The sequence below is a fragment of the Mobula hypostoma genome, chromosome 3, assembly GCF_963921235.1.
Source record: "Mobula hypostoma chromosome 3, sMobHyp1.1, whole genome shotgun sequence".
NCBI lineage: Eukaryota > Metazoa > Chordata > Chondrichthyes > Myliobatiformes > Myliobatidae > Mobula > Mobula hypostoma.
The window spans coordinates 150,013,051-150,141,776 of record NC_086099.1 but is presented as its reverse complement, the minus strand read 5'-3'; the positions used below and the strand labels follow the sequence as shown (position 1 = coordinate 150,141,776).

Sequence of the window (128,726 nt, the reverse complement as noted above, 5' to 3'; positions counted from 1 at the left end):
GAAATAGGAGCAGGAGTAGGCCAACCGGCCCATCGAGCCTGCCCCACCATTCAATAAGATCATGGCGGAGCTGTCCGTAAGCTCAGTTCCATTTACCTGCCTTTTCCCCATAACCCTTAATTCCCCTACTATGTAAAAATCTATCTAACTGTTATCTTAAATATATTTAGTGAAGAAGCCTCAACTGCTTCCCTGGGCAGAGAATTCCACAGATACACCACTCTCTGGGAAAAACAGTTTCTTCTCATCTCCATCCTAAATCTCCTCCCCTGAATCTTGAAGCAACGTCCCCTAGTTCTAGTCTCACCCACCGATGGAAACAATTTTCCTACTTCCACCTTATCTATCCCTTTCAAAATTTTGTATGTTTCTATAAGATCCCCTCTCATTCTTCTGAATTCCAGAGAGTACAGTCCCAGGCGACTCAATCTCTCCTCATAGGTTAACCCCTTCGTCTCTGGAATCAACCTGGTGAACCTCCTCTGCACTACCTCCAAAGCCAGTATATCCTTCCTCAAGTATGGAGACCAGAATTGCACACAGTACTCCAGATGCGGCCTCACCAGTACCCTGTATAGTTGCAGCATGTCCTCCCTGCTCTTGAATTCAATCCCTCTAGCAACGAAGGCCAACATTCTGTTTGCCTTCTTAATAACTTGTGTACCTGCAAGCCAACATTTTGCGATTCATGAACAAGCACTCCCAAGTCCTTCTGCACAACAGCATGCTGAAATCTTTCACCATTTAAATAATAATCTGCTCTTCTATTATTCCTTCCAAAGTGGAATATCTCGCATTTACCAACATTGTATTCCATCTGCCAGACCTTGGCCCTCTCAATTAACCCATCTATATCCCCCTGCAGCATCTCCACATCCTCTGTACAATTTGCTTTATCACTCAGTTCAGTGTCATCAGCAAATTTTGCTATGCTACACTCAGTTCCCTCTTCCAAATCATCAATGTAAATGGTAAACAGCTGTGGGCCCAGCACCATACCCTGCGGCACCCCACTCACCACTGACTGCCAACCAGAGAAACACTCATTTATACCAACTCTCTGCCTTCTATTGGTTAAACAATCCACTATTAATGCCAATACACTTCCTCCAACTCCATCCATCCGTACCTTATTCATAAGTCTCTTGTGCAGCACCTTATTGAATGCCTTCTGGAAATCCAAGTACATGACATCCACCTGCTCCCCTCTATCCACTGCACTCATTATGTCCTCAAAGAACTCCAGTAAGTTTGTCAAACAGGACTTGCCCTTTCTGAATCCATGCTGCATTTGTCTAATAGAACCACTCCTTTCTAAATGTTTCGCTATTTCTTCCTTAATGACAACTTCAAGCATTTTCCTGACTACAGATGTTAAGCTAACTGGCCTATAGTTGCCAATCTTTTGCCAACATTTTTTTTTAAAAAGTGGCGTGACATTTGCTGTCTTCCAATCCCCCAAGACCTGGCCAAAGTTCAGAGAATTTTGGTAAATGATTACCAATGCATCTACTATAACCTCCGCCAATTTCTTCAGCACCCTGGGAAGCATCCCATCAGGACCAGAGGACTTACCTACCTTCAGGCCCTCTAGTTTGCTCATCACTATCTCTTTAGTGACAGTGATTTTATCGATGTCCTCACCTCCCATTTCATCCATAACATCATTCTTTGGCATATTAGACGCGTCCTCCACCATGAAGACCGACACAAAATGGTCGTTCAATATCTCAGCCATTTCCTTATCACCCAATATCAATTTCCCCTTCTTGTCTTCCAAGGGACCTATGTTGACTTTAGCCACCCTCTTCCGCTTTATATATTTATAAAAACTTTTGCTATCTATTTTTATATTTTATGCTAATTTACTTTCATACTCTATCTTCCCTTTCCCTATTGCAGTATGTTTTATTTTTCATGTTATTTTTGAGGTAGTAGAGGGATTACAGTATCCAAAATATTTAAACAATAAAATTGTAATGTTATCCTCTTTAACAGCGGTCCCTAACCACCGGGCCGCAAAGCACGTGCTACCGGGCCACGAGGAAACAATATGATTTGGCGATATAAGTCAGCGCACCTTTCCTCATTCCCTGTCATGCACTGTTGAGCTTGAACGCACGCGAGGTCATTATGCATGTGAGGTCACGACCCACACGTCATCCATGTCAGCGCGGGAAGGAGATCAACTCTTCAAGCTTGCAAATGATGGCGGGCTGAAAAGTATGTTTGACATAACATCTCTGCCGGCATTCTGGATCAAAGTCAAGGCTAAATATCCTGAGATAGCCACGAAAGCACTGAAAACGTTGCTTCCATTTCCAACATATCTCTGCAATGAATGCAATGAAAACTAAATTGCGGAATAGACTGGACATAAGGGACCCCCTTCAAGTATCGCTGTCTCCCATCACCCCTCGATGTTGTTGCAGGGAAACAAGCCCAGGGCTCCCACTGATTCAGCGATATTGGTGTGTTGCAATGATTTTATATGTTCATATGGGCAAAATATGTGCTCTGTGCTTAATATCCAAACATTACTTAAAATGTTAAGATGCTATTGACTTATAAGTGACTTATATAACCATATAACAATTACAGCACGGAAACAGGCCATCTCTGCCCTTCTAGTCCGTGCCGAACACTACTCTCACCTAGTCCCACCGACCTGCACTCAGCCCATAACCTTCCATTCCTTTCCTGTCAAATACCTATCCAATTTTTCTTTAAATGATAATATCGAACCTGCCTCTACCACTTCTACTGGAAGTTCGTCCCACACTTACTTCAAGCTCCCCTGTCCTCCCCTGATAATTGACTTATCACTATATTCATGCGGGAAAAATATGCGCTGTGTGTTTAATATTAAGTTCATCAGATAAATCCTTTTAGAAACGAAATTGAGTGTATTAGCCACTTATCACCTATATTCCGGTCGTGATTAACAACCACCCCCCGCCCCCGAACAGAATCGCCAAAAACGATTCGTAGAAAAAAATCGGCACGTACACACATGTGCAAGTCACGCAGGCTTCATGGTCATGGTAGCCTTATCGGGGTAAACACAAATTACTTGACTGCTACTCTTGTCCGTTGGCAACCATACCACGCGCCCCCCCCCACCCCCGGTCGGCCGGTCTGCAAGAATATTGTCAATAATAAACCAGTCCGCAGTGCAAAAAAGGTTGGGGACCCCTGCTCTTTAAGATATTTTTATTTGGTCTGTCACTGATCTCCCAGTCTACACCATGGGCCTTGCACTTCATTTGTTGATTGGCACTACAATTTCTCTGTTACTGTAATACTAGATTCTGTGTGCTCTTTTTTCTTCCCTTTTGTACTACCTTGATATACTTCTGTGTGGAATGATCTGTCTCAATTGCATACAAGCAAAAGCTTTTCACTGTACCTCAATACATATGACAATAATACTGCTTTTCATGCTAAATGTGTATTAGAAACAGTGACTAAACCTTGTAAAATTTATTTGATCGATTTGTTCTCATTATACAAGAAAACTGGAAAGGGTACAGAGGAGATTTACCAGGACGCTGCCTGGTTTAGAGAGTATGCATTATGATCCGAGATTAAGGGAGCTAGGGGTTTACACTCTGGAGAGAAGGAGGATGCGAGGAGACATGATAGAGGTATACAAGATATTAAGAGGAATAGATAGAGTGGATAGCCAGTGCCTCTTCCCCGGGGCACCACTGCTCAGTACAACAGGACATGGCTTTAAGGTAAGGGGTGGGAAGTTCAAGGGGGTTATTAGAGGAAGGTTTTTTACTCAGAGAGTGGTTGGTGCGTGGAATGCACTGCCTGAGTCAGTGGTGGAGGCAGATACACTAGTGAAATTTGAGAGACTACTAGACAGGTATATGGAGGAATTTAAGGTGGGGAGTTATATGGAAGGCAGGGTTTAAGGCGCAACATTGTGGACTGAAGGGCCCGTACTGTGCTGTACTATTCTATGTTCTAAATCCATTTAATATTTTGAAAAAAAGATTGGTTTTGCATAAAGCAGTATCTAGATACATACTTGAACAAATACAAAACAAAGGAACAGTTTTAAAGCAGCAATAATCAGGTTCAGTCATAAGTAATAAAAATGTAATACATCTTCATTCCTTTAAGGGTGAATTCACATGAAATCCCTGCTGATCAGTAAATGCTGCACAACTACATCACTGACTGAATTCCACTTAGGACTGCAGAATTTCCTATTAATTAGACCTGATGTGCAGTCTTGATAATCCAATATTTTACAAACTTAAAGCCCAAACAAGTTAGAGGAAAACTGAAGAGGTGAATTATATGCCAGCATGAGTCATCACCTTCAAGTGAGTTCAAAAACATTTAATTTATGTAATCTTCAAGAAATCAACATGTCATTTAATTAATGTCAAATATATCATTGAAATCCCAAGAAAGATGCAGATTTTTTTTTCTACTTCATTGCTTCTATTACACTGCAGGGTCTATCTGTAGAAAAATTCTGTATTGCCAGTACAAAACTTTAGTCATTAATATTAACCACAGAGTATAAATATACTATTCCTTGAGGAAAATATAGTTTGCGCTAGCTTGAAATAGATATAAGGTTATGATGAAGACACACAAATTTTCATTTTTGTGTTGGATTAATCCATTCAAAATAAAAAAAAGAAAAATGGGGTTATATCTGGTCATCACAATGTCTATATGAGGGAGAAGTGAGAATGACTGGAGTGCGAGGGGTCTTTGATGCTGCTGGCTGCTTTCCTGAGGCAGCGAGAATGTAGAAAGAGTCAATGAAAGGGATACTGGCTCTGTGATTGACCAGCCGTGTTCATACACAACACTCTTAAATTTCTTGCGGTTTTGGGCAGAGTTGTTGCTATACCAGGCTGTGATGCAGCCAGATACGTTGCATCTGTGGTGTGTCTATAAAAGTTGGTGAAAGTCAATGGGGACATGCTGAATTTCTTTAGCATTCTGAGGAAGTAGAGGTGCTGGTGTGCTCTGTTGCTTGTAGTATCCACTTGGTTTGGCCAGGACAAGTTACTAAATCAGAATCAGGTTTAATATAAACAGCGTCATGTTGTAAAATATGTTGTTTTGTGGCAATGGTAGATTGTAGCACATAGTAATAAAAATATAAATTACAATAAGTATATATAAAAAATTCAATAAGTACTGGCTCTATTTACACCTAGGGGCTTGAAGCTCTCAACATCACTGATATAGACAGGGATATATTCTGCGCTGCTTCCTGAAATCAATGACCAGCTGATTTGTTTTGCTGATGTTGAGGAAAAAATTGTCTTGATATCATGCCAATAGCTTTCTATTGCCTTCCTGTACTTCATATTGTGATTGTTTGAGATCCGGCCCACCACAGAGGTATTATTTGTGAACCTGTAGATGGAGTTAGAGCAGAATCTGGCCACACAGTTGTGAGTGTTTCAATTAATTGTGAAAATAAATATACAAAGAATGCATAAGAAAATATATTAATTGGTTACTGAATAAGACCACCAGAAGTTAATTCCAGGAACCAAATGACAGTCAAAGGAAAAATGAAAGTATTTTGGAGGCAAATGGCTGCATTGGTGTATTAAGTAAAATAAACCCACTTTGCAAAGGAAAAGATCTATGTCACAGTTCAAGAGATGTTTAATGAAGCAGATGGAGTTCTACAGTTCTGTCACATCTATATGCAAATATATAACAGGCGAAGAAAACTCCATGAACCAAACTTTATTGGAGATATTTGAATCTCTGTGCCTGACAGTAAATCATTTTCAGTCAGTCTTTGACCAATTCTATTTGCTTCATGTGATATAGGAAATGGCTGAGAGCACCAGAGACAGCAAAAGCCATGGAAGCTGAAAATATCCTGGCCGCACTACTGATTCAAAGCTGGCCACACCTCTAATAAAGCTGTTCAACTAAAGCACTAACGTCCTCCCAGCAACCTCCAAAATTGTTCAGATATTGTTCTGATTGTTTTAGTCCTTTAAAGTAGGGAAAAAGTCACCTGTCACCAATTACTATCATTCCATTCTACTCCTAATCACAAACAAACTGAGTGAAAGTGTTGTTGAAAATGCTAGCTAGTGGCACTTAGTCAGCAACAGCTTCTACAGTTTGGATTTTGCCAGAACCATTTGGATCCAGCTCTCTAAACATGGATCCCACAGTGGAATTTCAAAAACAGTATGAGAATGATAACCTATGATGTTAAGGCCAAACTTATATGGTATCAAGGGGCCTTAGTGAACTGGGTGTTGAACTCTGTTGGTTGAATTTATACTGAGCCTAGAGGAAGATTGGTATTGTTGAAGATGATCAATCATTCTCAACCCTAGGACATCATTACAAGTGTCATATGGCCAATTAGCATTATGTGCTTCATAGTTGACCTTCCCTTTCTTTAAAAGACCTGATGTGTGCCCATGATTAAACAATGTTCAATTTTAGTTGAATTTCCTCCGTTAGTAAGGCAATTTGTGGCTGTAAAAGTTTCAGGCTGGGATTGATACATAGCAGGTAAGTGACAAGTGATAGGCAATGAAGAATGACCATGAGAGCATCTAACCATCCACACTCTCCCTCCTCTTCCATTTCAACCCTATTACCATCACAGAATTTCTCCTCCTCCACATCTTGGGGCACTGTCCAGAAACATAATTGGTGCAGCCTCATAAATATTGCATCAGAGGGTACATATCTTGTCGTGAATGTCTCATATCAATACCACAAAGCCTTTGGACCATCTACAAGATATGCCAAGAGTATGATGAAAATCTTTCCACTTTCTTGGAAGAGAGCAGCTTCAACTATAGCATTAAGAACAAAACCAATAATTTGATTGGCACTGTATCTACCACCCGTAACATTCACTTCCTCCATCACTGGTGTCCTGTGTGCCATTTGTAACCGTCACTTGGGAACACACTAAGATTTCTTCAACAGCATCATGTAGACATCTGAGGATTGAGAGAAGAGCTTCAGGTTCATCAGAACACCATCCTTTCCAGTTTACCATCCAAAATATATACAATCATGCTGTAAATGTATTTGTGTTTCTTCTTTTTAGCACAGCTCAAAGTAAAATTCTGTGCTTGGGTTTCATCCTATATTGATAAAGGACGGAATGGCAGAGCTAGTGGAAAATCTTCTAATTCTGCAGTTTTTCTTAAATGTGAGAATGCTGCCAGAGGATTGGAAGATTGTAGAGGATGTACAACTCAAGTTGTCTATTGAAATTCCAGGCATCAGAGAACATTTCGGGAGTGCAGTGTTATGTGTTTCACTGGAACGGGGCTGCATGAGGACATACCTGATCAAAACTTTTCCATGGACGGCTTCCAGACCATTCGGGCTGACCGGAAGTGCACTGAGAGCGGTAAGTGTAAAGGAGTGGGTGCTTACTGTTCTGGTTAACAACAGATGGTGCAATCTGGGTCATATTACGATCGAGGAATGTGTTTGTAGACCGGATATTGAACTTTTTACTGTTGGACTTCAGCCATATTCCACCAAGATACAACACTGGGCGGCACAGGAGGTCGTTCCTGCCTGTGGCCATCGAACTTGCAGCTCCTCCCGTGGAGGGTCAGACACCCTGTGCCAATAGACTGGTCCTGGTCTTATTTTCCATCTGGCATAGTTTGCATTTGTTGTTTGATTGTTTGTAGTTTTTACATTGCTATATTTATGCTCTATTCTTGGTTGGTGCGCTGTAATGAAACCCAATTTCCCTCGGGATCAATAAAGTATATCTATCTATCTATCTAAATTCAAGTAGACAAGAATTTCATTTTTCCGAGAGAATGTGGGAATTGGCCTTCATTAAAAACACAAACAGTGCCTTGAATACAGAACTTGTTAACGTTATGTATTTGTGAAATACCACTTTCCCACTCAAATACATAATGTTACTTCCCATGCAGATGCTGAGAGTAGAATTACCCCGGAAGAGATGATTGCAGTTAGAGGTGGAACTAGTCCTGCAGCTCCTGAGTAAGAACTTTAGAATGGATTTACATGGAATGTTGCAACTCATCTAATAATTTTAATATATACAGTACTCTAAAATGCGTTAAACCTCCTTGGGATAGCTGCTGTGCTTGTAATAAATATTCTTTCTTTTCCCTTGGGCAGTACCTTATATTCGACAATGACTTGCTTACACCACATTTCTGTTGTGACAAAGAGATCCTATGTGGAATCTGAACTCCACCATAGGTGGAGGTGAAAACAGATACCAAAAGTGGGTGAGTCATTTTTGATTGTTGAATGCCATAGAGGATAGTTGACCAAAAGGAAGAGCTTCCAACAGTTTAGAATTCAAAATGGTTACTTCAAAATTAGCATTTAGAATGTTTAATTATATTAACGCAGAATATTCTTTGCTTTAGAACTGGTAGAAACAGCAGCATTGATGAGATAAGGGTGAAGGAATAACAGATGTTAGAAATTGTATTGTGGAATGTGGGAAGAGGAACCTGGTATTGTTGTGATAGCGAGGTCTTCCATTTTGACTTAAGTAGTGAAAATTAAAGATGTCAAGTAGACCAAAAAAGTCACATGGCCATCAGGAATATCCATATATAGTCAAATTCGTATCTGTTAATTGTCGATATCTCCTATCCCTGATTGTATATTAAAATCAGTGTATTCTATCAATTGAAATGCTCAGAGAAGAACTCTCTCTCTCTGCGTTTTTGCATTCATCAAATGAAGGATTAGTATACTGAGTGGTGTTTGATTGAAACCATTGGCTTAAGTAGGACCAGCAGAAGCGGTCACAAATACATGGAACATAGAGGTGGACTGTTTGACTTGTTGCATACTTCCTTTGGCTGTGTTTGGGCTCCTTTCCTAGAGTGCTCACTTAGCTTCTTCTGGATCTTCTTTTGCCTTTTGCAGTGCCAATGACTGAGGAACTTTTACAACTCAGTGAAGATGCTGCAATTTTTGAAGGAGACAATATAAATAACCTTGAAACATTTCCTCTGTCCTTCTAGAAATGTCTGGCTGTGACAGAATTTGGGGTAGAGTATTTGATTGTGAATATAAGGTCAGCAATTTGGAAGACATATGCCACCTACTGGAACTGTTTTTTTTACATATTTAATTTTGAGATTTGAGCATCAAGGAAAGCTCTCTTCCCTGGAGGAACAGTATGACAGAGAGCGCTTCATAAACACACTTCTTACACACACACACACACAAACATTGCCTTGTCATTCTGCTGCATTCAGCTGAGTATATGCACTTCAATGTCTTCCCCAGTATGTTCTCATATGGGTTGGCTTTATGGTGCCTTTCCTGCCATACAAGGTGAAATATTCTATTTCTTTAGTAATGGGGATGTATATGTTGTTTGTATACTGTATTTAAGGTAGATACTTCTGTTTATTTTGCAATATGATTGCAACTACATTGTAGGGTGCATCATATTCTCATTCATGTGTAGTCTTAAGTTAACTTTGTAGGTAATTAAAGATGGTATGCCCTAGTGCATAAAGTAGCAGGGCGGATCGCTCTCAGTGGAAGAGAGAGATCGAGCTGCCAGGAGTTCATACTAGGCAAAACTAATATGGAGCTATTTATTGTGTTTTCTGGTAGATATCTTTTTGTAAATATTGGCAGGTTTGTTTTGCTAATTTTTATAAGTTCGATTTTTGATGCACTTAATAAACACCCTTGCAGTATAATGCCGAGCAACTCCAGTCAATTATTTACTTTGGTCATAACCCACATATCTAACAAATAGACTCCCGGTCTGGCCACAGCCAAAGTGAGGAGGGTACTAGCCAGTGTAAAACCTTGCAAAGCTGCAGTGTCGGACAACATACTGAGTTGTTGCTAAAGGACTGTGCGACCCAACTACCAGAGGTCTTAATGGACATCATTAACATCTGTTTGAAACAGTTCACTGTTCTTCAAGCCATCCACCATCAAGTCCACCCTGATCAATATCACCCAAAGTAGCAATAAAACAGGAGTAACCGGAAACACAAATTACATGAGCTGCAGAGTCCTCTAAAACGAGTTCAATCCACAAATTGCCCTGATCAAACCTCGCACAAGACCCAAGACTCCGGCAGCAGTGAGTGAGAGGGAGGGAGAGATCAAACAAACGCAGGCAGACTGTGCTGAATATCCACTTGCCCTCTGCTCACATCCTCATTGATATCAATCTTGCTCAAAACTTTAATCAGCAAGAAATGGAGTAGAGCATGGGCTCGCATCCAGTCTCCAGGCTCCCAGGCCCCACATACTGCTCCAAACCACACCAAGCTCCCTTGGAGACAGCAAAACACCAGATTGCTCAGTCAGCCCAAAAACATAACATTCAAATGTACTAAGTCACAGGTTCCAATTGCACAGTTTCGTAGTGGAATCATATTTGAAATAAGTAGTTTTGTGAACTGTCTGAAGGACATCACCATTGGTCGAGTTGCTCATTGGCACCATCTTAGTAGATTTCAACCCTGGGAAAAATACTGTCTATCTACTCTATTAGTGCTCTCCCGTCAGATTTCACCTCAGCCTGCACCGCCCCAGAGAAAGCAACACAAGTTTGTCCAAACTCTCGTTACAGTACATGTTCTAATCCAGGTAAACCTCTTCTGCATCCTCTCCAAAGCCTCGACATCTTCCCTAACATACGACCACCAGAACTATATTAGTAAACCAAGCTGGTAGTTTTCATTTTTCATAGTGAACATTAGTAAAGCTAGTTGGTGTTTTGGGTTTTGAAATTCCAATAGGTTAAATTTAATTTCCATAGTTGCAGTGGTGATATTTGAACTAGGTCTCCAAAATATTCGATTTCTGGATTACTAGTTTGGCAATTTAACTGATGCACCAAGCCCATATCTGTAACTATGATGATAATCAGAGCCCAGATACTGGGGATGTTAGATTTGGAGGGAATATTGATAATGTCTCACTTATACTGTCAATGGATTTGGAGGTGTGTGTTTGCAGAGATAAGTTTTTCAGCAATTTTCTAATCTTTTGGACTGCATATTGCAATTAGTCTGTATTTCTAAAGCATACAAAGCAGGAATTACTATTATGTGGTAGACTATGATCTTGGTGCTAGGGGATTTAAAGAATCAGAGTTGTACAACATTGAAACATGCCCTTCAGCCCTTCATACATGTCAACAAGTTACTTAACTGTTAGTCCCATTTTCCTGTGTTTAGCTGAAATCCTTTCTAACCATGTACAGTACCTGTTTCAAGGATTTTTAAGTATTGTAATTATACTCACCAACACAGCTTCCTCAGGTGGGGGGGGGGGTCACACTCCATACAACCACCATCTACTGTATAAAAATGTTACTCCACAATTCTATTCTTTATCTTTCCTTTCTCACTTTCAACCTATGCCCTCTAACTTTAGACTCCTCTACCCTATAAAAAAACTGCGACCTTTCACCTTATCCACACCCCTCATGATCTTAAGTACCTCTGTAAAACCAGCACACAACCTGCTATACACTGTTGAAAACCTTCCCAGCCTGTACAGCCTCTCCTTCTAGCCTCTATTCTTGTGAATATTTTCTGTATCCTTTCCAGCCTAATTGCATCTTTCCTATCGCTGGGCAACCAGAATTGCACAAACACTCAGAGTGTGGACTTGCCCATGACTTGTACAGTTGTAACTGACCTCGTATCCTGTGCTGAGTTGTTGAATGGCGAAGGCAAGTGTGCCAAGCATGCTCTTCACCACTCTGTCTACCTGTGTCACCACCTCTAAAGAGCACAGCACTGATCCTTACGGTACATTCCATTCGTTCCTCCATTGTGCAACGATGAGAACCACTTTAGGCATCTGCGATTTGTAGGGGCTGGACTGGTCTGTGGGTATGCAGATGGCTGGAGGGGCCAATTCCTCACTCCAAAAGTTTTTTTGGCAGTGTGGACAGAAGATGCCAACCACGTTGGGATGGGAATCACTGGCCCAGGCTGCCACGTGAGTTGGAAGAGCTGATGGTGCTTTTCTGTTAGTGCTGCACCACCTTCCTTGCAGGCCTCAGCTGGTATTACATCTGAAAAACAATCTTCCAAATCCATACTCTGCTCATCTTGTCTTCATTTGGTTAGCCCACCCTTGGATCCCATGCAATCTTCTTCTTCTATTTCTAGCTGGTTAGACGCATCTAGACGTATTACAGCCCTCCGCAGGATGTATAATTAATTATAGAACTTCAAGGAACTCAAATTCTCGAATACAACCTAGTCTCACGTATAAACTGAATAATACTCTTCAATCAGATGTTGATTCTCTTGATGGCCAAACAAAGAGTTAATAGAAAACTAAAATAAATTTAAGCTGGATAGCCTCTTGAACAACATGCTTCTTTCAATTTTGTATCGATTACAGCTCAGCAAAACATGCTGGACTGTCACTGGACCAGCACAGTCACATAATGCAGTAGCATGTTTTCTTATTATCTTTAAATAATAGTTTAGCCCACAATGCCCAACCTAAGTTTTGTCAATTTCACCATATCTCTACGACTTAAAAGGTAACAGTCTGAGAGCTTTTTAACTAGTGGGTGACTAGAAAAAGAATGCCTGCCCCTTAATTTATTTTTCCAATCCTCCTGCCACTTCTTCTCCATACCTTTTTTAAACCTACTTCTCAATTCTGCTCTGCCTAGGGGAACCTTAATTTCTACCTGCCTGCTCTGTAAGGAAGACTTTGCAATGCCATCCACAATTTCATTTCCTTCCACCCCAGCATGCCCAGGTATCCATGAAAATCTAACTGCACAACCCATCTTCCCTACCCTAAACGATACTAAGAGAATCTCGATAACTATGTCAGGATAAGCTTTTGATTTATTCCCTTTTATAGACTCCAAGGCAGCAGCAGAATCCGAACAGATGATAACCCTATGTGGTCGAGAGTCTTCTATCCACAATAAGGCCCAGAGGATTGTTAATAATTCCGTTGCAAAGACAGAAACACCATCTGAAACCCGGTGACCAATCTTAACTCCAAGTTGAGACACATACATCCCAAATCCTGCCCTACTGCTCTCTGAGTCCACTGAGCCATCAGTAAAAATTTTCAGATAAGATCCCCATTTATTATTTAAATGTTCATTTGTGATTAACGCTGATGAAATTGCACTGCTTCCTTGAAGCTGAAAAAGGAGGAATACTTTATACTTTATTGTCGCCAAACAATTGATACTGGAATGTACAATCATCACAGTGATATTTGATTCTGCACTTCCCGCTTCCTGGATTACAAATATTAAATATTAAAAATTAGTAAATATTAAAAATTTAAATTATAAATCATAAATAGAAAATAGGAAAATGGAAAGTGAGGTAGTGCAAAAGAACCCAGAGGCAGGTCCGGATATTTGCAGGGTTCGGCCCAGATCCGGGTCAGGATCCGTTCAGCAGTCTTATCACAGTTGGAAAGAAGCTGTTCCCAAATCTGGCCGTATGAGTCTTCAAGCTCCTGAGCCTTCTCCCGGAGGGAAGAGGGACGAAAAGTGTGTTGCCTGGGTGGGTTGTGTCCTTGATTATCCTGGCAGCACTGCTCCGACAGCGTGCGGTGTAAAGTGAGTCCAAGGATGGAAGATTGGTTTGTGTGATGTGCTGTGCCGTGTTCACGATCTTCTGCAGCTTCTTTTGGTCTTAGGCAGGACAACTTCCATACCAGGTTGTGATGCACCCTAGGAGAATGCTTTCTATGGTGCATCTATAAAAATTAGTGAGGGCTTTAGGGGACAGGCCAAATTTCTTTAGTTTTCTCAGGAAGTAAAGGTGCTGGTGGGCCTTCTTGGCAGTGAACTCTGCTTGGTTGGACCAAGTCAGGTCATTTGTGATATTGACCCCAAGGAACTTAAAGCTTTTGACCTGTTCCACTTGCGCACCACTGATGTAAATTGGATCGTGCGGTCCGCTACTCCTTCTGAAGTCAACAACCAATTCTTTTGTCTTGCTGACGTTGAGGGATAGGTTATTGTCTTCGCACCATGCCACCAGGTTCTTAATTTCCTCTCTGTACTCAAACTCATCATTACCCGAGATACAGCCTACAATTGTTGTGTCATCAGCAAACTTATGTATTGAGTTTGATGGAAACTTGGCTACACAATCATGGGCGTACAGTGAGTACAGCAGGGGGCTGAGTACACAGACTTGTGGGGCACCGGTTCTCAGAGTGATTGTAGAGGAGAGCTTGTCCCATATTTTTACAGCCTGGGTCCTGTCTGTGAGGAAGCTGAAGATCCAGCTGCAGATCTGAGTTCCAAGGCCCAGGTTCTGGAGCTTAGGAATCAGTTTATTTGGAATGATGGTATTAAAGGCAGAGCTGTAGTCAATGAAAAGGAGCCTTACATATGCGTCTTCATTGTCCAGGTGTTCTAAGGAGGAACGTAGGACCAGAGAGATGGCATCTGACGTTGACCTGTTGCTCCGGTAGGCGAAAAGAGGTTGACCGGTAGGCTGTGGTTGATGTGTGCCATAACCGATCTCTCGAAGCACTTCATAGCAATTGATGTCAGAGCCACAGGTCGATAGTCATTCAGGCATGCCACCTTGCTCTTCTTCAGCACTGGGATTATCGTTGCCTTCTTAAAACATGAGGGGATCTTAGACTGAAGCAAGGAGCAGTTGAAGATGTCAGCAAACACTCCAGCTAGCTTGCTTGCACAGGCCCTGAGAACCCGTCCTGGAACGCCATCTGGGCCCGTCGCCTTCCTTGGATTTATCTTCAGGAAGGCCCTTCTAATGTCCTCCTCGGTGACGATGAATCTCGATGCCACCAGGTCCGGTTCATCTGGAGGGAGAGGGATGCTCCTCTTCTGTTCGAATCTTGTGTAGAATACGTTAAGTTCGTCAGGAAGAGAAGCGCCATGGCTATTGATATTCCCAGCCTTTTCTTTGCGCCCAGTGATCTCATTTAGACCCTGCCATAGTCTACTGGCATCCCTCTGGTTAGCCTGGGCTTCCAACTTCGCTCGATATTGCCTCTTGGTGCCCTTAATGGCTTTCCGGAGTTCACGCCTGGATTCCGTGTAGCGACTGGTATCCCCGGACCTAAAAGCCGCAGCTCTAGCCTTTAAAAGGGACTTGATCTTATAGTTCATCCAAGGTTTCCGGTTAGGGAATACCCGGATCATCTTGCGAGACACACAGTCCTCCATGCATTTCCAAATAAAGTCCGTGACAGCTGAGGCATACTCATTGAGGTTAGCTGCCGAGTCCTTGAATACTAACCAGTCCACTGATTCAAAGCAGTCACGGAGGACCTCATCCGTTTCCTCTGTCCAACGCGACACTATTTTTGACACTGTGACCTCCCGATTCAGTTTCTGTTTGTAAGCCCGGAGGAGGAGTACGGCCTGATGGTCTGATTTTCTGAAGTGAGGTCGTGGGACGGAACACTAGGCATCCTTGACTGCTGTGTAGCAGTGGTCAAGTATATTTGGGCCTCTAGTGGGGCAGGAGACATGTTGGTATAACTTTAGGTCTACTTCTGGTTCTGGAAAGAGCCAAAAAGGGATGGGTGGCAAGCAGATTTGGTCAACTATGTCTTCCTCAGTCAGTTTTAATTTCACAGCCTAGTTATTAACCAAATCTAAAAATGGGTATCTTTTAATTTTACTTTGGTGCTCCAACTTCCCCTGCAAAAGACACTTTGGTGGACAGCTGTGATTGAATCCATTTAGTTTTACCCAATACTGTAGGCCCAACTGAATTTGTCTTAAATGCAGAGACACTTCTCCCATCTCCACACATCATGCCGGGACTGATGTTGTTCTAAAAGCTCCGCAACAGAGTCTGAGTGCTTTGGACTGCACAGTGTCTAGTTTTCCAAGCACTGCCGTAGCAGTGGAACCATAAGCAATACAACCATAATCTATAACTGATCTAATCATAGCTAAATATATTAAGTACATAGTTTCCCACCCTGTTCCCCAGTCACATCCAGCAATACTTCTCATAACATTTAAAACTTTCTCACACTTTCCAATTAAGTCTTTCATCAAACCAGACACCTAAAAACTTGAATACCTTGACTTTTTCTAGTGAAGAATCATATAGACACAATTCACAATCAGGAATCTTTCTTCTAAAACCAAAAATCATATATTTGGAATTAGAAGCAGAAATCCTAAAACCCCATTTATTAGCGCAAACATGAGGAATTCTGCAGATGCTGTAAATTCAAGCAACACACATCAAAGTTGCTGGTGAACGCAGCAGGCCAGGCAGCATCTATAGGAAGAGGTACAGTTGACGTTTCGGGCCAAGACTAAGGGTCTCGGCCGGAAATGTCGACTGTACCTCTTCCTATAGATGCTGCCTGGCCTGCTGCGTTCACCAGCAACTTCGATGTGTGTTACCCCATTTATTATCCCAGTTTTCAACTGATCTTAAAGCCCTAATATATACTTGATGTTTCTTCCTCTTATCCAGACTGCACCATCATCTGCAAACAATGATTTGCCAAATCCTGTCCTTACCTGATCAAAGATATCATTTATCGTGACATTAAAAAGAACTGGACTAATGACACTTCTCTGAGGGGTACCACTACCTATTTTAACTGACTTGGAGCTTGTTCCGCCTATTCTTACTTGAATTGTCCTTTCCTTAAGGAAATCTTTGATCCAATTAAACATTCTACCTCTAATTCCCGCATCATAGAGTGTAATTAATAACCCATACTTCCATAGTGAGTCACATGCTCTTTCAATATCTAGAAATACACTTACCATTACTTCTCTATTTTGAAATGCTTTCTTAATATCATGATCTAAAAGGGCAACAGATTCCATTGTTGATCTTACAGTTCTAAAACCATTTTGATAGGCAGCAAAATGTCCCTTATTTTCCAAAAAATAAACAAGTCTGTTGGTGATCATTCGTTCCATAATTTTACAAAGCACTGATGTTAAAGCTATAGGCCGATACGAACTAGTACTAGATGCGTCCTTACCTGGCTTTAAAACTAGAACTACCACTGCATGCTTCCATTCTACTGGTAATTTTCCTTCTTTCCACACTGAATTAAACAATGCTAGAATTTCTATTAATACAGGGTCATCTAAATGCTTAAGCAATTCATGACACAGTCCATCCCTACCAGGAGAAGTGTTTGAACCTGATTGGACAGCTTCCTGCGATTCCTGAAGGGAGAAAAACAAATTTATGGGGCTATTATCATCCAAACTCCTGTCCAATTTCCAACTTTCCTTTAACATAATTTCCTTTCTCAAATCATCTAACTCTCCAGAACTGTGTAATGTTTGGAACACTTCTACAAACATATCAGCCTTTTCCTTATTGGTTACAGCTTCAATATCTCCTTCTAGCAAAGCTGGGATAGATGGTTTCCTATATATCCCTGACATTCAGTGAATGATCATCCATAGCTGCTTTATAGGTGTCTCAGGGCTCAGAGTTCCACGAAAGCTTCTCAAACTATCTCTCTTTGCATTTTTAATTACTCTCCTTGCTACTGCTCTTTCCTTTTTATACTCCATAACACTATCTAACACTGGGTACTTTCTTAATTTCCTGTAAGCTCTATTTCTGTTTCTTACTGCTATATCACAATTTTTATTTCACCACGGAACTCGTGCTCGAGCCTTAAGTACATTATGTAGCGGAGTAGTCAACTGAGCAACTTTATGAATTATAGAACAGAGGGATTCATTCCAATTGTCTATGGAGCCCTCACTGTTAATCTCTTCTATTATATCCACAGCTTTCTCCTGGTACTCATCCCAAAGGGCCAAAGAAAAATTATACCTAGCAGACCTCTCCTCAACTTCTACTATCAAATTTCTACCAAATCTACATAATATAGGATAGTGAACACTTCCTAGTGTGTATCTGTCCATAACATCCCATTCCCCAACCCTAGCTAAGTTTGAGGAAGTGATAGATAAGTCTAAGTGACTACAAGTATTCTTTACAATATTAAATCTTGAAGGCCTTCCGTCATTTAGCAGTACCATGTTGTATTTATCTAGAAACTCCTCTACCACCGCTCCATTACTATCTTTACTTTCACTACCCCATATAGGATTATGGGCATTGAAATCTCCAACCCAGATTACTGGGGATCTTACCTTATTCATAATTTCATCCAAATCTGATAACATCATATTACCTGGATTATAAAAGTTAATCAAAGTTATTTGACCACGACAGTGCCAAACCTCCACAGCCACAATTTCAAGATTAGATTTAAAATCAAGTCTTCTAAACTGGAGTCCTGTTTTTATGTAAGTTGCACACGCTCCACCAAATTTACCTGTTCTGTCAGCTCTCAAACTATCATATCCAGGGATCACAAAATCTAAATGAGGCTTTAACCATGTCTCCTGTACATAGATCAAATCAGGCTTGTCTTTAAAAGTTCCAACAAATCTTTTTAATTCTTGATCATTTACAGATAAACTTCTTGAATTCCAATGTAGTATTAAAAACATCCAAATACTAATTATTGGCCTGTTCATTCACATAAAGCTCCTCCGTACTCTCTGATCCCGACAACTGGGAAGTATTCAGTATATTCAGTATGTCATATACTCATGTAATTTTTCCGGTGAAATCTGTTTTATATCAAGGAATCTACAGCAGCTCCAACAACTACTTTTATCATATCTGACCTCTTGGCTGTAGTTTTAGCCCCAACCAGTACATCAACAACAAACGCCAAAAAACTCTTCTGTCATCAACAACATGCCTGAAGGAACCATAGTTGGAGAACTCGGAATGAACTGACTCCCCATCATTCCAAACTTTTCTTTACTTCTCCTTTGCTCTCTATCAACTTTCTTTACTGCTTCAGCATATGATAATTTTTCTTGGATACCAACATCATGAATCTGCTTTGCCTTACTAAAATACTCAAATCCTCTGAACGCCATGGTCCCCTCCACAGTTACTGCATTTAGGCACCGCTGCCTTACTTGCTTTAATATCATGATCCTCTCCACATTTCATACATCTTCTTTTACCTCGACATGAACCAGCAACGTGTCCAAATCTCTGGCAATTATAACAGCGTAAGGGAGGCCTAATGTATTCTCTAACTTGATAAGACATGCACCAAAGATAGACTATAGTTGGAAGAACATCACCTGCAAAAACCAGAAGAACAGGAGAATTCCAATTACCACCTTCTCTCGATTTTAATAGTTTGGCTTCAATCACTCGACCACCTTTAATATTGTCCAAAATTTCATTTTCAGTCATGCCAGACCAAATACCATACACTACCCCCTTAACTCCCTTCCTTTCTTTCAGAGTAATACACTCCACTTTCACAACCAATTTTCTCACCATTTTTGCACTGTAATATTGATCAATATCTTTCCAACAAATTTTCAGCAATCCATTAGACAAAATCTTGGCCTGGAATGCTTTACCTATTTGGTTCTCTAATGCTACTGCCTCTTTCAAAGGATTAAGGGCTCTAAATCCTGCTTCTCCTTCCTTCTGACCTTTAATTTTATACAGAACTATAAACTCCTGCAATTCACCCATTTTCCTCGATTTGTTGTCCCCCATTACTTCAGGTCTTTCACTTGATGCACCCCCTTTTTGGCTACCCTTACTTCTAGAGTATTTCACAGTCTCCCGCCCTCCCCCCTCAATCTCAACCCCCCCTTCCCTTTTGCAGCCATAGGCTACAAACTAACCTTTCCAAACTACTAGGCTCCTCCACGCCCAAATCCCCACCCACTCAATCGACAGCCCCAACTGTCAGTCTGGCCCAAACCCAACTCAGCCAGCAGTTCAACTCTCCCAGCATCCACCAGTCAGCCCCCCCACCACCCCCACCCCTCCCCCCCTCCCCCCCTCCCATGCGATCAAATCTTCCAGACCAATTTATCACGCGAGAAGTCGTCAAAAACCCCGATAACCCCCGTCAGACTTTCATCTCCCTGACGACGATTCAACATTCGGCCGGCTTCCGTCTTTGGCCGCGCCCACTCCTGTCTCCGGGTGACGTTGGCGACCGGGGTTGGTTCCGGAGTTGGTAGTTGGAGTTCGCGGCGGGACATGCGAGTATAGCCGGTCGGTACTGTATCCGACTCCGGTGACGGCGAGCCCGTTGCGCCGCTGCCCACTGCAGTTCTCCCCGGATGGTGGTGGCCTGAACCCCCAGCACTTGGCTCCAGAGCACGGGGTCCGGGGCCGTTGCAGAGGGCGATGGTGCTGGGCCGGCGACGGCGCGCCAAGCCGTTCCTGCTGATCTGCTTTGGGATGGTCGTCGTGGGCTTCGTGATTCTGACCCGGAGCGGGCGGGACGACGAGAAGGAGGGGGGCGCGGAGCGCCAAGCGCCCGCTGCGGCGGCAGGAGGAGGCGGTGACTACACCGACGATGAGTACGAGCGGCTGAGGAGACCCGTTTACGAGAAGCCGCCGCTGGATGTGAACGCTTTGGGAGAACTGGGCAAAGCCGTTCGTCTGGACTTGCAGGGTGAAGAGAAGAAGAAGGAGGAAGAGACGATCAACAAGCATCAGATCAACATATATGTGAGCGACAGGATCTCTCTGCGTCGCCGGCTGCCCGAGAGGTGGAACCCGCTGTGAGTAAGGACCAAGCTTCCCAGCAACTGGAGCCCACGGTTCCTCTCCCCATCTCACCTGTAGCCCACGGTTCCTCTTCCCTTCTCACCTTAAGCCTCACCCTTCACTACAGCGTTTGTCCGATTAAAAATAACTGATAAGGACTCGTATAGCCAAATGGATGCCTTTGATGTAACACTTTTATGATTTTGTGATTTCTCGGTAATCCTTCATATTACATCACGTCACCTTTCCTGATAATCCACGTAGCAGTCTGTTGTCTCTGTATGCAATCTATTTGTAATTGGCTGTTTTCCAAATTAGCAGGTTGTTATTCCACTGGTATTATATGCAGTGGAAATCTTACGTGGCCTTTTAGCTCTTTAATCAAATTATCTCTGCAAGGGTCATCATAATTAGCAGTAGAACTTCTTTTGGTGCATTTGAAATGCATGATTATATTGCAAAAACTGGCCATTGTATATCAGAGAATAATGCATTCTCTTGGCAGGTGAAGATGACAAACTAGGATTAGACCACAATCACTTGGTCCTTCAAAGCTGCTCCCCCAATATTTATTAAGGTTATGGCTAACCTGATTTTAATCTTAATTGCATATTATTGTCTAAACACAGACATTTTTCACGTTGCTTAACAAATATCTATTTGCCCATCGTTTAATAACATGCCAGGTCTGTTTTCATTGTCCTTTGGGGGGGGGGGGAGGGAGTGTTCCAAAGGAACATGGTCCTCCCAAAGACACACAGTACACTAAGGAAACAAAATTGGCTCATCATTTTTTAAAAAATTGGTGACACCTTTGTTTTTAAATGGTGATCCTTTAAGCGGAATTACCCTCTCACTGCCCACCCTATCAAGTCCATTCAAGATCTTAAATTTGGAAGATGTGAGACTCCATACTCTTCTGAACAACAGTGGAAACAAACCTAGCCTGTCCATTCCAGGTGTTGGTCATAGTAAGTCTTTTCCCAACTACATTAACATGTATTTTTAAATAATGACACTGATATTGTATCTGGTATTCCAGTTATGTCATTGATGCCCACTGAACATGAAGTGTGAGATTGCCACTTCAGCATTCACTTCCCTCGCAACAAACAATGATCTGTTTGCTTTCCAAATATCTGCATACTAGTCTTTAGTCAATCATGCACTAATACTCAAGGTCCTCTGCAATCTCTCAACATTTAGATAATGTACTTCCCTGCCAAAATGAGCAATTTAATTTTCCAGCATTATGCTCCATTTGCTAAATGTTTTCTCATTCATGCAATGCATCTACATTGTATTTTTAACAGTCTGATGTAAATTGTTAAAATTAAGGAGTATTGATCTCAACAGTACATCACTTGCTCTCTCTTGTCAATTGGAGAACTAGTGATTTCTCCAAATTCCTTTATAAAATAGGAGGCTTTTGGCCCATTGAATCTATGCTGGTTCAGAGGGCGACCTCATTCACCCACCAATTTTCCCTGTAACCTCTTTTATTCCTATCAATTCCCCCGGATGCCACCACTTAATCACAGATGAGGGACAATTGGCAGTAGCCAATCAATTTAGCATGTTACTGGGAAGTGGGAAAACCAAGAAGAACATGCAAACTTCCTGCAGTCAGCGCTGTTGGTCAGGATTGACTCTGAATTACTGTGGTTGTGAGACAGCATCTCTGCTAGTTGTGTCTACTTTGTGGGTATTTGTAGAATCACAGTCTGGTTTAATATCACTGTTATATGCTGTGATATTTGTTGTTTTGCAGCAGCAGTTCATTGTAATACATAAAAAGACTATAATAAACATATAAAAGTTAAGTAAGTAGTGCAAAAAGAAATTTTTAAAGAAGTGAGGTAGTGTTCATTGATACAGTGTCCATTCAGAAATCTGATGGAGCAGGGGAAGCAACTGGAGGTGTTTGCAGGTTCCTGTACCACCTTGATGGTAGCATTGAAAAAAAAGACATGTTCTTGGTGATGGGGGGGTGGGGGCGGCATCCTTAATGATGGATGCTGTCTTTTTTTTTGAGGCATTACCTTTTGAAGGTGTCTTCGATGCTGGGGAGGTTAGAGCCAATGATAGAGTTGGCTGAGTTTACAATTTGCTGCAGCTTTTTCTGGTCCTGTGCAGTGGCCCCTCCATACCAAACGATGACGCAACCACAGTGGATTGCTCTCCACAGTACACTTATAGAAATTTGCAAGAGTCTTTGGTGTTACACCATCTCCTCAAACTCCTAATGAAATATAGCTCCTGTCATGCCTTTTTTGTGATTGCATCAATATGTTGGCCAAGGATAGAACTTAAGTGATGTTGACACCCAGAAACCTGAAACTGCTGGCCCCTTGATGTGGGCAGGTGTATGTGTCCCCTCGACTTACCCTTCCTGAAGTTCACAATCAATTCCTTACACACTTCATAGATGGAGCAGCTGATCAGCTGCATGCATTGTCAGGAAATTTGGGTTTAATTAGCAATTTTCTAGAAAGTGAAAGATGACCATGTAGCAATATTGGTAAGTAAAATCAAAACAAATGTAGTTATGTTTTATGTATATGAAAAGAAGTAAAAAGGCCTCAAAGGAAGCTTTCTATGCAGAGGGAGAAGAGATTTACGGGATTTTCACTGGGAGAACTAGGGAAAAATAGCTTTGGAGGAACATTGGACCAGAAATGTTTTCTTTGCCACAAAGGAGGTAGAAGAGGGATTTAGTTAAGGTGTTTCAATTGATTGTTTTGCTTGGAGTAGATAGGAAGGATCTGTTTCTCTTTACTAAAGAATTAAAAGACAATGAACATTGAAGTAATTGGTTGAAGGATTACAGTGACAATCAGGATATTTTGTTGTATCCCTAGGGTCGCAAGTGTCTGAAACTTAAGTGGTAAAGATGAAATCATTTGCCACATTTTTGAAGGTGACTGGATGTATATTTGAAGACCTGTGTCCAGCAGGGTTACAGATCATCACCATTATATGCCGTGTCATATGATCCTGGTCTGTGACACTGATTGTCCCTGCCACATTTTTCTGCAGAAGTGGTTTGCCATTGCCTTCTTCTGGGCAGTATCTTTACAAGACGGGTGACTCCAGCCATTGTCAATACTCTGGACATTGGTTGTCTGGCGTCAGTGGTCCCATAATCAGGACTTCTAATATGCACCATCTGCTCATATGACCATCCACCACCTGCTCCCATGGCTTCATGTAACCCAGATCTTGGGGGGCTGACAGGTGCTGCACCTTGACCTGCAGGCTGGCGGAGGGAAAAAGTACCTTACACCTCATTTGGGAGAGACATATCTCCACCAGGTTACAGATGCAAAGTGAAATTGGGATGTGTAGCCCCTACGGCCTTCTCTGTCATAGTAGTTTTCATTCTTTTTATGATTCAATCGATAAGATCGATTGATTATAGCTTTCCAAAAATCTTTAGATACCAAAGATTGGAAACCTGTTAATGTGATGTAAAGGGTGAGTGGGGAAAAAGGGTAAATAGGCTCATAGACATTCTGTTTTTATTAGAAACAATATTATTCAATTACTGAGGTAAAGGCAGAACATTTGGAAACTTATAACCTGATCATATTGAGCTGTTTGGTTTCATGACTTCATGAATGGGAAATCAAGCTTGTCTGACAAACTTATTATAATTGCTTCTTGAGTTATCAGCCAGAGTGGATAGCAGGGTACCTGCGGATGTAGAGTTTGTATTTTTCAGAAGATGTTCGGAAAGGTGCTAGTTTAGAGATTGGAAATTAATAAATTGGCATGGATAAAGAGCCTGATTTTTGGATTGTAAACTTGTAACCAGTGAGATGTTACATGGATCAGTACTCAGATTGCAGCTGTTCGCAATATTTAATAATTTGGAGGAAGGATGCAAAATGTGTGTGGGAGGTGGTGGAAAGTAAACTGAGGAGACACAGTTTACAGAGAGATCAATGAAGTGATTGTGGTGAATGAAATTTGGTAGAGTATAATGTATGTCAATGTGAAGCCTTTTTTTTTAAAACTTTGGAGGGATGAATGAAAAAGCAGATTGTTATTTGAACAGAGAATGTACAGAAAGCTGTGCCACAAAGGCAACTGAGGATTCCTGTTCCTCCAATAAAGGAAGCAGGTATAACAGGAAATGCTAGTAGTTTACTTTCATCTATATACTCTCTGCCCCATCTTCCCTTTCACAAAATTGAATTTCCAAAGTTGCAAAAAAAAAAGAAAAACGACATTCTGTCCATATCTGACGGGTCAGTTGTGGTTTCCCTGGTGCAATTTGACTAAGTACAAATGAGACCTTAGCTAAAATAGGTGGCATTTACTCTTATTTCATTGCTTAATAACAATTCTACAGATCAAGAGCAATGTTAATTTTCATGTCTAGAAGTTGTAAATTGCTGCTGATGTACATGAAAAACATCCAGTAATGTATATAATTCTAAACCAGAAGCTCTGCATTATTTATGACAACTAATTCATCATGTGATTATTTCAGCACACTGAAATGGTTCTTTGTTGTCTTGCCTAACCTGAAATGGCGAAAGTTTGAATCATAATTCAAACTGAGCTGATAGAGAAGTTTCCCAGTGATATTTTGTGTTAAATAAAATACACCTTGAGGAAGTTGGTGGGAGGTGAGGAGAGATAGTTGCTATTAAGAGTTAGAAACTAAACTTCGCACGCATTGTCCAAGTTGAAATGTGACTTGATTCCTGTCATCGATATGAATGTGAAAAATATATTTTAACTTCAAGTTTATCAATCTCAAATTTATACACTCGCCTTGTATGTGAGATTTTATTTTAGTTTTGAAATTGGCAAAACTTGATTGTAAATGTCAGCTGTGAAAATGCGCTCTCACTCAATGTCTGAATTCTTAGATCAGGAATGTTGATGTTGATTAAGAGTCCGGTGCAGCATTCCACATTTTCTAATGCTGCACTTGTGTTTTCTGTATGTGGCCATCTCAGTGGATATTTTTACAGATATATTTTAGTAGGGAAAAGCTAGTCCTGCGACTTGAAATAACTGCTGGTGTGCTGGACCAAGAGAATTGAATGTAGCAATGCTCCAGTGACAGCAGTGTGATATTAGCATGCATTACAAGAGATTTCAAATTTCCAGTATCTTCAGTGTTTGGATTTACAAGAAACATTTGTTGACCTTCTAGTTCTTTAGTTCAGGGTAGTTGAGGTTCGCAAACTGGCAATTTAGGCCTAGTCAATAACATGCATTTCTCGTTAATGAGGAAATTATACCTGAAGGTGCATTGTCTCATGCAGCATCTCATTATTGAGGAGATCTATTCTCACTCTGATTTTATGGTTTCTTAGGTGGCTGAGACTAATATACAAACTGCATACATCACAAATGGGGGAGGTGATGGCTGCTGTTTTGGGTGGATTTTTATTTTATGGAAAAATCTGGTTTTACTGCTTACAGGTCCTTGAAATTTTCAATATCACCCTGAATGCTGCTTCTCTACTTTCTATGGTTCTCCTCCCTTTAGAATACTTCCTCATCTTTGGGGTGTATCTATTATGTGCCTTCCAAAAACTCCAGCCATTTCTATTCTGCCATCATCCCTTCTAGTGTCACCTTCCAATCATCTTTGCCCAGCTCCTCTCTCATGCCTTTGTAATTCCCTGTACTACAAAGTGAAACACACTGGTTTCCTTGGCTGTGTAAGTCTAGAGAAGACAACTTCCGGCCCCGCCAAACTCATGAGATTGAGGTGCGCTCGATCCCACCCCAGACCCTGGTTTGTGTGGATGCTGTGTCATTTGCTACCCTGATACAAATTAATGCCACTAAATAACATACAATACACTGCATACAATTAAAGGAATTATATTTGAGTCCTAATTAAAGGGTTAGTAAAGAATAACAAAAAGAAAAGGGCCCACTCTAATTAAACAGTCAAATGTGCACAATTTGGAGCTCATCTTGAACTTCTCTGTCATTCATATGCTGGACCCTCGGTCAGCATAAAAGCACACACCACCTTCCGAACATCGCTCACAAATCATATCAAACAAACGGGTCTCCTACCGGATTGTACGCTACGACCGGTTCTCCCCAGCTTCTTCTCTCTTCATCTCCTCTCGAACAAAAACTCCAAGCCCAACCTTAGTGTCCCTCACCAGAGAAACCTCCCCTTAATCCGACCATCCTAATTGGATGGTACACATTTCTCCTCTGTCTTATCTTCAACAGTAACCCAAACATAAGCTGAAAACAAGCAGCTCGCAAGAGCAGCACAAAATGAAATACATACGCATAACAGTAAAAAATATGAACCAGGGCATTACGAAAGTAGTAGTGATACATCTGACTTCAGCTGCTTTCTCTTAAACAGCAAGGTGAATTCTGTCATATTATGATCACTGCCTCCTAAGGGTTCCTTTACCTCAATCTTCCTAATCAAATCTGGCTCATTACACAACAACCAATCCAGAATTGTCTTTCCTCTAGTGGGTTCAACCAAAAGCTGCTCTGAAAAGCCCATCCCATCAGCGTTCTAAAATATCCCTTTTCTGGGATCCAGCACCAATCTGATTTTTCACAATCTACCCATATTGAAATCCCTAATAACTGTCATAACATTGCTCCTTTTACATGCATTTTCTTTCTCCTGCTGTAATTTGTATGCTATATCCTGGCTACTATTCGAAAGCCTGTATATAACTCCCATCAAGGTCTTCTTACCCTTTCAGTTTCTTAACTCTACTCACAAGGATTCCACATCTTATGATCCTATGTCACCTCTTTCCAAGGGTTTGATTTCATTTTTTTTTACCAATGAAGCCACCCCACCCTCTCTGCCCACTTGCCTGTACTTTCTATACAATGTCTTTCCTTGGATGTTAAGCTCCAAACTATGATCACCTATGACTCAGTGATGTAACCATATGTCATGCCTGCCCATCTTGCTGTACTACAAGATCATCTGCCTTATTCCTTATACTGCATGCATTCAAATTAATACCTTCAGTTATGTATTCAGCACCTTTTTCAATTTTGATTCATGTTACACTTAAACTCATCCCACTGACTGCAGTTTTGCCTTATCATCTGCCTGTCCTTCCTGTTCCTCCATGTTTGGGTAAAGTCTTAATCAGATCTGCACTGAGTAGACCTGGCAAAGCATCAGGTAGTGTTGAGCAGATAATTGTTAAGTGCCACTTGATAGCAATGTCAAAAACACCTTTCATTTCTTTGCTGATCATTGGGTATGGATTTATCCTGATTTTGTGAAGTGAACATACTTTGTCAGTTTGTTTCACACAGCTCAGTGCTGGTAGTGTAACTGCACTTGCATAGCTAGGCTAGAAGGACAGCTACTTCTGGGGTGCCAGTTGTCAGAGCCAAAGGAAGTATGTTGTAAGCCCCCTCGCCTTTATTGTATCCGCTACTTGGTCATTTGTTGATAGCATGTAGAGTGAATGGAAATGGCTGAAAACTAGGTTTTGCACTGGTGGGGATCCTGGGAGGAAGCTAGGACATATTGTCCACACTCAGCAATTTAGGAATAGCTTCTTCCCATCCATCATCAGATTTCTGAACCACTCATGAATTATCCTCACTATTCCTATATACTAATTTGTAATTTATAGTAATTTAATGTCTTTGCACTGGAATACTGCTGCACAACAATGCATTTCACTGTATGTATTGATGTACATTTGATAAATCTAAATTTGAATCTAAGTGATAATGAACCTGATTCTGATTTTAATGAATCAATGCTGTTTGACCCCCAGGCAAAACTACTGTCCAGAATTTGTATCTTTTTATTAATGTGGCGACACCCCAGCCATTTTGGATAATGTTACAGCCCATCAACTTGGGCCCTAACAACTGGATTACATTGAGGTTTGTGTTGAAAAGTATGCTGGTAGCTGTTCTTCTGAAATAGAGGTCAGTGTTGGTCATAGACTCTGAAAGTCAAAGGAGCTGGAACAGCCTCATCTCACTTTCTTTAGGCAGTTTTGAATATTAGCTCCATCAGTCAATCATTAGCATTCAGCAAGCAAGTAAAAGTAGATTAAAAGGTTGAAGGAATGGCTTTTGGTAGAGCAGGAACCATTGAAAATCAATGTATTAATGAATCATCAACCTGGTTGTATATTGTAATCCAATCTGTGGTTTAAACACTCTTGAACATCTTCAGTTAATAGAGTTATAGAAAAGTACAGCACAGAACAGACCTTTCAGCCCACCCAGTCTGTGCCAAATCATTTAAACTGCCGACTCCCTTGATCTACACCTGGACCATAGCCCTCCATACTCCTACCATCCATGTGCCTATCCAAACTTCCCTTAAATGTTCAAATTGAGCTCATGTGCACCACTTGTGCTGACAGCTCGTTCTACATTCTCATGACCCTCTGAGTGAAGAAGTTACCTTTCATGTTCCTCTTAAGTTTTCACCTTTCACCCTTAAATTACCTACAACTGCTGCAAGAAAAATGATGCATGCAACCTGCAATTTGCTTTGATACATTTAGGGAGCTCCCAAGTTGTACTGTACCTTCAATTCTGCAATGCATGAGTCAGCATTGGAGTTTAGAGGATAAGGCTTTGCTCTTAAAATTGTCTGAAGTTGTAAATTTAGGTTGTAAGGTAAGCTATTAATTCCTATTTGAGGGACTGAACAGGACGAGAGGTGATCTTATTGGAAAAAAAATATTGAGAATGCTTATAATAGTAATTACCACACAGCTCTTCCCCTGGAGTGTCCAGAATGGTGGGGAAGAGTGTTGGTGCTGATAGTGATAGAAGGATGAAAAACACTTGGGGTAAGGTTATTTAGCTCAGGCATAGAGAAATTTGCTCCATTCTGTATATATGAATCTTAATAATTCTCTTCCTACGAACATGTTCATAGCCATTTAAAAAAAATTCAAGACTGAAATAAGTATTTTTTAAAATTAGGAAATAATGGGAATAGTGAGAAACTAGAACTGAGATGTGTAATTTTATTGAATGGCAGATAAAGCTTGAGGATTCTTGTGTCATGTTTTGCTTTTTGTGTTCTTAGGATCTTAATTCTGATGCATAGTAATTCTGCAGTTTGGTGTCCTCATTTCTATTGCTCAAAGTATTTCAATAGAGCAAAATAAAAATTGGGAGTTACATATACATAAGGTAGTAGCAACAGTATCATAAAGTTTTAAAAAATGGCTTATTTTGGATTTGGAGGTTTCAGATAATTATTCTGATGAAAATTGATTCCATACATATACACTTTGCTCTGTTGAGACTGGAGAAACTGTTCAGCAATCGTATGTCAACAATGCACTAAAAAGACAGTTCAGCAATGTTTGACATTATTGCACTAGAGCTATCATAGAAAGTTGCAATCATCCCAGCCCCAGCACATCACTGCAGAAGTTCTGCAAGGTAATATTCTGGGCTTAGCCTCAGGCAATTGCTTTGTTATACTGGCCTTCCATCATGAGATCTGAAGTAGGAATATTGTCTGATATGGACAGTAGAATGTTCATTTCCATTCACAACTCCTCAGCAAATGAAACAGCCCATTGGCTGCATTTAGCATGACTCAAGATAACATTTGGGCATGCACTAATCACTAGTAGGTGACCTTTATGCCACAAAAGTACCAGGCAATGGCCATCTCCAATCAGATGATGCCTAAACCCCATCAGTATAAATGTCCTGGTGTCACCACAGGCCAGAAACTCCACACAAATGACGAGCAATTCAGAGGTATCTCTCATGAGTGACTTACCTGATGCCCCCGAATTTTTCCAGCATTTGTATGGAGCCTGAGAAAGTGCGAATTTTGCTAGTACTTGGGACTCCTTTGGGTGCCTTATGAAAGATGTGCTAGCATAGGAGAGGGTCCAGAGAAACTTCACAAGAATGATTCTGGGAAAGAAAGGGTTAACACATGAGGAGTGTTTGATGGCTTTAGGCCATTACTTGCTGGAGATGAGAAGAGTGGCGGGGGGGGGATCTCATTGAAGTCTTATTAAATATTGAAAGGCCGATATAGAGGGAGAGCATGTTTCCTATAGTAGGGCATGTAGGACCAGAGGGCACAGCCTCAGAAGACAGGGATGTCTAATTAGAACAGATGAGGAGGAATTCTTTAGCAAGAGGGTGGTGAATCCGTGGAATTCATTGCCGCAGACGCCTGTAGAGGTTGATCATTGGGTATATTTAAAATGGAGGATGATAGGTTCTTCATTAGTCAGGGTGTCAAACATCACGGGGAGAAGGGGGTTGAGAGGGATGATAAATTAGCCATGATTGAATAGCAGAGCAGACTTGATGGGTCGAACAGCCTAATTCTACTCCTATATCTTATGGTAATTAAGATATTGGACAATTATTGGTGAAGAACTAGAGGGCTAGTTCATTCAAAGCCAGATGGGCTGAATGGCTTTCTTGTGTAGCATGTGCTTTTTGCTTGCTCTCTGTACAACTGGAACAATCTGGAAAGCTACATCTAAACAATAATCATTCAATGACTCCAGCTGGAAAACAAAGTATGTGGTCAGTGGTAAAATAAGCAGTCCCGAGGAAGACCTGTTTTTATTTTGCAAATATGAACTCCTGCAAATGTTTTATTTAACGCTACAGTTTTGGCTTATCACCTAAGAAGTTGGCATTTCTGTACATAATCTACCTTGCAGAGCACCTTTCAAGGTCTGGGAAACTTACTTGTGGTACCTATTAATAAATATTCCCTATAATCCTTTTCAACAGTAGTACCATGCAGTTAGGAAAATTGTCTTACTCATGGTGTAGCAATAAGCATTGATAAAGGGAACATACAAATGAAGTTGAATGTGGATGGTAACATTAGAAAGAGAGGTTACTCTCAAGTTTGTTTTTCGTTAACCGAACACGGATTCGGTGAATAAGGCTAGTTCCAAGTGAGAAGTTAACAGGTCAAGAAAGTGGAATATTAATGCTATATTGAGGTTGATAAATGTTATGAGTGTATTAGTGAGTGAGTTGAAAAGACTTGAGCTGTTGTCTTTAAAATGATTACTGTATCAAAAACATAAACTATTCTTACCTAACATATCCTTTTAATTTGATAGATACAGAAGTCGTATAGTTTCAATTGTTATTCAACCATACACATGAATCCAGCCAAATGAAACGGTATTCTTCTGTGATTAAGGTGCCAAACACAATACCCACAGCACACAGAGTTACAATAGCAGAATAAACAGTCACAAAAATATACAACCCGAGTCCTTGAGGCCTGTAGGTTGAGGGTGCATGGGATGTTGTCCTTGTTCAGCTTGTTTTCCACTAAGCGGACACTACAGGGCAGTACCGATGATGGGGCCAGCCCCGGATTCAGTACAGATTCCAGTGCGCCCACAGAGACCTTGATTCTCTCCCACACTGCCTCCAGCGCCCCTCTCCTGGGCAGCTTCCAGTGGTGACACTGCAGCATGAGGGCCTGGTCCACGGAACAACCAAGGCACCGCCAATGAATCAGTGAATCGGACCTGCATTGTTCTACATGACCAATGTCCAACAGGGTCCATCCATCACAATAAAAACATCCAAGACAATTATTTGCATTGTTTTTTGGATTGCCCAACTCTTCGGCCAACAATGGTCTGCAACAAGGAGCAATATTGCTATCGACAAGCTTGCTGATGGGGTAGACCTGCAGTATTTGATATTCTTAATATCCTGCAGTGTCTTGAGATCGGAAAAAAAGTGTAAAGGACAAAAGATTACACCTTTGAATGGACCCGGAGGGGCCGCTGTGACCATCTTACTGGAAACATAAAACGTATATAGGATTCTGAAAGTAGATTATGCATTCATTGCATGCATCATCTATAATATTATAATTTAGTTGATTTTTTGCGTAGTTTAGAACCATTTGGTTTACCCATATTTTTATGAAAGCCACAAAACCTGTTTTCTTTTATAGGCTGATGTATCACACATCTTTAGGACAGTTTTCATGTCTTTGGAATAAGCTAGGTTTAATGAGAAGATATGTGAATCACGTTGGCTAAGCACAATGTTGTGCTTACTGATGAATTCTCTCTATTTTGTCAGTTTTGTGGCCAACTTAACTTTTTTATAGATATTTCAATTTATTTTTCAAATAGAGATTTTTGAATGAAGGAATACTAGTATCATTTAACCAATAAAAATTGTGCTTCAACTAAACCTTGCACAGCCCCATGTCTAAATGTTTTTCATCACGTGTCAACCTCGCCGATCTTTAAGTGCAGAGTGGAGGTCTGGACTCCAGATGTCCTTTGTCCCATGTCCACGTCACTGGCTTTGAGTTTAGAGGAGTGAAGGCCTGGATTCTGGATTTCCATCATTACCCAGCCACGTTACTGGACTTTGAACGTGGAGTGTAGAGCGGAGACCTGGACTCTGGTCTGACCACCAATATCTCACAACACTGTCCCTCTAAGCATTAACATGTCTGCTAACTCCCCTCTCTGTCTCCCAAAACCACCCCAAAGAACTTAATAAACAACCAAACCTGAGACATGACCGCGATGGAGACTGCAGCACGGTGCCTTCTTGACTGGAACAAATAGACTAGAAGGAAGGCTTGCAAATGATTTGATTATTGAGGTTTTAGTCACTGAAACTGATTTTTGCAGTCTAATGTTTTCCATCCCCATTCTCTATGTCTGAGCCATATAATTTAAATGAGTGTTTTTAAAATTTCTAATTTGTTAGGCTGTTGTATAATGTGATTATGAACAAAAAAAAGTCAGCCAGTAAAAGACTGCCATCATGATTGACCTTTTATTGTAATGGTCACCTAAAAGCCATGATCTGTTTGTGCTCCCACACCTGATAGCCAAAAGGTAAACTAAGCAGCAACAAAACATCTTAATTCTATTTTTCCATGGGTAGGAATAGGGAAGGGGATGGTGACTGTTGTTGATAACATGGTATCTTTGTAAGCTCTGATCTCAAATATGTTTCAGAAGTTAATTGTGAGATTCTTTTATAATAGCTAGCTATGAGAGTTAATTTTGGAACTGTATCGCTAAAACCTGAGGCTCCTGAAAGAATCTGATTTGTATAACTAAATTGCCTTGTACTTTCCCTCATGTTGCCCAACATTATGTAGCAAGTTCATTTTGACAGACCATAACTTTGTTTTTCATAATGTATGTGATAGTAAGACAAATCCTCCATTTTTAAAAAAATTAACAAACAATGAATTTTTGACTTAAGTAATTTTACACTTCAATTTGTGGTCAGCATCCTCAAAAAAGCAGTTTAGTTCAGTCGTACAGATGTGTAAGTTTTTTAATGGGCTTGTACTCTGTCCAGAAAGTGGTATACAGCTGCATGCAAAAGTTTGGGCACCCCGGTCAAAATTTCTGTTACTGTGAATAGCTAAGCGAGTAAAAGATGAACTGATTTCCAAAAGGCATAAAGTTAAAGATGACACATTTCTTTAATATTTTAAGTGAGAAAATTTTTATTTCCATCTTTTACAGTTTCAAAATAACAAAAAAAGGAAAAGGACCCAAAGCGAAAGTTTGGGCACCCTGCATGGCAGTACTTAGTAACACCCCCTTTGGCAAGTATCACAGCTTGTGAACGCTTTTTGTAGCCAGCTAAGAGTCTTTCAATTCTTGTTTGGGGGATTTTCGCCCATTCTTCCTTGCAAAAGGCTTCTAGTTCTGTGAGATTCTTGGGCCGTCTTGCATGCACTGCTCTTTTGAGGTTTATCCACAGATTCAAATGATGTTTAGGTCAGGGGACTGTGAGGCCCATGGCAAAACCTTCAGCTTGCGCCTCTTGAGGTTGTCCACTGTGGATTTTGAGGTGTGTTTAGGATCATTATCCTGTTGTAGAAGCCATCCCATTTTCATCTTCGGCTTTTTTTTTACAGACAGTGTGATGTTTGCTTACAGAATTTGTTGGTATTTAATTGAATTCATTCTTCCCTCTACCAGTAAATATTCCCCGTGCTACTGGCTGCAACACAAGCCCAAAGCGTGATCGATCCACCTCTGTGCTTAACAGTTGGAGAGGGGTTCTTTTCATGAAATTCTGCACCCTTTTTTCTCCAAACATACCTCTGCTCATTGCAGCCAAAAAGTTCTATTTTATCTTCATCAGTTGTTACCAAAATGCATCAGGCTTGTTTAGATGTTCCTTTGAACCTTTTGAATAGAACTTTGGCTGGATGATTTGGAACTTAATGGTAATTGTCAGTAGAGAATAATTCGGGTATGCGCACATATTGTCAGTAAGATAAATAAGACATAAGTTGATTGCTTCAATTGAACTCACCAAATGGGGGAAGAAATTATGTGCAATTTAATACTGAAATGAGTTAACCATTCTTGAAATAAATAAAATCAAGTTTTTCAATACAAAATAATTAGACCTGGTAATAAATAAGATTGAAGTTCTACAGTTTTTGTATAGAAATTATAGAGGGCAGTAGTACTCTTGTTAACTCTAGTGCAGTTGCTATAAGTACAGTTTTAACAAAATTCATCACAAAGATTCCCTGAATAAAGGTCCTATACAGGTCTGGTTTATTAGATTTGCGTATGTACTATCCTGAGTTAAATAAAAAACACTTGAGTCCTACAACCTCCCATGGCTCCTTAAACATTTTGCAGTGGTGCCTATTGTAATACTGAGTTTTTCCAATGGCTGAGGAAGCAAGCAAAATTCCAAGGTTAGAAATGTAAAATTACAAGGTCAAGAATTCAGACTGGGATATGGAATATTGAGAGGGGGTGGAGAAAAATTCATTTTGGAACTAAGAATTTGCTTACATTAAAAGATAAACTGTTAGGTACATTCACACACGAGATTTGAACAGGTGTTTTGTTCCTGTTGTCCTTGGTAACGAATCTAAGATAATTTACAGTGGATTCTGATTAATTGGACCATCGGATAATTGAGGCAACTGCTTATTTGGGACAATTCTTAAAGAACAAAATCTAAATTGAGAAAATAGCTGGGATTCCCTTTGTTTATTTGGGACACTATGCCATTTAATTGGCGCAGGAGATTGTTGCTAAACGGTTTCTAACTCCTGTCAGTCATGTGAACTTGTATGGCTGTTAGACATTGCGCTGTGCTTAAAGCGATTAGTTTTCAAATAGATATTTTTGTCACTGATAGTTGGCGAGAAATAAGCAGTAAGACAATTCAGAACTGTTTTCCTCACCGCAGTTTCAAGCATTAAGGCTTGGAGATATCAGAAATGGCTGAAAATGAAAAGGAAGCTATTTCACTACTTCCAACAAGTTAGGTATTACGAGGAAATTGAAGGTATCAAAAATCATCTTCAATGTTACAAAGAAATGAAGATTCGGAGGATGCAATCGTCAAAAGCGTTGTATGAAGGCAGCCCATTATTTGCATTAGATGTCAATGCTGATTTTGTTCATTTACAGTCAATCATAAGAACATGGCAGATGAATTTTACAGTTTTATAGTGCTGGAGAGGTATTGGTAGTGCTTTACTTTGTTCTGTAATTCATTCAAGTACATAATTCGTTACTCAGTTAAACAGTAGTTTGTCTTTTTTTTATAGTTTTTAACTATTTCTGTGAAACTTGGGCTAATTGGATAGCAGCTTATTTGGGCCAAAAATGTACTGGCCCCCCCCCCCCCCCAGTGTATCCCAATTAACCGGAATCCACTGTATTTTATCCTCTACAAGATGAGTAATGCTTTTTATAAGGTACTACTTTACAGTATAGGTGCTAATACAGGTTTTCCCCCGCCATGCGAAGGTAGAGCGTTCCTATGAAACGGTTCGTAAGCCGGAATGTCGTAAAGCGAAGAAGCAATTACCATTTATTTATATGGGAAAATTTTGTGAGCATTCGCAGACCCAAAAATAACCCACCAAATCATGCCAAATAACACATAAAACCTAAAATAACAGTAACATATAGTAAAAGCAGGAATGATATGAGAAATACACAGCCTATATAAAGTAGAAATACTTTTCCACAACATTACTGCACTGTTCTCCGTAGTGAAAATCTCACGCAAGCGCTCTCAGCAGAAAATCTCACGCAAGTGCTGTTGGAAAAAACACGGCGCAAGCACTCTCCGGTAACCTTTAAGCTGCGAAGCTGCCAAATCATACCAAATAACATGTAAAAATACACAGCCGATATAAAGTAGAAATAATGTATGTACAGTGTAGTATCACTTATCGGAATTGGTTCAGCGCCGAGCACACTGATGATGGTGAGTTAGACTGAGTCGTCGCAGGTTGGGTGGTGCAGTGACCCCCACCCTCCAGGCCGCCAACAGATACCGAACCGCGAAGCACGCAGGGGTGCAGTGGTAGCCGGGAGGCACCCAGCACATCTTTAAGAAAAAAGCCGAAATAAACATGCTAATTAATTAGGTGCCGCCCAGCACGTAATTGACAGCCCAGATCAGTGCTGATTTCCGATTGCGTCATCTCTGATCTGGGCCGACAATTACGTGTCGGGTGGCACCTAATTAATTAGCATGTTTATTTCGGCTTTTTTCTTAAAGATGTGCTGTGTGCCTCCCGGCTACCGCTGCATTTTCCATGAGTCGCGGGGTGGTGGGACACTGGGGTGTCATCTCATCGTCGTCTGTTTCCATTAGAGCAGGCAGCTCATCTTCTCCTATGACTGCCTGCCTTGATGTCGAAGGTCGAGGTTCGTCGTCTGCTATGGCTGATGTGGAAGGCTTGCTTGACTGTTGAGCCTCGTGCATTTTTCTGTCATACAGTTCGAAGATGGTATTTCTCAAGGAGTTAATTTATATGGTGAATTTTCAAGTGTATGATAGGAGTTCTTTCTTTTAGAAAGCTGACCGAAGATGGTAGGGGAGTGTAGCCTTCCCTGCTATTTAAAGATCACTGCCAGCATCGTTAAAGGATAAAGTCTGTTACAAATATGTTGAAGAGATACATGAAGATTTCGAGCAAGACCTTAAAACGAAGATCTTTCTAAGAGCCTACCAAATGGCACATTTTGAGCTTGTTGAATCCGACTATTTAATATTAATTGTTATTTCATTTTGTAGTTTAACAATCAATTATCTGCTTGTATTTTATGTAGGTTTAATTCTGCTAAGAAAAAAAGCCATTCTTAAATTAACAAAGTCAGGAAGAGGTATTGAAAGCAGCTTAAACTTTGAAAACAAATAGTCAATTAGCTGAGTAGCTATTCTTTCAGATTTCATTCTGATGGGGCCTGGTGATTTAGTTGGAAATAGTTTGACAAAAAAAGTTGACTGTGTCTGTACTCTGTCTCCCAGAGTTTTATAATAGCCTATTGCAACTAAGAAGCATTTAGGAGACACATGAATTGAGGAATATGGACCCTGTACAGTGGCAATAAACTTAGATTGGCATTGGTTGATGCAAACATTGTTGGCTGAATGGACTATTCTTGTACTATACCATTCTGTGTTCTATGCTTCTTCAAACTATAACCTGAAAACCTTGTGAAAACTTGACGTTGCCCACCCTTGAAGTACATGTTCATTGGCCAAAGATGAGAGTTTTGCTATTGATTGTGAGGGTAGTTGGAAGAATGGAATGCAAGAATATTTGTTTTGAAGTGTGATATCCGTGGTTCATTGGGCCTTGTGATATTGGATTCTAGATCTGGTGGGAATTGGCAGGATTTATGGCTTGTGATGAACAATTGATCTCAGTCATGTCATGAAGGAGGGAGATGTTTAGTACCTGACGGATGGGAATGCTTGTAGGGAAAAGTGGCAGTGGTAAGTGTGATAATTACTTGCAGTAGTTTCTGCTTTAGACATCTTAAACCCATTGTTTTCAGTATCAGCAATTATTTGCTTGTTGTACATCAAGAAAACCACAATAGAAAAAAGGTTTAAACATTGTTAGTTGTGTAACTATATGCCTGGTAATGGAGAATTGCCAAGGAGTGGTCAAATGAAATTCATCAAAACATTTTTTAAAAAACTGTAGATTTCTGAAATCTGAAATGAAAACAGAAAATGGAAACACTTAGCAGATCAGGCAATATCCATGAAGAAGTAAAACAAGGTTGCTATTTGACACTGAAGACCATTAATCAGATCTTTGAACTGAAGCATCAACTTCTTTTTCCATGAATGTTGTCAAAGCTGCTGAGTGCTTCAAGCACTTTCTGTTCTATCACAGTCAATTTGCTGAATTGAATTGGACTGTTTGCCTTTGAAGTTAGCAGAATATGAGCTGTGTCAGATGAAAAGGTTTGGCTGTGTCTTCATGCAGCTTTAACAATTGCCAAGTGAAGTTAATTTCCGACTGCAACCAAAATGTCAGTGTACATCTGGAAGCAAAAACTAACTGCACTGACGAGTCGAGAGAAAATCCTCGATTGGGGAGGAGGGGTGGGGTTGCTGCCTTGGCATATTTTGCTTTAGCATGCTTAGGAGTGTAAAATTCAATGTTGTGCTTTAACCTAGTTTGCCAAGTTTTCAAACATCTTTTCACACAATCTTTTAACCCGCTTGCCTTAGTTTAAACTTTTTAGGAATAGAAATTTCTACCCTTAGTTATCTCAGTATCTGCAACCTTTAAAGTAGTTTTTAATTTGGGTACAAAAAACAATGCCAATGGAGATTTGTCCATTTTCAATTTAAATGTATCTTTGGCTATAATTGCAAGTCATGTTACTGAAGCAAAATTGATGCAGAACTGATAAATTTACATCTTCGATGCAAACACAGATGCTTCAGCTCAAAACATAATTGAGACTTTACAGCGAAAATGCCCGTGTTCCTGCTTGCTTCGGCTGCCAATTTCTCATTACCATCGGAGCAGAATTATGCCATTCAGCCCATCAAATTTGTTCCATTATTCAGTTGAGGGTGAGAGCTCATTTCACAATGGCAATTTCTCCATTCCCCCAAGACCATAAGATATAGGAGTAGGATCAGGCCACTCAGCCTGTCCAGTCTGCTCTGTTATGAATTCTGCAGATTTGCCATTCTCCGGCTGAAGAAATATCTCCTCATCTCAGATGCAGAAAGCTGAGGAAAAAGTGTCGGGAGTGTCACTATGTAAATGTAATGTCCTTGGATACTGGGGAGTGACCTTTGCAATATGTTCCTGGATATTAAATCTACGTTAAGCAATTAAACTGGTTTGCTTGTTAGCAGGCTTAGTGAATGAAAGATGGAGGTAGGTGTTGGTTAAAGGGGAGTATGAGGGACATTTGATTTTTATAACTGTAAACAAGAGGTTTTGCATAGATAGGAAGATTGTCTGCCATGATGACAGCTAAAAGAACTCCATGTGTTGCAAAGATGTTAGCTACCAAGTTTGAGTCTTGTGACGCAGAAAAGCGTGGTTAAAATCCATGCTTGCTCTGGATACTACACCTACAGATTTTTAATATATCAACTGATCTTCCATGATCTTGTTTCAAATATTTTGCAAGAGACATTGAGCTGTAATTTTTAGGGTGTTATTCATGAAAATTACAGTTACATATGGTGACTAAATAACATTGCTTTTAATTGCATTATACGGAGTAATTTGGAGATTGAATCTCACAGCTTCATTTTTCCATGAAAACTAACTTAAGAAAGCTTTTTCTTTTATGTATGTTTTACTTGTACAGTTTTATTTTGCTTTTGTTCTTTAAACCTACCAAGGATGAAACATAATATCTGCCTTATTGTCTCTAATTGGCCAGTGTAAGACTTGAAAGCATGATCTAAAAATAAGAGCAAAAGCAAAGGATGAAGTTTGTGTGGGGCTCAAGGTACGGAATGCCCTGCATGAATCTCTGTTAGTGTTAGCATTTAGTAAGTTTTCAAGGTTCATTAGCTATGCTTGTGTGTGGTGGTGGGGAATCTTAGGGAGAATTACAGTTCTGATAAATAATTCTGAGGAATGTGTAAATAGGGAGGCATGTACTTGAGAGCAGACACAGTCAATTGGATTGGATGCATTGGTTTAATTACATCAATGTGTAGGCTTGGAGTAAGGATTCTGAACTTTCAGGAAGAGTACTTGCACTTGCTTTTTAATGACAGAGGAGCTAATTGGCTCGTGGTTATTATTGGCTCCTAACAGTGCAATCAATTAGTATCGTCTCCTCCATGTGTTTCCAAATAGCACAACATATTAGACTATTATTCATAGGAGCAGAATTAGGCTATCTGGCCCATCTAGTCTGCTCTGCTATTTCATCATGGCTGATTTATTATCCCTCTCAACCTCATTCTTCTGTCTTCTGCCGGTAACCTTTGACACCCTCACTAATCAAGAGCCTATCAATCTCCACTTTAAGCGTACCCAGTGTCTTGGCCTCCACAGCCATATGTGGCAATAAATTCTACAGATTCACTACCCTCTGGCAAAAGAAATTCCTCCCTGTCTCTGTTCTAAATTCTGAGGCTGGTCCGAGACTCCCTGAGGATTGGAAACAACCTCTCCACATCCATTTTGTCTAGTCCTTTCAATGTTCAATGGGTTTCAATGAGATTACCTCCTCATTCTTCTAAACTCCCAATGAGTACAGACCCAGAGCCATGAAGTGCTCTTCATACATTAGCCCTTCCTTTCCCAAAATCATTCTTGTGAACCTCCTCTGGGCCCTCTGAAACGCCAGCACATCCTTTCTTAGATAAGATGCCCTAGACTGCTCACAATACTCCAACTACATCTGTCCAATGTCTTATAAAGCCTCAGCATTAAATCCCTGCTTTTATATTCTAGTCCTCTTGAAATGTATGTTGACCTTAATGGTCATTGTGGCTGAGTTCTGAATTGCATTAACTTGCTAGAAGAATTATTTCAAATGTTGCTAAAGATATAATAGTTAAGTTCCCTGAATTATAACTGCGACCTGGAGTAATACAAGACTATCCACACAGCGATTTACGGATCTGAGTTACTTTTAAAATGCTATTTCTGTTACAATGATGCTAGAAAGTTTGTGAACCCTGTAGAATTTTCTCTATTTCTGCGTTAATAGTGACCTAAAATATGATCAGATCTTCACGCAAGTCCTAAAACTAGATAAAGAGAACTAGATTATTTTGAAAAATGATTCAATATTACATGTATTTGTTGGAAAAAGTAGGTGAAACTTTGCTTTCAGTAACTGATGTGACCCCTTGTACAGCAATAACTTCAACCAGACCTTTCCGGTAGCTGTTGATCAGTCCTGCACGTTGGCTTGGAGAAATCTTAGGCCGTTCCTCCTAACAAAACTGCTTCAACTTTGGGATGTTGGTGGGCTTTCTTACATGAACTGCTTGCTTCAGAACTTCCACAACATTTCTATAGGGTTAAGGGCAGGACTTTGAATCAGCCATTCCAAAACACAAATTTTCTTCTTTTTAAACCGTTCTATTGTTGATTTACTCTTGTATTTTGGATCATTGTTGCATAATCCAACTTCTATTAAGCTTCAGTTGACAGACTGCTACCCCGACATTCTCCTGTAAAATGTCTTTATACAATTTTGAATTCATTGTTCCCTCAACAATTGCAAACTGTCCAGGCCCTGAGGCAGCAAAGCAGCTCCAAACCATGATGCTCCTTCCACCATGCTTCACAGTTGGAATGAGGTTTTGGTGTTGGTGTGTAGTGTCCATTTTCCTCCAAACGTAGCACTGTGCATTTCTGCCAAAAAGTTCAACTTTGGTCATATTGTCCCAGAAGTGTTGTAGAACATCCAGGTGGCCTTTTGCAAACTTGAGATGTGCAGCGATGTTTTTTTTTTTGGAGAGCAGTGGTTTCTTCCATGAACACCATTCTTGTTCAGTGCTTCTCTTATAGTGGACACATGAACAGAAAGTTTAATAAGTTCTAGAGATTTCTACAGGTCTTTCGCAGAACTCTTGGGTTCTTTTCCACCTCCTTCAGCATTACACATTGTGCTCTTGGTGTGATCTTTGCAGGATTCCCACACCTAAGGGGAGTAGCAACAGTACTGAGTTTTCTCCATTTGTAGATAATTTCTCTTGCTGTGAACTGATAAACAGTCAGGTCTTTAGAAATGCTTTTGTAGCTTTTTCCAGCTTCAGGCATCTCTACAATTCTTATGAGGCCCTCTGAAAGTTGCTTTGATCGAGGCATGATGCACATAAAGAAGTCTTTCTTGAGTGGAGCAGGCTCTGTCTGTAACCTGACTTTGTGTGTCTTTTTTTATAGATCAGGGAACCTCTACAACCCACTCCTCCAATCTCATCTCACTGACTGGAGCACCTGACTCCAAACAGCTTTGAAGGAAGCATTACCCCAGAGATTCACTTACCTTTTCCAACAAATACATGTAATATTGGATCATTTTCTCAATAAATAAATGAACAAGTATAATATTTTTGTGTTATTTATTTCATTTATCTAGTTTCAGGACTTGCATGAAGATCTGTTCATGTTTTAGGTCATATTTATGCAGAAATAGAGAAAATTCTACAGGGTTTGCAAACTTCCTAGCACCACTGTAGGTGGCCATGCAGTTTTCAGATTGTATTGCGAAAACTCAACATATTTGAGTTTCCTTTGAAGAATGAAAACTTCCATCTCTGCTAATCTAGCTTGTCATTACAATTCCAAGGTTATACAGTTGACTTTAACTATACTTTGTGATAGTTCCAAATTCTTGAAGCAATGAGAAAAGGCTTTTCATTCCAAGGTAGTTGAATTTTTTTTTCCAAGGGGTATGGGGAATTATGCCTTAAATGATTAAGTTCAGAGATCCTTTTATTTCAGGCAATAAATAACCTTTTGAAAGGGCAATTTTGGGAGGCCAAATGTCCTCTTGTTATGAATCTTGAAATACTGATTTTTCCTGTACTTTACAAATAAATTAAAGCTTGTTGATTAATATTAAAGTACCTGATGGACAGTGTTTGGATGCTTGTGGTTGAGGGAAGGATTACTTTTGTTGATGTGACTTTTTGGAAGAGGTAAGGAATCGTTTTGTTATATCTGAAAAGTAAATCAAACCAAATTCTGACATTTCTGTTGCAATTGATCTTATGAGAACCTGTATGGTTGCATATCAAAGTGACACTAAGTGGAAATGATAGCTGTGTACACTTGTGATTTCCTTGAAATCACTTCTTTTGACATTTGTTTAGTTTATTATTTAATGATCATACCACAAATCACACTTTAAAAAATAATTTTTGAATCAAATAGTTCTAATGTTGTTGAACATTTGATCCTTAGTAAATTGATGGTAATAATTTATTTTTACTGAGCAATTTTTTCTTCAAAATAGTTGTGCATTATGTAAGAAAAATAGTTTAGATATTTGCATGTGTCAGGTTTCAGCAATGTTTTGTGCTTCTACTGCAAATATATGCACTTAACACTTATCATGTTACATCTTCAGATGTAAAGAGAAGAAATATGATTATCGAAATCTGCCAACCACTTCTGTGGTAATTGCATTTTATAATGAGGCCTGGTCAACGCTCCTGAGGACAGTTCATAGTGTTCTTGATACTTCACCTGATATTCTGTTGAAGGAGGTTATCATAGTGGATGATTACAGTGAGCGAGGTAGATATCAAATTAATGGTTCTTTTTCTTATCTAACTGTTATGTGAAGCATGTACATGCAAGACACGCATTTGATAAAAGCAACTCAATTTTACTTTCAAACCTAGTCCAAAGTGAACGATGGCATTTGGACTTTTCTTCGCTCAATTTAATCCAAAAATATTCACATAACTGAATGCTATGTTTAGAAGTGATATGATTCTGCTGCCATTTTGTGCGGCTGAAGATCTTCATTAGGAAGTTCACAAGTTTTAAAATTTCCTTTGAGTTGAGTTCATATTCTGTAGATATTTGTGCAGCTTCATCCATTCTTTCCAAATCTGCTGCAACCAGTTTTTCTAACAGCAAATATTTTGGTAAGCTCTAAGCTATTTTAAAACATCTGATCACTAATTCTGGTTGATGAATTGCATAAAATCTCTTGCTTGCTGTGCTCCAATTAACTTTATGATTTAATTTGCAGATGCCCAATTTAAAGTGTTGCCATTTTTATGATAGATCTAACTTTTCGAGAAGTATTTGTAATCTTCCTTTTTTGGGTTTATTTTATTTGAAAAGTGATTACAGCACCAATGTTCTTGCCTGCCAGTCTGTAGTTTCCATTTGCATTGATCTCTGCCCTTTCTCCATAGCCCTTTCAAAAATGATCTACTTCCTCTTTAAATATGCTTACTGATCTAGCCTCCACAAACATCTTAACTGGAGAATTAAGATTCTAATTTGCCCTCTAAGAAGTATCTTGTACATTAATTTAAATGATTGTCTTATAATCCTGTATCTCTGTACCTTCGTCTGAAAATTTCCTATGAGATGAAACATCTCAAAATCAACCCTAAGAATCTTGGCTATTTCAATAATACTGTATTCTTCAGAATTCTATAGAATATAGATCTCTAATTTATTTTAGTCATTTGTGATCCAAATGATCTTAGTGAATCTTTTTAGCACTGTCTCTAGTACTAAAGTATTCTTTCTTGAATGAGGGTACTCCAGGCGTGTCTTCGCTAGTTCCCTGGTCACGTGCCCTATTTCTGAACTCCAGTTCCCTTGCAGTAAATGCCATTTGCCTTCCTCACCATTTGCTGCATCTGGCTGCTTATTGCAAATTGTGCGTAAGAATACCTGCATTTCTGCACTTTGCTTATCTTCCCCCGTTTAGATAACAGTCTGCCTTTAGATTCCTTTCACTGAAGTGCGTAACTTTACAGTTTCCCACATAAGCCTCTACTCATTCAGCCCATCTATATTCAATTGCAGAGTCTTGATATCCTCATTGCAATATGCCCTTTCACCTATTTTCATCAGCAAACTAAACAAGCTCAGTTTTGGGCGCCATTAACACATGGTCTTTTTGTGCTAACCGTCAGAACATAAGCTGATAATGCGAACATGTAATTTTCACAACTAGATTTACTTTTTGTCAACTCATTTTTTTATTTCCCGAAAACTCGTGATCTTTCAGTATGCACTCTTCAAAAATATAATCTTTTTCTAACTTTTGTTTCCTCTTTATTGTGTTTGTGCATCATCTACATGGTTGTCTGCTTTTTTTTAATACAACTCAAATTAAAGCTACACACATCCTTGCTTGGTCACTACCCAGGCTACTGCTACACCTTGTCTAATTCTGTCCATCTAAACCCCAGCCCCATGTTTTCCTTTGTTCTGACATTGGCTATCTCATTTCAGCTTTGTGCTTGTTCATACCTCCCCCCCTTTGTCATTAAATTCTCCTTGAATACTTGTTTCTTCACTGCCCCATTCAGGCTGGCCATCCAGTTCTTTCATTGTGTAGTACCCGGGGAACTTATTCTGCTTTGGAAAATCTATATGTGCAGATCCTCTCCAAGTTATGAATGCCCGAGTTGTGGACAGCCTGTACGTACAAACAAATGTTTGGAAGACTCAGCCCTTGTTCAGTGAGTGATTGAGACTGGTTGCTGATTGCTGTTTCTATGCCTACTTGCTTTTGTGTTGCAGCTGTTTCTGTGGTTCTACACACTTTTTGTTTTCTTTTGATTTGGGAACAGGGCCTAACTAGTTGTGTGCAAATGTATGCAAATGTCATTGTTGAAATTGATGTGGCTGTATTACAATATTATCAAAATGTAGAGAAGACTTGACAGTAATCTGGGGCATAAAGGTAAAGTGTTTTCTTCTAAGAATGACATCCTTGTGTCCATCTTTGTTCTCAAAGAGAACTTTCTTTTGTTGCTGCAAAACTGTTGAATTGTGGTGACTGAAAGTTCCAAGCGAAACTGTCATTAAACAACCACTGAAACTAAAGTAAATTGCAGAGTTTTGCACAATTAAAAGTTGATTTTTAATGGGGTTATTAGGGCACAGATTTGGGAGGTAGTGCCGATTCTAAACTGGCTGTTTTATGGAGTCCAGCCTACCTTCTCGGTCATTGTCAGAAATTTGTGAATGGAAATTTATTTACCACAAGTTAACCTTTGTGCAATGAAATATAAGACCTTAATGGAAGAATGTCTTCAGAAAGAATTATAGTATGGTGTTAAAATTATGCAAAATAGAAAATAAAAATAGAAGTCTGTAAGCTCAACATTTTTCTTTTGACAGAGCACCTAAAAAAGCCTTTAGAAGATTATGTAGCTGGTCTCCGCAAAGTTCGATTGATACGTGCACGGAAAAGAGAAGGCTTGGTTCGTGCACGATTGCTGGGTGCATCTATAGCTTCAGGTGACGTCTTGACTTTCCTGGACTGCCACTGTGAGTGCCATGTGGGTTGGCTGGAACCATTACTAGAGAGGTAAATTGTTGCCTTGTTATTGGATATCACAATGTTAATGTGTTTGTCATGCTCTTGAGGTGATAGTGATTTAGAACGGCATAGAATACAAGACAGAAATGGGCTTATTGGCTGAATCAGAGCAGGATGGCAGCAAAGTCTTCTTGGGCTTTTGTTGTGAAACTATAACCCCATTCCTTTACTTTGTGTCCCCTCTGACTTTTGTATTTGGAGGACCATTTCTGAGTTGGAGTAGATGGTATATGCTGAAGATGTCAGAGTTCCACGTGCACCATATGATGGTCCATAGGGCCTGCTGGGCATTTATGGTGACGTCAAATGCTGTAAAAAGCTTAACGTCACTTGTGTGAGCTTCTGTTTAAAGAGCCCCATGCAAGACAACTAGAGCAAATCTTAATTAGAGAATTGAAGCCAAATGACATGAGAAATAGAAGCAAATATAGAACATTCTGTTTCTTGTGTCTACTCCACTATTCAGAAAGATCTTTAATGTCACACCCACTCTTCTGGCTTAAGCTCCTTGATTCCCCTAAATTCGAAGTCAACGTTGATTTTGTCATTTGCACAGGTACAGGAATGCACAAGCACAATGAAAACCTTGTAGCAGCATCACAGGCACATAGGATCATATAAACCACATTCATAAGAAAAACACAGACTAAATACTAGTTGCACTCAACTTTTACAAGAAAGAACACATTGAGAACAAAGACATGCAATGGGATCATAGTGTTTCTAAACTATAGTGATCAGGGTTTTGCCTGTTGGTTCAAAAACAGAAAGGTTGCTGTGAAGTAGCAGTTGTTGAACCTTGTGGTGTGGGACTTCAGGCTTCTGTATCTCTTAACCAATGGTAGCTGCAAAAGGATAGCAGGACCCAGATTGAAAATTCCAAAAACCTTTGAATATGCTTCTCATTGGAGCCTCCAAACTAATCTTGTGCAGAAATTCCAGAGATTCACTGTTCCCTGGGATGGAGAAATTTCAATCTGTCCTGAATGGCCAAATCTCAATTTTGATGGTGAAAATTCTGATTTGTGACACCAGCTGGGAGAAACGTGATTCTCGTATCAGTCATGCTAAGTTCCGTAGAATTTTGTATGTTTCATGAGACTATCTCTTACTGTCCGAGGGCCAGTCTGCTTCATCTTTCCTCCATAGGAAGAACTCCTCAATTTGGGAATCAGTCTGTTGAGCTGTGGTTGTATTTCCTTTATCACAACTAAATCCTTGGTTCAAGATACTGGCTATTTACATACTGTTCTAGGTGTGGTTTAATTCTATTTGATCTGATTGTATTAAAAGCTCCTTTGCTTGTACTTAAGTTCTCTCTCAACAATGGGCAATGTTTGCCTGCTGATTTATTTGCCATATTTGGAAGTCACTTTAAGTAATTGATTTATAATGATACCCAGGCTCTTTTGAACACCAATACTTTTCAGTACCTTGCTAGTTAATAGAAAACTCCACTTTTCTATATTTACTTTCAACATGGAGATTCTTGAGTTTTCCTCAGAATATATTTATTTGCCTTGTTGTTGCCATGCACTTAGACTGACTGTACCTCCCGAAGCCTTTGCATTGTTCTCAAGCCGGCAGCCAACTGTGTACTGTCTGTAAAATGAGATATTACAGCTGTTTCTCATCAATACTATTGTTATAGACTGAATCCTGTGGTACCCCCATAATCACAGCCACCACACTGAAAAACCTATTTGTTCCTGCATTTTTATTTATTGACTAAAATGGCATAGCAGACTCGATGGGCCGAATGGCCGACTTCTGCTCCTTTGTCTTATGGACTTATTATTGGTGTGCATTAGTAAATCACCCCAACCTTAACTTTGTTTAACATCGCATCTTACTGAAGGCCATCTGGAAATCACATTCTCAAAAAATCTCTGAGATATAGTATGTGATTTCTTTTATAAGCACAAATCAGTGTTGACCCTGCCTAGTTCTACTAATAATATTCTAAATGCCTTGTTGATATTTTAAAATCTCTCCCTAGCTGGTCTAGCGTTACTCTTTTGCATATGGGGTTATGTTTGTATTCCTCCAATTTGTGTAAACCATTCTGGGATTGGTAGAATTTTACAAGTTGATAATCAGTGCATTCATTATGTCTATAGTCAACATTCTCCAGACTGTGTGTGTGTGTGTGTGTGTGTGTAAATTTTCACATCTGCCACTCCCTCACCTTTTAGTTTTATTGTCTTTCATCCAGTTTGATAGTTTGATTCCTTCTACACCTGTTTCTGCTACGGTTAATTCAGTTTAGTTCATTCAACTCGTATCTCTACAAGATGGTGTCGCGTACAGCAGCTGTGTTGCGAGCTCCCTTCCAAAGTTACAGTATACAATTCCTACAATTTTCTTGGCATTTTCTGTTCAAGTAGCTGATAGTCACATCAGATAAGATAGACTGACACATCTGAACATCGGAAAGACGGCATTTACCCACTACACTGGGATCCCCTGCTTGTGCGATCCATGGGAGACTCATCTCTTACACCGCCACTACCTCGGAAGAAATGACGGAGGCGAGAGAGAAGGGCCGGTGTCCTGGTGAGGCTGAGATGGCGTGCAAATTGGCTGCTGCTCCCTAGCATACTCCTGGCTAACCTTCAGTCTCTGGACAACAAGCTGTGTGAACTAAGAGCCAGAATCTCCTACCAGTGGGAAACAAATGAATGTAACACTTTGTGCTTCGTGGAGACCTGGCTGAAGGAGTTGATACTGGATCATGCAATTGAGCCCTCGGGGTTCTCCCTGTTCCAAGCAGACAGGTCGCAAAACCTCTCTAGGAAGAGTAAAGAAGGAGGGGTATGCTTCACGGTCAACTATGCTTGGTACGACCCTCAGAATGTGCATGCCCTCAAATCTTTTTGTTCCCCAGACCTGGAATACCTGGAGCTGCTGTGCAGACCGTACTGGCTGCCCAGGGAGTTCACGGCTGTTACCATCACAGCGGTTCACTTTCCACCACAGGCTGATACTGACCTGGCTCTCAAGGAACTGTACGAGACCATCAACACACTGGAGACTGCACACCTAGAGGCTGCCTTCATCATCGCCGGTGACTTTAATGGAGTGTCACTGACGAAAGTCTCTCCGAAGTTTTGTCAGCACATCCAAATGAGCACTCATGGAGATAACACACTTGACCACTAATACACTCCCTTCCACAACGCTTACAAAGCTCTCCTTCGCCCAGCTTTTGGAAAATCAGATCACTCTTTGATCCTGCTTTTTCCAACGTACGGGCAGAAGCTGAAACAAGAGGTGGCCATAGTTAAAACCGTCCATTGTTGGTCCGACCAATCAGTCTCCATGCTGCAGGACTGCTTCCATGATGTCGACTGGAATGTCTTCCGTGATGAGGATGTCTCCGAGTTCATGGATGGAGTCACGTGCTTCATCCGGAAGTGTGTCGATGATGATGTCCCTCAGAAGCGTTTTCCCGAACCAGAAACCCTGGATCAGTAGTTCTGTGCGAGCAGCACTTACTGCGCGACACAGAGCTGACACTGCCAGCAATCAGCTAGAGCTCAAGAAAAGCAGCTATGATCTGCGCAAAGCCATCAAGGCTGTGAAACAATAATACAGGGACAAGATTGAGTCAAGATTCGCAATAAATAGCACACGTGACTTGTGGCGAGGGCTGTATACCATCGCAGACTTCAAAGCCAAACATAGTGGTGCCACCAGCATCGCGTCCTCTCTCCCAGATGAGCTCAATCACTTTTAATCTCGGTTCGATGTCACTAACTCTGAGCCTCTGAGGAAAGCCACCACTACAACCTGCAACCTGGTCACCTCTGAGACTGAGGTACGCAGATGTTTCCAACAAGTGGCCAGTCGCAAGGCTGCGGGACTGGACGGCATCCCAGGGTGAGTACTCAGGATGTGTGCAGCACCACTGGCAGGTGTGTTTACTGACATTTTTACTCTCTTCCCAGTGTAGAGTGCCCTCCTGCTTCAAATTATCCACCATTGTCCCTGTGCCAAAAAAGACCAAGGTAACATGCCTGACCAACTGGTGTCCTGTCACACTCATCTCAATAATAAGCAAATGCTTTGAGAGGCGGTTCAAGGACCACATCTGCAGCATGCTACCACCCAAACTGGACCCCCTACAATTCACCTACCGACACAATCAATCGATATTCGATGCAATAGCCACTGCTCTACGTACTGTCCTTACACATCTGGAGAAGAGGGATGCTTATGTGTGAATGCTGTTCTTGAACTACAGTTTAGCATTCAACACCATAATTCCATCCAGGCTCAACAAGAAGCTTAGAGACCTCAGCCTTGACGCTGCTTTGTACAATTGGATCCTGGACTTCCGGTCAGATCGTCAGCAGGTGGTAAGAGTGGGCTCCCTCACCTCCATCCCACTGACTGCCAATACAGAAGCCCCTCAGGGCTGTGTACTAAGTCCCTACAGGGAAGAAGTCATCTCTCTGATACAGTAGTGTCAAGAAAACAACCTTTCCCTCAATGTCGCAAAAACAAAGGAGCTGGTTGTGGATTACAGGAGGAATGGAGACGGGCTAACCCCTATTGACATCAATGGATCTGGAATTGAGAGGGTAAACAGCTTTGTTCCTCGGCATCCACATCACTGAGGACCTCGTGGTCTGTGTGGTGAAGAAGTTTGGTATGGGCCCTCAAATCCTAAGAACTTTCTACAGGGGCACATTTAAGAGCATCCTGACTGGCTGCATCACTGCCTGGTATGGGAACTGTACCTTCCCTAATTGCAGAACTCTGCAGAGAGTGTTGCGGACAGCCCAGTGCATCTGCAGATGTGATCTTCCCATGATTCAGGACATTAACAAAGACAGGTGTGTAAAAAGGGTCTGTAGGATCATTGGGGACCCGAGTCACCCCATTCAAAATCTATTCCAGCTGCTACCTTCCGGGAAACGGTACCGTAGCATAAAAGCCAGGACCAACAGGCTCCAGGACTGCTTCTTCCACCAGGACATCAGAAATTAACTCACCCTGATTTGGGTGTATTTCTATGTTTCATTGACTGTTCTATTTATTATAAATTACTATGAGTGCACATTTAGATGGATCTGTAACAAAGATTTTTACTCATGTATGTGAAGGATGTAAGAAATAAAGTCAAACACGAGGAAATCTGCAGATGCTGGAATTTCAAGCAACACACATAGAAGTTGCTGGTGAACGCAGCAGGTCAGGCAGCATCTATAGGAAGAGGTACAGTCGACGTTTCGGGCCGAGACCCTTCGTCACGACTAACTGAAAGAAAGAGTAAGAGATTTGAAAGTGGGAGGGGGAGATCCAAAATGATAGGAGAAGACAGGAGGGGGAGGGATGGAGCCAAGAGCTGGACAGGTGATTGGCAAAAGGGATATGAAAGGATCCTGGGACAGGAGGCCTAGGGAGAAAGAAAGGGGGAGGAGGGAAGCCCAGAGGATGGGCAATAACGTATGGGGTACGAGGGGGAGGTGAGGCATTAACGGAAGTTAGAGAAGTCAATGTTCATGCCATCAGGTTGGAGGCTACTCAGACGAAATATAAGGTGTTGTTCCTCCAACCTGAGTGTGGCTTCATCTTGACAGTAGAGGAGGCCGTGGATCGACATATCAGAATGGGAATGGGATGTGGAATTAAAATGTGTGGCCACTGGGAGATCCTGCTTTCTCTGGCGGACAGAGCATAGGTGTTCAGCGAAATGGTCTCCCAGTCTGAGTCAGGTCTCGCTAGAAGGCCTCATCGGGAGCACCGGACGCAGTATATCACCCCAGCCAACTCACAAGTAAAGTGTCGCCTCGCCTGGAAGGACTGTCTGGGGCCCTGAATGGTGATAGGGGAGGAAGTGTAAGGGCAGTTGTAGCACTTGTTCCGCTTACAAGGATAAGTGCCAGAAGGGAGATCGATGGGGGGGACGAATGGACAAGGGAGTCGCGTAGGGAGTGATCCCTGCGGAAAGCGGGGGGGGGGCATGGTGGTAAAGATGTGCTTAGTGGTGGGATCCTGTTGGAGGTGGCGGAAGTTACATGTTGGACCCGGAGGCTGGTGGGGTGGTAGGTGAGGACCAGGGGAACCCTATTCCTAGTGGGGTGGCGGGAGGATGGAGTGAGAGCAGATGTGCGTGAAATGGGAGAGATGTGTTTGAGAGCAGAGTTGATGGTGGAGGAAGGGAAGCCCCTTTCTTTAAAAAAGGAGGACATCTTCCTCGTCCTGGAATGAAAAGCCTCATCCTGAGAGCAGAAAGTCAGTTCAATTCAATATGTCATTGGTCATTAGCACCTTGTTTGTCATTCTTGACAAATTCTCTACCATTTATGTTTTTGGAAAATGAATGTTTGTAAATTTAAAATTTGGTCTTTTCTGTTGACGCACTAATGAGAACGATGAAAAATAAACATCTAAAATGAAATCTAGGGTGTCTAAAACTTTCGTACTATACTGTATTATGAATGTTGTTTTAAAATGGTCTTAAGACTGAGAAAGATAGAAAATGATGTTGCTTAAATGAGGACTGTCTGTATAACACATTGTTTTTAAAGTTGAGAGCTTTCTGATTTTTACCTTGTTAAACAACTGTTTTATGAATTTATGATTGTATCCAGAAGCTTTTCATCTTTAGTTCCTTGCACTATATTTATCTTGTTACAAAACGATACCGTTTTTCTATAAATTGGTTTATGTAGGTAATGGAGCAGTTGGTGAAAGGATGGTTTCTTCATATCTGCTTCATGCACTAATTTGCTTAATTTGCTTTTCTGGTTCAGAGCTTTCATCCCACATGATGGTCTATATTAATTATGCAATGGTTCTAAATATTAAGAAATAGTAGCAGGAGTAGATCAACTAGCACTTACAGGCTATTCTATTTAACAAAATCATGCAAAAATAACAAATTCTTCCACCTTTTAATGTTATTTGACAATACTGTAATTTAAAGCAGGGATGTTTGTGATGATTACAGACCAGTTGTGGGATATGTAATTTTGAGTTTTTTTTTCTGTCAGAATCCATGAAGAAGAATCTGCTGTAGTATGCCCCGTGATCGATGTCATTACATGGAATACATTTGAATTTCTGGGAAATCCGGGAGAGCCTCAGATTGGTGGGTTTGACTGGAGGCTCGTTTTCACCTGGCACGTGATCCCTGATCATGAACGAAAACGAAGGCGATCGCCGATTGATGTTATCAGGTGAGTTATTGATCGCTGAAGTTAAATGATTAATTCAGTACTTATTGAGCAAGTCTAACTGTAATGTTATCAGCAAAATAAATTGAGGAAAGTTTATTTTGCTATGTTCATTTAAAAGAATAAGTAGTTTCCAGTAAATTTTCAAGTGCTTTGGACAACAAATAAGGTAGGATATCAACTTGGAAACTTGACAAGACACAGTTAATTCCAACTGCAAGAGGAAGTAAACATCCAGGTTAATTGTGGTAGATTGCAAAGATTACAGTGGCACTGGGAATTTTTTTTTCTAGGTCTAAGTGGTAAGGCTGTTGTCTTCAGTTAATATATGCCATCCTTCAAGACAACACTTAGTGTCCGTTTAACTTTATTTGAGCTTTTATGTAGCGGAGACCATTCAGACTAAGTTGGAGAGTTTCAGTGACAGACAAAATGGGGTTCAAATGGGGGAGTAACTTTTGGATGCAATTTTAGAAAATGTATTCCTGGCACACACAGGTAGCTTCTCAGACTCTAGCACAGCGGAAAATGTTTGGATGTTCAGTTAGATTTTCTACAGGATTAGTAACTTTACTCTAATATTAGCAAACTTTATCTGATTGATTATATCTTAGTTTCAGTCTTGCAGATGGTTTTCTTCAAGTAGAGCTCTTTAAGTTGTTTTTGTTTAAGATACAACATGGAAATAGGCCCTTTGCTCTAATTTATCCATGTTGTGCAAGCTACCTATTCAAGCTAATCTGTTTGGCTCATATCTCACTAAACCTTTTCTATTCATGTACCTGTCCAAACCTGTTAAATGTAATTGTACCTGCCTTTGACAGCTCACTTCAACTACCTACCATCCTCTGTGTGCAAAAAAAAACATATCCCTCAGGTTTCCCCTCTTGCAATACTCACCACAAAACACTGCAAAACAGAGCCAAATAGAAATTTTATAAGCTAATTATGATACAGTATACATAGCATACTGAAGAAACGGAAGATTTCATTAATTAGGTAATATCTTCTCTTTTGAGCCTTATGACCTTAACTACAGGGTTTAGGATGTCACGTTAGGTTGGCGAGAGTTCTGGTCACCATGCTATTGTGGCTTGTCCAGTATGGTGGTGGTGTGCTCAGATGCAGTGGCCACTCTGGGTCCAAGCAGAGGGGTAATTGTTTGTTCTTTATGTCATTTTTATGATGGCAAGATACTGCTGGATACTAAGAACATCAAGTACTGCAAAACTTATCCCATCAGTAAGTTGCTCAATTGTGATGGAGCTGGACTAACTGTGTGCCATTGTGTTGTTGCACAATGTTGTCGTGCCAAGCCAGTGCATGGTGTGAGTGATTGTCTTGGACATCTTTATTGTGATCGCAAGACACTGTTGGACATTGGTGTTGTAGAATTCTAAGTCTATTTTGTTGGCAAGACTGACAGCAGGGGAACTGTGTAGCCTCAGTTGTGGCGAGGATTAGGCCCTCATGCCATGGGGTTGCTGTAATGGGCTGGGTTGATCAAACTCTTAACAAATAAACCACACAACATATGATGTAGCAAATCAAAATAAATTCCATAACAATTTCAGGGCTCTCAATTCTTAGTCACCACTTGATTATGGCCGTTGTTAGGGGAGGTCTGAATTCTGACTCGATCATGAAATCACCCCTGGGTCCCAGGCACCGTTTGTGATTTCTGATCTGGGCGAAGTCCAACGAAACCAGGAAGGGCAGTTCAAGCAACACACATCAAAGTTGCTGGTGAATGCAGCAGGCCAGGCAGCATCTCTAGGAAGAGGTACATTCGACGTTTCAATATATTTAGAAACTTTACAAGGCAGAGAGACCCATAAACAGAAACTCTGATCTTTTGTTCTCATGCCATTAACTCAGCTTCGTTTCTTTCATTCAAACAACATGTTTTCATTAATAGTGTTTAGCGTACCCTTGTAAGTCAATTGGACACTTTAATGGTTATTCCTCGTCCATCGGTCCACCAATGTTTTGGGCATAACTTTCCTTTAGACTTACAAAGGGACTTAAAAATAACATAAGTGATGAGCCCAAATCCAAAATAGAATCCATTAAGCCACCTTTTATGACACTAAGCAAGAATCCATCAACCTTCCTCTCAAAGTGACCAACAGAGATTTAGTCATTAACAGGGTCCTCATGTTAATGGTGCCTGAGACTCAGAAAGAATCCAGCCACAGACATTAACAGACCTACAGTGTTTATCTTGTATAAACACTTCACAAACATTGACCACTAACAGATATACAGACTCTACATGGTAAGGGTTCAGAAAGAGTTCAATTATCATTTTGAACAGTTCAGACATTCATCCAATAGTTTTAAAATCAGAATCAGGTTTATTATCACCGGCATGTGATGTGAAATTTATTAACTTAGCAGCAGTAGTTCAATATAATACGTAATCTAGCAGAGAGAGAGAGAGGAAAAAAATAAAACAAAACATAATAAATAAACAAGTGAATCAATTAAGTATGTTGAATAGATTAAAAAATGTACAAAAACAGAAACACTGTATATTTAAAAAAAAAAGTGAGGTAGTGTCCAAAGTTTTAATGTCCATTTAGGAATTGGATGGCAGAGGGGAAGAAGCTGTTCCTGAATTGCTGAGTGTGTGCCTTCAGGCTTCTGTATCTCCTGCCTGATGGTAACAGTGAGAAAAGGGCATGCCCTGGGTACTGGAGGTCCTTAATAATGGACGCTGCCTTTCTGAGACACCGTTCCCTAAAGATGTCCTGGGTACTTTGTAGGCTAGTGCCCAAGATGGAGCTGACTAGATTTACAACCTTCTGCAGCTTCTTTCAGTCCTGTGCAGTAGCTCCTCCATACCAGACAGTGATGCAGCCTGTCAGAATGCTCTCCATGGTACAACTATAGAAGTTTTTAAGTGTATTTGTTGACATGCCAAATCTCTTCAAACTCCTAATGAAGTATAACTGTTGTCTTGCTTTCTTTATGACTACATTGATATGTTGGGACCAGGTTAGATCAGATCCTGACACCAAGAAACTTGAAGCTGCTCACTCTCTACACTTCTGATCCCTCTATGAGGATTGGTATCTGTTCCTTCGTCTTACCCTTCCTGAAGTCCACAATCAGCTCTCCTGTCTTACTCATGTTGAGTGCCAGGTTGTTGCTGCGGCACCATTCCACTAGTTGTCGTATCTCACTCCTGTACGCCCTCTCATCACCACCTGAGATTACCAACAATGGTTGTATTGTCAGCAAATTTGTAGATAGTATTTGAGCTGTGCCTAGACACACAGTTATGTGTATACAGAGAGTAGAGCAGTGAGCTAAGCACACACCCCTGAGGTGCGCCAGTGTTGATCATCAGCAAGGAGGATATGGAAGGATTTGGAGGATTTGAAGAGGTTACTAGGAAAGCTGACGAGGGTAAAGCGGTGGATGTTGTCTGTATGGACTTCAGTAAGGCCTTTGACAAGGTCCCACACGGAAGGCTGGTTAGGAAGGTTCAGTCGTTAGGTATTAATATTGAAGTAGTAACATGGATTCAGCAGTGGCTAGATGGGAGACGCCAAAGAGTAGTGGTGGATAACTGTTTGTCAGATTGGAAGTCGGTGACTAGTGGTGTGCCTCAGGGATCTGTACCGGGTCCAATGTTGTTTGTCATCTACATTAATGATCTGGATGATGGGGTGGTAAATTGGATGAGTAAGTATGCAGATGATACTAAGATAGGTGGAGTTGTGGGTAATGAAGTAGGTTTTCAAAACTTGCAGAGAGATTTAGGCCAGTTAGAAGAGTGGACTGAAAGATGGCAGATGGAGTTTAATGCTGATAAATGTGAAGTGCTTCATTTTGGGAGGACTAATCAAAATAGGACATACATGGTAAATGGTAGGGCACTGAAGGATGCAGTAGAACAGAGGGATCCAGGAATAATGGTGCATAGTTCCCTGAAGGTGGAATCTCATGTGGATAGGGTGGAGAAGAAAGCTTTTGGTATGCTGGCCTTTATAAATCAGAGCATTGAGTATAGGAGTTGGGATGTAATGTTGAAATTGTACAAGGCATTAGTGAGGCCAAATTTGGAGTATTGTGTACAGTTTTGGTCACTGAATTATAGGAATGATGTCAACAAAATAGAGGGAGTACAGAGAAGATTTACTTGAATGTTCCCTGGGTTTCATTACCTGAGTTACAGAGAAAGGTTGAACAAGTTGGGTCTTTATTCTCTGAAACGTAGAAGGTTGAGCGGGGACTTGATAGGGGTTTTTGTGTTGGGCACGTGGCTGAGTGGTTAAGGCGTTCGTCTAGTTACCTCAAGGTTGCTAGTTGGAGCCTCAGCTGTGGCTGCGTGTTTGTTTCCTTGAGCAAGGCACTTAATCACACATTGCTCTAGTCTGTGCGAGGAGTGGTGCCCCACACAGACTTCCAATCTGCACTTTGTAAGGCATGAAAATGCCCAACGCAGGCCTCTCATGGTCTGAGTTGACGTTCCCTCCCTCCCTGATAGAGGTATTTAAAATTATAAGGGGGATAGATAAAGTTGACATGGATAGGCTTTTTCTATTGAGAGTGGGGGAGATTCAAACAAGAGGACATGAGTTGAGAGTTAAAGGGCAAAGTTTAGGGGCAATATGAGGGGGAACTTCTTTACTCAGAGAGTGGTAACTGTGTGGAACGAGCTTCCAGCAGAAGTGGTTGAGACAGGTTCGATGTTGTCGTTTAAAATTAAATTGGACAGCTATATGGACAGGAAAGGAATGGAGGGTTATGGGCTGAGTGCAGGTCGGTGGGACTAGGTGAGAGTAAGAGTTCGGCATGGACTAGAAGGGCCGAGATGGCCTGTTTCCGTGCTGTAATGGTTATATGGTTAAATGATATGTTATCACCAATCCGCACAGACTGTGGTCTTCTACTTAGGGAGTCGAGGATCCAACTGCAGAGAGAGGTACAGAGTTTCAGGCTCTGCAGCTTCTCAATCAGGATTGTGGGAATGATGGCATTAAATGCTGAGCTATAGTCGATGAACAGGATCCTGACATAAGTGTTTGTGTTGTCTAGGTGGTCTAAAGCCATGTGGAGAGCCATTGAGATTGTGTCTGCCATTGACCTATTGTGGTGATAGGCAAATTGTAATGGGTCCAGGTCCTTGCTGAGGCAGGAGTTCAGTCTAGTTGTAACCAACCTTTCAAAACATTTCATCACTGTAGTTGTGAGTGCTACTGGGTGATAGTCATTAAGGCAGCCCACATTATTCTTCTTAGGCACTGGTCTAATTGTTGCCTTTTTGAAGCAAGTGGGAACTTCTGCCCATGGCAGTGAAAGGTTGAAAATTAAATATAACACAGTCATCTATTGCTGTTGCCCGGGAAGGAGACGCCTGAGGTAATGTGGATGAGAGCAGAGGCATAGGCCTCTGTGAGCATGCTGGAATCCCTACTGGGTAGGGGTCTGGCCTCTCGTGTTGGTGCTGCCCTCTGCTGTTTGCTTAGTGGAAGAACAAGCTGGACCAGGACAACTTGCTGTCAGTCTACCGGCCATGTCACTCAGAGACTAAGGGTATGTTATTTTTTGTTCTCAGCAGAAAAACGTACAGTTGCTATCGTAAAGATATGTGCAGTGTGCTCTGTACTGTGGCAATGTGTTATGCACATTGGCCCTGGAGGAATGCTGGTTTGTTTGGGTATATTCGTGTTTGGTTAAATTATAATTAAATTTGAACTATCAAAAGGATGTGATTAATTGAGATCTTTGGGGGGGGGATGGAGAGAGGGAATTCTCAAGGATATTGTCCAGACTGGAAGGCTTAAATTATAAGGAAAGACTATATGTTGCAACTGGAAAGAATGTGAAGAGGTGATCTTATAGAAGCTTATAAAATCATGAGGGGCATAGATAAGTTGAATGGTCGGTCTTTTTTCTAGGGCAGGAGGTGGCATACTTCTTTTGGTATTTCCTGATTTCCCTTTCAGGCACTTGTGCTGTTGCTGTTTTTTTTTAAACAGGAAAACTTTTTTTTGTGGCCTCTTGTGAGATTTCCAATTTTATCCACTTATTTATTTTAATATTTCTATCATTTGACTTCCCTTGGGGGAGGCAGGGGACAGGACCCCTCCTGGGTCTGTAGCTCAGTCCCATAATGGCTCTCTGTTTTACTGAGCTTCTTGGCCGTGTGGTTTCCAACAATCTTGAGCCATTGCCATCATAGCAGTTTTGCATGGTGTGTGGACTTTGGGCAATGCATGGAGATTCTGTCCACAGGCCAACTGATGGCCTTGTGATAAATTGTTCTGTCAAAGGGGTTTTCATTATTTCCAAATATTTTGGAAAACCAGAAAATGATTAATTAAAAAAGTACTACTAAAAATTTCATTAAAATATTTAACAGGAGTAAATTAACTAAAATTTATGTTGATTTAAATAATATGAATTACTTAGTATATTAATGAGGCATAGTGTTAATCCACTCAAATTCTGGGGACCAAACATCGGACCGCTGTTTTTCTTTTAGAGTGGAGCGTGCAAGGGTGCATTAAAGAGCATGCTGGCATTGCCCATGGTTCTATATGGATCGAATGCTCACTTATCAATGTGAGCCCTCCCATTGTGTTCAATCTTAATAAATTAGACTCGTTTTAATAGAAAATGAACTGTATACTGTTGTGTATACAGCATTAAAATCAAATCCATATCAAATTATGTGATGTATGTGTGCATACATTTGTGCAGACAATTAATATTCTGAATTGTAATGCTATCCCAGCAACTTTTTTGAATTTGATAATGGTGAAGAAAATGAGATTTGCACACAATAGTTCATGGTCTTCACATAAAAAGGACATCCGCCAAGCAGCCTGTAACAAGAATGGCTAACGTTTAAAATCACTTCTAAAGTTAATACATTCTGTTTTTTCACTGGTATTGATGCATTATCAATGTGTTTATTTGCACTTTTTAAAATTAATTTTTCAATACTTGCAACAATGTTGAAAACTAGTTACATTTTCTTTAGACAAAATATGATGTGATTCCCATATGTGTATTTGTTTGCAGTTGTTTATATTTAGCTGTTTTTATTTAGAATATTTTGAATATAAATACATTTTCTGTTGCAAAATAAAACGTAGCTTACCAATATTAAAAAATTGCCTTTTTATACAAATTGGGTTAAGGAATGGTACAAGCCAGAAGGATAGTTGAAGGTCTTCATAGAATTCTCTTACAGAAGTTAAAGCTAACTGTTTTATTTGGTTATTATTTGGGCTAGAATTTGTGGTATTGTAATTTATTCTTATAAAATGAGAAGTAATCTTTAATATTTATTGAAATAACATTTAATTTAAAGATAAAATAATCTCTTGTAAGGCATTCACATAGCATTTGTCATTAGAAGTTAATGGATATAAAGCATTGTGACACAGTTTAAAACTATATGCCTCACTGGATTTTAGGCTAAACACATTTCCCACAATATGTTTATAGCTCTGCAGGTTATACATCTCCAGTGCTTTGTGCTGCTTGTTAACAATTTTTAATCTATTTAAGGAAAATTACTTGCTTTATTCAGACAGGTCCCTGTAGTTTTTAATTGAACTTTAAGTTTGTCCTTCAAAACTAAAAATTTTTAGGAAAAACTAATCACTACTTAACAACTTTGGAAAAAGTTGAACTAACGTTTCCTGTATTTTGTATCCATTTAAAAATATGGTGATCCAGGTGTTCTCTAGCTAAGGCTTAACATAATTTTAACAAATCATGTTTACTTTTTTTTCAATTTTATCCCTCTTGGAATGAACCCAAACAATTGTTTACTTTTTATCTACCTGATCTGTATCCAATTTATAGTTATGCTTCTGTTTCTATCCCAGAGTCTTTTACTACATTTTGCCTTTGGATTCTAACATTCTCATTTTTGTGCAATACTTTAATCCTCACACTGGTCCGTGTCAAATTTAATTTGGAACTTACTGACCATTCTGACTTCATCTGCCTCTACCTACAAAAATGTCCCAATATTGGTTGCAACCACACAATTTAGTAACACCCACAAATTATACCAAAAAGCACTGTATGTTAGTAGTCACAGCACTGATTTGTAGGACTCACTTGCTACATGCTCTGTCTGAATAATTACCATTCAAACTATTTTTTGCTTTTGGTGTTGCAGCCAACTTCGTGTCCATTTTGCTACACATCCCTTGACTTTGCATACACCAAGATCCATACAGTTATTATGGTACCATATGATATTAACATTGCATAAAATCATACTAACTTCACTCAGTGTGAATATATTTGCTCTTGCTTAAATATGATGTAAAATGAAGTTAATATTTTAAAATATTCAAGTATGACATTATAATCAACTTATTCTATTATTTGAAGGACTGGAATTTATGACCTTGCTCAACCAAAGTAATGATAAGTATTAACAAGATCAACATGGTTAATATCTGTAGTTATTGGTACCTTGATTTTACTAATCATTAAAAATTATTTTAATAGGATAAAAATTGCTAAATCATTAAAATTTGTTTCAAAAGGTCTCCAACCATGGCAGGCGGGCTGTTTGCTGTCAGTAAAAAGTACTTTGAGTATCTGGGCACATATGATACTGGGATGGAGGTCTGGGGAGGAGAGAACCTGGAGTTTTCCTTCAGGGTGAGACTTAATTTTTAATTTAATGTTGAATGTCTAATTGAAGGTTTTTTTCCCGCTTGGTGATTCTTTGCATGAAAGGTTTGGGTAGTCTTGGCGTAGTTTCTTGGAAGAAAAGCCTCTTGCAAGATAATACTTTGACAACTCTCATGTTATGAATTTTATTTGCTTGTACTGTGTCATATCAGGTAATAGGAAAAAAAATTTTGTTTAGATTCATCACAAAAGTTGAAGGCCAAAACTGATGTTTATTTTACAATTATGTTTTATGTAAAGTAAATGGAACAAGATTTCTGTAAATTCATTTTCACGCATACTTTAATTTATTTACTGTAACTGATGTTTCACTTCCTGATAAAACAGCCAAGGTGTTTTGAAAAAGTCCAAAATAGTGAAACATACTAGATTTAAGGCACTGAAGTATAATGATTATTCAGTGCTCTTAAAATAACTCAAGATCTTTCTTTCCCAGATTTGGCAGTGCGGGGGTTCCTTAGAGATACATCCTTGTTCTCATGTGGGTCATGTTTTCCCTAAGCAAGCTCCTTACTCCAGGAGCAAAGCCCTGGCAAACAGTGTACGTGCTGCTGAGGTCTGGATGGATGAGTATAAAGCACTGTACTATCACAGGAATCCACACGCCCGTTTGGTGAGTGATAGTCATTAGTAGCATTTCAATGGGGAATTTTAAAAATTGAAGCTTTATATCATTGTTTGTTCAGTGAATTGCTCTCTGATTCCGGATGTTTATTTAATCTTTAAAGTGCAGAAACTAGAAACAACATTGGCGATTGCAAAGGAAACTTTTGTTTTACTAAACTGTACTTTGATGAAGGTTTAATTTACAACACAACACACCAGTTCCATATCAAAAACATAAATGCAACTTTTTGAACAACTACATAAAATTTGAAAACTGAAAAAGGAGATTTAACCAGACTCTTTCTAAAGGGGCTGAGACATCTTTTTTCATACATCTTCACTTGAACTTAAGGCACTCAGAATGAGGTGATTATTACTTGCAATTTTGTCTTGCATGTAATTTTTAGGTACTCTAACAAAACTGAAACTTCTCAGTGTTAATTTTGCAATGGTCGCAGTTTGTTTCCCAGTTTTTTTATTGTATATATTTTTGAATTATACTTCCAATAGTTCAGACCAGTTGTTTTGGACAGACTTGTTCCAAATTTTTGTTAAATTTCTATTGTGTCCTGCATTTATTTCCTTGTGCATTATGTAATCTGAGTAAACTACTTAAAGTTGTAGAACAAGAGAGTTTAGTTTAAGTGAAGACTCTTAAAGTTTGATATGATTTGAGATTTTTTTCAATCATCATTTGTTTACAGGAGCCATATGGTGATATAACAGAGAGAAGAACACTAAGAGAGAAACTACAGTGTAAAAGCTTCAAATGGTTTTTGGAGAACATTTATCCTGATATACATGTACCTGAAGATCGTCCAGGTTTCTTTGGAATGGTAAATATACTGTGCTGTATTTAGCTTAACTCCATCACTAAATATGAGGTAGTTTTCACCATCTGTTGTTGTCTGAATCTAAAACCCTCGTGTAACTTTTGCAATGAAACTCTAAACGATGGACTAGCCTAGGCATTTGATGGAGTGTGTGTTATTAACATTAATACAGACTATTATGCTTGGCCCAAGCAAATGTCTTGGTGTACACCATTTAGTGCTGAGTGATGACAAAAAAAAAGCTAAGCTCTCTAAATTCAACTAACCACCAATGTTTTGATGGAATTGTTATTGAAAATTATTGTTATTTTTCGTGATGTTGCTCATTTTAACAGCACAGTCCATCTCCCAAAATAACCTCATTGCCTTTAAGGAAGTAATTATTGCTCTTTGATTTGTTTGGTTAAAATTAATTGCAAAAAAAAACCTGCAATCATCATCATTTTTTTCTCAAGGTCATTATATATTTATCTAAAGAAAGCACTTGTGTTATAATCCTATAGTTTGCATTATAATGTTAACCCATCAAGACTTGTACAAACAAGAATTTGGTCACAGTGGATGAGCAATACTAGCAAGGCGTCACTTGCGATACTTTCCTGAAGAAGATGAGGGTCCACTGACTCAAACCGTTTAGAATCTTTTTGATAATCATCCTGTATTGAGTTTTCTGCAATTAACTTTGTATGTATGATGGCCTTTCCAGATTTTTTAATATTAGTAGATCATCTTCCATATTTTCTTTGATAAGTTGGATAGGTCTACTGCAGTTACTTAATATGTCCTGTCCTGACAGTTTGCATTAATTTTTCATGTTCTGCTGTTATTGTTTCCTTTTAGGAAAGATGTTGTGATAGAGAGAGCTGCATTTCCTGTTGAGATTTGTAGGAAAATAGGCCATTGGTTAGCTGGCTATTTCATCATATTGGCAAAAAATATCAATATTATAAAAAAAAAAGCTTATATCCTGAAGAGGTAATTTTCAAACATCACACTATTTGGATTGTTGCTTTCAAATTGCCTCTTGAATTAGAACGAGATTAGAAAAGCTGAAAGAAGATACAAGGGTACTTTGGCAAGTAAGGTGAAAATAAATCCAAAGGGTTTCTACAGTTATATTAATGGCAAAAGGCTAGTGAGGGATAAAATTGGTCCCTTAGAGAATCAGAGTGGACAGCTATGTCTGGAGCCAAAAGAGATGGGGGAGATTTTGAACAATTTCTTTTCTTCGGTATTCACTAAGGAGAAGGATATTGAATGGTGTAAGGTAAGGGAAACAGGTAGGGAAGTTATGGAAACTATGATGATTAAAGAAGAGGAAGTACTGGTGCTTTTAAGGAATATAAAAGTGGATAAGTCTCCAGGTCCTGACAGGATATTCCCTAGGACCTTGAGGGAGATTAGTGTGGAAATAGCAGGGGCTCTGACAGAAATATTTCAAATGTCATTAGAAACAGGGATGGTTCCAGAGGATGGGCGTATTGCTGATGTTGTTCCATTGTTTAAAAAGGGTTCTAAGAGTAAACCTAGCAATTATCAGCCTGTGAGTTTGATGTCAGTGGTGGGCAAATTGATGGAAAGTATTCTTAGAGATGGTATATATAATTATATGGATAGACAGGGTCTGATTAGGAACAGTCAGCATGGATTTGTGCATGGAAGGTCATGTTTGACAAATCTTACTGAATTTTTTGAAAAGGTTACTAGGAAAGTTGATGAGGGTAAAGCGGTGGATGTTGTCTATATGGACTGCAGGAAGGCCTTTGACAAGGTTCCACGTGGAAGGTTAGTGAGGAAGGTTCAATCGTTAGGTATTAATATTGAAGTAGTAAAATGGATTCAGCAGTGGCTGGATGGGAGCCGCCAAAGAGTAGTGGTGGATAACTATTTGTCAGACTGGAAGCCAGTGACTAGTGGTGTGCCTCAGGGATCTGTACTGGGTCCAATGTTGTTTGTCATATACATTAAATATCTGGATGATGGGGTGGTAAATTGGATGAGTAAGTATGCAGATCATACTAAGATAGGTGGAGTTGTGGATAATGAAGTAGGTTTTCAAAGCTTGCAAAAAGATTTAGGCCAGTTAGAAGAGTGGACTGAAAGATGGCAGATGGAGTTTAATGCTGATAAATGTGAGGTGCTTCATTTTGGGAGGACTAATCAAAATAGGACATGCATGGTAAATGGTAGGGCACTGAAGAATGCAGTAGAACAGAGGGATCTAGGAATAATGGTGCATAATTCCCTGAAGGTGGAATCTCATGTGGATAGGGTGGAGAAGAAAGCTTTTGGTACGCTGGCCTTTATTAATCAGAGCATTGAGTATAGGAGTTGGGATGTAATGTTGAAATTGTATAAGGCATTGGTGAGGCCAAATTTGGAGTATTGTGTACAGTTTTGGTCACCGAATTATAGGAAAGATGTCAACAAAATAGAGAGAGTACAGAGAAGATTTACTAGAATGTTACCTGGGTTTCATCACCTAAGTTACAGAGAAAGGTTGAAGAAGTTGGGTCTTTATTCTTTGGAGCGTAGAAGGTTGAGGGGGGACTTGATAGAGGTATTTAAAATTATGAGGGGGATAGATAGAGTTGTCATGGATAGGCTTTTTCCATTGAGAGTGGGGGAGATTCAAACAAGAGGACATGAGTTGAGAGTTAAAGGGCAAAAGTTTATGGGTAACATGAGGGGGAACTTCTTTACTCAGAGAATGGTAGCTGTGTGGAACGAGCTTCCAGCAGAAGTGGTTGAGGCAGGTTCAATATTGTCATTTAAAGTTAAATTGGATAGATATATGGACAGGAAAGGAATGGAGGGTTATGGGCCGAGTACAGGTCGGTGGGACTAGGTGAGAGTAAGCGTTTGGCACAGACTAGAAGGGCCGAGATGGCCTGTTTCCGTGCTTTAATTGTTATGTGGTTAAAGTTGAATTATCTCTGTTAAAATTTAATGAAGCCCTGTCCCAGTATTTTTGCCTTTGGATTGTAAAATCACAAGTCCCTAACGTCAGAGATGCTATTAAGCATCAACAAAGAACATTGTAAAACAAAGATTTTTTTTTTCAGCTTCTAAAGTAGGATGCTAAATTTTAGATTTCTGTCCATGGCAGTATAATCTAATTTCCATATTGTGTGTTCTTCAGCTGAAGAACAAAGGGATGTCTCAGTACTGCTTTGATTACAATCCACCAAATGAACACAATGTTGCAGGAGAAAAAGTCATTCTGTACCAATGTCATGGAATGGGGCAAAATCAGGTATGTGAACTGGGACAAAGTTTTTGACCTGAATTATTAACTGTTTCTCTTCTCACAAATCTGGCCTGAGTTAAGTGAGTTTTTCCAGTACTTTCTATTACTAAATGTGATAGCATGTTTATTTATTAGATATGTGGATGGATGTGATTAATGCTGTCCTGCTGGTGTTTAATATATTGGCATTGTACTGCTCTCAAAGTTCAAAATAAATGATCAAATTACATGTATGTCATCATATACTACCCTGAGATTCATTTTTCCATGCGCATACTCAGCAAATCTATACAATAGTAATTATAACAGAATCAATGAAAGATCAATCAGAATGCAGTAGACAACGAACTGCAAATGCAAATAGGAAAAAAAAAATAAATAACGAGAACATGAGATAATGAGATGGTGTCCTTAAAGTGAGATCATTAGTTGTGGGAACACCTCAGTGATGGGCAAGTGAGTGTACTATCATTACAAGTGTATAAACCTCCAGTGCAAGTTCTGTGGTTTGGACGTGATGTTATTGAGAGTCCTATCATCTGTTCATATTTACTAGGTGTGAGGACTACTGAATGTTGGATAGCTTGGAAGTTTTGAAATATTTAACTTCCTCAGCTTTTTTTTGGTGGATTCCTGGGATGATGCAAAGAGCTGGGTCATGAAGGGACTGCAAAGAATGAAGATTTTCATTTAGTTAACTAGGAAGCCAGACAGGGGATATCAGATCTGGTGATAGGGAAGCGAAATGGAGCTGGATAAAATTAGAGAGCAAGGTTTGGTGTCTGAGGATGGAAGCTTAGAAGGCAGTTGGAAAAATGTTAATTTGTACCTTTTGGGAAGAATAGGATTTTTTTTTGAATTATGAGAAGCTTATACATATTGGTGAAGAATGAACTTGGTGTATTGCTTCATGAATTGCAGGAATTAAAATCCAGTTACAGTTTGCAATTAAGTAGGCAAGTTGTATATTGATCTCTTTCAAAGAGGTTGAAGTAAAATAAAAAATAATATTTTAAAACGCAAACAACAATGATGTCAATGATGGCATGAACATTGTCTTCTCTAACTTCCATCTTTGCCCCACCTCCCCCCCCGTACCCCATCCGTTATTTATTTTTATACACACATTCTTTCTCTCACTCTCCTTTTTCTCCCTCTGTCCCTCTGACTATACCCCTTGCCCAACCTCTGGGTCCCCCTCTCCCTTGTCTTTCTCCCCGGGCCCCCTGTCCCATGATCCTCTCATATCCCCTTTGCCTATCACCTGTCCAGCTCTTGGCTCCATCCCTCCCCCTCCTGTCTTCTCCTATCATTTTGGATCTCCCCCTCCCCCTCCCACTTTCAAATCTCTTACTAACTCTTCCTTCAGTTAATCCTGACAAAGGGTCTCAGCCTGAAACGTCGACTGCACCTCTTCCTAGAGATGCTGCCTGGCCTGCTGCGTTCACCAGCAACTTTGATGTGTGTTGCTTAAAAAATAATATTGCTGAGATTGTACAGGCATTGAAACCACATTTGAAATACTGTACAGTTTAAGCATGTGTTTCAAAGGAAGAATTTTATTGATTTGGAATCAATGTAGTGAAGGTATGCCAGGTTGAATCTGGGGATGATGGGTCAGCTAGTGAAGTAGAAATGAGGAAGCTTTAAAAGTGTCCCAAAGAGTGTTAACCGAAATATCTTCTGTATGGTTAATTGTAAAAAAAAGCTCAATCTGTTCATTCATAAAATTAACAAAGTCCGAGTCCTGAAGCAACAGCGAATTAAAACGCCATTGTCTATTGTTTGGTATATTGGCCATAATTTTAATAGAAAGCTTAAGTGGAGCATGATCCGAAATGGTTATAGAATCATAATCACATTTAATCACTGAAGGAATGAGACGAGAATCAATGAAAAAATAATCAATTCTTGAATAGGAATGATGAACATGTGAAAAGAAGGAAAAATCTTTTTCCTGAGGATGCAGAAAACGCCAAATGTCCGTCGACCCAGAATCAGAAAGGCTCTGTTAAAGACCTGATTCATACGGAAATCTCAACTAATTTCCAGAAAATTGCCGATTTAATTGATAAGATGCAAACATGTATTGCGGAACATCAGTCGGCTATATCTGATCTTCAAAAATTCGCGCAACAAAGTGAGCTTAAGATGGGGAAAATCGAAGAAACAATTAATGTAATGAAGAAGAAACTTGACTTTTTGACTTTTAAAAACTCTGACTTGGAATCTAGAATGCGACGGCAGAATTTACGAATGATTGGCGTGAGGGAAGCTGTTGAAGCCAACAACCCCATGAAATATTTCTCTCAACTTTTAAAAGATGCATTCCCTACTGTATTTCCTGACCAACCACCGCTACTGGATCGTGTTCACAGAATCCCATCATACTCGTCTAGGTCAGATAGACCTAGGCATGTTATTTTACGTTTTCATTATTTTCAAGACAAGGAGAGACTGTTTCGATTCGCTCGATCTAAAGGTTTCATTGATTTTTCGGATCTTAAGTTCCGATTCGTGGAAGATTTCAGTAAACCAATCTGGGACCAACGGGTCCGTTACAGATCCGTGATGTCGGAATTCTATAAGATGGATTTAAGACCAGCGCTGCTGTACCCTGCACGTCTAAGGATTCGCATGTTAGATGGAGCTCTTCGTTTTTTTGATTCTCCATCGGATGCCCAGAGTTATCTGGATCAACTTTCATCTTCAACATCTTAATTGCCTTTTTTTAATTATCTCCGTTGATCGGAGGCTGTGAATTGGTTGGTTTTAACTTTTCTGTGCCCTATTTGGGCAGAAAAGTTTACTTTTGATTTCTTAATATGGCTGCTAAACTTTCTTTTTAACTGCGTCATTTCTTTCTTTTCCCAGGGGATTCTGGGTGGTTACTTCCCTTTTGTCATCTTACGTATTTCCTGTGCGGCCTTAAATTTTGTAGTTTTTTTTTAAATTTTATTCTGTTTTGCTTTTTATAATCACTTTATGTTAATAATCCTATTTTTTTTGTTGCTGTGTCTATTCATGAGTTTGAGGTTTATTGTGGTTTTTTTTTTAATATATATTTTCCGGCTTTTGTTCTGTTCTGTGTGTATTTTAATTGAGCTAACTTTTTTTTACTTATTTTTTTACTGTTTTACAATTAGCTGATCCTTTTCATATTTATACCTTTTTTTTAGGGAGCGTATACCGGAAGTCATGGGGGTAGTTTTAGCGCTTGCTTCTTTCTGGCGGGTCTGCTTTAGATTTTGCCTTGGGGTCTTGGGGTGGGGGGTGGTGGGAGGGGCTTCACGTTTTAGTTTGTTTCTCTTTGGGCTATATACATTATTGAAGTACTGGTTGCGTCCTTTTCCCCGGTATCTTTTGTATGTTCTGTTTCCTCTCCGGGTTTGTGGGTCGCGCCTATTGTCAATCCTCCTTGTTGTGGGTTGACTTTAGGATTTATGGAGTCTATTATTAATTTTGTCTCCTGGAATACTAATGGTCTTAATCATCCTATTAAAAGGAAAAAAGTTTTTAAAGTGTTCCGGAGACTTAAAGCACAAATTTTATTTTTACAAGAGACCCATGTGCGGAGGGGGGACAGACTACGTTTTTTCAAATTCTGGAAGGGACAACAATTTCATTCGAACTCCAATGCTAAGATTCGAGGCGTCTCTATTTTTATAGATTCCTCAGTTACTTTTATACAACAGGATATTATCTCTGATCTGAATGGTAGATTTTTATTGGTTAGTGGTTTACTATTTAATAAAAAAGTAGTTTTGGTTAATGTTTATGCTCCTAATATGGATTGTCCGGAATTTTATAAATCATTGTTTGATCAGTTTCCGAATTTGAACGAGTTTTCATTGATTTGGGGCGGAGATCTTAATACCTGTTTATCTCCAGCTTTGGACCGTTCGGCTCCTTTACGGACTTTACCTAATAAATCTGCAAATTTGATTAATTTTTTCCTTTCTGATTCTGGGTCGACGGACATTTGGCGTTTTCTGCATCCTCAGGAAAAAGGTTTTTCCTTCTTTTCACATGTTCATCATTCCTATTCAAGAATTGATTATTTTTTCATTGATTCTCGTCTCATTCCTTCAGTGATTAAATGTGATTATGATTCTATAACCATTTCGGATCATGCTCCACTTAAGCTTTCTATTAAAATTATGGCCAATATACCAAACAATAGACAATGGCGTTTTAATTCGCTGTTGCTTCAGGACTCGGACTTTGTTAATTTTATGAATGAACAGGTTGAGCTTTTTTTTACAATTAACCATACAGAAGATATTTCGGTTAACACTCTTTGGGACACTTTTAAAGCCTATATTCGGGGTCAGATTATTTCGTATTCCGTTGCTTTGAGGAAGAAACAGAAGCAGGAGGAGATGGCAATTGTGGACAAGATTAAAGAAATTGATAAGAAATATGTTATGGCTCCTTCTGAGGAGCTATACAAACAAAGAACTGAACTTCAAATGGAACACAGTTTACTACTCTCGTCCTCGATTGTAAACCAATTAAAGAAAACAAGAAGTGATTTTTATGTTCACAGTGATAAAATTGGCAAGCTGCTGGCTAATCAATTGAAATCTAATTATGTTAAATCTCAAATCAATCAGATTTATAACCAAAATGATCGATTGATATTGGATCATGTGGGGATTAATCAAACCTTTTGTGATTTTTATTCTTCTTTATATCAATCAGAGTCTCCTCGAGATTCTAAATATATGAATGATTTTTTAGATAAGTTAGACTTCCCTCAGATTTCACAGGATATGTCTTCTTTATTAGATACTTCCATTACAATGGATGAGATTAAGAATGTTATTTTTTCTATGAATCTGGGGAAAGCTCCTGGCCCTGATGGGTTTACCGTTGAATTTTATAAATGTTTTGCTTCTTTATTGATTCCTTGGCTCTATAAGGTTTTTGAGGCTTCTTTGAAACTTGGTAAACTTCCGGAATCTTTTAATAGAGCATCAATTTCTTTAATACTAAAGAAGGATAAAGACCCTGCTCAATGTGCATCTTATAGACCAATATCTTTATTAAATGTTGATTCTAAAATTTTTTCTAAGTTATTAGCAAATAGACTAGAAAAAGTACTTCCTTCTATTATTTTGGAAGACCAAACGGGTTTTATTAAAGGTCGTTACTCTTTTTATAATATTCGTACATTGTTAAATATCGTTTATACTCCCTCACAAAATGTTCCTGAGTGTGTTATTTCTTTAGATGCCGAGAAAGCTTTTGATAGAGTAGAATGGCCTTATTTATTTAAGGTGCTTGAAATGTTTAATTTTAGCTTGAAATTTATATCCTGGATTAAACTGTTATATCACTCCCCTGTAGCCTCGGTTCGTACTAACTCTTTAAACTCACCTTTTTTTCCTCTCTTTCGTGGTACTCGACAAGGCTGTCCTCTTAGTCCCCTATTATTTGATATTGCATTAGAACCTCTTGCAATTGCTATTCGAGAATCTTCAAATATTACTGGGATAACTCGGGGATTAAAGTCCCATAAATTATCACTCTATGCTGATGATTTACTTTTATATATTTCTAATCCTGAGAGATCCATTCCTGCTGTTTTAGAGTTATTAGCACAATTTGGTCTTTTCTCAGGTTATAAATTAAATCTTAGTAAGAGTGAACTTTTTCCGATTAATAAACATCTTCCCTTATATTATAAATTTCCATTTAAATTGATTAATAATTACTTTTCATATCTTGGGATTAAAATTACTTGTAAACATAAAGATTTATTTAAGACTAACTTTTTACCATTAATAGACCATATTACTCAACTTTCATCTAAATGGTTTCCCTTATATTTAACTTTGATTGGTCGTATTAATGCAGTTAAGATGTTTTTTTTGCCAAAATTTTTATATGTGTTTCAGGCATTACCAATTTTCGTTCCTAAATCTTTTTTTGATAAAGTTGACTCTAAAATTTCTTCATTTATTTGGCAGAATAAGAATCCGAGACTGGGTAAAATACATTTACAGAAAGCTAAGAGAGATGGAGGTTTAGCATTACCTAACTTTAGATTTTATTATTGGGCTATTAATATTCGACATATGAAATTTTGGTTACTTGACCGGGACATACTATCTATTCCTAAATGGGTAGCATTGGAATTACAATCTGTTCAGGGTTATACACTTGGTTCTATTTTAGGTTCCTCTCTTCCTTTTGATTCGAAACGCCTTAAGCAGGTCTCTAACCCGATAGTTAAATATGCTTTGCGCATTTGGTTTCAATTCAGAAAATTTTTTGATCTTAATCAATTCGGGTTAGCGACTCCTATTTTAGGTAACATATTTTTTCCTCCCTCTTTTACGGATCGCGCTTTTCAAACTTGGAAGACTAAGGGTATTTTACGGTTTTTGGATTTATTTTTAGATGGTTCCCTTATGTCTTTTGAACAATTATCTAATAAATATAACTTATCAAGAATACATTTTTTTAGATATTTACAAGTTAGAAATTTCCTAAGTACTATACTTTCTTCCTTTCCAATGCTTCCTCCTATATATATTTTAGATTCGATAATTAACCTTAATCCATGTCAGAAAGGTGCATCGGCTATGATTTATAATATTATTATGAAACTTAGGAAAGCTCCATTTGATAAGATTAGGGTAGATTGGAAACAGGAATTGGGGCTTACCATTTCTGTGGATGATTGGGGGCAGATTTTACAATTAGTTAATACTTCCTCTATTTGTGCTAAACATTCCCTAATTCAATTTAAAGTGGTTCATAGAGCACATATGTCCAAAGATAAGTTAGCGCGTTTTTACTCGCATATTAATCCTTTCTGTGATAGATGTTCGGGGCAGATAGCCTCTTTAACTCATATGTTTTGGTCTTGCCCTACTTTGGAAACTTTTTGGAGAGATATTTTCAATATTATTTCTAAGGTATTGAATATAGATATCTCTCCTCACCCTATTACTGCTGTCTTTGGACTACCTAAAATTTCTAGTAATCTTTCCCCTTCAGCCCGTAGAATGATTGCATTTCTTACTTTAATGGCGAAAAGATGTATTTTACAACATTGGAAAGAGCTTAATGCTCCAACTACCTTTTTTTGGTTTTCTCAGACGATTTTATGTTTGAATTTGGAGAAAATTAGAAGTAACCTTTATGATTCTTCATTTAAATTTGAACAGATTTGGGGACCTTTTATTCGATATTTTCATTTAATGTAATATTTACCCTTCTTGTTTTTTTTTCACTGTTTTAATGGAGGTCGGGATTGAGGACGTGATTTTAAGTTTAACTCTGTTTGGTTTCAAGTTAGCCCATTGCTTTGCCTTGCTTTTAGTTAGTTGCACGGTGGGTTTTTTTTTGGGGGTGTTTTTTTCTTTTTTTCCATTGATATATATAAAATTTAGTATACTATTATGTTATCTTGGTTTCTTATGCTTAAATTACATTGTTTGTAGTATTTTCTTTTTGGTATTGTTATCTTTTGGAATTTTATTATACTTTAACATTGTATTAATGTTTATATGGCTTACCTTTTTTGTATACTTACTCAATAAAAAGATTTAAAAAGAAAGAAAGAAAAGTTGCTAATATAACTAAAAAAAAAAAAAAAAAAGAAAAAGAAATGAGGAAGCTAACCTGTATTTCAGTTTAGGAGGACAAGTGCTGTCATTGACACAGGTAAAATTCAGAAAATCATTCAGTCTAGATTGAGGGTCTTTACCTGAAACGTCAACTGTCCATTTCCTTCCACTGGTACTGACTAACGTGCTTTAATTTATATATTAACTTTTTATGTGATATTTTCAAAAACCTTTTGGAAGTCAAATGCATCAAAGTCACTGATTGTCCCTTATCTATCTTTCTAGTCCCTTATCAATGTTGCTTGTTACACCTTAAAAAAAACTTCCTGTGCATTTGTTAAATTTAATTTCCCTTTCATAAACTCATGTTGACTTTGTCCAATCCTTTTAATGTTTTCCAGCTGTTCTGTGATTACATCTTGCAAGTCAGTAATTTGCTATTTGTTTTTCCCTTGAGTGCTATTTATTTCTTCTCATATAAATGACAGAAATGCAGGTCTTTTGCCAATTTTGCTCCTACCATCTTTGCCTTAAAGAAATGGTGCAATTTGTCTGGAATATCTGACTGCTTTCAACATAAAAAGAGGTTGCATCAGGTTAAAATTATTTACTTGTCCATTGCAATTAAATCTTTTATGCATCAGAATCTTACTTCTAATTGTGTTCAGTAATTTTTCAGAAAATAGTTTGTGGTTTTTGACTATTCTGAGACATTTCAGGCAGGTACACAGATTATATTGCTTGTGCTTGCATGGTAATACAGCATGATTTGTCCTGGTGTTAAAAGTTTTATTGGTAAATTCAAATGGCAGTAAAATCAATTAGATTCTTGGCACTCAGTTGTTTTACTTTGAGTGACATTTCCTTTCACTGATTACATAATTATTTAAAATGTCTTTTCCAGTTAATCTGACATGCAAAAATGAGAACACTTGCATTTTTTCTTTTGGTTTCTAATGTCTTGTCATAGTCATTGGTAGGGAATGCACTATTTTATTGGAGAACCTCTACCTCGAGCAATCATTGAAAGAAGTTTACAATCCTTCATAGTGTCATCCAAGTTCTATGACAGTGGTCCTTTTGTTGTCACAAATGAAGCCAAGTCACTTTTTTTTATATTCTAGTTTTTTGAATATTCATCACGTAATGAAATCCGTTATAACACTCGGCAGCCCGAGGCCTGCATTGCAGTGGATGCTGGCAATGACTACCTGACAATGTACCTTTGCCGAGAGAGTATGCAGCCTGTACCTGAAAACCAGCAATTCATTTTTAAGGAGGTAAAGCTCATTTTAAATTATGATTAATTTACTTATTTGTAAATAGAAATTTAAAGATGCTTCCATGTTATTCATAATATACCTTCAAAGTTGTAATTATTCATGCCTTGTTTTTTAGTTTTCCAACTTGTCACTTTCATTAAATAGTTATCTATATAAAATATGCCAAATAATCTGAGTAAGTATCAGATGTGGTTGATAAAAGACAAGTCCCATACATAAACTGTTATCCAGGATATTGTTTTGTACAATAGAAACAGAAAACCATACCCCAAACAAATGTAATCATGAAATCAGAAATATTGCTTTAGAGCACTTGTAGGGTAAGCTGTGATTGCAAAATAGCATTCTGTCTGAACTATTTAAATTAATTCCTGATCTTGGTTATCTTTTGTTTTTATATCTTCAGGATGGTTCAATCTACCACGTCCAGTCAAAGAAATGTATAGAGGCTGTAGTCAATGCATTCAATAATGATCGTCCAGGGCCATTACTGCACCCATGTTCAGATAGTGATTACCAGAAATGGCTCTTTCAAGAAAGAAAATGATCTCTATATGTTTACATCCATTAGTAGCCAGATGAACAGGAATCCATTGACTTTATAGGTTCAAAAAGCAGCCATGACCAAAAAGTAACAGAGTTTTCTTGTGGAAAAATGGGATCTTAATTTTTTTGGACATTGCCTTTAGAGTATTTAGTATGGAATTTTAATATTTCTGTAATATTATGGCATCTTTGTATCAATTTTTTCATTGAAATCTTTATATTTAGTAATAATGACTCAAATTTATATTAAAAAAAGACCTTTAACTTTATAAAGGATAATTTTTAAGTGCGAACTTGTGTAATTGGTAAGAAATCTAACTGCAAGTGTTTGTGTTGAACTTAAATGATGAAGGACCTCTGAGATTTAGTCACTCCTCTGAAGGGCTTTAATGAAATAAGGATTGGAAGTGAAATTTGGACTTCATTCCTGTTGTTACTGCTTGTGATCTGCGATATCATAGTTACAAGAAAGGACACAAAATTGCCAACCTAATTCACGTAGAGTATGAGCAGAGACCTTCTCTTTCACCAAGGGTGAAGATAAGGAAAGGGTAAGAAACTTGGGTGGTTTTCTTGTAACTGCAGTTTTGATCTTATCTTTGTTCAATGCACTTTAGACAATAATATTTTTTTCTGCAGATCTCAAATTCTTTCAGTTCTTTAATCTTGCCTCTCTTTACTCCAGTGTGTTATTAAGAGTGACACTGCAAACAGGTTTAAGCTAACGAGGTGGCATATTTTGGATGTTCTTGTAAGACATATTTAAAAGTTTGACTTAAAGCATTAAAAATATCTTGGGAATATAAATAGGAAACACAAGGAGAGAAAAATATTTCCAAATAGTGCTGGCTGTTTTTATTTCTGACTGTGGGAAATGGTTTGTCTTTCATGTGAACAAACAAAAAGTGAGGTTATGCACTTGATGTACATTTTGTCCAAAGAAGCATTTTGTCTGGGTTTGTAGACTTAATGAAATTTCCATTTTTGTTTTGTATTGCACTCAATGGTACAATTTTGTTTTTGTGGTTAGTGCAAGTATCAGAGATGGATGATCTCACAATCTCTTTATGTTGAAACTGAATTGGAAAGTTAAAGCTGGCCTGGATGTTGACAAATAGCACCTTGGGAGTCATTGATCTCCAGCTGAACAGAAATGCGAGGCTTTGATTTAATGCCTTCTCTGAAAAGTACATAAATATTAGTGTAGATTTCATAGATTTCATGTCCTGTCCTAGGATGAACTTGAAATCTGACTCAAAGGCAAGAGAACTGCCATTGAAACAAACAAGCACTCCTGCATGCATAGACCTTGGCAACTGTCCAATTCTTTCATATTTTTTTGAACCTGTTCTGGAATATAGGACCCAAACTGAATTAGGTTGAGACTCTGGCATAGTTTGTTCAGCTGCTGCCTTAGCTCCATGGACCAGGGTTCAATCCTGCGTAGAGTTTGCACATTCTCTTTGTGACTGCATTAATTTCTTCTAGGTTTTCCACTTTTCTCCCACATCCTCAAAAGTGTCCTGTTTGGAACTGTAAAATGCTTCTGGTATATAGATGAGAGGTAGATTTTGGAGTAGTTTTTACGAAGAGTAAAACTGACTAGTGTTTGATTAGGGTAAATGCTGTTATACTGGTTGGTATGGTCTGAAGGGTTGTTTCTGTGTTGTGTCTCTCTAACTCGGGTTTACCCAACTTGGGGTCCATGGACCCTTTGTTTAATGGTATTGGTTCATGGCATAAAAAAGTTTAGGAACCCCTGCTCAAACTCTTTGGGTTGTTAAGTTGGGAGGTAGGTAATCATTATAGTGAAATCTTGCTTGCCTATACATTGCTAAATTTTGGTGTACCTATTTGTCTTTGACTTGGAATTGACTGTATAAAAACACTGGAGTAAAATTTTGGCAAGATTATGACGAACTCAAATTATATATTTTTAAATGATTCTGTTCCAAGTTGTGGATAACACAAATGATTTGTCCTGATGAGCTTTTCTTTCTGAAATGCTTCAAAAGACTTGAACTTAAGTTTGAAGCTAAGTTCACATTGGGTTAAATTGTTTTTACATTCTCTTTTGCTGGCTCATTCCAGTCAATATAGCTGTGATATCATATGCTGCAGATGAACAACAAATGTACCATGGCTCATTTGAATACAGAAGTCTTTTATTTTGATATGAGATTTGAAAGAGCTCTATTTTTGCACTCTAATTGGAAAATGTGATTAACTTTATTGCAGCATTTGGTCTAGTTTCTTTTACAACAAATGGCCAAAAACTATATAAATTCACAAGTGCTGTATATGCACACATGGTCACTAAACTGTGGCAATTCTACAGAGCAGAGCTGAGCTAGATGGATTTCCTGATCTATATATTTGATATGATGCTAACTGAATCCTGAATATGGGGAATATAATTTTAAATAGTTTCAGACCGCAAATTACTGGAAATGAAAGGGCTTTAACTTATAAAAATACAATGATCTCTTGGGGCTTCCATAATGTGTAATATTTTGTCTAGAACTATTTTTATTGAGGGAACGTATTTAAATCTTCATGTTCCTGCAGTGTGTTGACTATGCAAGCATTTTTTTAGGGATTGTGAAGTTGAAGTCATTTTAAATCAAATTACTTGCTGCCGCTTGGCAGCCATGTTGGCTTTTGAATTGCACCTGATCTCAGTGTTTGAGATATGACTGTTTAAGAAAAAATTACCTTGGATATGAACTCAGATGCAAAAGGATTTCCTCTTTCAAATAATGGGGGTTGTTTTTGATTAACAAACTAATTTTCTAATCTATCTTTTTGTAAGTTTTTTGCTGTTCTCCAGCATCTTTCTTGAATCTCAACTAAGTGACTGCATAGCCTGGTGGTTGAATTGTATAGTTGCCCACAAATGCTGTAACATCAATTCAATGCGATAATATTTTTTTGTTTTTCACTTGCTAGCTTGCTGGCAGGCTAACAATAAATGTAAAATGCTGCTCAGAAAAAATGGAATTAATGGTAATTTTTTAAAGGGTTTCCAGTAAATTGTGAGAAAAATCATGTGTTGGTGAGAATCAAAAGAACACTGTACTGTTGAGTTTTTTTTTTCCCCAATAAGGTGTCGCTTGCACTTTACAAAATCCAATACTCCTGAATCTGTCCTTGTGATGCTTTTGAGTATGTTGGTTGGGTTCTTTTTATGGAAATTAATGTATTAAACTTGTACAACAGTCCCCTGAATGTTTCTTAAAGCAATAAAATTGTTGCAGGGAATTGTGTGAAACTTTCAAAGTTGTGACATCTGTTAATTATCAGGTCATGTGTAATCATGGATATGCTATGGTGAACCCATCTTTGTCAACCGCAGCTGAAATATACTCTAGGCAAGTTTGCATTAGGAGGCTATAGACTTGGCGTAGTAATCACACTAGCCAGACTCAAGGTAATGTAGTCCAAGTATCAGCAGAAAAATTGCAACCAATAGTTTGGCAAAGAACTTGGGCTTGTTTTGCTTAGAAAAGGCTTCTAGCAATTCCCAAAGCAGATAGTCTATTTTGGGTGCTCTCTCAGGGTGAATTTGCGGGGCAAGGTAAATGTTCGAGCATGTCCTCAAACCTCAGTGAGGCAAAATGCCTCTTGATAATGGAAATCCCCAAAAATGACTAGTCAGTGGAGAAGAAGCATTCAGAATAGCACTAAAAACCTTGCATCAATGTGTCTTATCTGGAGTATACAGAAGTCTGGTGTAAATGTGGAAGGAGGACACAACTTCACAGCCAAACCACTTGCCTATACTTTCAGACACCACCTGCCCCATTCATAATGAAGGCTGTTGGCCCTACAGTGATCTCAATAGTTACTTCAATCCACAGAACCATAGTGGAACCAAATTATCTTTGATTTTAAGGGATTGCTGAAGAAGGAAGAGAAGTAATTGTCAGTATTTCACTTCCTTTCTGGTAAGAGGAAATGAGATGAAGGCGCAATTCCAACATCAGCAATTGAAGTCCTGCCTATGAATTTAATGTTTCCATGATGAAAAAACTGCTTGGGGAGTGTGCATTTTGGTATGGAGTTGCAGGTTATTCCTCTTCATGCCTTGTGTATTGGGTGGCATTTTTGCCAAATTCCTCAGCATGTCTGTTTTTTTCCCTTTTTTTTGAATCTTTTTATCGGTTTCATAAAGATATAAACATGACATAGTAGTTATTGGGAATACATTGTTATAATTAACATGAGTGATTATAAAACCAAATAATACTTAAATGATAAAACTCCCAATCATATAGGATACCAATGAATAATATAGAACAAAGAAAAATATCTAAACAAAAATCATGAAAAAGGAAAAAAAAATAATAACCTCCCCCCAAAATAAAAACTAATCTAAACAGAATTAATCAACTAAACTAAAAAAAAAAAGACCTGGGCTGTTTTAACATAATAAAAAATGGGAGAAAAGAAAACCTTTAGTGTCGACAACTCTGTTCCTCTCAACCAACATTACAGAGAAGTAAAATAAGTTTGGAAATGGTCAAATTACGCCATATGAAAATGCTGAATAAATAGCATCCAAGTCTTTTCGAATTTAAAGGAAGGGTCATAAACAACACTTCTAATTTTTTTCCAAATTTAAACACAACATAATTTGTGAAAACCAATGAAATATGGTAGGATTAATCTCTTTCCTATTCGGCAAAATGGATCTTCTAGCCATTAAAGTAAGAAATACAATCATCCAATGAGCTGAAGAGGTTAAATGATTTAATTCTATCATTGGTAACCCAAAAATAGCAGTAATTGGGTGAGGTTGTAAGTATATTCAAAACTGTTGAAATAATATCAAAAATATCTTTCCAATATTTTTTCAACAAAGGACATGACCAAAACATGTGAGTTGAAGAAGCTATCTCAGAGTGACATCTATCCCATATAGGATTTATATGAGAGTAATAACAAGGTAATTTATCTTTAGACATGTGAGCCCTGTGCACTACTTTAAACTGTATCAATGCATGTTTAGCACATATAGAAGGTGAATTAACTCATTGAAGATTTTTTTCCCATTTTGCAATTGGTACCGTAATCTTAAGTTCCCTTTCCCAATAAGTTTTAATTTTATTAGGTACATCAGGACATAAATTCGTAATTATAAATAATTGCTACAACACCTTTCTGAGAGAGATTTAAATCTAAATTTTTTTCCAAAATATCCATTGGATATAAGTGTGGAAAATTAGAAACAGTAATTAAAAAGTTTCTAACCTGTAGATATCTAAAAAAGTGAGATCTAGGTAAATTATATTTATTAGATAGTTGATCAAAGGACATAAAACAATTATCCAAAAATAAATCACAAAATCGTACTATAACTTTGATTTTCCAATCTAAATAAGCTTGATCCATAGTGGAAGGTTGAAAAAAGAAATTAGGTATAATAGGACTTGCTAAATTAAATTAGTTCAACCCAAAAAATTTTGGAAATTGGAACCATATACGTAAAGTACGCTTAACTATTGGATTATTCATTTGTTTATACAGTTTAGAAAGAATGAAAGGAAGCGAAGTCCCTAAAACTGAACCCAGTGAAAACCCTTGTAATGAATTACATTCAAGATTTACCCAATGTGGACTTGAAATTGCATCCAAGTCTCGTAACCAAAATTTTAAGTATCGAATATTAATTGCCCAATAATATAATCTAAAATTCGGGAGTGCTAACCCCACCCCCCCCACACCTTTTTTTAGATTTCTGTAAATGCCTTTTACCTAGTCTAGGGCTTTTGTTCTGCCATACATATGAAGAAATTTTTGAGTCAACATTATCAAAAAAAAGATTTTGGAATAAAAATTGGAGCCAATTGAAATACATATAGAAATTTAGGCAAAATAATCATCTTAATAGCATTGATCCGACCAATCAAAGACAAAGACATTGGTGACCATTTAGTAAACAAAAATTTAATCTGATCGATTAAAGGTAAAAAATTAGCTTTAAATAAATCTTTATACTTTCTCGTGATTATAATCCCTAAACATATAAAAGAGTCAGTAACCAATTTAAATGGTAAACATCCATAAATAGGAACCTGCTTATTTAGGGGAAATAATTCACGCTTACTGAGGTTTAATTTGTAACCAGAAAAATTACTAAATTGAGCCAACAAAGCTAAAATAACAGGAATTGATTTCTCCGGATTAGAGATATATAATAACAAATCATCTGCATATAGTGATAATTTATGTATTTCATTTCGGCTGGTAATACCAAAAATGTTGGGCGAATCACAGATAGCAATTGCTAAAGGTTCAAGGGCAATGTTAAGTAATAAAGGACTAAGAGGGCATCCTTGCCTAGTACCGCGAGATAGAGGAAAAAAGGGAGATCTTTGATTATTAGTATAAACCGAAGCTACAGGGGTATGATATAATAATTTAATCCAGGATATAAATATCGGACTAAAATTAAATTTCCCGAACACACAAAATAAATAAAGCCATTCAACTCTATCAAAGGGTTTCTCAGCATCTAATGAAATAATACATTCTGGAGTGTTAAATGAGGGGGTATAAACAATATTCATTAGCCTCCTAATATTAAAAGATGAACAATGGTTTTTAATAAATCCTGTTTGGTCCACAGATAAAATTTTAGGTAATACCTTCTCTAACCTAGTTGCTAAAATTTTTGAATCTACATTCAAAAGAGATATCCGTCTATATGATGCACAATAGGTAGGATCTTTATTCTTTTTAAGAATTAAGGAACTAGAAGCTTCATAAAATGATTGTGGTAATTTGTGTTTTTTTTTCCAAGCGGAGTTACTAGCTTGATGCTTAATCCAGCACGAATGGAAAGCGTGGAAAGGGCCGGCTGGTCCAAACCTGGGACCATTGGCCTCGAAGTTCAGTGCTGATGCCACTGCACAACCGGCCGGTCAATAATTCTTTAGTTCCCCAATTCTGTTTCAGTTTAAGACAATCCAGGGTTAGCATATTTTAGAGTAATTTGCATGTGCATTATTTGATTATGTCCTTTGAGTGAAATACAAGTTCTAGCTGATTGGATAGTCATTACAAGAAGGGAGGCTTAAATATTTCTGCCGAGTACAATTTTTTTGCCTCCAGTAAGTTTTGACCATAGCAAGGAAAGCTGGGCAGTGACTACTGTACAATATTTGTGATAATTTAATGGTAATTGTAAATCGAAGTTAGGCCCATAGAAAACTTTAATATTTTATAGGTCAAAACTAAGATGTAAATCCTTCAGTCATTTCATGCTTTGCGTTAATTACATTAAATTGTTTGAGAATCTTTGGGAGATGTACCACATGTGTAATCAACTTACTAAAGAATATGGAAGGTATTGAGTTTAAATGAGTAAATAATGATACTTTGAAGTATATCAGCATTATAAGGGTGATCAAATCACCAGGTACTGAACAAGTATATCTTTATGGGAAGTAAGACAATACTTGGGGCCTTGGCAGAGAGTTTTATCTTTTTTATTCATAGCTGAGCCGGTAGAATGATGGGAGGATAGTTAATGTTGTGCCTTTCAAGAAAGTGCAGGAGTAAGCCAGGGAACTGTAGGCCGGTGAGCCTTTACGTTGTTACAGTTCTTGAAAGGTGTTCTAAGAGATCATTTATTTGCATTTGGAAACTCATGTACTGAGTAAGAATAGCCAGCACGGCTTTGTGCATGGAGATCATATTGAACAAACCTAGATCTCTTTTCTAGAGTGTTTTTGTCTTGAAAAGTTGAGCAAGAGGATTGATGACGAAGTTGACCTCAAGGCCTTTGACATGGTAGGGTGGTTTAAAAGTTCAGAACGTGCGGGATCAAGTCAGAGCGAGCAAATTGGATATTAAACTGGTCAGAGGCAGGGGGTGGCAGTGGAGGATTTTTTCAGACGGGAAGCGTGTGACCAGTGATGTGCTCAGGGATCAATGCTGGATCCACTTGTTTGTCGGATATGTTAATGGTTTAGATACGAATATAGATGGTGTGGTAAATCTGCAGATTACACCAAAATTAGTGTTACAGTGGACTGTGGAAAAAGGTGCAAGGTTAATGCATGATCCAGTTCAACTGGATCAACTAGATTCTATTTGTAGATTCTATGGTATTTCTTTATTTTTCCTGCAAGTTAATGAATCTCAAGGAAGAATGGTAGCTGACAGACTTGGATAATAAATCTACTTTGAACTGGGGAAGTGGTCAAGGGAATTGCATATGGAATTTAACTCGGACAAGTAAAAAGTGATGTGTTTCGAGTCGTAAAACCAGGACGGGACATCGTGAATGGTTGGGCCCTGGGGAGTGTTGTTGAACAGAGACTTAAGGGTGCAAGTAGATAGTTTGCTGAAAGTGGGCACATGGGTAGACAAGATGGTAAGGTCTTCACAGACAAAGCATTAAGTACTAGAGTTGGGATGTCATGTTGCAGTTGTACAATATGTTTGTTTATTTGGATTATTCTATGCTGTTTCTACTCACCACCCAATATAAAGGATGTGATTAAGCTGGTGAGAGTATGGTACAAAAAAGATTGACAAGGTTGTTGCCAGCATTGGAGGGCTTGAGTTATAAGAAGAGATTGAACAGGTTAAGGTTTCTTTTTCCTGAGCAATTAAGCTGAGAGGTGACATGATAGATGTACATAGAACTATGAGGGGCATTGATTGGTTATTTAAGAAGTGTCAGTTCCCTATGGTAAGTGTATCTAAAATTAGAGGACATGGGTTTAAGGTGAAAGGGAGGAGGTTTAAAGGAGGACTGAGGAGTAAACCTTTTGTGGAGTAATTGGTTTCTAGAATATGTTAGGGGAGGTGGTGAAAGAACAGGAGGAGCAGTGACAACATTTAAGAAGCATCTGAACGGGAACTTGAATGAAGGGGAATAGAGAGAATTAATACAAGCAAATAGGATTAATATAGATAAGACCATAAGACATTGGAGCAGAATTAAGGTCATTTGGCTTATCAAGTATGCTCTGCCATTCGATCACGGTTCATTTATTTTCCCGCTCAACTCCATTCTCCTGCCTTCTCCCCGTAACCTTTGCCCTTGCTAATCAAAAACCTATCAACTTCCACTTAAAATACCCCCAGTGATTTGGCCTTCACAGCAGTTTGAGAATGAATTCCACAGAATCACACCCTCTGGCTAAAGAAATTCTTCTTCATCTCTGTTCTGAAGGCATGTCCTTGTATTCTTAGGCTCTGCGTCCTGGTCGTAGACTCCCCCCACTATCAAAAAGCATCTCCAGATCCACTCTATCCAGGCCTTTCAATGTTCAGTGAGATCCACCCCCCCCCGCCCCAAAACCATTTCTTCTTAAACTCCAGAGAGTACAGCCCCAGTACCGGCAAACATTCCTCATACATTATAGCTTTCATTCTTGAGAACCTCCTATGGACCCTCCCTAATCCTAGCACATCCTTTCTTCGTCAAGGGGCCCAAAATTGCTCACAATACTCCACGTGCGGTTTGCCCAATGGTTTGAAAAGCCTCAGCGCTACACCCTTGCTCTTGTATTCTAGTCCTCTCAACATGAATGCTAACATTGCACTTGCCTTCTTTACTACTGACTTAGCCTGCAAGATAACCATTAGGGAAACCTGCGGTAGGACTCCCAAATCCCTCTGCATTGCCAATTTCTGAATTCGTTCCCATTTACAAAATAGTCTTTGCCGATATTCCTTAAATCAAAGTGCTTGACCATACACGTCCCTACTCTGTATTCCATCTGCCAATTCTTAGCTCATTCTCCTAATCTATCCAAGTCCTTCTGCAGACTCCCTGTTACCTCAAAACTGCCTGATCCTCCACCTATCTTTGGATCATTGAGAAACTTGGCCAGAAAGCCATCTATTCTGTCATCCAAATCATCAACAGATGATATGAAAAGTAACTGACCCCTGTGAACAGCAGTAGCCTCCTTTAATCCTGCTCTTTGCCTTCTGCCAGTCAGTTAATGTTCTGCTCATGCTAATATATTTCCTGAAATACCCTGGGCTCTTATCTTGCTTAGCAACCTCATGAGCGGCATCTTGTCAAAGGTCTTCTGAAAATCCATGGTTATTTCCTCAAAGAATTCCAACAGATTTGTCAAGGGAAATGCTAACTTAAGTCTATTTTGTGGTATGCCTCCAAGTACCCCGAAACTTCATCCTTATTAATGGACTCTTAATAGCTTGCCAACCATTGAAGTCAGGCTAACTAGTCTATAATTTCCTTTTTTTTTGTCCTTCCCTTTGTAGAGTGGAGTGACATTTGCAATTTTCCAGTTCTCAAATTCCAGATCATGAACTTTGAGCCCGAGTTCCTCAAGCATCTACCATGCTGCAGATGTGGTCATCAGGGATCACAATGATGTCCATCAGTTCCCACACCAAGCAGATGCAATGCATTGCCAGATACCGCATCCCTACTTCATTACTATAATTTTTTAAGTTAATGATATAAAAACAAATTTCCCAATTCTTACCCACTACCCATTTGTGTCTCCTTGGTGAAGCTTCACAAGCCAAAGCCTCTGACCTCAAGCTCTTACACTAGTCCATTCACACAATGGCCACTCCAAACTGACTTCTAGGCCCCTGGCCTTCATCTCTTTCTGCTGAAGCCTCTTGAGCCAAAGCCTCAGTTCCCTAGTCTTTTCCCACTCACACTATGGTCACTTCACTTAAACCTCACTTGGTTTTATCGGCCCAAGGGAAACTCACACACAAGACCTGCTCTCTTCAATGGCTCTGTTCTTCCATAGACCTTGCTTTTGCTCCTTCAAAAGTCATAGAACATAGATATTTACAGCACATTACAGGCCCTTCAGCCCACAATGTTGTGCCAACCATGTAATCTACTCTAGACGCTGCCTAGAATTTCCCTAACGCAGAGCCCTCTATTTTTTTAAGCTCCTTGTACCTATTTAAGAGGCTCTTAAAAGGCCCTATTGTATCCATTTCTACCACCACTGCCGGTAGTGCATTCCACACACCCACTGCTCTCTGTGTGGAAAAACCTACCCTTGACATCCCTTCTATCTATTTCCGAGCACCTTAAAACTATGCCCCCTTGTGTTAGCCATTTCAGCCCTGGGAAAAAGCCTCTGTCTATCCACATGATCAATGTCCCTCATCATCTTATACACCTCTGTCAGGTCACCTTTCATCCTCCAACGCTCCAAGGAGAAAAGGCCAAGTACACTCAACCTATTCTCATAAGGTACACCCTCCAATCCTCCAATCCCGGCAACATCCTTGTAAATCTCCTCTGCACTCTCTCTATAGTATCTACATCCTTCCTGTAGTGAGATGACCAGAACTGAACATAGTACACCAATTGGGGCCCGACCAAGGTCTTGTATAGCTATCCAAACAATATCTGAAAGATAGACAAGATGGTTGGCCAATGCCCTCAAAGGAGAAATAAGAGTTAAATTAAAAATTTCAAATTGTAGAGAAGTAGTGGTGGCGATGGGTGGGGAGGGAAGCAGAAGAAAATGGAGAGTCAGAAAGGAAGATCTGTGTGAGATGAGCCTAAATTATTGAATGGCACAAGTGGTGGCACTGGCACTGACTGAAGGAGTATGGATAAATGAGTGAAGGTGGTGTCAGTAGGAGGAGATGAACGAAATCTGAAATACCAGAATGTGTGAGATTGTTTTAACTGATGGTATTCTTCATGACCTTTTATGAAATGACAGTCTCAACTGCTATGTAATTAGACATTTTTCTTTCCTGACTTTTTCAATGGTTCCAGAGCAGTCAATAAACTATTAATTTATAGCATATACTTCTAATGAAGGATTATTGATTTAAATTGAATTATGGCCCAATTCTACTCCTATGCCCTATGATCTTAACATTAATCGGACATTCCACAGATATTTCCTAACCTTTCTTTTCAAGAACTTTAAAAATTTTAACTTGATTTTGGTATGAAATCAGAGGCAAATTCCTGGTTAAAGTACTGCTTACCAACAGTGTTTTTTAATTTGGAGGGTAACCAGCTCTGATGCCTACCGTTTTTCAGTCATTAAAAGGTGCATGTTCGTTACATATGGACACAAGTAATAGGACCAGGAGCAGACAATGTGGCCCCTCAGTCTGCATCACTGTTCAATAAAATCATGACATCTGTTCCCCATTCCTCCCTATTCCCCAAGTTGCAGAGCTCCCCATGTGTTTGAAACAAAAGCTGTTGCAAACTTTTATTCAATGATACAGCTTCCCCAACTCTGTGGGGCAGAGATACCTAGAAAACTGCTGTTGTCCAAGCAAAGAAATAGCACCTTTGTGTGAAATGGGCAATTATCCAGAAACTGTGCTAACGAGCTACATATTTCTGCAAAAGGGAAAACATCTCAGCAATTATATCAAATCTTCTCTCATATGACACACTTCAATAAGGTCATATCCCTTTCCAATGAGTAGAGGTATAGTGTATGTAGCTTTTCCTCATCAGACAGCCTTTGTTTCCAGATTCAAGTTCAAGTTTATTGTCATGGACCTAGAAGCTGAGGGCATAAATGCCATGAAAATTAGCCATTAACAGCAGGAGTGCAGTGTATTTAATATTTCAGTAATGTTTGAGTAATATTATAAATATATTGTTTGATTAAGCATTCTTTGTTTACATAATTCATTTATGGGTTATACGTGAGCAGTACATAAATGGCATATGTAAATGCCTCACATTTTTTTTTAAAAAAGTAAGTAAACAAGTATTTCTAGCTCCTGCATTTTTTCTTTTGATTAATTTCTGGAGTTACAAAGCATGACTGACATTGAGTAAGTTATACAATGAACCCAAGATGACTACCTACCTGCCGAAGTGCATCATGCTTCTCTTCAGAAGGGGGAGAGAGATGTTCAAGTTTAAAAATAAAACACAGAAAACAGATGAAATTAAAAGCAAGGAGTGTTGCCATGGGTTCATAAGCAGTGAGTACTGAGTGATGATAATAAATAATATAAAAAGCAAAAATGACTGGCTACATGAGAGAGCCAGACACATTGGATTGCACAACATATAACTGATGGAGGAGGAGGAGATGAATGAAATCTGAAATACCAGAATGTGTGAGATTGTTTTAACTGATGGTATTCTTCATGACCTTTTATGAAATGACAGTCTCAACTGCTATGTAATTAGACATTTTTCTTTCCTGACTTTTTCAATGGTTCCAGAGCAGTCAATAAACTATTAATTTATAGCATATACTTCTAATGAAGGATTATTGATTTAAATAAAACACAGAAAACAGATGAAATTAAAAGCAAGGAGTGTTGCCATGGGTTCATAAACAGTGAGTACTGAGTGATGATAATAAATAATATAAAAATTAAAAATGACTGGCTATATGAGAGAGCTAGACACGTTGGATTGCACAACAGATAACTGATGGAGTAGGAGGAGATGAATGAAATCTGAAATACCAGAATGTGTGAGATTGTACAGAGTGATCAGTACTTTGAAGCAAATTAAATAACCAATGAAAAACAAGTGCAGAGTTGCTGCATACAATAGATGAAAGACATATAGTTTCTTTAGAAGTTTAACTTAACTCCTCCAACCAAGCCAACTGAAATGAGCTTTGCTGATACTGTGAACATAATGCAAGAACATTTAGAACCAAAACCATTTTTAATTGTAGAATGCCTTGGGTTTCAGAAGCGGAATCAAAAGGAAGGGGAGTTTATTTCAGCTTTCGCGGCTGAATTGAAGAAAATGTCGGAGCATTGTCAGTTCAATGATTGGCTTAATGACACACTGAGAGATCATTTAGTTTGTGGAATCTTACAAGAAAGCATTCAAAATGGCTCCTCATTGAAGCTCAACTCACATTTAGAAGAACAGGTGAAATGGCTGTATCAATGGAAGCAGCAGCCAGAGACAAAGCTGCAACATCTAAACAGAAACCAGCCTGGCCAAACAAATTCTGTTACCATTGTGGCAGGAGCTCACATACACCAGACCAATACAGGCTTAAAGGTGAAACTTGCAGAAAATGCAATGAAGAACACATGAAGAGCATGTTGGGCAGACAAAAATAAATAGACTACGCAGGGAAGAGATAAAGATTAAAATGTCAAGTGTCAGTTTCAAAAAGTGCATGAATCTGCATGCTGTGGATGAAAAATCTGATAATGTGAGTGACGCCGGACTGGATAGCCTTGAGATTTAAAATTTGAAAACTAATACGAGACAAGCAATATGGCTTACACCAGCAGTGGATGGCTAATTAATTAAAATAGATTTGGACACTGGTTTGGCTGTTTCAGTCATTCTACAAAAATGAGTTGTATGGTATTTCTAAGATGCTGATCTGAAGCCTTAAGAGATTCAGTTAAGAACTTTTACTGGAGAAAAGATAAATCCTGTGAGGATGTATTTCACAACAGTGAAATACAACAACCAACAAGGCACATTGGCTTTGTAGATGGTAAAACAAGAGGGCCAGTATTGTGGTATGTGATTGGCTGAGACAACTACAACTTGATTGGAGATCCACAATTTGCATGCCACATCCTAGTTAATAAAGCCAACTAAAAGCAAGTTAAGAAAGATACTGGATGATGCCACAAGTGTTCAATAATGGCACTGGAAAACGCAAACAAGGTAAAATAGTGTTAATGCAAATACCACACTCAAGTTTTACAAAGCTCATCAGGTTTGTTAAGTCATCTGTGATAAAGTAGCTAATGAGCGATACCACATAGAGGATGGGTTGAATGAAGCCCTTGGGCAATACCTGTGGTCCCAATAGCCAGAAGGATGTGTTCATTAGGATCTGTGGTGATTTTAAGGTCACCATCAATCCAGTACTGAAAGTAAATCAATACTTTCTGACCAGGATGGTGGATATCTTTGCAAACCTTTTTGGAGGGAAACACACCAGTAAAGTAGACTTGGCTAAGGCCTACCATGAGGGGATCCAGGAGTGCCCCTATTACCTGTTTGAAGAGAGACAGAGAGAGACATTTATCATTGATGGTTTGTTTGGAAAGGAGAGAGAGACGAAGATTGATGGTTGGTCTGACATGGGAGGTAACTTTGGAGTTTTACTTTGGAGATAAAAACTGAGCACTCAAAGGTTGCTATGGTGACCAACAGGACATTATTGATGTTGTTTCCAAGGACTTGTTACCTGCTCGCATTCCTTTAAAGACAAAGGAAGGAGGGACTCTTTGAATGACAGGTGATGCTCAGCCTGGTGAGATAAGTAGGAGGTCAGATGATACAGACCTCAGACACATGATCTGGACACTCAGTGAGCATTGTTGGGCCCGCAGAGAAAGTGGGTTTTGGAGGATCGATCAGGTGGATTGATCCAAGTGCTTTGCCAGTGAAAATTCAAAAGCAAGACCGGTGGGGAGTTGTCCATGTGTCCGACCCTGGCCTGGGTAGACAACTCAACCACACCGAAGTACGGTCCCCTTTGTTGTTAGGTCACAGTCGGTGACCTGTGAAGGATTTCGGAGGACGACGAGGAGATCGACGACAACAGCTCACCTGAAGACTCAACTCACTCTCTCTCTCCATCGCTATTCAACTACATACCACGAACTGAACTGAACTGAACTTTACTCAACATCATAAGACTGTATCTTTTTACCCCTAGACTTAAAGAAGCTTGGTTTTTCATACACATTTTTCCACACTTACTGATTTTCTTACTTACGTATATAATTCTTGCTAACCTGTTTGATTTATCTTCACGTAGTTTACTGTATTGCATAGTTATTAATAAATATTATTAGTTATTAGCAATGCTAGACTCCAAAGTGGTTTCTATTTCTGCTGGTTTCTTTATTCCCGTCACGGGGTTCATGATACTACGTACAGATGGAGATGGAAGAAGAGTCCAAAGTGTTTCTCACTTTAATCACTCACAAAAGGCTTTATCACTATAATGGGCTTAATTTTGGAGTAACATGTGCATCTGCACTCTGGCAGAAAGCTATGGACCAGATATTGCAAGGCTGTCCAGGCACTGGGTGTTACGAGGAAGACATTACTGTTACGGTAAGGATGACAAGGAACATCTCCAAAATCTAAGACAGTGTTAAAAAGATTAGAAGATTATGGGCTCAGAGCACAATGTGAAAAGTATGAATTCTTTAAACTAAGCATCACTTGTTGTGGTCACACCATTGATGCACAGGCATTCCACATGTGCTGAGAAAATTCATGCAGTGGAGGATGCCCCAAGAGCAAAGGACATGTCCCAGTTGTGGTCTCTTTTATGACCTGTCAATTACTGTACTATAACAGGTTCCTGCTCAAACTGGCTACTGTGCCCTGCTCCTTGAACTCATTACTACAGATTGGGAAGAAATGGCAATGGACAAAGCAGTGTGAGGAGGTTTTCCAAAAGGTAAAGGAAATGGTGACGTCAGACTCTGTACTCGGACATTATTCTCCATGTTGTCCGGTGAAGCTTGCCTGTGACATCTTGCCTTATAGGTGCAGTTATGTCGCACCTTATGAGTGATAGAAGCGAATGCCCTATAGCCTTTGCATCACATTCCCTTACCGCTACAGAGGAAAATTATGCACAGATTGTCAGAGTGGCCTTGAGTCTGGTTTAGGGTGTAAATTCTTTCAATCACTACCTGTATGGTAGAGTGTCTATTTTTAATCCACAGAAGGGTGCTCCACTGACAGCTGCAGCAAGAGTGCAGAGATTAACTTTGTTTCTTGCAGGACACAATGGCAAGAGTTCTTGAAGAGTGGAGTTATATTTGCAATTTTCCATTCTGCGGAACCATTCCAGAGCTTAGTGAATTTTGAAAGATCAATACTAATGTCTTCACAATCTCTTCCGCTACCTCTTTCCAAAAACTGGAGTGTAGTCCACCTGGTCCAGCTGATATCTACTTTCAGACCTTTCAGCTTCCCTAGCCCCTTCTCCTTAATTAATAGCAACTTCACTCATTTCTGCCCTCCGACTCTCTCAAACTTCCATCATACTGTTAGTGTTTCCACAGTAAAGACTGACACAAAGTACTTGTTCAGTTCATCCTCCATTTCCTTGTCCCCCATTACTACCTCTCCAGCATCATTTTCCAGCAGTCTGATACCTACGCTTACATCTCTTTTACTCTTTATATATCTGAAAAATCTTTTTCTATCCTCTTTGATGTCATTAGCTAGTTTACCTTCATATTTCATCCTTCTCACTCCTTATGGCTTTTTAGTTGCCTGCTGTTGCTTTTAAAAGCTTCCCAATCCTCTAACTTTCCACTAATTTTTGCACTACTATATCCCTCTTTTTTGCTTTTATGTTGGTTTTGACTTGCCTTGTCAGCCACACTTGTGTCATCCTGCCTTTAGAAAACTACTTCTTTTTTGGGATGTATCTATCCAGCAACTTCCGAATTGCTTCCAGAAACTCCAGCTATTGTCGTTCTGCTGTCAACCCTGCTAGTGTTCCTTTCCAATCAAATTTGGCCGCCTCCTCTCTCATGCCTCTGTAATTCCCCTTACTCCACAGTAATACTGATACATCTGACTTTAACTTCTCCCTCTCAAATTGTAGAGTGAATTCTATCATATTATAATCATTAAACAACAGGAATTCTGCAGATGCTGGAAATTCAAGCAACACACATCAAAGTTGCTGGTGAACGCAGCAGGCCAGGCAGCATCTCTAGGAAGAGGTACAGTCGACGTTTCAGGCTGAGACCCTTCGTCAGGACATCCTGATGAAGGGTCTCGGCCTGAAACGTCAACTGTACCTCTTCCTAGAGAAGCTGCCTGGCCTGCTGCGTTTACCAGCAACTTTGATATTATAATCATTGTCTCCTAAGGGTTCCTTTAGCTTAAGATCTCTAATCAAATCCAATTCATTACTTAACACCCAATCCAGAATAGTTGATCCCCTAGTGGGCTGAACCATGAGATGCTCTAAAAAGCCATCATGTAGGCATTCTACAAATTCCCTCCCTTGGTGTCCAAAATCAGACCAACCTGTTTTCCTCAATTTACCTGAATATTGAAATCCCCCAGGTCTATTGTAACATTGCCCTTCTGACATGCATTTTCTATCTCACGTTGAAATTTGTGCCCCACATCCTGGCTACCATTTGGAGGCCTGCACGTAACTCCCATCAGGATTTTCAGCTTTGCAATTTCTTAGCTCTACCCACAATGATTCTACGTCTTCCAATCCTATGTCACCTCTTTCTAAGGATTTGATTTCATTTTTTTACCAACAGAGCCATACCACCCTCTTTGACTACCTGCCTGTCCTTTCAATACAAAGGTATCCTTGAATGTTAAGCTCCCAACTATAATCTTCTTCAGCCTCAGTTCAATAATACCCACAATGTCATACCTGCCAATCTCTGAGTGGCAAGATCATCTACTTTATTCCATATACTGCATGCATTAAATATTATACCTTCGGTCCTGTATTCATCACCCTTTTCGATTTTGTCCTGTTGTTACACCGCAACTCAATCCACTGATTGCAATTTTGATTATCATCTACCTGTCCTTCCTGACAGTCTCACTACACACGGCCTCTGCTTGTATACCAACTGCTCCATCCTCAGTCCTATCACTCAGTTTCTCACCCCCCTGCCCAATTAGTTTAATTCCTCCCCATCAGTTCTTGCAAAGGTGCCCACAAGGATATTGGTCCCCCATGGGTTCAGGTGTGACGCATCCCTTTTGTACAAGTTATACCTTCCCCAGAGGAGATCCCAATGATCCAGAATTATGAATCCAGTAGCTCGGTCACGTGTTCATCTGCCAAGTCATCCTTTTCTTACCCTCACTGGTGCATGGCACAGGCAGCAGCCCAGGGTTTATGACCCTGGAGGACCTGCTTTTCAACTTTCTAACTAGCTCCCTAAATTCTCTCTTCAGGACTTTCTCCCTTTTCCTATCTATGTTATTGGTGTCAATATGTACCAAGCTTTCTGGCTGCTCACCCTCCTCCTTCAGAATGTCATGGACCCAGTCCAAAATGTCTCTGACCCTGGCACCTGGGAGACAACATACCATCCAGGTATCTCTATCACGTCCACAGAATCTCACGTCTATTCCGCTGACTATGGAATTCCCTATCACTGTTGTAGTCCTCTTCTCCCCACTTTCCTCCTGAGCCACAGTGCCAGACTCAGTGCCAAAGACACACCCGCAGCAGCTTCCCCCTGGCTGGTCATTCCCCCAACAGTATCCAAAGCGGTGTACTTATTACTGAGGGGAACGGCCACAGGGATACTCTGCACTGACTGCCCATTTCCTTTTCCTCTCTTGACAGTCACTCAGGTACCTGCCTCCTGCAACCTTGGGGTGATGAGCTCCCTGTAGCTCCTATCTATCACTTCCTCAGTCTCCAGTATGAGCCCAGGGTCATCAAGCTGCAGCTCCAGTTCCTTAACATGTTCTCTGAGGAGCTGCAGCTCGGTGTACCTGGTGTGGATGTGGTTATCCAGGAGGTCTCCCTGAATTCCTACATCTCACACAAGGAACACAACACAGCCTCCGGAGTCATCCTCACCGCTCCAACTATGTCAGTCAGTGTGTGCCGTCCCGAATCCGGGGTTGGTGGCTATGCACCTCCATCTTCTTCAATCTTGCGACAGCACCGAGTACAGCCTCTCCTCCAGTTTGCTCTTGCTGGCCACCTTGGCACTGCCCGCCGCTGCCCCCGCCGAACACCAGCCTGAGGCACATGGCCAAGTGGTTAAGGCATTGGACTAGTGACCTGAAGGTCGTGAGTTCGAGCTCCAGCCGAGGGAACGTGTTGGGTCCTTGAGCAAGGAACTTAATCACACATTGCTCTGCGACGACACTGGTGCCAAGCTGTATGGGTCCTAATGCCCTTCCCTTGGACAACATTGGTGTTGTAGAGAGTGGAGACTTGTAGCATGGGCAACTGCTGGTCTTCCATACAACCTTGCCCAGGCCTGCACCCTGGAGAGTGAAGACTTTCCAGGCACAGATCCATGGTCTTGCAAGACTAACGGATACCTTAATGATGGTTTGGCACAAACTTAATAGGCCAAAGGGCCCATTTCTATGCTGTGTCCATGACTCAACCAATGCTATCATTTCATACCTTGTATACCTTCGCTAATTTCTTTCCGGAAAGTGCATCAGATCTATTAATTTCTCTTTCTCTATCATCCTTGTTACATTCTCCAAGAATTCTCCATAATTGGGTACAAATTCACTTTGATAGTACATAGTTGACTTAAAGCCTGAAGATATACACAAAACACTTGTTCAGATTCTGCCACAGAGACCTATATTCCCTCGCAAAGATAAAAATAACTTGCCAATCCTGGAAATCCAAAGTAAAAGCAGTTCTTCTTTCTACAGACGCTGAAAATTTCCATGCGTTTCTGTATATTTTTCCTCCTCCCCAGCCACAACATGGCTACATTGTGTAAGAGAAGGTTATGTCACAGAACTTCATCAAATCTATTTCAATTCCTCTCAAAACTTTTATTTCTACCACAAAAATAGACAAAGGATAGGACAATCACCTGTGCATTCCCTGAGAAAGGTGACACTATCTTACTTATTTAATTCTGAGCATGGATAAGCAATAAAGTTGACCTTAGTATTTTACTACTTATTATGAATGATGAAAAGAAACATTTCATGAAAATGTCGATTATCTGTCTGGAAAAAAAAAGATGCATCACAATTGAGTTCAGTCTTTGATTCTCAATATTTAGAAGACAATTGAAAGGGATCTGTACCAGCAACTCTGTCTAATTTTTATTTTCAGTACTATTTATAGCGATCCCCTCAATGTTTTGGCTCTCATTCTCCAAAGCAACTATTGTATCTGGGCTCTTTCTTTGTTATAAGACAATTCAAATACACAGAGTGAACAGAAGAGCCTTGCAAATTGATGCAGTTTCTGGTCTCTGCTGATCACAGCTGGTACTTCAGCTCTGCAGATGATTTACTTGTGCAGGGCTGTGCCGGGAGAAAGGAGTTGATCTCCTGCCAATATCAATGATAGTGCAGCGACCCCTGCTGGAAATGTGCATGTTCACGATAGGTAATATCGCTTTTGGCAAGTTTGTGATAGCTGTTGTAATAATCCAGCTGAAAGATGTTAACATGGTTAAGGCAGCTTGGGATGACTGAAACTGAATTCCTTTCAAGGAACCAAACCTCCAGGGCAGGAAGGAAAGGAGGGGAAGGTAGATAGAAGATATGACTAGGATTCTGATTTTAGACCACTTTCCAGCCTCAAAATTGAAAGTAAATTTATTATGACAGTACATACTGTTGATGTCACTATATACAACCCTGAGATTCATGTTCTTGCAGGGATACACAGTAAACCCAAAAACACAATAGAATCATTGAAAGACAGCACCCAACAGGACGAACAACCAATGTGCAAAAGACAACAAACTGTAAAGACAACAACATTAAACAATTAGGGCTACACAGCAATATCTATGTACACCTTCAGAAAGCCACAATACTAAACACCACTAGAATAGTCCAACAGGTCTGAGTAATTGAGAAATAAGTGTGCTTGGTTATGTCCGTACCTCAGGTTTTACTAGCTTGAGCTGAGAAAAAAACAATAAATATGGAGAGCATGAAATGAATAGACCTTGAAAGTGAATCCATAGTTTGTGGAAACCTAATTAAATCTGATAAAGCCTAGTTGCGAAAGTTCTTCTCTTTTACCATTAGATGATTAGCTCCTGGGTGTTCTAAAGACAAACATCGCACAGATTGGCAACCAATTAAAAAAGCTCTTTTTAGTTCAAAGGCAATTTTTATTTACTCACTGCACATGAGTGGATCCTCTATAGAGAGTACGAAGGTTCTGGGAGTGCACATAATGGATTATCTCATCTGGACCTTCAACACCACCTCTTTAGTCTAGAAAACACAGCAATGCCCCCTCCCCCATTATTCTAACCAACTTTACAAGAGGACCTTTGAGAGCATCCTGGCCTGCTCCATCACTGTCTGGTACAGGAATTGCAAGGCATCTGATCGCAAGTCCCTATAAAGGATTGTGAGGAGGGTACTGAGAAGATCATTGATATCTCTCTCCACCCATCTGAGATACTCACGATGAGCACTGCGTATCCAGGGCCCTTATCATTGTCAGAGAATCCTCCATCCGTCAATCACTTTGGTCCATCAGGCAGGAGATGCTGTAGCATTAGGACAAGATGGGAAACAGCTTCTTCCCCCAGGCTGTAAGGCTACTGAACTCCCTGCCACCACACAGGTCTCATCATGTACAGTATGAAGCACCAGAAGTGTTACACTACTGTATTTACTTTTTAATTTGTGATGAAAATGCACCTTATTATTTGTTAATTTATTTGTGGAAATATTACTTTGTGTGAGTTATGTGTACTGTATTTTGCACCTTGGTCTGGAGGAACTTTGTTTCATTTGACACTATACATATATACGAATAAAAATGGTAATAAGCTTGAATTTGAACTTTATTTTTTTATTTTTCATATGATTGCAGGATTTTTGAACACGTGTATAATGTGTATAAAGAATCTTGTCCAATAAATTTAATCTTCAGATCAAGTGATTTAATCTGCTCTGCATTTACAAATTAAGCTATGAAATGTCTGGCCTTGACATGAACCTTTTTGAGTCATTCATCTTATGTTGATTGATATATTTCTAATGCAAATGCTGACGAAGTTCTGAGCTTACAGCAAACAATAAAGGAACATTCCAGAAATGATATCTACTAGTTTCTCAGCAATGGCTTTTTTAATCAATATGCCTTCAGTTAAATGATGGTATCACATTTGTAGAGCATTACTCCCCTCACTAGTGAGGCAGACATATAAAATTGTCTTGCTAGTAGCTTTGACATTTAAGAAGCCGAGAGAAACAATGCAAGCTGCCTATCCACAGTGCTCAGTTCCAATATATTGTTGTTTTGAAACTCAAAGCTCAGTTTAATACCCTTTCTTAATCTCAGACATGTGAGCATGCTATCAGTAGAAGGAAGGAACCACAATGAGGGCTACTTAAAGGGATTACCAACTACCTTTAGATTAATGGCTGATTCGAATCTACTGGCTATTGCTAGAATTCCACAAGCTGTTTTTAAATTTGACAAAGAGTACAAGCAATGATTTAGCAGCTGCTGAAGGACACTGCATTGCAAGGCTTCTATGTAAGCCCCTCCCAAGCACAGCATATAAATAAGTAATTTCCTTTTCACACTATATAATCATGAGACTCAGACTGAGAAAACAAAGAAGTGAGAGAAGGAGAAGGTTTGTTCTTTCAGTTTGTTATGGGACAACTCACTTAGCTGAAGATAAGCAAGGAGTACTGAGGTGTCTGCATTTTGGCAGTGAAAGCCATCATCGCCAGGTCCACAACAACACTTGCTGAACAAGATAAGGACTGCATCACAGTGTCTGTCACGTTGTCCTGAAGCTCATTTGTTCCACACAGTGTTTTACTGTCAGAATCTGTGACTTCTACATATTGGTCTCTGGGGTTGCATGCATAGTTGCTTCGAACAGCTCATGGTTTACCATCTGCTGCGGTTTGGGGGGGGGGGGGCATCTCACTTTCTTCTACCTTGCCAACATCCAGCAGATGGAATAAGCAAGAGGCTTTGCAAGGATTACAGGCTTCCCCGTGGTGCAGGGTGACACTGAATGCTTACGTTATTTATGGGCGCCAGATGCTGATTTTGAGAAGTAGCACAACTAAAAGGGATTTCATTCCCTCCGCATTCAGTTGATATGTGACCATTGGCAGTATATCAGACAGATCAATGTCTGGTATCCTGCTGTCAGTAAATGATACCTTTATTCTGCAATGGTTTCGAGTGCCAACTGCATTTGAAATACAGTATTATGACAAAGGAGAGAGTGACTACTAAATGATCCGGGCTATCTGCTAATCTTATGGCTCCTGCCCCAAGACCTCAAATGCACACTAGATGCACAAGGAAAGTCAAGCTGCCATGTGAGATAGGAGAGGGAAAATGCAGGGCTTGGTCAAGTGATGAATTTGTTGCTTGAATTGCTCTGCAATGCGGGTGTTAAAATTCAGGGTGCCTTGCTTTATACCATGCAAACTGGTCAGAAGGATCTGACCAAAGACCTGGCCAGTAACCTAATGGTTGGCTGCTGTGGAGTAAGAGGAGTAAGAGGAGTAGGGGGAGAGAGAAGACAAGAACTTGGGAAGTGAACTGAAGCATTCCTCTTTGTCCAGGCTGTCCATGATTTCACCAGAATAAAACCCCAGTAAATGTAACCTCAATGTCCTGGCCCTCCTATCACAATGTTTGCTTTCTCTTAATTGGACATTAAACCAGTAGAAAGTAAAAACTTCAAACCAACTTTTTAAGTCCAAGCGTCACAATTTCCCCAGAAATGGCAACCAATCACACTTGTGGTTATGGATCTTTCCTGTGCCTTTTCTGTGTTAAGGGCTGTCGCCCCATTGTTGAATTGTTTTTCACCTTCAATAGCAAAAGCTATAGCAGCTTTTCTTGTCCTGGGTTTAAAAGGGATGATTTCGGACTGCAACATCTTGTCATGGTTGACGATGTAGAGTGGAAGAAGACAAGTTACAATAAGGGCAAAACTGGATTGGAAGTAGAGATAATAAAATTGCTGTCGTCATGTAATGGGACACCAATTTGTCCTCCAAGATCTATTGCCACTGTAGTTCTGGCTGGCTGACTGACAGACAAACTAGACAAAATAATGAGTGTGGGACAATAAGTATTGTCTTCTTGAGAATGGAAAGCCATTGTCTGTTCAGTGAAAGCACTACCACTCTCTCAGGATGGGATCTCAGCTATCCTATTAACCCATTTGATGGGAGATTGTCAAACTGCAGTGAAATTTGCAACACCTTCAGAACATTGGCATTCAGTGCCAATCAGCAGCAGCCTGAGTGTGCGTGGCTGCAAGCTAAGTTTGTCTGGAGAAGTCTGAGCTTCCAGCACAGAACTCAGAATGTTGATTGATTTCTGCTTGTGCTGCAGTGCAGCTGTGGTATTGGCCAACAGACGCTGCATCATAGGATGGGGCATGTATCCTAATGACCACCACTTTCAGACTGGAAAAGGCAGACTACTACCACTGCAGTGATCCTGCACAAAGCCCTGTGCATAGTCAGTACCCAACTCCTCCACTTCCCTTGGCAAAACACACAAGCTTTCTGGCATGTCTTGGAATATGAAGAAAGTGAGGGATATAAGGTGTGCTGAAAAATGGTTCTGAGGTCAAAGTTCATCCATGATCTTGATCAAAGGCAGGGCAGGCCTGAGGGGCTAAATGGGCTAATCCTGCTTGTAATTCTGATGTTCTTATTCAGTAGTTTCTGGGCCTAGTAGGGCACTCGATGGAATATGATACTTCCAGATTCATTCCCTGACTTTGGCCACATGTGTGAGGTCATTGAAGCATTTGTGTCACAGTTCTCAGTGAGATTGTGGTGTTTCCTGTCTATCATTTGAAAGTCTGTCTTAAAGGACCTGCCACTGTCCATACTGCTCCAACCCTCTCTGGTCTCAGGCAGCTATCTTTCTTCTATACAGTGCCTTTCTTCATGATTTCCCACATCAGATTCGATTAAGGAATAATACCAAAGCTTATCAGTTGCTCTAAATCTGAAATAAAATCAGGAAATGCTGTAAACATTCAGCAGATCAAGCAGCATCTGTAGAGGGAGAAACCGAGTTTACATTTCCGGTTAACACCATTTCATCAGATCTGTGTAGCAGGGAACTAACAGTAGCTGTTGCACATTTTCAATATGGGCAGGGTGGCTTTAAATAATGCCATATAGCTTTCAGTGGTGCTAAATGTTCACAATATTTACTTCCTTTTGAGACATGAAAATAAAAGCTTCAGAGTTAATTTTGACTGCATGTAGTTAACAACCAGAAAAGCAGGCAGCGTGGAATTGTATTGTTACCTGAATTAATGATCATGGGTTACTCTTATACAACAATTCCTATAGAAATGGCTGGCGTTTCTGGGAAAAATGAGGAAGGTGCAGGATAGATGTATTCGAAAATGAAGAAATACTCAATACTCAAATGGTAAAATAGTACAACTGTGGCTGACAAGGGAAGTCAAAGTTGATGTAAAAGCAAAAGAGAGGGCATCCAACAAAGCAAAAATTAGTGGGAAGACAAAGGATTGGGAAGCTTTAAAACTAAACAGACAGCAACTAAAAGAGTCATTAGGAGGGAGAAGATGGAAAATGAAAGCAAGCTAGCAAATAATATCAAAGTGGATAATAAAAGCTTTTTCAAGTATGTAAAAAATAAGAGAGATGAGAGTGGGTATAGGACCACTAGAAAATGAGGCCAAAGAAATAATAATGGGGGACAAGGAGATGGCAGATGAATTAAGTGTGTATTTTGCATCAGTCTTCACTGTGAAAGACACCAACAGTGTGCCAGGTGTTGAAGGGTGTGAGGGAAGAGAAGTAAGTGTACAAGGGAGAAGGTGCTCAAAGGGCTGAAAGACCTAAGGGTACATAAGTCACCTGGACCAGATGAACTGCATCCTAGGGTTCTAAAAGAGGTCATGTTGGAGATTGTGGTGGCATTAATAATGCTCTTTCAAGAATCATTGAACTCTGGTGTGGTGCCAGAGGACTGGAAAATTGCAAATGTTACTCCACTCTTTAAGAAAGGAGGGAGGCAGCAGAAAGGAAATGATAGACCAGTTAGCCTGAGCTCAGTGGTTGGGAAGATGTTGGAGTCAGTTGTTAAGGAGCACTTAGTGACACAGGACAAGATAGGACAAAGTCAGCATGGTTTCCTTAAGGGAAGGTCTTGCCTGACAAACCTATTGGAATTCTTTGAGGAGATTACAAGTAGGATAGATAAAAGGGATTCAGTGGATGTTGTTTATTTGGATTTTCAGAAGGCCTTTGACAAGATGCCATATATGAGGCTGCTTACCGAGATAAGATTATAGGAAAGTTACTGGCATGCTTAAAAGATTGACTGCTTGGTAGGAGGTAGTGAGTGGGAATAAAATGATCCTTTTCTGGTTGACTGCCAGTGACTGGTGGTGTTCCGCAGGGGCCGATGTTGGGACCACTTCTTTTTATGCTGTACTTGTACATCAATGATTTAGTGATGGAATAGAAGGCTTTGCTGCCGAGTTTGCAGATGATACGAAGATTGGTGGAGGGACATAAAGTGTTGAGGAAACAGGAAGGCTGCAGAAGGACTTAGACAGATAAGGAGAATGGGCAAAAAAGTGGCAAATGAAATACAATATTGAAAAATGCATGACCATGCACTTGGGCAGTAGAAATAAGCATGCAGGCTATTTTCTAGAAGGGGAGAAAATGCAAAAATTTGAGATGCAAAGGGACTTGGGAGACATTGTGCAGAACACCTTAAAGGTTAACTTGCAGGTAAAGTTGGTGGTGAAGAAGGCAAATGCCATGTTAGCATTCATTTCAAGAGGTCTAGAATACAAGAGCAAGGATGTGATGCTGAGGCTTTATAAAGGTACTGGAGAGGTCATACCTTGAGTAATGTGAACAGTTTTGGGCTCTTTATCTAAGAAAAGATGTGCTGGCATTGGAGAGGGTCCAGAGGAGGTTCACAAGGATGGTTTTGGGAATGAAAGGGTTATCATATGAGGAATGTTTGATGGCTCTTGGCCTGTACTTGCTGGAATTTAGAAGGATGAGGGAGGATCTTATTGAAACCTTTTAAATGTTGAAAGGCCTAGACACAGTAGATGTGGAAAGGATGTTTCCCATGGTGGGGAAGTCTAAGACAAGAGAACACAGCCTCAGGATAGAGGATCATAGATTTAATAAGTCCAGGACCAATAGATTGGTCCTGGACTTATTTTCCATCTGGCATAGTTTGCATTTTGTTGCTTGATTGTTGGGGTTTTTTGTATTGCTATATTTACACTCTATTCTTGGTTGGTGCGGCTGTAAGGAAACCAAATTTCCCTCGGGATTAATAAAGTATATCTACCTATCTATCTATCTAAAACTGTTGCGGAGAAATTTCTTTAGCCAGAGGGTGGTGAATTTGTGGAATTTGTGGAATTTGCAGCTGTGGAGGCCATACTGTGGAGTGTATTTAAGGCAGAGGTTTATATATACTTGATTGGCCACAGCATTAAAGGTTATGGGGAGAAGGCCAGGGAGTGGGGCTGAGGAGGGGAAATAAAGGATCAGCTAGGATTGAATGGCAGAGCAGACTCGATGGGCCAAATAGCCTAATTCTGCTCCTATGACCTATAGTCTTATGATTTTATTTCAGTGAAATCAAGTGTAATATCAGTATTTGAGAATAACAGCTCCCAAATGCATTTCTGACTGCTGTAACCTGGAGGCTTTGGTAAATGGTAGTTGTGCTGGGATTGTCAGGATTAATACTGGAGAGGTACCAAACAACAATCAGAATTGTTAATGCAAAAAAAGGGAAATTAATTGTATGAGATAAATCAAAGAACAAGAAGCAGTGTTCTGAATATTTCCAGAATGTGGATTGATAGAAGATTTTGCTAAACAATTTAAGCTATAAATATAACATCAATGTAGCGAACACAGCAACATTATTAATTTGGACTATTACAATCATTAGCTAACCCCTTATGCTCATCAGTACACTTCCACCCAATGTTTAGGGACTAATTATCCCAGTCTTTCCACTCCCCTCCATACTCTTTATGGTGCTTTATTCTATTAGAAATGCTATTTTAGATTAAGTTAAAGACGGTGGGAGATTAGTAGGTTTATTTATAGAGAGCATGGGGTATAAACTTGGGACTAGTGTTTTAGGATGCTTGGAGGAAGTTTAGCCCTTGGTGTTTTGCAGAAAAAAAAGTAAGTGACAGAGGCAGCTCATTGAATGGTTTAGTGGCTATTTTCTTCATGAACTCTTTAACATTAGTGTGACGAACAAGGGGGCGGCAGAAGGTTTAAGGAGATGATTAGTGCCAAAGTAGCTGGTCTTTGAACACAGACTGCTCCATTCTTTAGGACAGATGTAGCGCACAGAGTGGTCTAGTTTTCCTACCCCTTATCCTGGACACAGGGTGAGAATTCTGGTATTTAATGCTGTTTTTGAAGCCAATTGCTAATGTTTTCATTAGCACCATGGTTCTATTACTATTTATTATTTATGGTGCAACTGTAACGAAAACCAATTTCCCCCTGGGATCAATAAAGTATGACTATGACTATGACTAATACAATACCATCTCACTAAGCAATCCCGCTCTCCCATTAATGATTTTTTCCCCTATTATAACTATATCTTTCCATTACTGTTAGCTCTTGTCACCTACCTCTCACTCCCACATCCTCCATCAAAATTCTACCCATTATTGAAACACCAGGGGCAATTTAGAGAACCCAATTAATCCACTGATTTGTCCGTCTTTGAGATAAGGGAGGAAATCCACATGCCAAGAGAGAACATGCGAGCTCCACATAGACAGCACCAGAGGACAGAAATTAACTTAGGTCACAGTAGCTGTGAGACAGCAGCCCTCCTAGCTGCTTGGTTAGGTGGTATAGAAGCATTGTGATTAACGTATTGCTTTAAAACACCTGGTGTAAGATTAGGTTTCAATTCCCTGTCTGCAGGGAGCTTCTACGTTCTCCCTGTGATCTCATGGTACTCCACTCTCTTCCTCATTCCAAAGTTTCAGGGTTAGTTAGTAATGATTCAGGGTTAGTTTAGTGAAATGTGGGCATGGTAGATTGCCTTTGGAAGAATGGTGATACTTGTGGCCTGCCCAGCAAAATCCCTGCTTACTTGATTTGATGCACACGGTACATTTTACTGTATGTTTCAATGTACATGTGACAAGTAAAACTAATCTTTAATCTTCAATGTACCACTGTGACCTTTCCAAAAGATACTTCAGTGCGTAGGGTCTCACAGCCTTTACAAATCAGAAACTTACCATTAATTAAGCAGATATAGGGTAGTAACCAAATTGTAGAGAACAGTTAGAGAATGCAACTCTAAAGTTGAAATTTGTAAAATTATTACAGCATGCTAGTATTGATGGTATAAAATTCAACTCAAAACCTGAACAGCTCTATCACAGAACCAGACCATTTGAAAACATTTGCACATTTTTTAGTGATGGTTATGATTTCTTGCCATGTCTTTCAATTTACTTCCTTTTCGAGCAATGGGAAAGCTATTCTTCTGATGTGCATGTGTCTATTACATTTATGCTAGAAATCTAATCATTCATTCATTATATTTATAAGAATGCCTTCAATGTATGGCTCCAGATTCTGGTCTGCTGCTGCAGACTTTGTCAGTTTCAGTGTTTGTGATTCTGCTGTGTATATTGGATGCATTTTTCCCCTCAGGTGCTTTCTTCGAAATTCACATAAAAAGCTGATTTTTGAAAAAGAACTTTAAATGACAGCTGAGCTAAGAAACTATGAAAGATTTTTAATATGATCATCAAAGTTTTATTGATCTAAATTCATATAAGTCAAAAGCCTTGCATTCAAACAAGTGAATCAATTTTATGTAAAATTTTGCATTTGCCCAAGGCTAAAATATCAAATCTTAGTTTACAGAAAAATATTGCAGAGTTGTTTCAAATAATGTAATTTTTACAAAAGACACTTGTTCCTTTAACACTGACTAAAACAGTAAATATAATTGGAAGATGAATAATCCAGGCACTATGATCTGAAGAGAGGGAACTGAGAATGAGTTACTGGAAGCTTCCTGTCAAAATGGAAGTCAACCCTTTCAGTTTAGTTTGATGTGTGTAATTGCTTTACATTGTCATCATTACAATAAAAATACATAATTTTTCAGAAAGACCCAGATAGCTAGATATTTATTCTTGGTCAGTAGTGACTAATGTGTTGTATGCTTGTGTTAGCATGTCCTAATCTCTCAAAATTCATTCCATTGGCTTCAGTGGAATAACTTCAGAGGAAGAGGGAAAGATGCAGATATTAATAAAGTAAAATCCTGTAGCCCACCAATGACCTGCTGACTGATTCTTCAGAAATCCTAATAGTTCAGCATCCGGACATCAGTTGCTGACTCTCAAGCTGCTGCTTCCTGCGTTTCCTTGAAGCCCGGAGTGTTCATTGGAAAATTGATGATACCATCTGAAAGTGTTTTGGAGTACTAACTGAATAACATCTAGCAGCCTGTAAAATCTTCCAGTCTAGTGTGACCAAAATCCCAAGCATCGTAGGTTAAAAATATAGTGCAAATCAATGGAGAAAATTTTTGAGGCAAATGTTTTGAATTCTATAACAAAGCCTTGTGATGTTGAAAAACATATTAATTGTTAGATAATAAAAACACACTTTTTATGCGATATATTTCATTTTCTGAGGAAATCCTGAAGTTCTTCACAATTTATGAGGTGCTGCTGAAATAAAACAGAAAATAATTACTAAATTATAATTAGTAAATAATTATTAATTGGTAAATTGTTACTACTTGTGTTAGCCAGCATCTGTAGAGAATAAGAGCTAATGTTTTAGGTCAATAATCTTTCATCAGAGTAAATTTTGAAATTTAGTTATTGCTGTACTTTAAGTAAATGCAACAGCTGATCTGTTGGCAGGAGAGTCCCACAGGAAGAATAGAAATATTAACCCAGATAATCTTCGTTAATGTTACTTACTACAGTGCCATTGCTTTCCAGGACTCTCCTTCCAATTCAACTTCAATAAACCTGTGTGCATTGAAGCGAGTATAATGAAACATTATGAGATTCTCTACATTGGATAAAAGGAAAGTTGTTTGGGCAGCTTTTTTGAACAACACCCAGTTCAGTATGAAGGGATGAGCCTGAGCTTCCAGCTGCTGATACTCTAATTCACCCTCTAACTCCCACCTGTCAGGAGGAATGTAGCGCTTAATATTTGTGCTGGTTAATGAATACAGCCTACTTAGCAAAGCTTCATCCTAAATTGAAATTAGATCTTCATAAAGCACTAAATTCTTTTAAATTCATTCTTTAGGATGCAGGTTTTGCTGGTAAGACCAGCAATTATTGCCCATTCCTAATTGCTACCATCATGAAACATGACAGTCCTTCTGATGAAGCTATGCATATGTCAGCATACCTTGACTCCATTTTGTCTCTTCCTACCTACATCTGTGATACTTCACATACTCTCCATCAGTTTAATTTTCTTGGCCCTATCCCTTACTTTCATGTTCTCCATCACTTCAATTGCTTTCAATTTGCGGGCTCAGATCGCCTTATTTTCACTATGGTTGTCCTGTCCCTATACATTTCCATTGCCCATCAGGATGGCCATCAAGAAGGCCCTGCCTGTTTCTAAGCAACCGATGTAACCAGTTCCTCTCCACCACCACCCTCCTCCATCTGGTGGAACAGGTTCTTGTGCTTAACAATTTCTCTTTTAGCTCCCCCCACTTTTTGCAAACCCAAGGTGTAGCCATGTCCACCTACAGGGGCCCCAGCTAAGCCCGTCTTTTCGTTAGCTATGTGGTACAATCCATGCTCCATGCCTACACTGGTAATGCTCCCCAATTCTTTTCTCACTACATTGATGACTACATTGGTGTTCTTTCATGCACTAATGCCGAGCTTGTCAGTTTTATCAACTTTGCCTCTAATGTCCACCCTGCCCTCAAACTTACTTGGCCCACTTCTGACACCCCTCTCCCCTTTCTTGCTTGCCCTGCCTTTATCTCTGGAAATAAACTGTCTGCCGATATATTTTATAAACCTACCAATTCCTGCGGCTATTTTGACTATACCTCTTTCCACCGTTTCTCTTGAAAAAATGCTATTCCCCTTTCTCAGTTCTCTGCTGCATCTGTTCTCAGGATGTGGCTTTCAATTCTAGAACATCTGAGATATATTCCATTTCCAAAGAACAGGCTTTCCCTTCCGCCACATCGATACTCACCCACATTTCTTCCATTTCATGCACATCTGCCTTTATCACACCTTCTAACTGCCCTAACAAGGATAGAGTTCCCCTTGCCCTCACTCCCACCCCATGAGCCTCCATATCCGTAAGACCATAGGCCATAAGACAGAGGAGCAGAATTAGGCCACTCAGTACATTGAGTCTGCACCACCATTCCATCATAGCTAATTTATTATCCCTCTCAATTTCATTCTCCTGCCCTCTGTCATCCTGACTAACCAAGAACTTCTGCTTTAAATATACTGAAAGGCAGCTTCCACAGGCGTACGTGGCAATGAATTCCATAGATTCACCAGCCTCAGCCGAAAGAAATTCCTACTCATCTCTGTTCTAAATGGACGTCCCTCTATTCTGAGGCTGTGCCCTCTGGTTCTAGACTCCCCACTATAGGAAACATTCTCCCCACATTCACTCTGTCTCAGCCTTTCAATATTCAATAGGTTTCATAGGAAATCCCCCCTCGTTCCATGAGTACATTCCCACAGTCATCCATTGTTCCCCATACATTAACTCTTTAGTTCCTGGAATCATTCTTATAACCCTCCTCAGGACCCTCTCCAGTATATCTTCTCTTTGATAAGGGTCCCAAAACTGTTCACAGTACTCCAAGTGTGGTCTGATCAATACCTTATAAAGCCCCAGCATTACACCTTGCTTTAATATTCTAGTCCTCTCAAATGGAATGCCAACATTGCATTTTTGCCTTCCTTAGCACTGACTCAACCTCAGACTTTTAGGAATCCTGTTCAAGAACTACCAAATCCCTTTGCACCTCTGATTTTTGAATTTTCTACCTGTTTAGAAAATAGTGTACATCTTTATTCCTTGTACCAAAGTGCATGACAGTAAACTTCCCTGCACTTTATTCCATCTGCCACTTCCTTGCCTAATCTCCCACTCTATCTAAATCCTTCTGCAGACTCCTTGCTTCCTCAAAACTACTTGTCCCTCCACCTGACTTAGTATTGCCTGTAAACTTGGGCCCCAAAGCCATCAATTCCATCACCCAAATCACTAACGTATAACGGGAAAAGAAATGGTCCCAATACTGACCTCTGCCAAACACCAGTAATTTGGCAGCAAACCAGAATTGGCACCCTTTATTTCAGCTCTTTGCTACCTGCCAGACAGCCAATCTTCTGTCCAAGTTAGTACCTTTCCTGTAGTAGCACGGACTCTTACCTTGTTAAGCAGCCCTTGTTAAAGGGCTTCTGAAAATCCAAGTAAACATCATCCTCTGACTCTCCTTTGTCTATCCAGCCTGTTATATCCTCAAAGAATTCCAACTGATATGCCAGGCAAATTTTCTCCTTAAGGAAACCACACTACTTTGGCCTATTCTATCATGCGATCCAAGTACCCCCAAACCTCATCCTTAATAATGGACTCCAACATCTTCCCAACCGTTGGTCAGTCTAACTAGCCTATAATTTCCTTTCTTCCTCCTTCCTCCCTCCTTAAAGCTGTTGTTTGCAATTTTCTAGTCCTCCATGCTGGAATGATCCAGCACATCAGTCTCCGCAACTTGCACCATCTACAATGGGATCCTACTACGAAGCATATCTCTGTCCCCTCCCCACTCCCAACTTTCCATAGGTTGCTCTCTACATGACTCCCTTGTCCACTTATCCCTCCCCACTGATCTTCCTCCTGGTACTTAACCCTGCAAGTGGGACAAGTGCTATACTTGTCATTACACCTCTTCTCTCACCACAATTCTGTGCCCCAGGTGAGACGACACTTCTCCTGTGAGTCTGTTGGGGTCATCTACTATATTCAGTGCTCTTGGTGCAGCCAGCTTTACATTGGTGAGACATGACATAGATTGGAGGACTGTTTCATCAAGCACCTTCACTCCATCCACTGTAACAGGCAGGGTCTCCCGCTGGCCACCACATTTCAATTCGACTTCCCATTCCCATCCTGACATGTCTGTCCATGGTCTCAAATTCTGCCAGGCTCGGGCTGGAGGAGCAGCACCTCGTATTCCATCTGGATAGCCTCTAAACTGGGGTGGCATGAACATCGATTTCTCTAATTTTTGGTACTTTCTTCCCCCCTCCCCTTTCTCTCTGTCTCTATTTCCCATTCTGATTTCCTTCTCACCCCCTCTCTTCTACTCATCTGCCCAACCCCTTCCTCTGCAGCCCCTCCTCCTTCCCTTTCTTCCATGTCCACTGTCCTCTCCTATTAGATTTCTCCTTCTTCACCCCTTTACCCCTTTCACCTATCGCCTCCCAACTTCTTTCTTCACCCTCCTCCCTCCACTTCTTATCCCGGATTCTTCTCCTTCCTTTCCAGCCCCGATGAAGAGTCTCGTCCTGAAACATTGACTGTTTATTCCCGTCCATAGATGCTGCCTGGCTTGCTGAGTTCCTCCAGCATTTTGTGCATGTTCCTTGAGCTACTCCCGCAATGGTATCGAGTTAGGTGTTCCAGACCCAACAATGAAAAAGTGTTCATATTTCTTAGTGAAGATAGCGTGTGAGTTGGAGAGGAACCTGCAGGTGGCAGTATTCCATGTACTTGAACTTTCAGTCCTTCTTAATGTAGAGGTTATAGTTTTGGGAGCTTCTGTTAGAGTAGCATTGGAGAATAGCTGCAGTGCATCATGTAAGTTGTGTGTACTGTGGCAACTGTGTATGAATTGTGGATAAATAACTGTTTAGAATAATGAATCAAGTATTTAATTATGCTCTTGATTTGTGCCTAGTATACGGGGTGTCAGAAGATGTGTCACTTACTGCAATATAAGTGAGCTGCTCTTATAGTTATGATACAGTATTTACATACAAGAGAAATTCTGCAGATCCTGAAAACCAAAGAAATACACAGAAAATGCTGGAGGAACTTGGCATCTATGGAAAAGAGTAGGCAGTTGACGTATCGGACCTAGACCCTTCTTCGGGACAGTATTTACATGGTTGATTCTGGTAAACAGTGAACTCCCAGGTTATTGATGGTGGGATTTGGCAATGGTAATGCCATTGAATGTCAAAGTTAGGCTCTCTCTTGTTGGAAATTGTCATTATGCGGCATTTTTGTGTCATGAACATCACTTGCCACGTATCGACCCTCATTTGAACCCAGTCTTGCTGCATGCAGGCATGGATGCTTCAGTGATTGAAGAGTAATGAATGGTATTGAACATTGTACAGTCATCATCAAACATCGCCACTCTCAACCATATGATGGAATGAAGATTATTGATGAGGAAGCTGAAGATGTTTGGACCACCGCCATTTTGTACACTTCACTGAGGAACTCTTGCAGTGATGTCGGGCCTGTGCAACCAGGCACCTCCCAGTCTCCATCCAGCTAAGAGGAGTCACCCTGCTGCTAATTTCCAATTCATCACCTGCAGCCTATTTAAACCCATCTCTCATCCACAGTCTGTATTTACCCATTGAACCAGCCAGCCTCAACCGGTTGCTCTTAGCCTTTAGTTACCTTGTTGCCTAGTCGTGTTCAGTATCTGTTCATGCTTGTATTATGGCCCTTTGTGGCTTGCTATTTTACAGTTTATTAGTAAAGTTATCATTCTCCACTATATTGTCTCTGCTGCTCTGCTTTTGATTCAAGCCTCTTCTACATTCCCTGACAAGAGTTGTCCTTGGGCTGAGTTGATTGTCCACCAGCAACCACTCTTGTGAGAGGTATGACTCCAACAAATGGAGCATTTTCCTGCTGAAGCTCACTGACTTCTGTTACACCACAGATCCTTGATGTCATACTCACTCAAATACTCTCAAGGAAAGGCAACTCAGTTTACTTCTCTGGTCTGGGCCAAGGTTGTAATAAGGTCTGGAACTGAGTGCCCCAGGCAAAACTTAAACTGGAAATTTGTAAGTACCACTGAAAATGATAGCAAAATATTGATATTTAATGATTCTTTCAAGACTGACTGCATTGTCCTTTCTTCATTTTTATGACCGTTGAATGCTGACTTTAGGGAGTTGCTTGAATTTCCTGGAAGACAGCTTCTTTATAAACTATAATAATACTGTCAGTAGCTTTTTTCTCGTACTTCTTTCATCCCAACAACTACGTGCCCTTTCTATCCAAGATAAAGCAAAAACAAAGCATGGAATGCAAACCATTCTGAAGAATACAATGTACTGATCAGTACTAAGCAATTTAATATTAATAATTCCTTTAATCTATCGGCTCTGATCTTTTTCTACTGGCAGTGCACTAGATGGTGCTGCGCACTGATAAAATTTGAACAATTTAAGAAGGTCTAAGGATTAATTTCAGGCACTGACACTGGTGCCTTTTCCTCTGCATGATGCAATTTCAACTACAGAAACAGGCATGGCATGTCCTTTACATCCAATTCAACACACTTCCTTTTGTAGATCTTGCTGGCAGTATCAGGCATCAAAACAGATTTTTTTTTTCCCTGGATGTATTTAGAAGGAAAAATCGACTGTACTTTACAATGTCATTACAGTTTGACAAGTTGTAATATCATAAGGAATGTAGCACTAAAATATCTAATGTGAGTGATTCATCTTCAGCCTCTTTAGGGAATTATACCAAGTTCACATGCAATTATTTCAGCTGATCTACATCAGTCAGCTTTGGACCAATGAATGAAGCACACTTTGTTTTATTCTCATTTTATCCTTTCTGTTCTTGAAGGCAGCAACTCGAGCTGGTGCACTGTTTGAGCATTTTTGGTACCTTGCCCAATTGACCATTTTAATTGCAAGAAGTTGATAGCAAGTGTCAGTAGGCTGGCCATCAAGTTCACAAGATGTTTGTTGCCAAGCTTGCTGCTGACCTCAGCAAACAACTGTTTGAAAACATTATTCTGCGGCATTCATTTCAGCACAAACTCAAGTTTAACTCCAACTGTTTTTGTTTCCTTTCCCCAGAGACAGGGTAGTGTTCATCTTTACATCATCTACACTGGAAAACATCCCAAGGACTCCACCCATCATTACTATGGCCAATAAATAAAAGAGGGCAGCAAACAGATTAAGCAGAGAGAAGGTTCAACAAGGAATGTGTTAGTGGAGATGTGGAAGATTTTGGAAAAGGTTATTTGTAATGTGTGATCTGAACAGCTGAAATCACAGATATCACTAGTGGGTCACAGAGCCAAAGAGTAAAACTGCATGGAAATTAGCCCTATGGCCCAACTCATCCATGCTGTTCAAGATACCCATCTCAGATAGTCTCATTTGCCTTCATATGGACCATATCTCTCTAGGCCAGGAGTTCCCAACCTGGATTCCACGGACTCCTTACTTAATGTTATTGTCCTTTGCATATCAAAGGTTGGGAACTCCTGCTCTAGACCTTCCCTATCCATGTACCTGTCCAGATGTCTTTGTACCTGTGCCAACCATTACTTCTGATAGTTTATTCCATATATGCACCCCCCTCTGCATGAAGAAATTGTTCCACAGGACCTTTTTAAATCTTTGCCCCTCACCTTAAACCTGTGCCATCTATTTTTTATGGGGGAAAACATTCATCCTATCCATGCCCATTATGACTTTATCCACCACCATAAAATCATCCATCAATTTCTTTTACATTGCAAGGAATGTAGTCCTAGCCTACCCAGCCTCTCCCTATAAGCCAGGCTCTTGAGTTCTGGCAACATTCTCATAAATCTGCTTCCCACTCTTTCCAGCTTAATGAAGTCCTTTATAAAAGGATGACCAAAACTGTACACAATATTCCAAGTGTGATCTTACCAGTGTCTTGTACAACTTCAACATCTGAATTCTTATACTCAATGCCCTGACTGATGAAGAACAAATTGCCAAATGCCTTTTTCACCCCTTGTACTCTTGTGATGCAACTGTCAGGGAATTATATCCTTGCACTCCAAAGTCCCTCTGTTCTGCACCACCTCTCAGGGCCTGACCATTCTCTGTGAAAGTCCCAGATTTTCCAAAACTTTACACTCACCTGAAATGAATGCCATTTGCCACTCCTCGAACAAAACATAAGGTGAAGCACACAGAAGTAGGATTCTTGCTAGAGAGCAGGTTATGGAGGATAGTACTCTATAATGTGCATTTCAGTAATATATAATGTGGCACTCTTATATCTATTATATTTATCAAATCGAAAGTAGAAAGTGCTTGTATTCTGAGGTTCAAGTACGTACAAAATTAGTTGGAGCTGCCCAGTTCATATAGAATGGCAGATTAAATCAACATGGTATAATTTGATCAGAGATAAGTTCATAAAAGCGATAAAATATTCCTTCTGTAGCTTATACAGTGAAAAAATTGATTGCATATCAAATTGGGGGAAGGAATAGTGTATTTTTACTTTACTGGACATAATTTTTGGCATTTCAGGCTCATTTTAATAGAAGTACTTGTGTTGTGAGCTTCTGTTCCTCAAGGGAAAAGCTTGTATATGTTTACCGTATCTATACCCTTGATAATTTTATATACTGTGCCTCTATACAACCTTCCCTTATTCCCCTATGCTCCAGGGGATTAAGTTATAACCTATTCAACCTTCCCCTACAACTCAGGTACTAAAATGCTGGTAACATCCTTGTAAATTTTCCTTGCACTTTTTCAATCAATCTGATTGATATCTTTCATGTAGTTAGATGACCATAGAAGATTTTACTAGTTGGTCTAGATAATGCTGCAAACTTTGATAGCCTTCCTCGCTGTCCCCTACACCATTAGACTTGGTGTCATCTGTGTGACAAGAATACACATCGATAACGATGTTAGCTGTCTTGGGCTGGCACCAGTGGAATCAGCAGTTGGTCTGCCACCTGTCTTCAGGAGAGAGAGATAAGGAAAATAATGGAGTGGCATTTGGAGATGTGTAATGAAGGGGAAGGAGAGCTGTCAAGATCGGCTCCCCCTTTGAACCCTGAACTGTTTGAAGTGATGGACAGGCGATACCCCAGCAGGGGGATAAAAAGGGACAGGTTCGCTAAGGCAGGACACACACGACACCCGAGGTAACGAGACCCTGGAAGCGGTGCGTCTCTCACAAGTCGGTGGGAAGTTCTTGGACGGCTGATCGTGGGATCAAGCCATAGACGCTCAGGGTGGAAAGGCATGATCGGCGGGAACCTGGTGTGTGTCCACCCTTGCCTGGGTGCTGGGTTCACCGCAGAGAAACGATCGTATCTGGAAATGGAGGGGTCACAGTCGGTGACCTCAGATGACATCACAAAGGACTCGCCCGAAAGCTGACTGCTAAGGTCTGTGTGGAAGCCTTGAATATTCATTCGTTTTGCTCTCTCTCTCCTTCCCCCCACTGTCCATCGCCACGGCAGCGATTACTGCGAACTGAACTGAACTAAATTGAACTGAACTTTGCGTCACTTTGAAACTGGTCATTTACCCTTAGACAACGATAGAGCTTGATTGATCCTGTTAGCTTAATTCTGTGCACATGTGTGTTTATCATTGCTGAACTGTTGCATTTATTATCCTTTTGATTAGAGTACTGTGTTGTTTGTTTCTTTAATAAAACTTCCTTAGTTCTAGTAATCCAGACTCCAACTGAGTGGTTTGGCAACCCAGTTATGGGGTACATAACATCAGCAAATTTGCTGATCCAGTTTACCACATTATCATCAAAATCATTAATATAGATGATAAGCAACTGACCCATCAATGATCCCTGTGGCACACTACTAATTACAGACCTTCAGTCAGAGAGACAACCATCTGTCTTCTCTCACCAAGAATCCAATTTACTACTTCCATCCTGAATACCAAGCAACTTCACTTTCTGCAACAGCCTGCCATGCAGCACGTTGTTAAAGATCTCGCTAAAATCCATGTAGACAACCTCCTCTGTCTTTCCTTTATCAACTTTCCTCATAACCTCCTCAAGAATCTCCATAAGATTGGGTAGACAGGACCTAACATGCACAAAGCCACATTGACTATCTGTTATCAGGCCATGTCTATTCAAATACATATATATCTTGTCCCTTAGAATAGCTTCCAGTAATTTATCCATGCCTGACATCAGACTCGCAGGTGTGTCATTTTCTTGTTTATTCTTAAAGCCTCTCTTGAACAATGGAATTAGTTATCCTCCGGTCCTCCAGCATCTCACCTGCGGCTAAGGACATTTTAAATATCTCTACCAGGGCTTTACAATTTCTGCACCAGTCTCCCACAAGGTTTCTGAGGGAACACCTTGTTAGACCCCGGAGATTTATCCTCAAGAGAGCAAGCAACTCCTCTTCTGTAATCAGGATGTGGTCTATGATCCCACTATTCTTTTGCTTCAGTTCTATAGTTTCTGTGTCTGTCTTTTGAGTAAATACAGATGTAAAAAATACACTTAAGATCTCGCCTACCTTTCTCCGCTTCATGAATAGATAATCAGACCGATCTTCAAGACAGGACCAATCTATCCCTTGCTATTGATTATTTTCCTAATGTATCTATAGAAAGCTTGAGATTCTCTTTCACCTTGTCTACCAAAGAACACCTCATGTCCTTTTTATAGCTTTCCTGATCTTTCTCATAAGTGCTGTCTTGCATTTCTTCTACTCTTCAAAATTACATTTGAACCCAACTGCCTATATCTGATATGCACCTTTTCTCTTTTTCATAACCAGGGCCTCAAAAAGCACTTGAAAATGAAAGTCCCCCAAACCTGTTAGCCTTACCTTTTATTTTAATGGGAACATACAAATTCTCCACTCTCAATATTTCGCTTTGAAGGCCTTCCACTTACGAAGCACCCCTTTGCCAAAAAGCAGAGTACTGTATTCCAATCCACACCTGGCAGGTCCTTCTGCTGTCATCAAATTTGGCGTTTCTCCAATTTAAAATTTCAAATTGAGAATGAATTATGATTACTAGACCTACACACACTTCTGTCACCCATCCTTTCTCACTCCCTAATAGGAGATCGAGTATTGTGCCGTCTCTAGTTGGGATCTCCATATATTGATTAAGGAAACATTCCTGAAGACATTTGACAAACTCCATCCCATTCTGTTTTTTTATAGTTTAGAAACCCCAGTCAATATGTGGAAAGCTGAAAGCACTTCTATGACACCCTCACTTTTCTTGCAACAGTCTTTCATGTCTCTATAAGTTTATTCCTCTAAGTTTCCTTTGAAGTTTGGGAGATCTATAATAATACACCCGTTAACGGGTCATCCCTTTCTTACTCCTCTATTCCACCCAGCATGCCTCAGCAGATGAACCTCACCGAGCACTATCGTGACATTTTCCCTGATGAGTAATGCCACCCTTCCCCCTTTAATACCTCCTGCTCTAACTTGTCTAAAACAACAGAACCCCAGAACATTGAGCTGCCTTTTTTGCCCCTCAGGTCTTTGGATTTTCTTCCCATTTAGAAGATAGTCTGCACATTTATTTCTACTACCAAAGTGCATAACCATGTATTTTCCAACATTAGATTTCATTTGCCACTTTCTTGCCCATTCTCCTAATCTGTCTAAGTCCTTCTGCTGCCTTCCTGTTTCCTCAACACTACCTGCCCCTCCACCAATCTCCATATCATCTGTAAACTTGGCAACAAAGCTATCTATTCCATCATCTAAATCATTGATATACAGCATAAAAAGAAGCGGTCCCTGCAGAACGCCACTAGTCATTAGTCCCACCATGGTCAGCCCCTCGGTTTCATCATCTTCCGTGGAGATTATCATCTACAGGATCTCCCATCTGCCCCCCTAAACAGTGAATCCCATACAGCTCTCGTATTCTCTCTTCCCTCTCACAGAAGCAGATCGAGTGCCAGAGATCTAGCTGCTATGGCGTTTCTCTACTAGGCCATTCTCACCAACAGCATCCAAAATGATATTCTTGTTATTGAGGGGACCAACCACAGGGGTACTCTGCATTGACTGCCTATTCCTTTTCTGTCTCCTGACCTTACCTGCATCCTGTAACGAGGGAGAAGCTGCCTCCCTGTTACTCTTGTTAATCAATCCCTTTGTTTCCCAAATGGTCTGTAGGTCCATTTGTCTGGCCTGTGAGGAAGTACAGCTGGATGCACTTCTCACGTGTGTAGTCATCAGGAACGCCGGAGGTCTCCCTGACTTCCCACATCATGTGAGTACACTACTGCCGTTCACACTGTTCTACCCGTGCAATAGTAAAGAAAGAAAGAGAGACTTCGCCAAAGCATCAGCTTACCACTTTAACACTGTCCACTCACACCACCAGTACTCTTGTAACAACTGCTTTGCTCAAATCTAAACTAAATCTAAACCATTTAAATATGGCAGAAAAAAATGAGGAAATTTAGCAGATAAATTTGAGGAGTTGGGTGTTGCTGCATTTGTATTATAAATGGTCCAGGTCTGTATGAGATCACGATCTTCCATCAGTGAAATGAACACTGTGGTGTTGTTTTGCTTGGGAAGCAGACAAGTTATCTACAAACTGGCACCTGCCCAGTCTGTTACAATGCTGCATATTATAATGCTTTTACACAACATAAAAAGACAATTCAGTACTAAAAATGTATTACAACTGACTCTAATGGGCTGAGTGGATGCAATTTTTGGATGCTAATTCTGGTTGAATGAATTCCTGAAAACTTAATCCCATGATGTATTGATCTGTTGTCTTCAGACAAGATGACTGAAGTCAAGATCAAATGAAGCTGGGTCTAAGACATCTGATCATGAGACATCTACAAATTTAAATATTCTTCCTGACAATGGATGGATCCCACCCATTTTTTTTTAGATTAGATTGTGAGGACACTCAGTCCTTGTTTATTGTCATTTAGAAATGCATGCATTAAAAAATGATGCGACGTTCCTCCAGAATGATATCACAAGAAAACACAGGACAAACCAAGACTAAAACTGACAAAACCACATAATTATAACATATAGTTGCAACAGTGCAAAGCAATACCATAATTTGATAAAGAGCAGACCATGGGCACGGTAAAAAAAAGTCTCAAAGTCCCGATAGACTCATCATCTCACGCAGGTGGCAGAAGGGAGGAACTCTCCCTGCCATGAACCTCCAAGCACCGACAACTTGCCGATGCAGCACCATTGGAAGCACCCGACCGCAGCGGACTCTGAGTCCGTCCGAAAACTTTGAGCCTCTGACCAGCCCCTCCGACACAGCCTCTCCAAGCACCATCCTCTGCCGAGGGCTTCGACCCCACCCCGGCCGCTGAGCAACGAGCAAAGCCGAGGACTTGGGGCCTTCTTCTCCGGAGATTCTGGACCACACATTAGCAGCAGCAGCAGCAGCAAAGCAGGCATTTCAGAAGTTTCACCAGATGTTCCTCCATGTCTCACGTCCATCTCTATCAAATCAGGATTGTGCATAGCACCCTACTTGACAAATAACAGACATCACCACCGGAGTGGCCGCTGCGAGCAGCGTCACGCCGCCATCTTCGCCTCCCGCCTTCACACTCATATTCACACCCAGTGGCTGAAACAGAGCTGCCCAGAGACAATAAAGGCCTGAAACTCATGCGTCTGGGACCTCCATGATGAGGAAGCTGGGAGCATTACTTGATTCTGGGATGATACTTGCAGGGAGAATCGACCAGTCAGAATTCCCCCTCCTGCTGACGTGTATCCTCTTTTTCTGGGATCTTACGACACGATGCTCGGAAGTCCCCTGTATTGCCACAGCAGAGGCAGGAACTTGTTCTCCCGTGCTGATCTCGCTCCTCCTGAGCCAGGCGCATGCGCCCCACCTGCATGGGCTCCTCCATGGATTGGGATCTGGGTGCAGAGGGAGGGGGCGAAGACAGATGGTGATCTAATGAGTAAGAAGCTCAAGGTGTTCTTTCTCTGCGCCACTCAGTTATCCGTTGTCAGTTTGAATGGAAGATTTATCAGGTCATCTAGACCATCTGGATCATCACGCACTGCAATCTCATGCAGAACCCTGCACTCAGGCCACGCTGGAAAGCTGTGATGAGGGATCTATCTTGTTCCACCCCATCTCGACGGCAAGCATGCAGAACTTCACTGCATAGTCCCTCACTGTACCTCTCCTTTGGCGCAGGTCCAGGAGTCAGTGGGCTGCCTCCTAACCCCATTCGGGAAGATCAAACATTCTCTTGAAATCAACCATGGATTGTTGGAAGGTCCGGGGGAACTTTGTCTCGTAGAGCATTGAGCAGGCTGAGTGGTGGTCCATCTGAGGGATTCACCGTGTAATTCAGTTTACGCTTATCATCCCCGAACTGGTCTGGCTGGGTTGGGATACCAGCTCACGGAGGGTGATAAAGCTCCTGCAGCTGTCAGAGTCACCAGAGTATCTGCCTGGTAGAGGAAGAGTCGGCTCTGATCTGCAAACTGCTGAGACCGTTACAAAGAAAGATGTGGGAGATGCTGGGAGTGGCTCTGTTCTGGCTGAAGACCACAGCTGCTGAATTACGACAGCAACAGTGGTGATGGCTGCCACCTGATTCTGAGGTTAGTTGCTGAACTGTCACTATGAGTGCTGTTCGGACTGGGCTTGCCTGTCTAAAAGCAATTGCTGCACTGTGCCAGCCACCTCAGCCAACCCAGACCCCATTGACTTTACCTTCTCCTCCTCCTGAGCAGCAGACTCTGGTTTGGACGGGGTCTACTGCTCTGTGAGTGGTTGTTGCACTGTACAAGCCGCATCAGCCAAACCAGCCTCGACTATGTTTAGCCTCTCTATAGCCTGTCAACAAAATTGAGGGCTGAGAACAATTGTTCTCTCTCTGCTGGGACCACTTTAGTTGGTGGAGACTTGCTGACCCAAGTGTGTGAGAGACACTGAAGCAGATGAACATTTCACTGACTTTAATAAGAATGGTGCAGGATAATGGAAAAAAAACAATGAATGCTAGACCAACAAGGCCGGTAAACAAAGCTCTCAAACTGAAACCTAATGGCAACAGTCTGGCTAGGAAGCAGTGACTTATTACTAAATGAATACTGCTCCTTTACCGCATCAATTGAAACAGTGGTCTTTCCCAGAACAAGGACAAAGAAAAGTCGAGAGCATAGATACTGCTGTATTTTTGGTCAAATTTCAACAAGACTGGATTGAGAGGAAAGGAGTCAAATACCACCAGAGTGAAATACTGATTGGCTGGAACATGTATATTCACGTCGTGATTGCTAACCCTGTTCTGAAGCCCACATACAAGCGAGCAACCACGACATGAAGCTTTGCCAGGCTTGCATCCAACCTCTCCTGAAAACAGAGATGTCCAGACTAACGTTTGCGTTGGTCTTTGTAAGGAACCTGCTGGTCGTTCTCTAGCAAGGGCACAGTAGCTAATTCCAGTTCACACGCACTGGCACAGTACAAATTTCCTGATATTCATCCGGCTGCACATCAGCAGAAATCTGAATTGCTCATTTCCTGGGACTTTTAGGATAAGGATAAATGAGCATCTTTACTGAAACTTTTCAGAAGTTACTCTTGTCAAAACAAAATGTTATTTTTTGCTTTCAAGTGTCAGTACATTGGGTACTTAGTGATCACACCCTTTAATTTGACAAGCATGTTTTGAGCAGGAAAAGGATCGGAGAAGTTTTATTGCATTTTGTTCTTTTCACTATAAATGGAATGTATCACACCAGTAAACATCTTGAACCAAATTTTCTCACATCTACATTTTAATATTCTAGGGGTGATTCGTGACCAATTTTTTAAGGATAATTAGGAATGGACAATTTACACTTCTTTCTGTCATTTCCTGGTCTTCTGCTGCTGTGGCCCATCCTCTTCAAAGTTTGATGTGCTGTTCTGCACACCACTGCTGTAGTGGTTATTTGAGTTTCTGTTGCCTTCTTGTTAGCTTGAACCTGTCTGGCCATTTCCCCTTTGACCTCTCTCATTAACAAGGTATTTTTGCCCACAGAGCTGCCACTCAATGGATGTTTTTTTGTTCCTCAGACCATTCACTGTAAACTCTAGAGACTGCTTTGCATGAAAATCCCGGGAAATCAGCAGTTTCTGAGATACTCAAACCACCTTGTCTGGCTCCAACATTCTATGGTCAAAGTCACTTAGACCACACTTCTTCCACATTCTGATGTTTGGCCTGAACAACAGCTGTCTGCATGCTTTTGTCCATTGAATTGCTGCCACATGATTGGTTGATGAAGTATTTGCATTAATGAGCAGGTGTACAGATGTAACTAATAAGGTGGACACAGAGTGTATATTGGTATGGCAAGGAACATGCACATCATGACAGTGAAAAAACTTCTGAAACATTTTATTTAGAATGTAAAACAGTATAGCACTGAAACAACACACCAAAAATACTAGGGGAGCTCAGCAAGTCATGTAGCATCTATGTAAGGGAATAAACAGTTGATGTTTCAAGCCAATACTCTTCATCAGGACTGGAAAGAATCTCCATCCTGGCATTTATCCCTGCATGTACGACAACTGCTATTATTGTATTAGTGTTACCCATGAGGCTTCCTTTATATCTAAATACTCTGGTTATCTACCCTGCCTATCTCTTCACCCAACCTGATAGAAGTATAGTAGATGAAATTACAAGATGGATACTGCAAAGAAAGCAATCCATCTTTGTCTAAGTTCTCCATATATCCATAGACTCTGATCTGGGCAACATCTAGGTGAACATTTTTTGCAGCCTCTACAAAGCCTTCTCATCTTTCCTGTATTGTGGCAACGAGACTTGCACATAATATTCCAAGTATGACCTAATCAAAGTTTTCTACAGCTACAAAGTGACTTCCTGACTTTTACACTCAATACCTTGACTAGTGAGGCAGGTATACCATATTCCTTCTGTACCACCCTATCTACGTGTTTCTCCTTTCAGGCAGCAATGCACTTGATACCCAAGATCCCTCTCTATACCCAAGTTCCTAAAGGTCCTGCCTTTACTATACATTTTCCTCTTGTGGTTGACCTTCCAAAGTGATTCACTTCACACTGGTCTGGATTAAACTCTATCTGCCATTTCTCAACCCAAATTTCTAGCTGATCTATTCCCCATTATTTACAACTCCACAGATTTTCGTGGCATCTGAAAATTTATTAATCAGATCACTTACACTTTTGTTCAAATTGTTGATACATATTACAAGCAGAGGTCCCAGCACTGGAACACGAGTGGCCACATACTGCCAAATAGGAAAGAAACAGAACCATTACCATCTGTTTTCTAAGATCAAATCAAACCAGCTAGCTCAATAAGAATCCTATCTCAATTGACCTTCTGAACCATCCTACCAATGGGGGACCTTGTCAAATGCTTTACTAAAATCCATGTAGACAGCAACTACAGCCCTGCACTCCTGAATCATCTTCATCCAGTCCTCAGAAAAATCTCAATCAAATTTGTGAGAGAGGATCTCCTTTTCAAAAAGCAAAGCATGCAATCCATGCCTTTCCAAATGCCAAAGGTAAATTCTCCCTGAGAATCTACCTACCAATCAAAGACCCCACCTACCTTAAACATTCTCCATTCTCCCCTCTCCCTTTGACAGAAGATGCAAAAGTCTGAAAGCACATATCATCAACCTCAAGCACAGCTTATATCCTAGTGTGATCCAACTCTCGAATGGACCTCTTGTTGATGAGATAGACTCTTGGCATCATAATCTATCTCATCAGCTTGCAGTTTATTGTTTACCTGCACTGTACTTTTTCTTGGTCGCGTTTACACTTTATTCTGCATTGTTATTGTACAATCTTATTCTAGATCTATGTACTGTGTACTGATTTGATTTGTATAAACAGTATGCAAGGCAAGCTTTTCACTGTATCTTTGTACATGTGACAATAATAAACCAATATCAATACCAAACCAACCAGCCTACTATTTCAAGGATTATCCTTATTGCCCCTTTTAAACAGGCAACAACATTGGTTTTTCTCCACTCTTCTGGTACCTCACCCCCAGCTAAAGAGAATATAAAGATGTTTCCTTCATCAGTATCCTGGGATACTGATTGAGATCCTTGGGCCCTTGAAAATTACCCACCTTACGGTATTTTCAAGACACCCAGTACTTCCTCATTATTAATATTGTCATACCCAAGATTGTGAACCTATCCCTCCCTGATATTACCATCATCCATGTCCTTCCTTCTGGCAAATACTGATATGAAGAATTTGTTTAGCAACTCACCCACTTGACTCCAGGTATAAATTTCTTTTCTTTTGTCCTTGGAAAGACCTACCTTTTCCTGCACTAACCTATTACTCCTATTGTATGTATAAAATATCCTCAATCCTATTTCATTACCCCTTTTATCCCTCTACATTCCTTGTTTAAGTTCTTTCCTGCTTCTTTTGTATTTCTGAAGGGCCTTGTCTGATTTCAGCTTCTTAAGCCTTGCACATGCTTATTTTTTTAAACTAACCTTACAATATCTCCTGTCATCCAAATATCCCATACTTTGCTGTCCTTATCTTTCATACTTACAGGAACATGCTAGTCCTGAACTCTAACCAGTTGCTTATAAATGATTCCCACAAGTCAGATGTGGATTTTGTTGTGTATTTAGTATTTCAGCAATATTTGAGAAATATTGTTTGATTAAGCATTCTTTGTTGTTTAAATAATTCATTATGGGTTATATGCAAAAGTATGTGAATGGCATAAGTCATCACGTCACCACATCATATGCGTGGACTGAAATTAAAATCAAAACAACCTTACACAGGTTATTTCCTGGCTCCCTTGTTTTCCTTTCAATTAGTTTTTATGTTTTAGAGGTACAAAATCTAACACTGGCAACAAGGAAGATTTAAACAAATCCGGGATGATTTCCTACCTGTTGAAGTGCAGCAAGACACTTGAGCTAAAAAAAAAAAGCAGCACAGCATGTGCTTCTTTGGGAAAGTAAAGGACATAGTCAAGTTAAAAAAAAACAAAATGGACAAATTTACGGGTTCATATAAAAATGAGTGCTGGGTGATAATAATAAATTTAAATAAATGCAGAAATGGCTGTATACTTCAGAAAGATGGACATATTTAATTGCACAATGGATAATTTGTTGTTTCCTTCAATTTGCTGAGAAGTTTAACTGCTCCAACCAAACCACCAGAAATGAGCTTTGCTGACATGAACATAATGCAGGAACATTTAAAACTAAAACCACTTGTTGATTGTACCACACTATGTTTCATAAACAGAATGAAAAGGAAGAAGTTAATGTCGCTGAATTGAAGAAACAGTCTGAGCTTTGTTAGGTTGGTTATGGGCTTAATGATGCAATGAGAGATCATTTAGTTTGTAGAATCTTACTAGAAAGCATTAAACAATGGCTCCTAACTGAAGCACAACTTATAAGAGCAGTTAAAATAGCTGTGTCAATAAAAACAGCAGACGGAGATGCAACGAGTTGCAATCAGGAATGAAAGTGAGTGTGAACAAAATTGTGGTGTCTAAACAGAAATGGGCCTGGCAGAACAAATTGTGTTACCGTTGTGGCAGGGGTTCACAAATACCAAACCAATTCAGTTTTAAAGGTGAATCTTGCCAAAAATGCAACAAAGTGGCACACATATAAAGAGCATGTTAGCAAGACAAGAATGAATGGAGTACACAGGGAAGAGATAAAGACAAGAAGTCAAGTTGCACGGTTAAAAATAGCACCATGCTGTTAAAAAAAACGATAATGATGAAGTTTATATAGGACTGAGTAGCTTTAAGATTTACAATGTGAAAACTAACATTAAACGAGCAATATGCTGACATGAGAAGTAAATTGGCAAATTAATTAAAATGGAATTGAACACTGTCTTGGCTGTTTCAATCATTCCACAAAATGATTTTGAACAGCATTTCAAGGATACTGAAATGAAGCCTGCAGATAATCCAACTAAGAACTTACACCATAGAAAAGGTATGACATTCGTAATAGTGAAATACAACAACCAACAAGTCACGTTGGGCTTGTATGTGGTTAAGACAGGAGGGATATCATTGTGGGTCTGTGATTGGCTGAGAAAACTACAACTGGATTGGAGATTCATCCACCACTTGCATGCCACACCCCCTGCAAAAGAGTCAACTCAAAGTGAACTAAGAAGGTACTAGATAATGCCACACTGTCTCCATGCTGTACACAAGGAACCATTGCCCAATAGAGGGTAAACAATTGTTGGTGCCAACCTGTGTATCTCTGGTTGGAAAGCACATTGAACCAAAGAAGGACCATGCTGATCAGAGGGATCATGAAAGTGATGAAAACAGTGGTCCGACTACAACAATTTTTGATGGCAACACGTCTAAGAAATCTTCTGATATGCTAATCAGAGAGTTACTTGCAAAATGTGGCTTGGTTTTAAGCTAAAAGTGAGTTCAAGCGGCTTCAGGAAAGTTGCAAGCATTCAGCTGTTGTGAGTATAAAGAACCAGAATTTACTCTGTGTGCATTAAGGTTATTGAATGAGAGTGGGAGACGAATAGCTGTTTGTAAAAGCCGTTGCAAAGACCGAAGTCCAGCTGGATGAGTGAAAGGCCAATAAGAAAGGAGTCAACGGAGATAGAAAAACAGAGGATTCATCAGGTGATGTTGTGGATGAGGAAACCAAGAGGAGAGATCAGATTGTAAAGGGAGCAAAAGAGGGATTGATACAATAATACTCCAGTGAACTAAATGGAGTTCCCAAGATTCAGATTCACATACTAGAATGAAGAAAAAGGGTTGGAACGAGAGAGAAAGAAGCCAGGTCTACAGGAGAAGCAAGGATCTAAGTGGATCCTGAGAGAAAAGTTAAGTAAAGTAGAAGAAAGTTGTCCGGAGCTGTCAGAACCACTTTCTGCAGTCTCAGAGTCAACTCCTACAACCACCAGCGAGGAAGCCCCATAATCTGAGTTTGTTTCATAGTCACAAGTCTCACCTGCCAAGCAGAGTTACCTCCCTTGTGAGGAAAGATGTAAACTCAAAAGTGTAAGAGATCCTCCAAAAAGATTAAATCTTTAGGATTGAATGGGACAATTTAAAATTTACTATGCTGTGGATGTCTGTATATTAGTTGTGTTATATAGTATATTGTGTATATGATTG

At 39.7% G+C, this 128,726-nt stretch overlaps 1 protein-coding gene across 1 annotated transcript; it reads left to right on the top strand.

Annotated features, from left to right (window-relative positions):
- The first annotated feature begins 19,975 nt into the window (after positions 1 to 19,975).
- galnt12 (UDP-N-acetyl-alpha-D-galactosamine:polypeptide N-acetylgalactosaminyltransferase 12) lies at positions 19,976 to 80,087 on the top strand. Its single transcript, XM_063043848.1, has 10 exons — positions 19,976 to 20,587; positions 43,910 to 44,079; positions 46,663 to 46,852; positions 53,869 to 54,054; positions 62,583 to 62,700; positions 63,170 to 63,346; positions 64,044 to 64,175; positions 67,315 to 67,428; positions 76,130 to 76,285; positions 76,695 to 80,087. Exons 1-10 carry the CDS (start codon positions 20,208 to 20,210, stop codon positions 76,833 to 76,835), a joined length of 1,764 nt encoding a protein of 587 aa, XP_062899918.1. The 5' UTR covers positions 19,976 to 20,207; the 3' UTR covers positions 76,836 to 80,087.
- Positions 80,088 to 128,726: the final 48,639 nt, after the last annotated feature.

Excerpts from the sequence above, each read along its gene's own strand:
- galnt12 (XM_063043848.1), top strand. The coding sequence starts at position 20,208 with ATGGTGCTGGGCCGGCGACGGCGCGCCAAGCCGTTCCTGCTGATCTGC. Across the intron at positions 62,701-63,169 it reads ACCTGGAGTTTTCCTTCAGG|ATTTGGCAGTGCGGGGGTTC; the intron begins GTGAGACTTAAT and ends TTTCTTTCCCAG. Across the intron at positions 63,347-64,043 it reads GGAATCCACACGCCCGTTTG|GAGCCATATGGTGATATAAC; the intron begins GTGAGTGATAGT and ends ATTTGTTTACAG.